General features: G+C 51.9%; 45 protein-coding genes across 45 annotated transcripts; 21 read left to right on the forward strand and 24 right to left on the reverse strand.

Moving 5' to 3' along the window:
* Positions 1-981: 981 nt before the first annotated feature.
* PpBr36_05864 (uncharacterized protein) lies at positions 982-4386 on the reverse strand (the record flags this gene model as incomplete). The annotated part of the gene is made up of 5 exons (XM_029893012.1): positions 982-1620; positions 1680-2234; positions 2302-3867; positions 4021-4125; positions 4243-4386. The coding sequence occupies 5 exons, from the start codon at positions 4384-4386 to the stop codon at positions 982-984; spliced, it is 3009 nt and encodes a 1002-aa protein (XP_029745820.1).
* Positions 4387-5664: 1278 nt separating this feature from the next.
* PpBr36_05865 (uncharacterized protein) lies at positions 5665-6721 on the forward strand (the record flags this gene model as incomplete). The annotated part of the gene is made up of 2 exons (XM_029893013.1): positions 5665-6263; positions 6361-6721. 2 exons carry the CDS (start codon positions 5665-5667, stop codon positions 6719-6721), a joined length of 960 nt encoding a protein of 319 aa, XP_029745819.1.
* Positions 6722-7475: 754 nt separating this feature from the next.
* Positions 7476-9157, forward strand: PpBr36_05866 (uncharacterized protein; the record flags this gene model as incomplete). The annotated part of the gene is made up of 3 exons (XM_029893014.1): positions 7476-7774; positions 7848-7911; positions 7991-9157. 3 exons carry the CDS (start codon positions 7476-7478, stop codon positions 9155-9157), a joined length of 1530 nt encoding a protein of 509 aa, XP_029745818.1.
* A 516-nt stretch (positions 9158-9673) lies between these two features.
* On the reverse strand, positions 9674-10826 carry PpBr36_05867 (uncharacterized protein; the record flags this gene model as incomplete). Its single annotated transcript, XM_029893015.1, has 4 exons — positions 9674-9823; positions 9903-10446; positions 10524-10605; positions 10673-10826. 4 exons carry the CDS (start codon positions 10824-10826, stop codon positions 9674-9676), a joined length of 930 nt encoding a protein of 309 aa, XP_029745817.1.
* An 837-nt stretch (positions 10827-11663) lies between these two features.
* Positions 11664-12393, forward strand: PpBr36_05868 (uncharacterized protein; the record flags this gene model as incomplete). Its single annotated transcript, XM_029893016.1, has 2 exons — positions 11664-11787; positions 11888-12393. The coding sequence occupies 2 exons, from the start codon at positions 11664-11666 to the stop codon at positions 12391-12393; spliced, it is 630 nt and encodes a 209-aa protein (XP_029745812.1).
* A 78-nt stretch (positions 12394-12471) lies between these two features.
* On the reverse strand, positions 12472-12966 carry PpBr36_05869 (uncharacterized protein; the record flags this gene model as incomplete). The annotated part of the gene is made up of 1 exon (XM_029893017.1): positions 12472-12966. One exon carries the CDS (start codon positions 12964-12966, stop codon positions 12472-12474), a length of 495 nt encoding a protein of 164 aa, XP_029745811.1.
* A 1097-nt stretch (positions 12967-14063) lies between these two features.
* Positions 14064-16688, forward strand: PpBr36_05870 (uncharacterized protein; the record flags this gene model as incomplete). The annotated part of the gene is made up of 2 exons (XM_029893018.1): positions 14064-16541; positions 16614-16688. 2 exons carry the CDS (start codon positions 14064-14066, stop codon positions 16686-16688), a joined length of 2553 nt encoding a protein of 850 aa, XP_029746393.1.
* Positions 16689-18249: 1561 nt separating this feature from the next.
* On the forward strand, positions 18250-18833 carry PpBr36_05871 (uncharacterized protein; the record flags this gene model as incomplete). Its single annotated transcript, XM_029893019.1, has 3 exons — positions 18250-18259; positions 18473-18610; positions 18670-18833. The coding sequence occupies 3 exons, from the start codon at positions 18250-18252 to the stop codon at positions 18831-18833; spliced, it is 312 nt and encodes a 103-aa protein (XP_029746394.1).
* Positions 18834-19400: 567 nt separating this feature from the next.
* PpBr36_05872 (uncharacterized protein) lies at positions 19401-19973 on the reverse strand (the record flags this gene model as incomplete). The annotated part of the gene is made up of 2 exons (XM_029893020.1): positions 19401-19707; positions 19789-19973. 2 exons carry the CDS (start codon positions 19971-19973, stop codon positions 19401-19403), a joined length of 492 nt encoding a protein of 163 aa, XP_029746395.1.
* A 458-nt stretch (positions 19974-20431) lies between these two features.
* On the forward strand, positions 20432-20971 carry PpBr36_05873 (uncharacterized protein; the record flags this gene model as incomplete). Its single annotated transcript, XM_029893021.1, has 3 exons — positions 20432-20481; positions 20573-20802; positions 20919-20971. 3 exons carry the CDS (start codon positions 20432-20434, stop codon positions 20969-20971), a joined length of 333 nt encoding a protein of 110 aa, XP_029746396.1.
* A 510-nt stretch (positions 20972-21481) lies between these two features.
* Positions 21482-22122, reverse strand: PpBr36_05874 (uncharacterized protein; the record flags this gene model as incomplete). The annotated part of the gene is made up of 2 exons (XM_029893022.1): positions 21482-21875; positions 21959-22122. The coding sequence occupies 2 exons, from the start codon at positions 22120-22122 to the stop codon at positions 21482-21484; spliced, it is 558 nt and encodes a 185-aa protein (XP_029746397.1).
* A 629-nt stretch (positions 22123-22751) lies between these two features.
* PpBr36_05875 (uncharacterized protein) lies at positions 22752-25604 on the forward strand (the record flags this gene model as incomplete). Its single annotated transcript, XM_029893023.1, has 2 exons — positions 22752-23108; positions 23205-25604. 2 exons carry the CDS (start codon positions 22752-22754, stop codon positions 25602-25604), a joined length of 2757 nt encoding a protein of 918 aa, XP_029746398.1.
* Positions 25605-27678: 2074 nt separating this feature from the next.
* PpBr36_05876 (uncharacterized protein) lies at positions 27679-28920 on the forward strand (the record flags this gene model as incomplete). The annotated part of the gene is made up of 2 exons (XM_029893024.1): positions 27679-27730; positions 27887-28920. The coding sequence occupies 2 exons, from the start codon at positions 27679-27681 to the stop codon at positions 28918-28920; spliced, it is 1086 nt and encodes a 361-aa protein (XP_029746399.1).
* Positions 28921-30167: 1247 nt separating this feature from the next.
* PpBr36_05877 (uncharacterized protein) lies at positions 30168-37082 on the reverse strand (the record flags this gene model as incomplete). Its single annotated transcript, XM_029893025.1, has 10 exons — positions 30168-30207; positions 30274-30475; positions 30584-33146; positions 33305-33491; positions 33577-33635; positions 35055-35669; positions 35742-35912; positions 35986-36465; positions 36545-36605; positions 36772-37082. The coding sequence occupies 10 exons, from the start codon at positions 37080-37082 to the stop codon at positions 30168-30170; spliced, it is 4689 nt and encodes a 1562-aa protein (XP_029746400.1).
* Positions 37083-40090: 3008 nt separating this feature from the next.
* Positions 40091-42478, reverse strand: PpBr36_05878 (uncharacterized protein; the record flags this gene model as incomplete). The annotated part of the gene is made up of 2 exons (XM_029893026.1): positions 40091-40356; positions 40465-42478. The coding sequence occupies 2 exons, from the start codon at positions 42476-42478 to the stop codon at positions 40091-40093; spliced, it is 2280 nt and encodes a 759-aa protein (XP_029746391.1).
* A 1960-nt stretch (positions 42479-44438) lies between these two features.
* PpBr36_05879 (uncharacterized protein) lies at positions 44439-45605 on the reverse strand (the record flags this gene model as incomplete). The annotated part of the gene is made up of 1 exon (XM_029893027.1): positions 44439-45605. The coding sequence occupies one exon, from the start codon at positions 45603-45605 to the stop codon at positions 44439-44441; it is 1167 nt and encodes a 388-aa protein (XP_029746392.1).
* A 408-nt stretch (positions 45606-46013) lies between these two features.
* Positions 46014-46310, reverse strand: PpBr36_05880 (uncharacterized protein; the record flags this gene model as incomplete). Its single annotated transcript, XM_029893028.1, has 1 exon — positions 46014-46310. A coding segment is annotated over one exon (297 nt), but the record flags the coding sequence as incomplete, so codon positions are not given.
* Positions 46311-48018: 1708 nt separating this feature from the next.
* Positions 48019-49371, reverse strand: PpBr36_05881 (uncharacterized protein; the record flags this gene model as incomplete). The annotated part of the gene is made up of 3 exons (XM_029893029.1): positions 48019-48785; positions 48855-48927; positions 48994-49371. 3 exons carry the CDS (start codon positions 49369-49371, stop codon positions 48019-48021), a joined length of 1218 nt encoding a protein of 405 aa, XP_029746574.1.
* Positions 49372-50179: 808 nt separating this feature from the next.
* On the reverse strand, positions 50180-52118 carry PpBr36_05882 (uncharacterized protein; the record flags this gene model as incomplete). Its single annotated transcript, XM_029893030.1, has 3 exons — positions 50180-51412; positions 51529-51974; positions 52064-52118. The coding sequence occupies 3 exons, from the start codon at positions 52116-52118 to the stop codon at positions 50180-50182; spliced, it is 1734 nt and encodes a 577-aa protein (XP_029746599.1).
* A 919-nt stretch (positions 52119-53037) lies between these two features.
* On the forward strand, positions 53038-54338 carry PpBr36_05883 (uncharacterized protein; the record flags this gene model as incomplete). The annotated part of the gene is made up of 2 exons (XM_029893031.1): positions 53038-53100; positions 53199-54338. The coding sequence occupies 2 exons, from the start codon at positions 53038-53040 to the stop codon at positions 54336-54338; spliced, it is 1203 nt and encodes a 400-aa protein (XP_029746054.1).
* Positions 54339-54526: 188 nt separating this feature from the next.
* Positions 54527-57124, reverse strand: PpBr36_05884 (uncharacterized protein; the record flags this gene model as incomplete). The annotated part of the gene is made up of 1 exon (XM_029893032.1): positions 54527-57124. The coding sequence occupies one exon, from the start codon at positions 57122-57124 to the stop codon at positions 54527-54529; it is 2598 nt and encodes an 865-aa protein (XP_029746047.1).
* A 662-nt stretch (positions 57125-57786) lies between these two features.
* Positions 57787-59408, forward strand: PpBr36_05885 (uncharacterized protein; the record flags this gene model as incomplete). The annotated part of the gene is made up of 2 exons (XM_029893033.1): positions 57787-59208; positions 59295-59408. 2 exons carry the CDS (start codon positions 57787-57789, stop codon positions 59406-59408), a joined length of 1536 nt encoding a protein of 511 aa, XP_029746046.1.
* A 606-nt stretch (positions 59409-60014) lies between these two features.
* PpBr36_05886 (uncharacterized protein) lies at positions 60015-62861 on the reverse strand (the record flags this gene model as incomplete). The annotated part of the gene is made up of 4 exons (XM_029893034.1): positions 60015-61600; positions 61655-62535; positions 62622-62735; positions 62797-62861. 4 exons carry the CDS (start codon positions 62859-62861, stop codon positions 60015-60017), a joined length of 2646 nt encoding a protein of 881 aa, XP_029746050.1.
* Positions 62862-64183: 1322 nt separating this feature from the next.
* PpBr36_05887 (uncharacterized protein) lies at positions 64184-65035 on the forward strand (the record flags this gene model as incomplete). The annotated part of the gene is made up of 2 exons (XM_029893035.1): positions 64184-64513; positions 64574-65035. The coding sequence occupies 2 exons, from the start codon at positions 64184-64186 to the stop codon at positions 65033-65035; spliced, it is 792 nt and encodes a 263-aa protein (XP_029746049.1).
* A 279-nt stretch (positions 65036-65314) lies between these two features.
* PpBr36_05888 (uncharacterized protein) lies at positions 65315-65845 on the reverse strand (the record flags this gene model as incomplete). The annotated part of the gene is made up of 2 exons (XM_029893036.1): positions 65315-65458; positions 65543-65845. 2 exons carry the CDS (start codon positions 65843-65845, stop codon positions 65315-65317), a joined length of 447 nt encoding a protein of 148 aa, XP_029745587.1.
* A 415-nt stretch (positions 65846-66260) lies between these two features.
* PpBr36_05889 (uncharacterized protein) lies at positions 66261-66996 on the forward strand (the record flags this gene model as incomplete). The annotated part of the gene is made up of 5 exons (XM_029893037.1): positions 66261-66303; positions 66365-66426; positions 66555-66701; positions 66810-66920; positions 66985-66996. 5 exons carry the CDS (start codon positions 66261-66263, stop codon positions 66994-66996), a joined length of 375 nt encoding a protein of 124 aa, XP_029745586.1.
* A 195-nt stretch (positions 66997-67191) lies between these two features.
* Positions 67192-67866, reverse strand: PpBr36_05890 (uncharacterized protein; the record flags this gene model as incomplete). The annotated part of the gene is made up of 4 exons (XM_029893038.1): positions 67192-67319; positions 67381-67457; positions 67540-67631; positions 67714-67866. 4 exons carry the CDS (start codon positions 67864-67866, stop codon positions 67192-67194), a joined length of 450 nt encoding a protein of 149 aa, XP_029746157.1.
* A 2904-nt stretch (positions 67867-70770) lies between these two features.
* PpBr36_05891 (uncharacterized protein) lies at positions 70771-73334 on the forward strand (the record flags this gene model as incomplete). Its single annotated transcript, XM_029893039.1, has 2 exons — positions 70771-70874; positions 70949-73334. Coding segments are annotated over 2 exons (2490 nt in total), but the record flags the coding sequence as incomplete, so codon positions are not given.
* A 1139-nt stretch (positions 73335-74473) lies between these two features.
* PpBr36_05892 (uncharacterized protein) lies at positions 74474-76765 on the reverse strand (the record flags this gene model as incomplete). Its single annotated transcript, XM_029893040.1, has 6 exons — positions 74474-74530; positions 74656-74758; positions 74818-74938; positions 75057-75735; positions 75807-76554; positions 76623-76765. The coding sequence occupies 6 exons, from the start codon at positions 76763-76765 to the stop codon at positions 74474-74476; spliced, it is 1851 nt and encodes a 616-aa protein (XP_029746155.1).
* A 1157-nt stretch (positions 76766-77922) lies between these two features.
* Positions 77923-81414, forward strand: PpBr36_05893 (uncharacterized protein; the record flags this gene model as incomplete). Its single annotated transcript, XM_029893041.1, has 4 exons — positions 77923-78035; positions 78098-79265; positions 79374-80223; positions 80321-81414. The coding sequence occupies 4 exons, from the start codon at positions 77923-77925 to the stop codon at positions 81412-81414; spliced, it is 3225 nt and encodes a 1074-aa protein (XP_029746156.1).
* Positions 81415-81915: 501 nt separating this feature from the next.
* On the reverse strand, positions 81916-84396 carry PpBr36_05894 (uncharacterized protein; the record flags this gene model as incomplete). Its single annotated transcript, XM_029893042.1, has 3 exons — positions 81916-82000; positions 82077-82378; positions 82471-84396. The coding sequence occupies 3 exons, from the start codon at positions 84394-84396 to the stop codon at positions 81916-81918; spliced, it is 2313 nt and encodes a 770-aa protein (XP_029745479.1).
* Positions 84397-85837: 1441 nt separating this feature from the next.
* PpBr36_05895 (uncharacterized protein) lies at positions 85838-87527 on the forward strand (the record flags this gene model as incomplete). Its single annotated transcript, XM_029893043.1, has 4 exons — positions 85838-85862; positions 86036-86224; positions 86363-87172; positions 87307-87527. The coding sequence occupies 4 exons, from the start codon at positions 85838-85840 to the stop codon at positions 87525-87527; spliced, it is 1245 nt and encodes a 414-aa protein (XP_029746055.1).
* Positions 87528-88398: 871 nt separating this feature from the next.
* PpBr36_05896 (uncharacterized protein) lies at positions 88399-93545 on the forward strand (the record flags this gene model as incomplete). Its single annotated transcript, XM_029893044.1, has 6 exons — positions 88399-88421; positions 88510-88690; positions 88805-91536; positions 91665-91758; positions 92003-92778; positions 92882-93545. The coding sequence occupies 6 exons, from the start codon at positions 88399-88401 to the stop codon at positions 93543-93545; spliced, it is 4470 nt and encodes a 1489-aa protein (XP_029745477.1).
* A 1951-nt stretch (positions 93546-95496) lies between these two features.
* On the reverse strand, positions 95497-99209 carry PpBr36_05897 (uncharacterized protein; the record flags this gene model as incomplete). The annotated part of the gene is made up of 2 exons (XM_029893045.1): positions 95497-98896; positions 98983-99209. 2 exons carry the CDS (start codon positions 99207-99209, stop codon positions 95497-95499), a joined length of 3627 nt encoding a protein of 1208 aa, XP_029745478.1.
* Positions 99210-102859: 3650 nt separating this feature from the next.
* Positions 102860-103703, reverse strand: PpBr36_05898 (uncharacterized protein; the record flags this gene model as incomplete). Its single annotated transcript, XM_029893046.1, has 2 exons — positions 102860-102916; positions 102990-103703. The coding sequence occupies 2 exons, from the start codon at positions 103701-103703 to the stop codon at positions 102860-102862; spliced, it is 771 nt and encodes a 256-aa protein (XP_029745999.1).
* A 3430-nt stretch (positions 103704-107133) lies between these two features.
* Positions 107134-109889, reverse strand: PpBr36_05899 (uncharacterized protein; the record flags this gene model as incomplete). The annotated part of the gene is made up of 3 exons (XM_029893047.1): positions 107134-107543; positions 107600-107699; positions 107778-109889. The coding sequence occupies 3 exons, from the start codon at positions 109887-109889 to the stop codon at positions 107134-107136; spliced, it is 2622 nt and encodes an 873-aa protein (XP_029745466.1).
* A 657-nt stretch (positions 109890-110546) lies between these two features.
* PpBr36_05900 (uncharacterized protein) lies at positions 110547-110788 on the forward strand (the record flags this gene model as incomplete). Its single annotated transcript, XM_029893048.1, has 2 exons — positions 110547-110678; positions 110711-110788. 2 exons carry the CDS (start codon positions 110547-110549, stop codon positions 110786-110788), a joined length of 210 nt encoding a protein of 69 aa, XP_029745955.1.
* Positions 110789-114046: 3258 nt separating this feature from the next.
* PpBr36_05901 (uncharacterized protein) lies at positions 114047-116295 on the reverse strand (the record flags this gene model as incomplete). Its single annotated transcript, XM_029893049.1, has 2 exons — positions 114047-114442; positions 114511-116295. 2 exons carry the CDS (start codon positions 116293-116295, stop codon positions 114047-114049), a joined length of 2181 nt encoding a protein of 726 aa, XP_029745956.1.
* A 366-nt stretch (positions 116296-116661) lies between these two features.
* On the forward strand, positions 116662-118143 carry PpBr36_05902 (uncharacterized protein; the record flags this gene model as incomplete). The annotated part of the gene is made up of 3 exons (XM_029893050.1): positions 116662-117555; positions 117620-117722; positions 117851-118143. 3 exons carry the CDS (start codon positions 116662-116664, stop codon positions 118141-118143), a joined length of 1290 nt encoding a protein of 429 aa, XP_029745494.1.
* Positions 118144-118391: 248 nt separating this feature from the next.
* PpBr36_05903 (uncharacterized protein) lies at positions 118392-119860 on the reverse strand (the record flags this gene model as incomplete). The annotated part of the gene is made up of 4 exons (XM_029893051.1): positions 118392-118491; positions 118570-118760; positions 118852-119481; positions 119591-119860. 4 exons carry the CDS (start codon positions 119858-119860, stop codon positions 118392-118394), a joined length of 1191 nt encoding a protein of 396 aa, XP_029745957.1.
* A 2126-nt stretch (positions 119861-121986) lies between these two features.
* PpBr36_05904 (uncharacterized protein) lies at positions 121987-122232 on the reverse strand (the record flags this gene model as incomplete). The annotated part of the gene is made up of 1 exon (XM_029893052.1): positions 121987-122232. The coding sequence occupies one exon, from the start codon at positions 122230-122232 to the stop codon at positions 121987-121989; it is 246 nt and encodes an 81-aa protein (XP_029745951.1).
* An 890-nt stretch (positions 122233-123122) lies between these two features.
* On the forward strand, positions 123123-124619 carry PpBr36_05905 (uncharacterized protein; the record flags this gene model as incomplete). Its single annotated transcript, XM_029893053.1, has 4 exons — positions 123123-123159; positions 123228-123357; positions 123426-123961; positions 124048-124619. The coding sequence occupies 4 exons, from the start codon at positions 123123-123125 to the stop codon at positions 124617-124619; spliced, it is 1275 nt and encodes a 424-aa protein (XP_029745952.1).
* Positions 124620-125366: 747 nt separating this feature from the next.
* PpBr36_05906 (uncharacterized protein) lies at positions 125367-126134 on the forward strand (the record flags this gene model as incomplete). Its single annotated transcript, XM_029893054.1, has 1 exon — positions 125367-126134. The coding sequence occupies one exon, from the start codon at positions 125367-125369 to the stop codon at positions 126132-126134; it is 768 nt and encodes a 255-aa protein (XP_029745953.1).
* An 825-nt stretch (positions 126135-126959) lies between these two features.
* Positions 126960-130018, forward strand: PpBr36_05907 (uncharacterized protein; the record flags this gene model as incomplete). Its single annotated transcript, XM_029893055.1, has 2 exons — positions 126960-129829; positions 129934-130018. 2 exons carry the CDS (start codon positions 126960-126962, stop codon positions 130016-130018), a joined length of 2955 nt encoding a protein of 984 aa, XP_029745954.1.
* Positions 130019-130303: 285 nt separating this feature from the next.
* On the reverse strand, positions 130304-130952 carry PpBr36_05908 (uncharacterized protein; the record flags this gene model as incomplete). The annotated part of the gene is made up of 2 exons (XM_029893056.1): positions 130304-130458; positions 130613-130952. The coding sequence occupies 2 exons, from the start codon at positions 130950-130952 to the stop codon at positions 130304-130306; spliced, it is 495 nt and encodes a 164-aa protein (XP_029745456.1).
* Positions 130953-133638: the final 2686 nt, after the last annotated feature.

Raw genomic sequence — 133638 nt, forward strand, 5'->3', positions numbered from 1 at the left:
AAAAAAAAAAAAAAAAAAAAAAAAAAAAAAAAAAAAAAACAGCAACAGCAGCATCTCACCCACTCCCACCGCATAGAGAAACAACTCGGGTGAGATTTTGCCCCAAACATAACTCCACTATACCGTCGCAGACTTATTCGGCCTTGAAAGCAACCGTGCTCTATGTGTGTGTGTGTGTGTGTGTGTGTGTGTGTATGTGGCGATCCATCTTTGGCCTCTCGGTCTAGTCCCCTGACTATCTCTCTCTCTCTCTCTTTTCTTTTTTCTCCGATGTCGTCTCGCACACCCTTTCTCATTGCCACCCGACTACTCCTTGTTCTAGTCCCTAAAATACCTAGTCATGCAAAAAAGCCAACATCTCCTCAAAGTGGCCAGACATTAGCAACCGCCCCCCGCCCGGTCCTCTGATTGCGTACTCCTGCCCGAATAGGGTCTCCGACCCCGAAAACAAAAAAGGTCTGGGCCAACGCTCCATTGCGGGAAAGGAGGGTTTGGTTTTTCAGCTGATCCGCTAGTCACCTGCAGCACACTGTTAGTAGAAAGTACTTTGCAGTTGTCCTAACTGAATACAGAGTTGCTTGCTATGCCGAGGGGATATTGTCAAAGAACCCCGAAGGTTTCGGTTCCATACGTGGTTCAACTCGGGGGGAAAATATTGTTCAAAAGACGACAGCAGTATATACAAGTTTCACACTACTATATGCCACGCGCCAATATGCATCTTTAGTAATAAAATAAAACTATGTGCCACCCTCATGCGGCATATCCGTGCAGCTCGAAAGTATCATCAGTCCCAAGTTGGTTGGGGAAAACCTCCCCTACACCGTCTGAACTGCCCATTAAAAACCTGAAAAGAAGAGAAGAAGAAGAAAAAAAAAAGCGTTGCATGCTAGTATGATATGATCCCCTCAAATTTCCTATCATAGTCAGTTGCAGATCCCAAGAGCAAAAAAAAAAAAAAAAAAAAAAAAAAAAAAAACATCACGATCTACTGCTCCGTATTCGCTTCCAAAACCCCTGCTGTTGTTGATGCCGCTTCTTTGGTGATTCGCTTCCACCTCCAATGCTCACCGCGGCCTGCCCACTCGGCAGATCGCCAGGGCCACTACCGCCACCTCCACCGTCCAAGTCTTCGTCTTCCATCTGCTCGCCATCCATCTTATCCGGAGAGTAGCCTCCCCGGCCGCCTCCGACAGGTTTGTCGGGAGGGTAGCCGCCGCTCCGCCCGCTGCCGCCTTCGAGTTTATCCGAGTAGCTGCTGCCCTTGCGGTCTGCCAAGGGTGGTGGTGGTGGTGGCGGCGGCGGCGGCGATATTCCCGCCTCGTGCATTTTATCCAACGCCCGGCTTAGAGGCGCCACTAGTGGTCCTTGAGATGCTTCGATCCTCTCCTTTCTGTCCCTCGGCCATGATTCCTGCTGCGGAAGCTTTCCTAGGGACTGCCTAGACAGCTCAGGGAATCGTGTCTGGAACTCGTTTTCCAGCGCCTCTTGGTTTTGTTGCATAGCCCGTAGTCTTTCCGACTGCTTTGCCGGTGTGAGATTTGTGGAGGGCACGCGGTCTTCGTTCTCGACAAGCCGTAACCATTCTTCGTACTGATCCTGTGCTTCGACAACTTGGTCCTATTGCTAGCGGTCAGTGCTAGGACTGAAAACAAGGACTGCAGGTAGAAAGAACTTACAGCTGTGGTTGGTGGCATGTTTTCCAACGATTCGAGGTACTCGTTGGCGGCTGTCGAAGTCCTTGCGCCGACTATGTACTTGTCGTACGAGGCCGAGAACTCCCTGTAATGGCCCTTGAGGACAAAGAATCTGCCGCTCCAACCTTTGCTCCTAAACTTGTCGTAAAGGACGTCGGCGGTCGGGCACTCCCAAGGAAACTCAATCACGCGGTCATAGATGACAACACACTTGGCCGAATACCACTTGGAAAAGGTCGCGCGGCTGGCATGATCCGCGAATGCGCTCTCGATCATATCGATAGTAGAATGCTCCAAAAAGCTCACTGGTGCCCGCAGGTTGGCTGCACGGTGGATGTGAGATCTCTGGAAGTCGGCAGGGGGTCGCAGGTCGAAAAAGAGAACCTGTGATGGGTAAATCTCCAAGAGCCTGTTGAGATGCCCTGGCAAGATCATGCGTACGGCCTCCTGCCTCGGTGGCGGTGGTTCCCCAGCTAGTTTGCGCTTGTTTTGACTGTATAAATCTCGCTCCTTCTTATGGCGGTGATAGAACCAGAGCTGATCGATGGGCTTGCTCGTCAGCATCAGATACAGATGACTAGCAGGTAAGAAATTTGCAACTCACACTTATGTCATTCGACTGAGCACCAAGATTTGATGCGTAATATTCAGTCGCAGCGTTGCTCGGCTCGGGATCATTGTTGAAGTACTCTTCAAGACGGGTGACTATATGAGAATTGAACCGAGGTGCCTCAGGCACAGACTCTGACGGATGGTATACTGTCCACTTGGAGCTCCGTGACGTGTTCATTATTGCGTTATGTTTGATATTTTCGTAACTATCATCCCGGGCCTGCTGTGACGGCGCCTTTGATGAAGAGGGGGCATATCTAATATAGTCCCGTGATGATGCTATCCGAGTTCGGTCACTATTGTAGGGCAGATAACGCCCACCAACGAGCGGATCAGCTCGTGAATGTTGGGGTAATGTATCCTCTGCTGGCAGGGTGGTGCCTGAAAAAATGGATTCATCATCGCGAAGCCTTTCTCTATCGGTATCGGTAATCCTCGTATCGCTGGTCTCAGCGGGAGGCTCGCTCGAGGTAGTCGGCTTGATCATGTTGTTCGACCTAATGAAAGCCACAAAATTGCAGGCATGATCTTCGGGAAGCAAGTCCCAGATCATGACCGGGAGGGACAGCAAGAGTAGTGTCGAGTGGCTCTTGAAGACGCCCTGAACCTTGACATACTTGGCCAGCGCTGGGAAGCTGGCCAACCATTGCTCCCATGCGTCCAGATCAAGTTGCTGGTTATCTTCGAGGGCCAGCGAGATCATGACGTGCGGTCGATCTTCGGTAGGTTCTGTGCCGGCACCCTCCACTGGACCACCCCTGCCCGAGCTTATAGGGGCGGTTGGGAGGGGCATGGTCGCGTCTGGCTCATCCGGAGGCGAGGGAGGACGCCTGTTCCCAGGCACAATGCGGCCCAGCTCTATGCTGGGCGCTTTGTGGTTCGAGGTCATCATGAAGTGCACAGGAGTGGAGCGAGCCTCGAAGTGCTTGCCGTTTATGGTGATGGGTCTGGGATGTTTGAGGCGCGCTAAAACCTCGGCGTGAAGCATTGCCGCCGAGAAGGTCCTGACTTTCCACTGTTGAAGAACTTCGATGAGCGCATTCGTGAACGAGTAGCGCCCTGGATCGGGGGCTATGGCGTCCCAGCTAGATGCCGAGATGGTCTCGGTAATGCTCTTGCCGTTGGGGAATGTAGCGCTCGCAGCGCCTGCACAACAGTCCAGCAGGATTAAAGTATCCGAGACCGAGCGTTCCAATAGAGTCTGGATGGCGGACCACTGCAGCCATGGCGAGCCAGAGTGGCGAGTTGCACACCAGGTGCTCTGCCTAGATTCGTCTATCCTCGCGTGGCCGCCGTAGTAGACGATGAAGAGGGTGTCTGTACTTTCATGGTCTTTAATCAGGGAGCCAACCTTGAGCATCAACTCCAGGTGAGAGTTCTCGGACGGGATGGCAAAGATGTCGGTTTCGAAGCTGTAGTCTTCCCGCATACATTGCTCTAGGTCCTCAAGCTCAGGCAGCACAAAAAGATCATCAGACTTCCAGTGAAGCAGCAGCACTTGCACTTTGGAATATCTTTGCATGGAGCGCCCCCTATTAGGAAATGCTCGCCCAGCCGACTGTGGGTGGTAAGGGAAGTGGGTTTGGTCAGCATTATTAATAAGTTGAAAATAAATGACGGTTGATATGATATACAGTCACGTCGCTGTAGAAGAAATAAGGGAGAAAAGAGAGAGAGAGGGAGAGGTAGAAACAAAAACAAAGACACATACGTCTTCCAAACTCTTTGCAAACGTCTCGAGATTCTTGACGTGGAAATTCACACGGCTTGTGTCATGAGTTGCAGAAGGCGTCGAGACACCGGCACCTGAGCCGTACTGCGCACATTTCAAAAGACCACGTTAGTACTTTTGAACAACTGGTTCGGCGTCTCGAATTGATTTATTCCATTCTGAAAATGGTATTCGCAAAAAAGGTCCATGGTCCAGACCTACAGTTGAATCTGCACTGCTCATGCTGGCACCATCACCCCTTGGCGCCCTTGTTCGGAGGGTCACGTAGGGTTCATCTTGGTGTGTCTGAGGTTGCTGTGGGTGATTATGGTGAAGATGATGCTGGTCAGAATTCATGCTGGGCATGTCGTCGTAGCGGCAGCCAGAAGCTGCTGCACAAGTGGTGCGTGCGGCTTGACTGAATTGAAATTGGCGATTTCGAAGCAAAACGGAGGCGCTCTATTCGGGAGGGCCGCTTTACAGCCTATTGCTCTCTTTCATCTTTGACAGGGTATACGGAGTCGTAAGGGGTGCATATTTTGATGTGGCCTCTCTCTTTTCTTCTTCTTTTTTTTTTTTTTTCTTTCCCTCTCTCTTCCTTCGTTAACTGCACAGAAATTGGAAAAGTCCGTCAAATGCGCTTGGGATGAATGAATTGGTGGTTTGGTAACAGATCAAAAGCAGGCGAATGCGGCCATGATGTTCTGCTGGACTGGCTGTCATCTGTTGTCACCCGTGCGATCACTGACTGTCCGACGGCGGCCTCCCTCCTTTCTCGGTGGCTCAATCGGGTTTAGTGCCCTTGTCCCTCGGTCGCAGATTGGGTCTCATTGCTTAATTGAAAAGCGGTGCTCCCATGCACGTGTAATCAGACCCTGTCGACGCCAGGGTCTCTTTCACCAAAACTTGAGCAACAACCTAGCTTGATCTTGGCGTCTTGGGATTTGTTAGTGGAGTAGTATTCGGTATAAAATATACCTGTTCTTTATTAATAGACAATGAAGTAATCATATAGCTGCCTGATGCCAAAATCGTCTCGTCCCACGTTTGAAAACAAGCAACTGCACACAGCCCTGGGGTCTGATTAGCCACACACAAATGCACTTTAGGCCTCGCATGAACAACGCAACAACGCCCATGCCGTCCTATAGCAGCGGTTAATAGTGGAGGTGAGGACGCCGTCAAACGGTTTTTTTTTTTTGGTTTTTTTTTTGGGGGGTTATGTGATACTGTAAATGGGTCTTTCGTCTCTAACCTGTGTGCCGAGAGTATTTCTTTCGGCGATAAGGCAAACGTCAAGATATTAACTATAACCTTATTTTGTTTCCTGCTTTTGTTTGTTTGCCATCCGAGAATTAATTATCATTCTGAATGCGGGACGAAAGACAGCTTTTTCTAGCAAACCTTGTCATGATTCAATCGCGGCCAGTATTCAAGAGGGGCCCCGCACCCGAGTAGCATCGTCTTCTGCTTCGCTCGCAAATTCACAGCTTCAAGGACTCTACCTCATTGAGTCTGCAGCCCTAGATCCCACCCGCAGTGCCAATTCGCTTGCATATTGATCCTCGGTACAGCTGGGAGCGCTGGCTTGCTGGCATTACAAAGCGGCATCTCAGTTGTAGACTCGGGGTCGTGTCCAGCTCAATGGGACCTGACCAGTCTGCTGCCCTCCTCGAGGGCCGGCGCATCTACCTTGGCAACTTGCTCTACAGTGTCCAGCCGGGTGAAATCGAAGATGCGCTCATTAACAACGGCTTCGGAACCTATCAAGATATCCACATATCCATAGACCCGGTGACCGCCCGCAACCCGGGCTACTGTTTCGTTGACTTCCCAGACCGCGCCACCGCCGAGCACGCTCTCACATCCCTCCACACCAGCATCCGCGGCAGGCCCTTGAAGGTGGGACCCTGCGAGCCTAAAAAGCAGAATGCGAGCGGCGGAAATAGCAGATGGAGAAATAGCAACGATCCTGGCAGGTCGGAGCCCGCCTTCAAAAGATGGGGCAACTGGTCTGGGCAGAGAACCTCGTCCTTGAGTGACGCCAGTGAAGAGGGCAAGGAGGCGCAGATCGGTATTACGAACAAGCGTGGCATCGAGCAAGGACCGTACGGGGCCATTGAACACTTTAACGAGACACTCGCAACGGGCGGCCGGCGGCTCTATCTCGGCGGGTTGGGCCAAATGATCAACCAGCAGCACAACCAGGACGAAGTGCGAGATATTCTGGCGGGCTTGAACCCGTGAGTGCCTTCATTCCAACTACCTATCCTTTCAAAGTGACTGTGCGTTCCTGTTGTCGATGTTGCCGTTGCTGACGGACGGATTCTGTGGGAGTAGTATCGCCATCAGTAAACGCATCACCCCGCACCCGTCCACGGCTAGCATGCCGGGGAAGCACCATTACTGTTTCGTTGACTTCGCAACAGCCCAAGAAGCTTCCAACGCCGCAAAGGCGACAAATGGGAGATTCTGGGCCGGCGGACGCCTGCGCGCCAGCATTGCCAAAAAGATCCCGGACACGCTCAGAGAGCGTGCCGTCCCGGCGAAGGACAATGCGGCTTGGCAGAAGAGGGCTGCACGCGATGATCCACTCCGGGCGGGCCAGCAGTCTTCATGGCGCAAACATTCTACTAACGACCAAGATGGCGGCGGGACCTCTCAACGCATATCATCTCTTGAATCTGCAAGTTGGCGTTAGAAAGACCCTGAACCATGTTGAAAGTATAAATATAGCTTTGATTTGCTTGTATTGCATGGTCCTTGAGAAAAAGAAAAAAGAAAAAAAAATCGACGTGCGGTAGAATTAGTTGATCTGTCCGTCCAAGCTGTATTGTTTGATTTCTCCGACGTTCCAAATTTGGTTTGCATACGCAATCGTAATGCTTTGGTCGCCCATGCTGAATGACTCCGGATTTTGATGCTACAAGCAGGGAGCAACCTTCTTTCAGATTAATGATTAACTTGGACATGCATAATATTCTGTAGTGCAACTGCATCTTTCAGGATGAGAAGGAGTATGTACCTCAACAGGAAAAAAAGAAAAAAAAAAAAAAAAAAAAAAAAAAAAAAAACAGTTGCTGCCGTCTCACCAAGCACGTGTCTCTGCTGATTTGGTAGGTGGGGCTGTGCCGTGCAATGCCGAGCTCGGTCAACATTCAGGGCGATGGTGGATGTCGATCGAGCCATTCAACTGGTAAGGTAGGTAATCAATGTACATACCTTCACCGAGGATTGGCACAGCATCTCGCCAATCAATCAGTTGGCGAAGCAGCCAAAGTTCATCAGCCCTGACTCTGCCAAAAACGAGAAAGAAAAAGAAAAAAAAAACTCAACGGGCAAAAGCGACCGGGAATGGTGCACAACGTTCAGTAAAACTAGCAATCCCGACCTGATCTGACCTGACCTGACTTGGGCCTCCACACTACGGTACCTCATTCTGTACCGCCTACAAAATGAAGTTGAGGATTACCTTCCTCCACAGACCCGGCGATGCCGTGGATCCGGCGTCGCTCAAGATCACCGATGACAGCCTTACCGGCCCAGATCTCCATGCAGCTCGCGAGGTTCGAGCAACCTTTGCCCGCCATGAACTTCCTGCCGAGCTTCTGGCGCTCCTCGCGGCCACAAATGACTTCCACGTGAGGTGGGTTGGCCCGCACGCATACCAAACCGTCAGCCCCCTGCAGTCTAGACTGCCCCCAGGTTTCCACCTATTCTATACGCCGCTGGCAGATGAAAAGAATCAAGACTCGTAAGTCTCAAGGTTTGTCTTTCATGTCTCGAGACTGAACTTGAACCTGACCCATTTGTTGTTCCGTGGACAGTGCAGTCCTCATCTGCGATCTATTACGCAAAGCTTTCGGAGGTCTGGAGAATTGCATGTCGGATGTGAGTAGTCCTCCTGTAGTCGTAGACCATAGTATGATGCGATGCACTGTGCTCGATGGGTTAGTTGACAAAATGCCAGGAATCTTTTGTTTCCCTCCCCAAGAGTCGCTTCTCCCACTCGCCAGCCTATCAATTCTATCAACCTCTGGAGGACCTGCGGAACCTCACTCGCTATATAAGAGATGAGCTGTGTCCAGAGAATGACCCCCTTTGTCGAGCCCAGGCAGAGCGCCTGTCCGAGTCCGTCTCGCTCGATATCTCATGGGACAGCACTGCCGACATCCTCAGGGTAGCCACGCTGTCTCCATACCAGGCTCAGCCCCTGACTGTGACAGCTTACCCGGGCCACCGCACCGAGGTTGGTATGTTGGGCGAGGACAAAGCGCCGACACTGGAGCATCACGAGGTTGGCATATCGGGCCACATCGTCGTGCTGGGCGAGCGCAACACCCCTTCCCCCACCGCATTCGGCTTCCCATCCCGTCACCGTGCCGCCGGGGGCGACGCAGTGACGTCCTTCTTCCCATACCATTCCGACACATCCACCGGCCTGCACCCGACCCTGAGGCTGGTCATGACGTCCCGCACGCCGGACGAAGGGTCCTGCACGCCACACGCCTACCTCACGCTGCCCCGCACCATCTTTGCCGACATGTACCAGCTCTCGGACCCCCTATTCCTCGCCTCCAAGAACCTCACCGCCCTGCGTTACATGTCTAGCCCCGTCGACCTCGAGGCCCCAGACTACGCCATGAGCATATGGGGCTCGTTCGTGCTGGTGGACCTCGCGCAGCCCTCGGGCGACGCCGGCGACGCCTGGACCGCCGAGATACCGCTGCACCTGCGGTACCTCGCTCCTGCGAGCGGCGGTCACCGCAGCATCGAGGTTCCCGCCCCCGCCGTGTTCTGGGCCTGCGCGGCCGACGACGCGGGAAACCTGGCCACGAATCCGTTCGACCGCACCAAGCTCGGCTACGACGGGCTCTTCGACTCCAACACGGTGTTTTGGCACCTCGAGCCCAGGCCGCCGCCCCTGCCCGTCGGCACCACGCGCCTCATGCTCGCCGTTGACGTTCCGGTTCTGGACATAGAGAGGTCGGGCTGGATCGGCGCTGGCACTGCGGCCGTCATTCTTTTGGGCTTTGGCTGGGTGGTCTGGAAGCTCCTCGGCGCTGGACTGGCCAAGGGTACAGAGGGAGGAAAGGCGCCTGGTGTTCAGAAATTGGAGACGAAGAAGACGCAGTGATCTCTTGCCAGGAGGGGCCGGGGACAGAAGAGGATCCTCAACAGTGCTAAGGTGATACATCACCCATCGTCACAGGCAGACATGACAAATGCAGAATGGAACAGCACCGTGAACATTGGATGATATCGCTACGCACCAATTGAATCCCTCCACGGCACCAGTCGGCAAGTATATGCAGCCTCTATGGCGCAAAAGGAGCAGTGCGCGATGACAAGAAGCGTTGCATTCCCCGATTTTGCGCCAATATGTGGAATGGACCATAGTTTGAGACACAAGTGGTCGGTGGCGTTGTTTTGATGCGCAAATTTGGCTTTTGAAAATGCTCTATCGACAAGTGGTATAACAGCCACGCTAGTCATATTATATATACCCATAGCTGAACAAGGCACACGCCTTTTACGCAAGATGTTGGTACACTTCATGATTTTTTCTATTTTCGCTTTATAATCACAAGTCTAGTCTGCAGAGCTTCATCAACGGCCGCTCTCATCATACCTGCGTATTCCCGTGACATGCTTAAAAGGCAAAGACCTGGTCCTCAAGCTTGCTCACCGGGCGCGCCTTCTTGAAACCCAAAGCCTCGGTAGCCTTCTTCAGACCGCTCACCATAGGCGGGGGACCGCACAGCAGGATCTTGACATCATCTGCCGGCTTGGGGAGCCATTTCTGTTCAAGTAAAAATCCGGTTAGTATATTGACCCAAGGCGATTTGCCACCGTTCCCTTTTCCAAATACATCGACTTACGGTGATCATGTCCTGCGTAACAAAGCCAACACCGCCGGTCCAGCCCTCAGGCGGCCTGTCCAGAACATAGTGTACCCTGAATCCCTTGTCCTCGGCTGCGAGTGCGTCCAGGTCCTCCTTGAGCAAGATATCCTCCTTGGTAACGTTGGCAAAGATCAGGTCGACCTGGGTAGTGTCGCCAGCGGCACGGCCGCGGACGATGGCGCGAACGACTTGGAGCATCGGGGTGATGCCGGTGCCGCCGGCGATCATGCCAAAGTGGCGGACCATGTTGGGCTGGTACACAAAGGCGCCCTTGGGGCCCCTGACGCGGATGGTCTGGCCGACCGAGAGCCCGGCCATGTACTTGGAGATGTTGCCGGTGGGGTACGACTTGATCAGCAGGTCGACGTAACCAGCCTGCTCATCGCCACTGATTGGGGTGTATGACCGCACGATCTCCTTGCTGCTGCCATCAGGTTGGGGGATGTCGGCACCGATGGAGATGTGCTGGCCGATGGGGAGACCAAGGATCGAAGTCGGCGATGGGAGGGAGAAACGGTAGCTGCGGGACGGCCGGATGGGTAAGTAAAAAGACCGAGCTTCGGTTTGAAGGCTACTTGAACTGCAAAGAAAGCTTACATGGCGACGTTGTGGGATATAATGGTCTTCTCCTTGAGCTCGAACTCCTTGAATTTGGTCGGGTCAAGGACCTTTTTGGGCTCTGTATAAACACACACCGTTAGAATTTATTTCCGCTGCAGCATAGGCGTAAATATGTATTTACTCACTGAGCTGGAAAAATTTCCATGTGCCCAGAGCCAATGCAAGGGCGACGCTGTAGACGACCCAGTCCCGCTTGACGATGGCGGTGCCGATGACAATGAGCGCCGCGGGGATATAGACCCCGTCGACGTAGACCTTAGAAGTCAGAGGGGGTGCCATAGTTGCCTCTCTTGACGTTTTGTCTTCGTCGCTGATTTTCTGTGCCCGGCGGAGCTGGCTGTTATGTCTTCTTTTTTGGCGACGTTTGGATCTTTCGTGGGCGAGGGAAGGGGGGCCTGGTAGAGTTGAAGCTAGACCCCGAACGCGGCTTGGTCGGGGCCAATTTGCGACAATCCTCCCACCGAAAATTTGCGGACCCCGGAAGTGGGCTGATCCTGTGACCCCTATTACAGCCCGAAGCCCGGAATGAGATAATTACTAGTTTGTACGAATACTAATTTAAAGTTCCATCTGATCCGAAGGTCTGACATGTTGACAAAGCCATGCATTGACGATTTCTACAAATGAATTCCGTCAAAGAGGAATTCCGTTCCCGTTCAAGCAACGTCTTTTTAAATAGAGCGCATTGTCTTACCAAAGTGTGTCAGTCCTATCACTGATACAACACCGTTAGACCTAATGCCTAATGTTGGTTGGGAGCTGGCTGGGGATGAATGCCCAACGCATTTGATTCGATCAACAAAGCTTGAACCGCTTGAAACCCCTCCAACGACCGATTATAGGGAAGGTAGAGAGGGGCACTCGCTTCCAATCCACTCGCCACCATGAGGCAGCAACGCCTCCAAGTTGCCTCTTGGCTTTACAGCATAGTCTTGCATTGTAACTCGGGTAGTCTACAACATAGTGATTCTTAATCTGTCTGCAGGTAGAGTGAGCGTGACTATACCAATTGAGCCGATGTTCTGCTCATAGAGAGCTTTTTTTTTTTTCCCAGACTATACCAAGACAAGATCAGTTCTTACACTGATCCCGCCCCGAATTTCGACGCATGCCACCATGGGTGAACCTGTCAAGATCGAGGAAGCTCCCTTCCCACTTACAGACGTCGACAAGTGGGTTTTGTCACAGACGGACGAAGAATTCAAGTACCATGATTGGGACGAGCTTCGGGAGATCATAGGTATGCAGGCCATAATTGAGAAAATGCCGTGCTTTTAACAGTAAATCAACATCGTGAGCCACTGCCTTTTGTGAGCAGAAGTGTTAACACCTATATCCAGACACAAACAAACTCGAGGTACTCAAGCGGAAACCGTCGGACTTACGACGCTACATGAAATGGACAGCCGAGATCAAGGCTGAGTATGGCAGCATGACCAAATATATCATGATTCATCGGCTCCCTAAAACTTGGGGCGATGTCCCCTTCATACCGGCGTCATCAATTCCTTTTGCAGACCCTTCCGACTATAGGGTTCTGTTGAATGACTGGCCATACGGGCTGGTCTCTGGTATTACGCACATTGTGGTATGGTCGCGTACTGTGATACCTACAGATCCGGAAACGGGCGACATGACACCGGACAGCAGGAGAACAGTGGCGGACTTTGTCAAGCGCTTTTTTGTGGACGAGCTTGGCCCTGGCGGTGAGGATCGGGTGATGTGGTTCAAGAATTGGGTTGCACTTCAGAGTGTTAGAACACTCGAACATATCCATATCATGGTCAAAGACTGTGACGAGGCTGTATTGCAAAAGTGGACGCGAGAGCTCGACTGCCACCGGTAAAGATTAACAAGACCATAGATTAGATAACCATTACAGACGAGATGTAAACCAACAGCCATTCACCCCACTTGGATTAGATCATGCCGCCCGTCGTTGTTTTCGGTTACCAGCAGGCTGCTGTTGTTGCGCACCAGCTGGATCAACGCCACCTTTTTGCAAAGCAGCCATCTGCCGGGCGGTCCCCATCAGACCAAATCCCTTGTATGCAGCAAATGCTGGGATGAGTAGCCAGACAAAGAAGAGAGAATTTCCAAAGAGGATAACGAGGACCAATGTTGCCCACGTGACCCAGACAACGTCGAACATGTACTCGGTGAGCCCGGATGCTGCTAGGTCCTCACCCGAAGACTTGAGTGTGCCGTTGGCATCGTGCTTCGGTCGCCCGGCCTTTTCTAACGTAAGCTGGCAGATGAAGCTGGGGACAGAGACGAGGATATAGCCCAACAGAGAGCGCGGCTTGAGCATGGTGTGGCAGAGCAGGAAGGTGGCATGTACCAATGCGGATCCGACGTGAAGTTTGTACAGCGTGGCCGCGTTGGACTTGGCGCGATCTTTTTTTGCTTTTTGTGCCATGATTATCGTGAAGATGAGGCTGAGATGAGGCGGTTTATTTGATTGTGCAAAAAATTATATGGACTTGTAATTGCGAGCGTAATCGGGGAATCTTGTGGCGTCTGTTCGAAACAAGAAAAAGACGAATGAGCCGCTGGGGGTTTGTGTGGATGGCTGCCAAACTGTCAATTCACTGAGGTACCTTGCCTCATCCGCGTGGCTTGCAGTGGACGAATCTCCCGTCGTTAGTGTTGCCACTCAATCGGCACGCGCGCATGGGGCGGGAGTCGCCCGTTGCTTGGGCAGGCCCAGCCAAGGCCCTTAAGCGCCACTCGACCAATCAGGGCGTCGGAAGGGACTGCGAACAACAACATCGCGAAGTGAGGAAGGCGTGCATCAGCAAGCCAAAAGCTTTTCTTCCTCACAAACATTTCAGTCATTTTTGCCCCTGGACAATCTGGCTGTGGAGCTTGGTATTCCATTTTTTGCGCGGCAATTCCAAACTTCATTTTTGACCGACAGAGATAATGGCATGCAAACAGTGATTCTTTTTTTGCACCTCTTTGTTGCTGGTGCACGTCTTTTTCTGCATGCAAACAAGCTTGTTTTCCTTTGGATGTTTTTTTTTTTCTGGGGCGCGTTTGTGTACATCTGACCGACGTTCAGAGAACACCCCACTCGATCTTCCACCCGTAAACAATAACTTTGGGGTCGCTTTTGGCAAGAATTGATCTGCCTACCTTAGTTACGCAAGCCTCATCGTCGTCGAGATTTACATATCCGTAATTATTAATGGTCTTTTGCGCCTAATCATCACATCTCAAACCCGTCGACATCGAGCCGCCACCAGCCTGAGTGGCCGCCAACCCAACCTCCGAGCTCGCCTTAGCAGAACGAATTCCTCACGCGCTCGACCTTTGCACAAAAGCACGTCGGTCGCTGTTTCCGGTCGCGTGCAACCTGGCGGAAGTCTCCCGCGACGCATACAGAACGACGAAGCCGAAGCGCGTTTGTCGGCCTTCGATCTGGGGTGGCAAAGGTACCTTTGGTCCTGAGCCTCCTCCTTAGCCTGATCCCATGGCTTGGCATGTCAGGTAGCAGTCTACGAGCATAGTCGAATGTCACGGCCCTTTGCGCAATCCGCTGCCATGGCACCCGGTAGCAGCGGCGCCAACGTCGCAGCACTGTTAAGACAAGCAGTACTATACCACCTCGACAACAGTGCACACGAGAATGCGCTCTTCTTCGCCGAAAGACTCGCTGCTCAGGACCCTCGATCCCCAGAATCAGCGTTTCTTCTTGCCCTGTGCCATTTCCGCCTGGGAGACTTCCTGTCTGCGCACGACGCCAGCAAAGACGACCTGAAGGGAGCAGGCCTTAGAAGTTTACATATAGGGCGTGCCTACATATTCGCTCAGAGTTGCTTGGCACTAGAAAGATATCGAGATGGAGCCATAGCGTTGGAACGGTGTCGACCGCAATGGCCACACAAAACCACTTTTGGGAAACACACGGCCTCCACGCGCAGCTTAATACCTGATGCTGCCGCGCTCCACTGTCTGCTCGGCAAGCTCTACCAGGGACTTGACGACAAGAATAGGGCTGTATCATGCTTTGAGGACGCACTGAAGCTGAATCCATTCATGTGGGATGCCTTCACATCATTGTGCGACATGGGTGTTCACATCAAGGTTCCCAACATATTCAAGGTCACTGACAAGCTTGTCCGGTCTCTCGATTCAGACGAAAAAGTTACGGTCAACGACAAGGAAACTTCCTCATCAGCTCCTCCAGAGCCGCTGCCGAGAAAGTCAGCTCTGCGCTCAGCCCCCACCGACACGTCGGATCCCTTCGATCAACCAAGAGCAGTCGCTTTTCAAGACAGGCAGGCACTCGGGAGTCTCATAGCCGCTGAGGCCGAGGAAAATGAGTTTCTTCAGAAGATTGCAGCCGCTCGCTCTAGGATGGCAGCTGCTTCAGGATCAAGCGGAGCGGGTGATCTCCTAGATACTCCTCCGGCTCCTTCGGCTCCAGTGGAAATCAATGCCGGGCGTGGAGGGACTCATCCTGAGCCTCCACACGCGCCCATGCGCAAGACTAGGGCAGCGCATGCTATTGAACCAGCCCCTTCAGATGCGCCGCCAAGGATGGGATATCGTGGCATCACTAAACGAAGGGCAAATTTGGATCCCAACGCAGAGGCCGCTTCAGCCACGGAACAGGCAACTTCCCAGATGCTCAGAACCTCAGCTTCATCACTGCTGGGAGCTGAACAGCGGAAGCGAACCATATCTGGGCATCCGGTCCAATCCAGGCCAGGTGTTACTGAAGAACCCGGAGCACCACAGAGGAGAAGTGCTCGGCTCAACATGTTCAAGCAGCCATCTACCGCCAAGCCGAGCGCTACAACTGCTTCCATTAGCACCGCATCTACGAGGGAAATGAAGAAAGCCAGACCAGCCATCTCGAGAATTATGCGCCCAGGGAGTAGCGGTTCCAGTGTTGGGAGGGTTGTGAGCGGGAACCGGAAGCCAGTGGAGGAAAACACCATGGATGTTGATCATGCCGAGCCCCCGAAGATGAGAGATGCCGTGCAACCACCTCTAGGACCCACAAAGCCACTGGAAGTGGACGGCCACAGCACAGCAAGGTTAGAAGAAGCCTTGCGGCTGCTGATGGATCTTCTCAAACGCCTGGGAACGGGATATCTGGCTCTGTCGCAGTACCAGTGCAGCGAAGCTGTGCAAGCTTTTAGCACAATACCGCGAGCTCATGTTGACACCCCATGGGTTCTGGCTCACATCGGGCGCGCTCAGTATGAACAGACTAAGTATGCTGAAGCAGAGGCCTCCTTCAAGCGCTTGAGAACATTGGCGCCCAATCGGTTGGAAGACATGGAGGTCTATTCCACAGTACTTTGGCACCTGAAGAAGGAAACTGAGGCATCATTTCTGGCGCACGAGCTTGTCGACATAGCGTGGCATTCACCGCACGCCTGGTGCGCCCTCGGAAATGCATGGTCACTGGCATCAGACCGTGAACAAGCGTTGCGGTGCTTCAAGCGTGCCACGCAACTCGACGCAAAGTTCGCGTATGCCTATACACTTCAAGGACATGAGCACTTTGTTAGTGAAGAATACGATAAGGCGTTGGCATCGTACCGGCACGCCATCGCTGCAGACAAGCGACATTACAATGCCTACTATGGCATCGGAAGAGTGTACGAGAAGCTTGGCAACTATGACAAGGCATACACCCACTTCCATGCGGCCTCGGTGATTCACCCGACCAACGCGGTCCTGATATGCTGCATCGGTACGGCGTTGGAAAAGCAAAAGCAAGTTGTGCAGGCCCTGCAGTTTTTCACGAAGGCGACTGAACTGGCACCGCGGGCAGCACAAACACGTTTCATGAAAGCGCGTGCCCTTTTGGCATTGGGACAACTACATGAGGCGCAGAAAGAGCTCATGATTCTGAAGGACCTCGCACCGGACGAGGCGACTGTGCATTTCCTACTTGGAAAGCTCTACAAAACACTTAACGACAAGAACACGGCGGTCCATCACTTTACGATTGCACTGAGTTTGGACCCCAAGGTAAGCAAGCCAACACATATTAACCTTGTTTTTCTTTTGCTACCCCGCAGTGATGGCTGACAATTCCAACAGGCCAGCCAATTGATCAAAAAGGCCATAGAAAGTCTCGAGGATGATGAATGTTATGACGACTCCATGGTGCAATGACAGTAACAATGTTGCCCAAGTGTGGGCGAGAGCAACGGCTTCCCCCTAAGAACTTGCTATGAATGTATATAACCTACTCTGCGATGAAACTGGCCACCCATTAGCCCACTTGGCCATCGCAGAAATCAGTGGGATGTTGTTGCATGGCGTCTGGAAAACGATACAAGAAGATATGAACCATCGATCATTTCAATCCATGGATATGCAGCATTGCATTGGCGTTCTGGACACGATATTTCTTGGGAAGCAAGCAATTTGGGATTGTTTATGGGCCACTGCTTTCTGGGGGAGAGCCGTGGGATAGGACGGAAGGGTGACTGGTTCAAGAGATAGTTGGGTAAGGCTCTGACTCTTCGGTTGAGTTCCTGGGGAAGCGGTCTTGGTTTTTTTTTTTTTTTGGCGTAGGGCGGACGACACCCATGAGTATTATGTTCCAGCATTGCGTCTTCCTTTGCCCCTTGTTTTGGTTTATTGTTTTTTTTTTCGGCATTGGGGTTGGAGACGACAAAGATTCGGGTGATGTGGGTCAAGCAGTACAGAGCCTATGCTCGTGCGATTACTTTGACATACCGAATCACTCCCTTATAAAAACACTTTAGCTTTAGTGCAGACACTAGTGCAACAACGACTTGATGCCTACACAAGGTACCTGTCTCCTAGGCGTCTTCGAGGACCTCATTCGACGCGAAAACAATCTTGATGTTGGACGTGCGTGGGTCTTGAGAGCGAAATGCTTCGTGTTGCCAAGTTGCCCTCAGAAAAGCTAGAAAGTAGTAGCCAGTAATGAGTTGCGTAGCAACCTTACAATCCATAGCGATGGTACAAGGAACGAGCCCTGCGCGTCAAGCAGCTGTAATAATCAGGGCAGACTTGGGGGCCATCAGCACGTCCAATGTTCAAGCTGGGCAGCGGGCGTGCTCGAGAAGTTTCGGATGTGTGAACAAGCGACAAACATAAAAAAAAAGAAAAAAAAAAAAAAGACTTAAATAGCTTGTCTAAAAGAAAATTCCTTCAGCGCAGCATTCACAACTGATAGAAACTGATGAGGGCTGTTCGGCTTTTTTCAACTTGCCCGTCTTCAAAGGCACGCATCTACAACAACTATGGCGCGCAACGCGGTGGTTGTCGCGTCTATGAGTTTGACCAATGTAGAACAAGTTGGGGAGTTGCGGGGCGGGTAGGTGCACGTGCCATGTACAGGGGTATCTGGATCAGCCGCCCTTTTTTTGAAGGGGGAAATGGGCCTGAATCAAGAAAGGAAAGAGCGCGATAAAACAGCGCCAAAAAGCGGCATTCAATCAGGTCAGATTTGGGCATTTTTCTGAGGACAAAAAAAGCCAGACAAGAAAATCCATTTTTACCCCCAACCAAGGAAACCAAATCACTCTGCATGGTATAAAACCCCCCAACCCACCTTTCCCGTTCCCAACTCTCTCACCTCATTCATTCCCCATTCCTGCAAACCACCAACAACCAAAACAAGCTGCATCATCAATTTGTCCATCGCGACAAGCAACCATAAACACTTTAATCAACTTCATTCTCACTCAAATCCATCAATATGACTGGACGTAAGTTGATACCGATTTTATTTTGTCGCTACATCTTGTCGCCTATCCTGTTTCGCGTCGGTCAAGTCGTCACATATGTTGCCATCCAGGCGACGTGACGTATCTACTCAACGCGTCGCGCCTCAACCAACATGCACTTGACATCGATTGCATTGCATCACGACATCACTTGTATACATTGTGCATCATACTGATTATTATCCTCGATCACAGGCGGAAAGGGAGGAAAGGGTCTTGGAAAGGGCGGCGCCAAGCGTCACCGTAAGATTCTTCGTGACAACATCCAGGGTATCACTAAGCCCGCTATCAGGCGTCTGGCTCGCCGTGGCGGTGTCAAGCGTATTTCTGCTAGTAAGTCATTCCATCAACATTATCAACCACTCATAATTATACTAACCCATTCTTTCTAGTGATCTACGAGGAGACCCGTGGTGTCCTCAAGTCCTTCCTCGAGGGCGTCATCCGTGACGCCGTCACCTACACTGAGCACGCCAAGCGCAAGACGGTCACATCTCTCGATGTCGTCTACGCTCTCAAGAGGCAGGGCCGCACCCTGTACGGTTTCGGTGGTTAGACGGGGAAAACTTTATTCACGAGCATGTCGTTTTTGCATTTTTCACGTTTGGGTTGGGCAATTACAGGACTGGCGTTAAGGCGATGGTAAACTTTTACCGATTCACAAGGGAATCAATCAGAAGGTCTTCGTGGCCTTCGCCTCATTATGAAACACCAAATAAACAACAGATAAATACCCACTGATGGTTCAGAGTTTGGAACTTTGATGAAATGTTTCATATGCAGCGTGTTGGAATGCCGACACAGGTCGGCCCGCCAAAGGTCTAATGCTAGCGCAGGAGATAATTCACTTGATTGATTTACAAAGGCTAAAACGCCGAAAGGGTATCTTGAATTTCTGTGATTTAATATGTGAAAACAAATTGAGTTTTGAGAGTTGAATCTTGTTCGACTGGTCATGCTCATGAGGTTGACAAGCACACTGCAACTACCTTGCACCTGTCCGTGAGTCGGGCAGGTAGCCAAAACCGAAGCAGCAGCATTGAGTGTAGTCATATCACCATATCCTGCCAACAAATCCCATAATCTAGGCACGCGTCCGAGGCTTCAGACCCTGTTCCGCAACTCAGAGGTACTTCTTTCCGGCGGCAGCAACTCTTGCGCGGAATATTGGACTCCTGACTTCCATGTTGACTTTGTAGAATGGGCTCATGATGGCTTTCACCCAGTTCTCGTAGACCTCCATGAAAAAGCTCTTGATGGCTTCCTCGGTGGCCGCGCTCGTCGGGTTCGCGGCGATGGAGTTGCGAGTGGCGGCGGTCGTCTGCGGCCCTACGACGACGGGCTGATGGAGGAGGAGGAACTTGACGTTGCCGCCGGTGACGAAGCACGAGACGTAGCTGTTGAGAAACTTGTCGACGCATTTCAAATACCTGGAGAAGGGAAATTTCCCATTGAGTATCAGTATAACTGAACGCTACGACTGGTGGATACTGTCGGCTGCAGGGACGCACATCTGGCCGGTGTTCCATTGCGCCTCTTCCACGATATCCAGACTGCTGTGTAGGATAAACTGGTTCATGTGGCGCGACGCCTCGGCGAACCGGGCCATTCCGTCGCCGCCCTGCTTGGAAGTGCCGAACTCATACTCGAACAGTGGATTGTCCTGCGTCCCGATGATGGCAAAATAGTACGACATGATTGAGAAGAGATCAGGTGGTGCCGAACATCGGGGGCCCGACGTTGTCACAGTTTTTCGCCAGGAGGAAATGAGAGAATGATTTCTTTTCTTGCCTCCTTTGGACAAGCGGATCAACGCAGGCTTTTGGCTCCCCCCCCGTTTTGCGACGGGCAACTCGGGATAGTGACGGTGGGAACGCGGTCGCGGAACGCACAGGTGTGGAGTTTTAGGTGGGGGGTTGCAGCAGGTCTGGTCGCCGGAGCTCACCCGAGTCCACGGCGCTACAAGGGCCCGGCAGCTAAAAAGAAAACTGTGGAGAATTTGCCAGAGTTGATCCGAACACACACACCCCCAGTCGCAGTCCCAAGCTAGGGGAAAACGCCTTTCATGAAATTTCGAGTCTGGCGCGCCCTGACGTCCGTCTTTATTGAACCACGCCCGCGTGCAAGTTATAGCGTTCGTCGAGACCACACACAATGTTTGGTCCATTCAGGATAACAAACGTCTTAAATGGAGGTCTTCTATGGTAAGTCTATTTCTTTTCTTTTCTTTTTTGCTCGTTCGCCGGTCCGCCCTTGCAAGCCAGCCATTAACCCAAAACTCCCAAAACTCAACAGGAAGACCCCATGGCGCCTCTCGCGATTCCAAAAGCTCCGGCAGCGCAGGCGCCTGCGAGCTGTCGACGAAGTTGTAGCGACTCTTGACAGGGCACTGGCCAAGAAGGGCGAAACGCTCAAGGCGCTCGAGAGGTGGAAGGAGGAGATGCCGACCGAGGCTGAGATGGCACCCCGGGACAAGTACACCATTTTTGCGCGTTATGAGAAGAAGTACCGGAAGAGCATTCACAGTATGTGGTTTTCTTTTTTTTTTCGTTTTTCTTGTTCGACAACTGTGTCTCCCCTAGTCGTTCGCTCGGATTTGTCTTTGAAAACATAAACTGACAGGAGTTTGCCGCTTCTACAGAGTTGCCAAAGTGGACAAGAGTGTCACAGAGAGTCAACCCTCCTGGTTTCTGATAATCTGGTTGAACGAAATCACGATTTATCGAGCCCTCAAGTATTTTCAACTCCCTGGGTAATGTCAACTTTGAACGAAAGTCATGGAGCATTCGATGTCGATCCCAGAATCTGGCTGGGATATGGTTCACATATGACCGCTTCTCTCGCACTTGAGTCCTCGGGCACAGCGTACCTGGCGCGCATGAGCCTGCCCGGTACATCTTGCAATCCGTTAAACAATCTCAGCTACGCTGTTGGCACGTGGGTGTCTAGTTGATAAGAACGCCGTCATTGTGGACAAGTCAACATTGATCTCTAAGGCGTGTATCACTTTGTTGTATTTAAGCGTTTGTAACACCAGCTTTGTAGAAAGGAAATGAGTCTTCATTGGTATCATAAAAAGTGCAAATGCCATTTGAGCCTGATCCTGACCCCTCACCGGAAAGCATAGAGTCCCTTCGTCCGAATCAAACGAGGACAAATAAACAAAGCCCTCCCAAACGCCATCCAGTAATCGAGTTCGGCTGTTCACCTCAAGTGCCCACGCTCCTCCTCGTCCCTAGAATCCCTCTGCTCCCTCGCGCGTGCCTCCCGCTCCATCTGAATTGCCCTCCCAAGACCACCGCGGCCCTCATCGTAGTCCTCACGGTACTCGTCGCGGACCTGACCGCCAGACTTGCCGCGGCCGTATTGCCTTCCCTCCTCGAAGCCCGGGTCCAGGTCTGTGCGGATGACACGCTCGTCCAGCTTGGTGCCGCCAATGTACTTCATGCAGTCGACCGCGTCCTGGTGGTTGTAGTACTCGACGAAGCAGAAGCCGCAGGGCGTCTTGTTGAAGCGGTCCAGGCCCATCACCAGGCGCTTGATCTCGCCGCACTTTGAGAAAAGTTCGTAGACTTGCTCTTCGGTTGTGTAGAATGACCTGTGGAGAACATTAGTAGCTGAGACGGTTGTGGCTAGATAGCTAGAGTTTCAAGATGTATTAGTGAGGAGGATAGTGCATACAGGTTGCCGACATAGAGTGTCGTCGAGTTGGCGAGAGGGTCCTCCTGTGGTTGCGACGGCGGCGCATCATCGTCGCCGTTCTCGGTACGTCGTCGCTTGTTGTGTTGCTTGTTGAAGTAAGCACTTGGCTTATCCAGTCGGTCGACCGTTCCGCGAAACTGCATATTGTCTGATTGTTGTGTAGCTATTTTCGTGATTCAATGGTGATTGATGCTTCACAGGCCCGCGTTTTCTCCTTGCGCGTCTTCCTAGTTTTACTTTTGCCGTTAACCAGGTACGCGGGTTTGTGATTTGTGTTAGGTCTACGGATAGAAAGGTCTAATTCCCGAACTCGAATCGGCGAGAGAAGCTAGCGCATCGTCAATCGCGCCGGACTTATGCACCAAAATGTAGCAATGCCTGATCTAAAGTGGGTCTTTAACAGAAAATGTGCCCCACATAAGCAGTCACTTCCCGGCAGAGAAGCTTGAGGTCGTCGGCGCGTTCAAGAAATTTGAGGCTGGGGGGGCTTGAAAGAACTCCAGGCAGGCATTCCCTATTGCCAGAAAAATGCCAACTGCATCCGCTTGATAGCATCTTTTTTTGTTTTTGTTTTTTTGTCGCAAACTGCGTCGGTTTTATATTGCCCGTAGACGTGTGTAGACCTTGCGCTCAAATCAGAAGGTCTCGCCGAACATAAATCCAATCCTTTAGCTGATCCCGTCCAGCATCACCTACTTGAGTAACGCGCGCCACGAGTTCAATGTCGACCTGAACATATCAATCGAAAAGTATTTTCACGCACCCACACAAAATGGTGAAAATCACCAGCTACACTCCAGCTTGGCTGAACGAGCCGGCTCTTGGTCATAGTTTATTCGCACCCCCGGAGCTCGACCCTAGGAGGAGTTCTTACGCGCCCAAGGGCAAGCCCAAGGCTGGACCAAGACGGACGATAGCGCGTCGAGGCACTGAGGTGTTTGTCGCCAACGGTCGAGAAATCAGATGGGGCGATCTCGTGTACCTCAAGGAACACCACCAGTCGAGGCAAACCCGGGGTGGTGTGCGCATCAAACGGGAAGACTCCAAAGGCTCCGGTTCTTTCGCAATACACGAGGATGATGGACCCAACGCCGGCATTGGATCCTCTGGCCATGCTCAGGGCATACGCGTAAGTGGTGTTTTCCACATTTTTTCCGTGCTGACAAGAAACTGGTCATTTGTATGTGCTATTACTAACAACATGGCTCTTTTCATGGGAGTATAGACAATCAAGACGCCGGTAGCAGACGACATCAGGCAACTCATCATATCTCCACACTCAAACTATCTCGCAGTGCTAACGGCACATACGGTCCATGTATGCCTGCTACCGGATCCTTCACACCTGACAGCAGAAGATAGTGGCCCTCTCAAGGCCAAGTTTTGGACCCTAGGGCCTACTACGCATGTGACATCCAAATCGGCCATCGCTTCGGCCCTCTGGCATCCACTCGGTGTTAGTGGCTCATGTCTGGTCACCGTCACTGACGATTCCATCGTTCGGGTGTGGGAAATATCTGCCGCCGATCGGTGGTCGTTCGACTCGCCCACCCTCGCCATCGATCTGAGGAAGCTCGCGGATGGCACCTCGCTCGACCAGGACTTCAGCGCATCGATCGGGGCGATGAACCAGGGATTCTCGCCTGACTCGTTCGACATGGAAGTGGCAGCCGCCTGCTTCGGCGGCCGCGGATCTGGCTCGTGGTCATCAATGACATTGTGGGTCGCCATGCGTGGAGGCGACGTCTACGCCTTGTGCCCGCTGCTTCCTCAGAAGTGGGCACCGCCGCCTAACCTGATCCCATCGCTCTCGGTTTCGGTCGTCGCGAAGGTCGCCGCTATTGAGGATGACCCGACCGTATCGGTTTCGGAGAAGCAACTAGCACAGCAACAGCTAGAGTGGATGTCAGATCTCGATAGCCAGGAACCACGGATTATCGAGGCCTCTGTTACTGAGCCGGCCTCGGAGATCTACACCAGACCTGCAAAGCCTGGAGCCATTCCCAAGTTACAGGGACCCTTTGATCTTGATTTGGAAGCTCTGGGTGACGACGATCTAGATCTGGAACTGACAGATATTTTTGTCATTGGGGAGAAGGGCGACACAGGAGATTTGATGATGGAACAAGATGAGGATGAGCTTGCCGCGGACGATTCGGAAGGCTTGTCACTGTCTGTGATATGTCTCGTCTCAACAAGCGGACAACTTCGAATTTGTTTGGATCTCGACGGTGTTCAGGCGCAGTGGCTTCCACCGTCAAAATCCAAAGTGGCCAGATTCGGCGCAACTATAGATCCTCCTTCGCTTCTTACATTTCAGACGATGGACGTTATGCGACCTATGGAAGTTAGCTCCGACGCATGGCCCATGTTCAGCGAAGATGTTACATCGCGATACTCATTTTACATTACACATCCGGCCGGCATCACGCTGGTGTCCCTAGCACCTTGGGTCTTCCGTCTGGAGAGTGAGCTCCAGGGCGACTCGGTGGCCGGTGCAGACTTCCGGATAGATCTTCTAGTCAAAGGACAGTCATCCACCAGGGACCGGGTTTACACTCACAAAGGGGGCCCGCTAGCAGCTTGCGTTGCCATCAACGATCCAGACCTGGGTCACTTTGTACTGAGTGGCACGCCTCAGGCTGCCGTTGCACTAACACTGGACACTCCCGAAGACGAGTTTGGGCCTGCCGTCCGGGCGCCGAGCCCGACGTTCGCCCACGAGGAAGATATCAAGCCGTTGGTCATCTGCGAACCGCGGCCGACTTTCCAACCGCCCGACACCCTTGGGGAGCAGAATGAGCTCTCGGACTTTGTCAAGCTCGCGAGGTCGAGCAAGTACCAGGCGGCGCTGACGCAGCAAGAGATCAGGCTGTCGCCGGCGATCCTTACGTTGCTCACCAACGCGCACCAGCACGTGGATGCGCAGACGGAGCGGATCAATCAGGCGGTGAGCGAGCTGTTTAGAAGGCTGCAGCAGCTGCCGGCGGAACTACACGAGCAGGTACTCAAGATGAACATGCTCAAGGGCAAGATCGATAAGATTGCGGGCGAAGACGACGTGGACTCTGAAACGGGCGAGCGCATACCGGACGACGTGCGACTGAGGAGACGACTGGAGGATGTCAGGGAGCGCCAGAAGGCACTGGCGGAACGCATGGATAGGCTGAAGAGGCAGACAAGCCGGGCGCACAGCCGTGAGCTGAGCGATAAGGAGAAGGCGTGGATAGAGGAAGTCAAGGCGCTCGAGGCGAGCGTGCTAGGAAGCTGGTCCGACGTGGTGGCTACCAGCGGGGAGGAGCAGCAGCAGCAGCAGCAGAGGACGGGGGCAAAGATCAGGCAATACCGGCAGCGGTTCGAGGAGGTCACGCGACTCAAGGAGGAGCTGGTCAGGCAGGCTCAGGCGCTGGGTCAGCAGCAACAACAGGGCCAGAACCAGCAGAGGAAGGCATCTCCGGCCGGGGACGGAGGCAGGGCGGAGCCGGGATCGCCATCAACACCTAACATGAAGGTACCGGCCGAGGTGCGCAAGGCCAAGATTGGGCAGGTGATGCAGCTCCTGGAGAGGGAGACGGCGTTGGTCGAGGCTGTTAAGTCAAGATTGGAGAAGCTGTCATGTCAGTAAGCGCATGATGTAGGTACAAGGCTACGTCAACAATTGGTCGGTCAAGGGGTCACAGCTATGATGCATTCCGGTTCGCGTCAAGGCCTGCGGTTGTGGAGGGTAGCTGGATTTCCAGTCTAGAGCAGTCTTGAACGTTGCTATGTCAGTATAATTTGGGTATGAGTGGCCAGGTAGTTACTTCTGTAGTCTTTTGGGATTGGGCAGGTTCAGGTTCGAAAAGATCTGCAGGCTTCGTTCGACTTGTTCCATGTTACCGGTCTAGGTATCCAAGAGATGCATGTCCAGGGTCTGCAAAATGGTACCAGGCATTTTCATCAAGGCCTCAAGCGGCGCCCGATTATGGTGAGCAAGTCCGTGACAGACAGTGTGGGAACAAACAAGACTAGATTAGACTAGATTAGACTAGGTTACACTGTATAGATAGTCTACTGCTAGTCCAGGTCTAATGCATGCTCCCTTCCTAGTCAGGATACATGAATTTTCACCTCGACGCCTGTTGCACCACCCATAATCCTGTACAGCCTCACTTCAGTGCGGGGTTGAGGCTCCCTAGACTAGCTCTGGTCTTTCTTCTTCTGCTCTCCCACATGTCACTTTTCTTTTTCAAGGAACAGTCCCCATCCAGACCAGAGTTTGTCACTGTGGTCGGCACTTTGACTACACCTTTGGCGAGGATGCAATGGGCAGACAACAGCGTCTTGGACCTCACGAGAGCATTATGTTATTTACACGGACATGATCAGCAAGCCAAAAAAAAAAAAAAAAAAAAAAAAAAAAAAAAAAGTGAAGAAAACGCCCATCTTCCCATCCGTCAATTTAACTAGGTACATTTTGTTCAGCTGAGCACAGATGTAAATGCCAGCTTATCATCTGTCGATACGGATCGTTCCATGTAGTCTAACCCGAGGGCGTCGAAGGGTGGCAGAACGGCCTGCATGGAACGAGCAGCAGCGGCAGCAGCAGCACCTGGCAATCTTTTACTGGCCGGTGGTCGTCTCAGCTTTTCCGGTTTGGTGCCTGTTTGCCTACGGAGTCCTTGCCGGGTGCGTAGGTTCCAAGGTTGTATTGATTTTTGCTTTTCTTTTCCTTTTCCTTATCATTTCTTTCCTTCGCTTGTCCACCCTTACGATGCCATCCCGGGCAGCCGTGCCTATCTCGATGCAATTGGAGGCCCCCTACTTGCCAGTGCGAAAGTGCAAGTGCAAACTTGGGCGAACCTGGGGCACCATAACTGCATGCAGTGCGATCGGCCTCCCAATCAAGGCCTGCCGTCCTCTTTCAAGCAGCTCAGGAACACCTTGATCGGCCAAAAACTAGAACGCATTGACCGGCTATCTTTCTTGGACGCCTATTCACACGGGTCGCTGCTATCGAAGTCTCCGTCATGGAATGACCGACCGCATCTTCGTTGTGTCCTTCGACCATGCAACATATTGAACGGGTTCTCTCATGCTTTCGGGTACGACGCTGACGATGACTCTTTTGTCCGTCATTTTGGTAACACACGGCAGGAATATGGAGGTCAGACAACACTAGCCTGCCCGTTTTGATATGCATAGTGTGCGTATGTGTAAAGGCGCCTGCCGGCACTCTACTGTAAACGGGGTACCTCGCGCCACTCATATGCAATGTGGTGGTTGGTGTCGGTTCGATATCTTGAGTGGTCCATGGCTCCCTATTCGTTGCCTTACCTGTTTTTGTCCCCCCGACTTTTCACCAACCCCGGGCAAAAATTGAATTAATGCATGCAGGTTGACCTGGAACATGTACAACAGCCGAGGGCTCAGTCGCCGAGGAATGGGCGAGTCCTCGTGAAGTTGTGCCCATATCTGGGGTATCCTGTTTTAGTATAAATATGTGGTTGTTTTCCCTTGACTGTTCTAGTCACTTTCTACTATTTTACTTCTTCATGCGCGCTTCGAGTAGAAGCGCAAGCAAAGAGTGTCTGGCAGGCTGAGAACGTTCTTCTTCAAGGCTGGCTCTCCTGATTTAATGCTCGTCCTTTCCCTCCCACTTTATATCAACAACATCAGAACTCTCCCAGCAAACACTGCCAAACGCCTTTACCGCAGCCATGGCTCAATCTGGTAATCTCCTAGTCCTTGACCTGCGTAAACAGATCTTAGGTGTGTTCATTCATATGACCTTTTCTCTTTTTTTTATTTTTATTTTTTTATTTTTTAATTCTTCTTCAGAACATGAATTGCAAAAAGCCCATTTTCAGCCTTGATTATCCGCTTTGATCAATTAGCTAACCTCAACCCCTAAAACTCTTGGTTCAGATAATTGTGATTTCATGACGCCTCACGATTCGAGGGTCGACATAATCACCTCCAAGGAGCCCGAGGGGGGCAAATTCCGGGCCATGGTGATCAAGAGCGAGGGCTGTTTTAGTTCCAAGATGAAGCGTTCAGTCTTCTTCTCGGATGTGGGAACCACCGTAGTCGAAGCTCTCGAGCTCCTTCACGCCAAAACGGCTGAGGCTCTCAACCACCACATCTTGACCCACGGTTTCGCACCTTTGCGTGACAGTCGCCGCAAGCCTCGCGACTGGGACGACGATGGAAGCGAGACGGCGTCCTCGTCGTCCGGTTCAGACTCGGACGATTCTGATGACTCCAGGTCAGGATCTAACCTGTCCGATGATGGAGGACCGCCTACCTCAAAGACCCGGAGAAGGTCCAAGGAGGGCTCCTCATCTTCGCGACCCAGACCCCGCAGCCCTGTCAGACCGCCGGGGCCTCCTGTACCCGTCCCTGTTCCACCCCCAACGAGAGGCCCGAATATATTGCCCCGGCCGCCCCCTATGGGCCACCGTCCGGGACCCCCTGGTGTCCCGCTTCACTCCGGTATGCGAGGCATTCTGCCTCCCAAACATCCTCTCAATTCGGGCCCACCACCAGGGTTTCGCCCTCCTCGACTCGGCGATATGCTTCCGCCGAGCATGCGTGCGCGCGACGTCAAGATCGGCATCACATGGGGCGACCACAGGCAGCAGATAATGGTGCACCAGGTCCCGAACAGGCACAACATCATCACGGCGGCCATGCGCTACTTCGGCAGCAACCGCGACGTCTTTGGCGCCGCCAAGGACGGGCCCGCCCTGGGCAGAAACATGTGCGTGCTCAAGGAGTTTGTGTTGCCCAAGGGGGGATCGGGCGGCGAGGAGCGGTACGACATGACTGCGTACCACGTCGACGACCTGTCGGAGATGTGCGACTCGGCCGCCGACACGTGCAAGAAGATCCCGCTCTTTGAGGTCACGATCCAAAGTCTGCAGGGAGTCCAAGTCCGGGATTGCAGCGACGGTGACTGATAGAGGATGACTGAAGGTTTTTTTTTTTCTTTGTTTGTTGGGGGGTCTCTGTCTTGCTTTGACGGGTACAAGCACACGCTGGCCCAACTTCCAGTAGCGAGCGCCTGATTTCCCTACTTACTACCGTTTGAGCCCTTTCCCAAGTAACACCTCTCTATGTAATCTTGTTTCGAAACTCACGTTTGGTGCTATTTCGGTCTATCTGAATCTCATGTTTATGAGTTTTGCAGGTAAGCGGCACCCTCAGGGTCCGGTGCGGGCTGGGTGGCGGCATAAGGTGCTTCAAAACGTGTTTGTGCTGGCCTCGATTTCCTCCTCGGCCTGTGCCGTCAGTAGATAGCCAGCAGTAGCCTGAGGTTGCAGTTCCGAGAGTGTGCCGCAGATGTGACAGTATATGTTTGTATTCTGAGCCTTTATTGAGCGCAACCACATTGGTTTTTTTTTTTTTTTTTTTTTTTTTTTGGAACCATCCTCAGAACAGTTACCCATTTCTAGTATAGCCAAGTGCTGGAAATATAAGAAAAATAGACTTTGAATGGGTGAAGCAGCAGCAATCAAGGGGAGGAATCAGAACAACTACCAAAAGAAACGCAAGCGTGCTTAATATCTCGTTCCCAGCGTTCTTTGGGCTTCTTCTCGAGGTGCGCTCTTCTGCACACAAGCGAGAGGGGGGGAGCTGTACCTCACAGTCTGCCCACTCCCGGCGGCCTAGACGATCCTCGCTGGCTGGCATGGTCCCCAAAGTTTGCTTTTGCGGCCTTTTTGGCGCTGCCGTTTGAAGTGAACCCACCAGTATTGACAGAGGGGGGGCGGATGACACCAGGAGCCCGCAGAGGTTAGGAAGCACCATGGCCGTTCGGATGATCAATCAACAATGGAAATGAGTACAAGACTGGAAAGGGAAGTCAGCTTGACAGTCAGTTCTGAACCCAAGACACTCGAAGATGGACAATAACAAAAAGCCCTGGCAAGCTTTTCAGGCCTTAGACAACCATGGCCAACTGGCCTTGATATTGACATTTTCAAGGTCTCTATCCTGGCAATTCGCCCAACGCCACCCAGATGCCTTCAACACCGTCGTGAAACAAGAATAAAAAAAAGACACAGAAACATATAAGGGGGGTGAGAAGGGCTTCTACAATATCACACCTCACCGCACCGCACTGCATCATGATGGTATAGCCAAAACGAAAAAAAAAAAAAGAGGTGGCTCAAAATCCAATCGGTTGTGCTGTCCCTGCTCACATCTAGTAGATCCCTTGCGTCCTATATTGGAAGGTATCGTAGCTACGTGTGTGGAGGCTGTTGTTAGCAAAGCTGACATTTGAAAGTCCATTGGGTGTTAAAACTAACAGTCGTGTGTAATAGCTTCCGAGCGACTTGCCAATCAAGTCCTCAACAAACTGCTCGGCCTCGTCAGCGCTCAGTTGCAGTTGGAATCGCTGTCTCAGGTTGATAGACGTCTGCGTTATGCCAGCCCCGAAGCAAGGCATTTTAGACTCGCGTCCCATCATGCTCACAAGGTCGATGATATTGTCGGCTTCTCGGCGAAGTGCTATTTGTTTTCACCCAGGTAGTAATGTCAGTGAGATGGATCCTTTCTCCTCGGAATAAAAAGCATCCCATCGAGTCCTAAAGACGGCCTCAAGTATATCCAACATACCTTGGAAGGCCTGTTTGCACAGCTTCTTAAAGTCCTCAAATTCAGGCGATCCAATACCACCGAGGACCTCGAGATATTCATGCGTGAACTTGAACGGCGCCGCCTCGAACCCGACAGCGCCCGGAGAATTGGACAGCATGAAGCCAAAGTCGATGTGTATTATGTGCCCCTCGTTATCGACCAGCACGTTGCCGTTGTGGCGATCCTTGAGTTGCAGTATGTATGAGATCACGCTGTATGCCGCAAGCGACCGCTTGAAAGCGTCGACGCCTGCCTTGTGGGGCTCGCTGTCGACGGGCCCAAATACCTTGACAAAGTGGTCCTTGAGCGTTGCGATCCGCCGCCGAGGGTTCTGTCCGGACTCGATCGTCGACAGTGTCAAGCTGCGTTTGATCGAATGCAGAGATACTCCGTTGGTGATGGTTTCGATCAGGCCCGAAGACTCGCCAGTCACCAGGATCCGCATCAGCTTTACCCAGACGGGCACGCCCGCGTTGACCCAGATGCGGTGGCAGACATTGATGAGCTGGCACGCGAATGCTTCCTGCCGAAGGTCAGCGCCAGTCTTGACGATGACGCTGACAAGATCCCAATTCTTCATCCAGCCATACGGAGACGACCTCCGGATGCGCTCCTTCTTGACGTGCCAGGCCTCTCCGAACACGGCCGCGCTCGGATCGTCTCGATCCCCCTTGCGTTGAAGACCGCCCGTCTTGAAGTCGTTCTCCATGCGCGCAGCCCCAGCGTTGGTCGTGTCCACGGGCGGGTCGATGGGCGCCTCTACCTCGCCGTCTTCGCCCGCATCCGTATTTGCGTTCGTCGCTGCTGCTGCCGCAGCCTCCGCCGCCGCATTGGCAGCGTCTGCCTTTGCTATTATTAGATCAAATGTGGGACCATTGCCGTCATCCAGATCAAAGCTCTGCTCCTCCAAGCTCTGCATACTGGCAATGATCTTTGCTCGGATGGCAGCCACCTCTTGTTTTGGCCGCTTGCCACTGGTAGCCTCAAGCTGTGCAAGCATCTGCGAAGCAGCGCGCATGTGCGTGGCCAAAGCCGAAAAGTCTGGCTGCTCTACCACGGGTGTCCAAGAGCCAGGATTGACAGGGCGTGCACTATTCGGCGCCACCGGCTTCCTGCGCGGTCCTGGACTGCTGGACCGCGATGTCGAGGTGGCCGAGCTCCGGGCGGTAGGCTCCGATAGCGTCGAGATGGTCGTCGCGCTGCTGTTCAACCTCTGCATACTGCTGCTGCCTGGAACCGCTATCGACGGCGGCTTCTCGCCGCTACCCGATGAATCGTCAAAAGTCCCCAGGACTCCAGAGCCGCCAAGGTCGCCAGCCGTGGGCTCAAAGACGCTGTCAGGAACGGCCGGCTCCGGGTTGCCACTCCTAGCCAGAGGAATCCTTGGCGATTCCGTCAGGTCGAAAATCCTCTTGCGCGATCCTTGCCCTGCCAGCAGCGTCGATAGCAACCTTTGGTTGTCTGCCGAGTCCGGATCGAAGCTGAAGTCGTCTCGCAGGATCTCGACCATCAAGAGGTACGGCACCTTCTCTGCGCTGTTCAGCACTGTCGACTCGGCCGGGTTGACCCTCACAATGCGGTGGTGTTTGCTCTTTCCGGGCGAGCCATTGGGCATAGAGGGTGGGCAAATAACGGGTATATCGACCTCAGCCGGTAGGTCCTGTGTGATGAGTGCCAGCTCCGCCCGCAGGGCGCTGAGACGGGCCTGCTTAGGGACGATCACCAGTCGGTTCGAAATATCTTCGAGCGCCGTCAGAAAGGCAGTCTGGCACCTGAAGTAGTTCTGCCTCAGAAGCCTGGTCTTCTGTGCCGAATCCATCTCGTCCTGGCTGATTATGGCCTTGGCATGGTGCGAGTGCCTCCGGGTCATAGGCTCAGAAGGCCTGAGCCCAGCAGAGACGGGGGACGTGGGGCGCGTGGCCTGCATCCGCGGTGATCGCATTTCTGGTAGCGGCAGCGATGACGAGCTAAGACGGGCCTCAACGGCAAGCATATCCAGCTGTGATGGCCGCTTTGGTTCGTTGACAGGGGTGCGCGACCCAGAAGAGGCAGTTGCCTGTGGCGATCTGGGCGGTCTCAGAGGCTTAGCAGAGGTGGCGGTCCCCGAGTTCGTAGTTGCAGGCGCAGTTGCGGTCTTTGGATCAGGAGCACTAGTGATACGCCCTGGGTCCTTTGATCGTTTCGATCTCGATGTCGTCGCGTTGATCGTATGCGCGCGGCTGATTTTAAGCTGTTCGGTCGGGCTCTGCAGCGTCGTTACAGGATCCGAGACGGGGTCCGCCGGCACTGGCTTCCGGCCCTGGGCAACAGCCAGCGGCCCAGCCCAAGTCGCAAGGCCGGGCACGCCTATGGCGGCCATGATGAAACTGCCCAGAACCATGACGGGCAAGGTGTTCTCCTTGATCTTTTCATTTCTCGCCGAGTCCGCAAGCCCAAAGACTATGTGCTGAACCTTGTTATAAACTCTCCTACACGTTTGGAACGCTTCGGCCTGCGGATTCGACGAGAGGTCGTGTAGGTAGGTTTGGAACAGCCAAAATGTCTGATCAGAGCGTCATGGGGATGTTTTTTTTTTTTTCGGTCAGTCAGTCGTACTGTGTGCATGCAAGCGTCGCCAGTTGATGGGGGGACGGATAAATGGCGATATCCAGGGGGCAGCTTGGCAGCTTCTTCTTCTGAGGGGTAGCGGGCAAAACGAACCAACAACGCTGCCGTAACCGACTCCTCACATAGGTCGAGCAGAAACTCCTCCAGAGCCATGGACTCGTTGTCCACGCTTATTATCAAATGACATAACTGAGGCAGGAAGAATTCGATATCCTCGTAGGGGAACTGCCTAAGCTTGTTGCAGAGGACATAGTGTATCCCGACATGGTCTGCATACCGCCTGCAAACGCCAAAGATCATCAGCCATCATATTTTCTTCGGGCGGAGGCCAAGGGGATGCTTTTTATTGCGGTGCATTTGCTCACGAGAGGTAAGAGACCGAAAGAAAGGGATTCGAGTTGAAGACGTCGCTGTCGAAAAACCGCTGCAGCAGATCCCAAGACATCACTGGCGTATGCGAGTATTGAAACTCTCTTGGGGGGGAAACAAGAACTGCGGTGGTGGGTATACGGACGGCGGCCTCGGCGGAGAGGTAAAATGCCAGAAAGGGCTGTGGAGGAACGGCGGTCCACCAGAGTCGCTACCGACGAAACCAGCAATCGGGGGAAACGGTGTCGCTTTCGTTTTCTCGCAAGTTGGTGAGTTGGGTTCGAGAACCGAGGCCCTGAATTAGAAAACGGAAATCCAAAGCACGAGTTCAGGAGGCCTTCATCGGAGGCGGGCGGAATCGGCGGGATCGTATCGACAAAGCGGCGGGCAGACGTCCGTCATAGCTAGCTGCCGGGATTGACTCCGGTGCTCTGCTTGTGTTCGTAGGTGGGCTGTTTAGGTAGTCGAGCTAATTTTAGTGTAGAAGGACAAGTCTAAGTCTGAGTTTGGATAGTTGCCGTTGCCTTTGTCGAGTCGTGTCGATTTCAATTGCAGTGTTGTTATGCTCTGTAGTTTTTCTTCTCCTCGGTTTCTTGTCTCAGGGGCTGGCCAGATTGTCCTCCCAAATTTGAGCCTGCACGCATGCATTGACGAAGCATTTGATATGTGTTGAATTCGAATGAGGTCTCGGATCGGCTTCAGTGGCCGACGCCAAATGTGGGGCTCACGACCGATTCGCGTGCATCTGATTGATGCCGTCAAGCCGAAAGCAAGCTCCCCGCGTTTTCAGGCCAAAAAGTAGGGTTTCTCAGGGGGCAGGTCCAGTCTGTCAGCAAGTAGATCAATCAATTCTGTCTCCTGGATATAGTCATTGTCGTAAAACANNNNAAGATAAATAAGGCACTGACCAGTTTCATCAATAATCATACCAAGATTATTCTACTATAACTGCTCCTCCGCAAGGGTTCGTCTTTAACCCCTCATCGAAACCATCAAGTTCCATTCATCGATTCTTTGCATGCAAAGACCCCGTAAGGCTGGCTGTGTGTGGATGCAAAGTAAGGATTCCCCCCATGACGTACAGGTATGCATACTTTTTGATTTAGTCACTCAAAATATTCAGGGACTGATGTGCAGCATGCTCGATCAGTCGGCAAAGTCAAAAACTTCAGACAAATGTTAATTTCCTCGAAATTCCAAATATACCATACGCTGCCTTTTCGCTTTAATGAACGCCTGCCATGAATACCATAGATGCTTTATACAAAGGGCAAAGAAAAGACAAAAGAAAAGAAAAAAAGGTCTGAATGATCATGACTTCATAAATTACCGCTATTAATCATGTGTAGCTATGTAACCCTAGATCTCCGTAGTAGAGGAACTCGCTGTCGAGGAACGTGCTGTTGACATTTTTGTTTCCAACATTAGCATCAACCAACTTGGTCAAAGTTCGATCAGCAGCATCTCGACTTACCACATATTTAACCCTCTCACTACCATCGGGCAGCTGTATAACCTCGTGCTGAATTTGGAACCCAATCAGCGGCAGTAGGTTTGCCCACACCATCCAATATGCAACTCCTATTGCGAGCATGCTCGTCCCGAGTGTCGGCACGACCCAGAATGGTACGGCGTTTATCATCCTGTTGGGAGCAAATGGCGCAGCGACGCTGTAGAGCAGCGAAACGATCCAGAAAATTGTAAGCAAGGGATAGCTGCGAAATGTCGTCCGCTGCTCCCGCCAGCCCTCCGAGACCTTGAAGGTGAGGTAGAGAAGGCCTACTCCAATGAGTAGCTTGATCCAATTCCCAGTGTAGATGAACACGTTGGTGACAAAGGTGTAGGAATCCGACGTGGCGGACCCAAATATGAAAATGACGGTAAAGATCCAATGGAGGAAAATAGCACCTGAAGGGGCTTTGAAGGGCCAGTCGCTGGCAAAAACCCTGGAGAACGGCAAGATACCCTCCTTTGCGAGTTCCTGCTTGACTCGAGGCATGGCGAACGACTGAGCAAAGACGTTGCCTAGCGCCGACAGGGCGATGAAAACTGGCACGACTCGCTTGGCAAAGGTGCCTTCACCCCAAACCTGTTGCATCGGTGTCAGAAAGTAATCCACGTGGCGGGCCAAGTCAGAATCTTTCTACTAGGATCAACTTACGTTCTCAAAGAAAGCTGCTGCGACAATAACCTTTGAGTCCGCAATTTGTTGCTTGGACATGGCGGCGAAGAACGCAATGTTGGCCAGTACATACAGCAGAGTAACGGTCGCAATCGCCATAGGTGCCGCAATCTTGAGCGTCCTAGGAGCATCGCGGACCTCCGTGAGAACCTGTAGGACTTTTTATGAGTGGGACTGCACAAAACAACAGTGTCTAGAGAGGGCATGTTGGGGCGGATCGTACATAGTTGGCGTTTTCCCATCCGCTGTATGCATAGAGCACTTGCAACAGCGCTATAGCATAACTCCCGGCGGCCTTTGTATCAGGGGCACTCATGATTGTGCCTTGGCCCTGGAATGTGGAAAAATTGTCCGGCCTCATGGCCGGATTCGCAACGTGGCCGTTTAGGGCGGCAAAGCCAGCGCAGACGACCAAAAGCAACAAAACCAGCTTGAAGCAGCCAAGAATATTGCTAAGCCAGATGCCTGTTTTCGGCAGGAATGCGTGGATGAGGCAAACGAGAGTGATGGCCCCGAAGGCGATCGACCTAGTCCGCAAATCTGACGTCGCGCCATTCTCGATGCTGGCTGTCTCTCCAAGGGCAGCCTTGAAGATGTAACTGGCGAAGCTGATTGTGTTGCCTGTGGAGACCGCAAACAGCACGAACTGAACCGCAAATATGCATGTAGCCAGGTATCTTGGCTTTTGATAGACCCTCTCCAACTAAACATTCATCCCACATGGTATTTGTGAGTACAATTCTTGCTTTAGAAAGGAGCAAATGATTCAAGAACAGACTTACGTAAACCTTTTCTCCTCCTGAACGGGGAAGTGCGGTCCCGAACTCCAGATACACAAACAGACTTCAAGCACACATCAAGATCAGCAACTGAAGTCACACGAAACATGCAGCATGGAGCAAACAGCCTGGAACCCGAAATAACAAAACTACTCACCCACTACAGCCAGTAATTAAGTCAGCAAAGCCTCCACACAATCCGTTCAGAGCCTACGACAAGGATCACTTACGCAAAGGTCATAATGCCGCCCAGTACCCAAAAGAGCAGAGTTGCACCAACGTTATCCGTGTTGGCTATAATGGCGGACGGGGTCGAATAGATGCCGGTGCCTACCACTCTGTTGATGATGAGCAGGGTGGTAGAGAAGACGCCCAGTTTCCTGTCTTCTGGGATAACAAAGTCCCGGTAGCCGTCGTCGCTCTTTTCGGGCGTCGAGTCGATCACCGTCATGTTCTGGTAACCTGTAATCTCATCACTGGTGGGCTGATCGGCCGGGTCCGCAGAACCGACCGGGGCACGGTATATCGTCGGTTCCTGCATTTCGGCGGGGAGGCGGCGACGAGGATGTCGCTCGTGCCAGAAAGGCCCAAGATGGCAGCCAGGGCTGGACAGACCAGCCCAGGTAGTGTCAAGGCGTTTGAAATTGGCCCGTTAATCCCCCCCTGTCGGATAGCAAATAGAGAGAGAAAAAAAAAACCGTAATGTTTTAGAGGCTAAATAAAAAAATAAAAAAATTAAAAAAAAAAAAATTAAATTTCTGTTAAGTAAAATGAGGTGGTGAAGTGGAAATCGTTTGCGCGCCCGCGGGTGGGTTCATCCCAGGCAGCGTAGAACTTTCTTTCGAAGCTACAGCCGCCGGATACACGGACGGGTCGGGGACGGATGAGCGCGTTTGCGTGCAAGTAAAACTGGTCTTGATGTCTCTCGTAGGCAGGGTGTGAGGATCGGCACGGAGAATTGGCGATGACTTATTTTTCCTTGCTCGCTTGCCTCCCGTGGAGGGACTGGCTTGGGGTATGTAGACCGGCCCCCGTTCGCCAGCCAATATCTTTGGAACCTGCAAAATGGCAGACGGTTTCTTCGGTTGAAAAGCAACCTTGATGAAGTAACGAAAGGGAAAGGGGAAGGGGTGGGTTTTCGGGGTAAAGCTGACAGGTTTGGAGAGTGGAGGACGCTGGATGAAGAAGGGGGGAAAAAACGGGTCGGAAGGCTCTAGGATACTTTGCAAGGATAACTGTCGACGAAGAACAGAAACCCGAACCCACTTTCGTCGTTGCCAGAATGATTTGATGGCTGCAGGGACCTGAATGAAGGGATGAAGGGGGCAGCAAGTACTGTAGGATGAGACCGGAATCGATATATTTTTAATGCTAAATGGCAAACGTGAGTCTGCGTTGTTGTGTTAATGTGCGTGGTAGACCCTCGAGAAGATGGTAAATTCGAACAACCGACCACGATGCAGCCAGTATCTAGAAACCTTCAGCTGACTGAACTGGTTCTGGCTTAGTGATAGCATGGGTGAGGACATGGATGATACGGAGTACTGTACCTTTGTACAAGCCCGTTATTCAAACTCAGCACCAATTAATTACAAGGGACCGCTGGGCAGATTGACAAGCTAAAGATAGTCCTCACTTATCATGGTCAAAATAAACCGATAAGACCAGTCAATGGAAAATGAAGAAAGGAAATTGGCATTACGCATTTGTATTCTTCTGTTTCCAGTATCTTTTTCTCGAGACGGAACCGGCGTCTCCCATGTTCGCAGCAGATAAAAAGCCCATGGGGAGACCGCTGCCTGTCCAATTCCGATCGCCTGCCCAAGCAAGCCAAGCCACAGTATCCGTATTCATACAAAATCAATTACCCACATCACAACCCGTCAGTCTGTCACGTTGTATGTAACCCTCTCGTTCATTTTTAATACTTTGATTGGCAATGAGAGAAGTCCCCTCCCCTCTCGCTAACGCGAACCTCTCTTTTCACATTCGTCCATGAGAAATAATAACCAACGGGGAATCCGCGCCTACCTAACTTTATATGTTGACAAAACCCATCTTGCAACATTTTTTTGTCTCCTCAAGTGCCGGTTTGTGCCACCAGGTGCAACCTAGTTTCCATGAAGTTTTTATTTACAGACTTGTAGTGATAATTACGGCGCAATGGTTACACCGGCAGAAACCAGGCGGCTGCTGGGATGTACAAATTCTGCGCTGCTAATTCAAAAACAGGTTACCCCACCTGCACTAAGCTCAGCTCCTCCACTAAAAAAACCCCACCACACACACCCTTTTCGCCCATCGTCAATCATACCACCATCCCCCAGCATGCAGGATTGTCTACGATCTTGGCGACGTGTCTTGGCTTACTTTCATTTCTATTCAGTTTGTTGATGGCCGTTGTTTTGTATCCTATTTTTATATTATACCTATGTAGAAGTAAATACGGGATTGTGAATCGGCTTTTCTCAATCATATCACAATTACAGTTCACAGTACCCCTGCTTAATAACTCTTTTTTGTGAATGATTAATAGACAAAGCCCAAATAAACGACCCAATACCCGGGCTTCGGATTGCGAACCTAGGCTGTGGTTTTTACACATTCAACCCGCGTCAAATCTCACTCCCCACCCTCCTCACCCCAATAACATTTGGCTCTTATCAGTTACCGAACCAACTGTCTTGGCTTGCATTTCTCGGCGACGTCTTGGGAGCTGCAGGGGCTGACAAGAACGTCACGAAAGCGCCTGTTATACTGTAGACTATTGTGCGAAACACCAATATTTGCTGTAGGAAAAAAAAAAAAAAAATCGTAGAGCCTACAGTAGATTTACGACACGTGCAGCTTCGCCATTCCCAATCACAAGCCCAGATTCGTAAATCGCCCCCGTTCTTTGCGTGCCGCAATCCGATGGAGGACCGGAACGGGAAAACCGGCACCGAATCGACAAGAACAAAACATCTATCTCCCTTGGACACACGGGCTTTTGGGGTTAAGTTTGCTGTTTTGTACTGTCCTACCGAGACAGCAAAGTGGAATAGTGGATTCTTATGCCTCAGCCCTGCCTCCGCCCGGCGGCAGTGCCCTTCTGGTTTTCCCCCAATCCCGTATAACAGCCGCCTGTTTCACTACCGAGCGGATAGCGGATACTGCACAAAAACCTCGAGCGGCTGAGACGATGTGCCTTGACCGGGCGATTGTTTAGGTTTAGGCATGTTTCCACCGCTGCACAAGAACATCAAGTCACAAACACGTCAGTATCTTTATTTTGTTTTTATCACCAGCACTAGTACGAGCTCCTGTAGTGACCCCAAATTAAGACCTTTTTTTTTTCTCGAAATAGCAAGCAAAAAATATGACTGTGCCCCCAAATATCAACTCCGAGAAAAGTATGACCCCCCGCTGTGCTCCTGAAATACTCCAGACCGTGGAACCCATCTGAAAAGCCTACACGGATAAGGAAGTTGAAAAAAATAGGAAAAAGAAATAAGCCAATATAATAGAGTATAGAAAACCCCCGTGCACGCCAGAGCCACAACCAACCATTCATGTTAAGATAGATAGCGCCTCCTTAGGCGAAAAAGTCTCCTTACGCATGTCCTCTTGGATCTTGCGTAACCTCTCCCGCTGAGCCCGCCGCTCTCGGATTACCTCGGCCCAAGCAGAGCAGAAGCTAACTTGGCTCGGCTCACTCTCAAATTCGATTTCGAATGTCTTATATAGCTCGAAGCCCTGCTCAACATCTGAGTTGCACGGCTCTCCATTTATATCAAGGCTGGCTACGTCGCCCCCGGTTTTCTGTTCAAGTCGAGCTATGTGCCATGTTAGTCGGATGCGGGCAGATGAGAAATCAGAATAAAACACCAAAAAAGAGAGAAAAAAAGAGAGAAACAAAAGGGAGAGGGAGTAAAACCACACACCTCTTATACCTGGTCTCGAGTTCCGCTTATGTATTCCTCCGTACTTTCTCGGCTTCAGTCTGGCAGATGTGTGTCCCCTCGGTTCCATCTCCACGTCGTCCGTGATGAAGGCAGTAATGTACGCTTCCGCCCGACCAAGAAACACCATTAACCGTGACGAGCTGGGCGTCGTCCTGTCTCTGAGAGGTCCGGATAGCGCTGTGCCGGCCGTGACGAAGGACGCGACGTCACTTTGCGCCGCCCGCCGCGACCGCGGCTCGTGCCAAATCTGCAACCGCACCGAGCTGTACATCTCAACCGATCGGCTGTTCGCGCGCGCCAGCCGGATCCACTTGACTGATGATATGTCCAAGATCACCGACTCGCCCGTCAGTTGTGACTGGAACTTGAACAGGTCGTCGGGCACGTCGAACCTGTAGATAGCGCTGGCCGCGTTGCTGTATGCCGCAGCCTGTGACGCTACGGAACCCTGCCGTTTGCTCCTCTCGTCACCGTCACGAATCATGACAATGTTGCCGGAACGCTGGTCGTATGCGTAAAACGGGACCATCTTTGCCTTGATGCCCTTCATCCAGTGTATCTCGGTGTTGTTGCCCACTTTGCAATGGAACCTGAGGTCATGGTTCAGGTTATTCCGGAATACTTTCAAATGGCCGGTTTCGAATGGTCCGGTCAGGGTGTGTGCGCTTTTGACGGCGCCGTCATACAACACGTCCTCTCCCGGTAATACATTATCCCGCGTAGCGCTTAAGCTGTCTGGCGGGGTCCGTACCGACTGCGCAGTGCTGGAACGAGCAAGCACTGGAGGTGGAGGGTCGTCAGGTCCTACCACTATAGGTGTTTGTGTATCGTAAAAGTAACCACCCACTTCCTCGGGATCACTGGAAGCCGGCGCGATCGACCCTGCACCAACGCTGGTCACTGTCGAACGTGGTGAGGCAGGTATCGTCTGAGGTGCTTGCGACGTCCCTAGTGCGACCGGGTTCGAATGCTCCATTAGGGAAGGCAACGACGAGCTCCGTGCCGAAGCGGATGCCTTCTCTTGGGGTGACTGGAACCCCGGGATTTGTGAAGGCGCATAGGCGGGTGGTGAGAACGGGTCCGGTTGCGTGAACGATCTGCTTAGATAGTCTTCCTGTGACCGCGACGAGCTGCTCTCTCCATGATATGACGTGCTGCGAATCCTTGAGTAGTCTGTATACTCCGAGTCCGGTGGTGATAATGGCCGCGAGTCCAAGCCGCTGACATATTCTCCTCCAATGGCCAACCTCTCCGCCGACTGGGAGTCGGTCAGGACCTCGGCAGCTTGTGCACCCCCGTCAGAATGTGTAAACAAAGCCGTCGCCCCAAACCCATCCTCGCCCAAGCTCAGCGCCCCCATCCCATTTATAGCATGGTCGGGGCCTGCGCTGTCCGAGCTAAACACCTCGCCCTCTGACAGAGATCCAGTGTACGGTGATACTGCACTTCTATGTATTGGCGACGCTGCGGTTGCGGATGTCGTTGATGTTGGGGATGATTGATGCGGCGGGCGGAGTGGGGAATCGGCGGGAAGGGACTGTGCGACCGTTGGTGGCGTGGATCTGTGCGTGGGTCGCGCCTGCAATTCCGATGGCCGACTCGACCCCCAGCTCGCCGAGAGCTGCTGCGGCGGCGGCGGCTTAGGGGTGTGCTCTGCGTCGATGCGCTCGAGGCGGAAGCGGCTACCCGTCGACGTGATGAAGATGCTGCTATCGGCTAGCTGTGCGGTCGACTCCACCGTGGCCCTGTCGAACGAAGGGCCGAACAGGGACGAGAAGGGTTGGGTAGCATCCTCGTGGATGTCGGGTAGCAGTTGTGAGGAGGTCGGTCGGTCGTTGTCGGGCGGAGGAGGAGCGGGCATGTTGTAGGAGGACTTTTGGTCCCGGGGATCACGCCCGCCCCGTGCTAAAATCTCATTGTCGTGGTTGCTGGCGGCGGCTTCCCGGTCCTTGCGGCCGCGTTGAAACAGCGACGAATGGGAAAAGGACAGCATGCATGGGCTTCAGCGGAGGTTCTCTGTGCTATTCTCGAAAAAGCGACCAAGGCAGCAGTGATGGTGATTGCCTGGTACATGCAGATGCGAAATCATCAGAGACAAAATGAGTCAAGACGCAAACCCTCGCGAGGAGTTGGTAGGCAAGAGGCGCAATTAGGTAAATAGGAGCTGGTACAAATTGGTAGAAGATAGCAGGGCAGAATGCAAGTATGCACGATAGCCGAAGAGCAGCCAAAACCTCGTAGATAACATAGAATAACGGTGAGCAATATGATAGGCAGATAGGCACTCGGCAAGACTGGCAACCAACGAAGGCAAAGGAACCAACTAACCATAGCCCGCCCCAAGGATGGAATGGTGGGGTGCACGCGCTAAACTTCCCCGTGGGAACCCGTTAATCCGGCCTAACCGACCCGACCCCAGCAAGCCTGACATGGGGGTATAGCAGCGTTAGTTGCCTGCCAGTAGCGGTACCCAAAGGCGCGGGCAAGGAAGGGACCTTGGCTTAGTTGGAGTACTTTTTGGTTTTCGCCTCATACTTCCCGCCCTATCGTCCACGAAGCCACAACAAGATGCCCAGTGCAGTACGTAGTAAGCAGGCAAGCAATGGAAACCAGATATATTTACCGATGATGAAAAACAATGCAAAAACAAAAAAAAAACAGGCTGTCGCGTGATCCATGTAACAAAGCGTAATTAGCACCCAAAAGGACAGCCACAACAGCCCGTCAACCCGTCTCATTTTGTGTACCACCTACGTAAGGCAGAGGTCCCTAGTTCACATTTTACGGGACCGTTTGCGGGGAACAACGGTCAGTCCCCTGATTCTTTCACCACCAAGTACCGTACTCTACAAAGTTAGGTCGCGTGCCAAGTTGCTTTCTTTGCATGCAGGCAATAAAAGTGCCACCTCAGCCAATACATACAAATTATTCCGAGGCACATCTATGGATACATGCCAGCCACCAACCAAAGCTGCCCAAAGTGCGCTTGGTTAGGTACCACAGTAGTTACGTGGTTCATAAGTTGCCAACATCAACCATAAACTCGGGGTATGCATGTATGTACTTCGCCCATGACGGTGTCTCCAGATCGAATCTGTGGAGCCCTTCAATGCCACCGTATATAGCATGTCGTGCTTAATATTCATGCTCAAGCATAGCGGTCTACCACCTGTCGCATTTCAAATTACATTGGCGAGTAATAATTTGCAGAGCAAAAAAAAAAAAAGTCCAAAAGCCCCACGCCCCCTAGCGTGGAAACAAAGTTTTTGGATGCGCTACGGAAATACCACTCAACTCAGTCTCATTTACGCGGCGTTCTGCCATGAGGCCTGTTGAGGAATTTCTTTAGATCGGACAAGATCGGTCGTGAGTTATGGTTAAAATGCATGCGCGTTGAGGCCACGCATTCTACAGCTCGTCCGATGGTGACCGTCGCAGCGTGGGGGAATAAAAAAAAAAAAAAAAAAAAAAAAAAAAAAACAAAACCATCGACAGTTTTTATGGTCTGATAAACACAACGACCCGGAAAAAAAAAAAAAAAAAAAAAAAAGGAAAACGATTGAAAATTTCACCACTTATCACAAATCTGCGGGTTCGAGGGAACATACCTAGGTGGTCTTGAGAACTATGTTTCGCAGTACTGTATTACGTACGTATTACATGTCAGATTTGAATCTCATTTCATTCATCACTGCCCATAGTATACCGCCAGTGCGGGCAAAGCCCCGCATTTTGGGGGCCATGTGGTGATTTAGTTGCTGAATACACTCTCGTTCCACTTTAGGGCTGGTCAACATATGTCTCCGACCTCCATGAAGGCCATAGAGCGTCACAGTGAATGGGCAGGAAACCAATAATCAAACTTTCATGATCAATGCTATGCTATCATCGTGCTCGTGACATCAAAAGAAAATACCACCAAACAAGCCTTGGACATTACTAACCACCAAATTCTAGGTGACCTTCTTCTTCCGTCCGCCACGCCCCTTCTTCTTTGGTTCCGGCACCTCATCGTCACTAGAGCTTTCGGCCTTTGCCCTGCCCCCAGCCCTTCCTGCCTTCTCCTCAGTCTCCGAGATCCTCCCGACTATCTCGCGCAGGAAATCCCATTGGTCGTCTGACTCGATGACCTGCTTGAGGTGCTGAGCCGTTACTCGCTTGGCGCCTTTGTCTTTGGCCACATCGTGACTTTTGGATACGAGGGCGACCATGAACATTTCCAATGCCTTGCCCACAGCAATTGGTGTCTGCTGGGCAACCTTGCCGACCTCTTCATCAGCCTGCATGATACGCTTGATGCGCGCCGTTGGAAACCTGGTCTTGACGGGCGAGGCGATAACGGACGGCTGTGCCGCCGCCGCTGATCTTCTTGGCGGCATGGCTTCTGGAGGAGGATATGCCTGCTGGGCTTCTGATTTTATGCGGATATTTGGGGGCGAATGAACACCGTAGTGCTCCTCAGATTTGACTTCAGATTTTATCTGAGTCGCGTCTGAATTAGGCTGAGAATAAGACCGCCTGTTGGGCTGGTGCGTGAAAAGCTCGCGCTGAGGGGCTTCCTGCACAGACGAGAAACAAAAAGCGTCGTCGGGTTCAGATTTGTACTGCTGAGCCGAGTATGGTGGAATGTACTGCAGTCCAATGGGTGATGGGCCGGGTTGGGACGTGTTGATGTGATGGTTTGATTGCGGCACGATTTGGAGCGATTGAGTATTTTTATGTGCTTGGAAGGGTGAATGGATGTAGTGCAAGTGATTTTGCGCGTTCACAGCCTGGCTGAGATTGGACTGGGGAGAGATTGGAGTGTGTGGCGAGTAGGGATGTTCGTGATAAGGTGTGTGATGGTGATGGTGATGTTGCTGGTTGGAATGCAATGAAAAATGCCCTTCGCCGACGCGATTCACCTGGTAGTTGGTGGTTACGTTTGAAGTGGGGCCGCTTGGGAGCGTGACACCGTATGGTGGGCTCAAAGGCCGGGACCTTGGGTTTGAGCTCGAGACCTGCACCGGAAACCCAAACCCTGACGACGAAGAATGATGGTGGTGGTGGCCCGCGTTGTGAGAATCTGCCGACCCGCTGTAAAACGAGCTTAGATCTGGGCTTGCAGGCGCATAAGACATAGCGAGAGGTCGGTTTGCTCTTGAATTGGTCTGGTATGGGGCTGTTCTTAAAGAGCAGCGTTCGTACTGGTAGGATAGTTCCAGTAAAAGGCTACTCGGGATTTGCCAAGAATAAGATCCCTGGACCTTGGCAATCTTTTGACTTGACGCGAGACTAGAATAATCTAATTCTTCGTCTCTTGTTATCGCGTTACTTTGTAACGGTTGGAAAGGTTGGTTGTTTGATTTGGAAAAGAATGCCGAGTGGATGCTGTCAGAGCGTATTTGGTGCGTTCGAAATAGACGTATTGTCTATGGGTGAGTGGGTTGCGATGAGAATCGATGTGATGTGTCTGTTTGGAGTCTAGGCTACCTAGGCTGGGTAGGTAGATATGGAGGTATTGGATGGATGGGTATACTGGAAGGACATTACGATGTCAATATAGAAACAAAAAAAAAAAAAAAAAATGACCAGGGCATCTGCAGCTGCACCGTTATGGATGCGCTAGACACCAGCGGGCAAGTGCAGAGGAGCAGGTGACGTTGTGATGTGATTGCTGAGACAGGGGCCTGCATCTTGCACAGGCAGATTGGCAGAAGTAGCAGCACACGACGACAAGACAAGGACTGATTTTTGCAACTTTGAGGAATCGGGAAGTTAAAGGGGGTTTGGGTTGACTGACATCCAATAAACAAAAAAGAGAGATGACAAAATGCGGTGGTGATATGAGTTATGCTCAGTCACCGTCTTTGTCTCTCGTTTGGGGACGATCTTGAAAGAGAAAAAAGTGTCACTGCGAAATAGCACGCCACAACCAAGCTGCAATTAACCGGCTTCTTGCAGCATCCGCAATGCTCTTCGTAAGTGATATACTAAAGTAGCAGCAGGCTGCGTAGGCATCAGCCTAACCTGCGCCTGGTGCAAGCCCAGCGGCTGTATGACACTCGTGGCAGTTGGTTTGATGATACTCGGTCAATGAGACTACCCACAGAAGCGTTGAGTTGCGCAGTTCATTGGCACCCGCAGATGAGTGGGGACGAGGTAGTGAGCGAGTCAAACCAGGCAACCACCCCACAGTTAAATTCGATGGAATTTTGAGGCGTGGGTGCTCTGTCACAACACACACGGACACTACAACCGTGTGAGAAAAATCACGGTGATAAAGCCGTCTGCGATATGACTGTTCTGCAATATCCCAACACCTAAAAAGACTTCTGAGGGGGGTATTTGTAAGGCGTTGATTTGTCTTTCTCGAGTTGGGAAAAAGAGGCCCGTGCAGGTTAAGTAAACTTAATATAGTAATAGAGGGGGTAGGGTGGAAGAAATATAGTCAATTTGAGTTTGGCGTGTGTGGAAGCTCGGGCCAGTTGGGCCGATCTATGTATGAATTTTGCAGCTTGAGAAAAGAAAGGGCTGGGAGCTGTGTATGCCGTACCCGAAAGGCCAGCGAGCGAGGGGTTTGGTGGGACGTTGGGCTTGTTTATATGCGCAACGCGGTCATACAAGCCAGATCAACCCGGTGGTTTCTTTCCTGATTGGGTGTGGGTCGGTTGCTTTTGTCTGATCCTGTGCAGTGCCGCAAGCCAAGTCAGGCGCCAGCCGCACTCTCCCTTTTTTCCAAAGTGGGGTTCGTTGGTGGGGCTAATATTGTTCAATCAGTCTGACGCCAGAGGCAAGTTTAGTCGGGTTTTGGTCTGTAGGTACCCTGCACCTCTTTTTGGCAAAATGAACTTCGCCGTCCCTGAGCTTCGCGTCGTGACAGAAGGAATGTTCCCGTTCACGAATGTCACTCGTGGCTAGGCTACGCACCTAACGACGGGCCAACAAGCATCTCCCACAAGCTTCCCGTAGAGATTCAAACCAAGCTCGGAGCTCTAAAGACTCGAACAGGTTAGATGTCCTTCGTTCCCGCGAAATGAACCGATCATGTCACGCGCTAGGTGCGTCGTCGTGGATTTCGGTCGCGATCCTAAGCTAAGCTAGGTAGGCACCGGGCTACAAAACCTTTCACATTGATGCATCCGGCTGGCGTCCATGTATGCCAGTCACTTTCTAGCATTGACTCCTGATGACACTTGCAAACTGGACCCTTGGAGTGTTTGTCGATTCATCACGGGTACGTCACTTTGTTCCTTTTTTTTTTATTTTATACTTTTTATAAAACTGTAAATCTTTAGCCAAAATGACGATAAAAGAGCCCAGAGGCATGCAAATACCAGCGCTCTGGAAGCCGAACTTGTCTTTTCGACAAGTTAAGGTTCCCTTTGACCTGCGTCAAGCCGATGAGGGTTTAATTACTTGATCTAATCTGATGCGGCAACTTCTTTATGATTTTTCTCTCTCTGTTCTTTTCTCTTTGCATTGTCGCACTTGACCCTTTTTTATAAGTCAAGTCCAAGTTTGGTAAACTCACCAGCATACAGTTTTCATCGATCATATTTTCACAATGTTGTCCTGCGACATCCGTCCCCGGATTTCGTCAACAATGAGCCTGAGACCTTTTAGCCTCTTCTTTTGGTCGCCGGAAAGGTAGATTGACACCACCGGCCAGGCATGAACGGCTGAAGGCTCCTTGTGGCTTCTTGCATTGATGCCAAAATCCTGCAGCATCTTTTTGAATCTCCGTGCCTCGGGGGCGAAGATCTCCTCCTCTCCATAAATGAGAAACAACTCTTTTGAGGGGCTTGCCCGTCGCCACCAGTTTGCATCTTGGCAACACCCAGGCGACACGAGCGGATCGTGCCTGTTGGCATCCCCAACGTACTGAAGCCCATACATCTTCAAGGCCTCAGCGTTGAGGTAGTCACTGCTTGTGTTCTTGTTTTCGTCCGTGATCAGTGTCACCCATGGGCTTATCAGAACGGCCATGCCGGGCTTTTGGGGTCGGGCCGTTTGGTTTGGGATTTCGGTGTTTTCCGACGCATCGTGACGACCAATATGAAGCATGAGGCTGAGGGACAAGTTTCCGCCCGCGGAATCTCCCGCCACGACCACATTGGAAGCTTGTCCTGCCATGGACACTGCGTGTTCGTATCCGTGGATCGCTTCTTCCAGCTGCGTCGGATAACAAGCCTTGGGAACTAGTGTGTATTCGAGGATGAAAATTGATGGATTCTGGAAGCCAGACTCCCGCAGCAGCGAGTGCCATACCACCAGGAATTCGAGGTAAAAGTGTCCCGAGCCCATTGAAAATCCACCACCTGCCATTGCATCATGGGGGCAAGAGAGTCAGCCGTGCAATTCAGTGCGGAGGTTTTGGGCGGACTCACCGTGCATGTAGTATACAACCACGTCTGGACGCTTGTTCGGGTCTGCAGCAATCCATATTCCGTGGAAGCCCCTCTACGGCGACATGTTAGGTCAGTTCCCTCCTGCTCAAAAATTAGCCAGAGAATCGTGGAGACGCACCCCTCTGTGCTCGCGCCAATGTACCGGCGGTCGGAGATACCCATGACGGAGCATGCGGTATCTCAGGAAGGGCAACGAAACTTCCTTGCTCAGAAAAACTCGACCAATGTGCGCGGGAATGTTCGCAAAGGCGAAGCGGACGCAGCGGTTGACGAAATCCTCAAACAGCGGGGCCTGGCGCGTGAAGGGAGACACATGGGCGCTCTTGGCGAACGCCTGGTCACGAATGAATTCGTAAGGCAGCTGCAGAAGTAGGAATGGGAGGCAGTTTAGTACGCAAGCGACCGTGTCGAACAGGCCAGCCTGTAGTATGAGTTGGGGCGCGAGCAGAAGGCAGAAGACTGCGCAGTCCAAAATGGATATGGGACCGAGGATCATGGTGACGACGGTACGAGGCTCTCTCTAAGAGGTTGCCTGTGTTGACACGCAGGTTCGGTCGAGGGACAAAATAATAAATCTATTCCCTAGAGCAGACTGGCCCGTCCCTATATGAAAACCACGTTGTGAGACCATCGACTTGGGCCGAGTGAGAATCCGGGCGGTGAAAATCGACTTGAGCTGCATCGGGTGGCGCTGAGGTTGAAATGAACGTCCCACGCCATCCTATAACCTTGATGCCAAGCCATGGCAGATTTCCTTGGAAATCAACTCATCCGAGCAAGACAAATTATGTAAGCATGTGTATGGAGTTATGGAGTATTATATCCATCCGATATCGGTTTTATTCATAAGATTGTGATGTTCCAGAGTTCATCCGGGGTTTTTTTTTTTTTTTTTTTTTTTTTTTTTTTTTTTTTTTTTTTTTTTTGCTTCTCTAGAACGCCAATGGAATCATTGGATGTTACTCAAGAAGAGAATTGTGTGGTTCGTTAGCTTGCAGAGAGGACCCAAGTCAAAATAAAGAGCATGCAGGGCACAGTCCCATTTTGATTTGTTTGTCTCACTTCGAACCTGGATGTGCATGAGCAGCCACGTGGGAAACGTCCTCGAAGCAAAAACAAGACCAAAAACACTGGGAGAGCATGCTCTTTTGTCTTACTTGGGCCATGGCAATAAATGAAAGTTTCCATGACAAACATCAACGGCGAAATGATTAGGCTGTTGCAGGAGATTCTAACGGCCTTTTCTGCGCAAAAATAAAAAATAAAAATATATAAAAATATATTTTAAAAAAATCACAGTCTTTCTACTGCGTGGCCAAAATCTCCTTTTCCATGCTGTCAAAGGCGCCGAGGACGTTGCCGTACTTTTCAAAAATACCCTCACGGTAGCCGTCGTCGACCTTTTGGATGGCACCCTCCTCACGCCACCGGGCCCCGATGAGCTCGTCAAAGGTCTCCTTGTCGTCGCGGCGCTCGAGGGCCCAGACGGCCTTGTAAGCGCCTCCGAGCGCACAGGCGTTGCCGCCGACGTCGAGGCGGTAGACGCCCTCGGCGCCGCCGAGCACGTCGCCGACGACGCGGGCGATGGCCGGGTTGAGCGAGCCGCCACCCACGAGGTAGATGCGGCGCGGCTGGGCGGGCAGCTGTTGGGCCTTGTCGGGTCGGTCAACCAGCGACTGCGAGCGCAGCCGGAGGGAGAGGATTTGTGACTCGACGATGGCTCGCGCGTCCTTGGCCTTGTCCCAGGCCTCCGAGGCCGGAGTCAGGTCGCTGCCGTCCGAGACGTTGCAGGTGTAGCGCCACGTGCCGGCGCGCACGTTGGGCACGATCTCTGGGAGGTAGAAGTACAGACCCATCTTTGCCCGACTGGATCCTTCGGGGCAGTCCAGAGGGGGAGTGTCGAGGACGGCCTTGTTGAACGCAGCCCAGGGATCTGTGGTGCTGGCTGGGGCCGAGTAGGAAGACTCGGCCGGCAGCGCGTCACGTACCTTCTCACGGGCCAGTCCTCCGTTCTTGTAGCAAAGCATAAACATATACTGGCCGGGTGTTGTAGGGTGGTTGAAGAAATGGTAGGACTCGTGAGGCTGGTAGTGCGACGTGCTCATCAGGAAGGTGGTTGAAGTACCCAAGCTGACAATGGCGTCGCCGGGGCGTAACGGCAACGCCAGGATGGTTGCCGGGTTGTCACCGGTGAACGGGGCGACCTGGCATTCCTTGGAAAAGCCGTACTTGTCGACAAAGTAGCTTGAGATGGAGCCCATGCTGCCGCCACCGTCCCGTCTGACCTCGCCCAGCTTGGCGCGCAGCGCATCGACCTGGTCGGCACCGCCTGCGGTGAGGTCGAGGAGCGGGCTGCTCCAGTCATCGGCGGCTATATCCCACAGGTTCATGCCGCAGGCGTCGCTAATCTCGATCGGGGCGATGGCACCAAGGAAGAGCGAAGCAAGAAATGATGACACAAGGGATATGCGGGCCGTTTTGGCATAGACCTCGGGCCGTTTGCGGCGCATGCGCATGATCTGCGGGCCGGTGAAGCGCTGATGTCTCGACAGTGATTAGCAATATGCTCTCAAACAATCACATACTGACCTTTTCCCCTCCGGTCCTTGATTTCATCAGTATTCTCCAAGGGCAGACGGTTGGTATTTCTCACATGATGAGCCGCGCTTCCTGTTACCTCGGCCAGCTTATGCTTGGAACCCAATTTGCCATCGAACTCGTCGCACTCGGCCTGAGTACTGTGATCCTGCCAGTTGGGCGCAAATGGATGCGAGAAGGCATCGGTAAGCTGTTCGACCAAGGGCTTGTTGGAACCCAGGCCCGACAACTCGGAAGCGGCGGCGTCACTCCAGAAGACGCTGCCGTGCTGCTGGCAGGCGCCGCTGATGCCCCTGACTCTGTCCAGGGGAGCCTTGCGCTCGCGCAGGCGCTCCAGCACCAAGTCCAGCGACTCGAGCCACATGGCTACCGGGGCAAAAACCTCTCCCTCATTGCTGTTGACTAGGACACCTTTGGCGAGCGAGTACTTGGCGCCGAAGTCGGCATCGAAGTCGACCTTGGCCTCAGAAACAACTGAGAGGTCCGAGGAGACAATAATGGCTGACGATAAAGGAGCAGCCTGTTAGCCGGATATAGTCAAGTTGAGATAGTCTCGAGGTTTGAGCAAAGAAGGAATCTCTATTCAGTACCTTTGAGCTGCTGGGTTGAGAGATCGAACCCCAAATATAGGGGTCCAGAGCTCATGTTGGGCAGCGTGATATACTGAGAATAGGATAACAGTGGTGATACTTCTGATCTCTCTCTCTCTCTCTCTTCTGTCTGTCTGTCCGTCCTTCTGTCCTGGAGACCTCTGACTCGGCGAATGTTTGAAAAGAAAAAAAGAAGTCAAAGAAATCAAGTATTTGCAATCATGTGAACAGCGTTAGATTCTGATAAGTTGACATGAAGAAAGTAAAAATACCCAGGCGCCTTCCAGTATACTGCATTTCACTAATCATTGGCAGCAAGTGACGTCGAGGTGGACCAGATCCCCAGTCAAAGTATCTGGGCACCTATTCCTAATCATCTCAACGCCACCCTGCATTTACCCGCTACACCAAGTACTGAGCTGGGAGGGGCTGTTCAGGAAGGTTTACTTGCTGTTACAGGGTTCAACGAGGGGCAGCCCCCCATTTGAAGCCTGCACATGGCCACTTTGTACCAAAAGTATCATGTAGATATGGGGCTCATTCGCCTCATCAATAGAAAGAGAGGAAAAAAAAAAGATGCCCGGCTTTGCTGCAGCTACTATGAACTACAAATCTCATTCCATGTCGATTGTACTTTCGACTTTTGCCGCACCAATCGGAAATATGGCGGGGTAATAGTAGTAGTGGAGGTTTCTTTAGGAGCCCCAGCGCGCCGGTGTCGGGTGGGCATCAGGGTGTTCGTTGGGGATTTCTCTGATTTCTTGACCTACTGTAGTACGGATACAAAGCAGCTGCACTGTAGATAAGATAAGAAAGAAAGCCAGAGTCCGGTACCTTTGTCCATCAGTCGCGTCGCGACGCGCCTTCTACCAAAGCTCCCCCCTCCAACTGATCGACAAAGCACATTGCGCCAACTCAAGTATCCCAATCAGGATACCAAAAAAGCATATCGAAAAACTCACGCGTTCAAAGAAATGTCCTCGTCAAATAGCTCAGAAACGCAGCTCTTGGCGGAGCACTTTGGCTACCCTCCAGTCGTAAGTTCGCATTTGGCGCTCGGCCTAGAAAAGTAAAACCAACAGCTCCCCCCGGCACGTCCCAATAATATACTAACCACTTTCCAATTTTGGGACAGAGCCTCCTGGATGATATCATCAACAGCATAAACATCCTCGCCGAGCAGGCCCTCAACAGCGTCGAGAGGGGCCTGCTTGCCGCGAAACCTGCCAGCCTTGGATTCCGTGCACCGCCGCCCCAGTCGAAAAAGACAAAACACTCTGCGACGACGACAACAAGCGCCCCAGAAGACCCTCCTCCACCGTCACCCGAGGAGGCGCAGCGGCACGAGGTGGAAAATGGCACTCACCAGCTCGAGACCCTGCTGTGCGCAAGCATCGATCGCAACTTTGACATATTTGAGATCTGGGTCATGCGCAACATCTTGACGGTGCGGCCTGACGACCGCGACTGGATCCGGCTGTCGCACTACGAAGGGCTAGATTTTTCAGCCGCAAGTAAAAGGAGAATAGCGGCAGGGACGGAACCCGGTCTGGACGGAGCAGCAGATGCGGAAGGCACCGAGGGGGAGAAAGAGCCGAGCAACCAGACAGGGGCCGGCGGCCAAGGCCAGGACGAGGACGCGGCAGGAACAGGGAGCGATGCACCCACGCTAGCGTCCGTGGCCCGACTCCGTCGTCGTCTCCAGGCCAGCCAGAAGCTCAACGTGATGCTGCATGCCGAGAGGGCGCGGAACGCCAAACTGCTCCAGGAGCTGCGGGAGTTCCTCCACGGCAAATCCGGGCCCGCCGCAGTCAAGGTGGAAAACGACGAGAGTCAAGACAAACCAAACATGGCATTCATCCGAAGCAAGGGCGATCTGACAGTCGGCGACGCCGAGACCCCCTTGACAACGACGACAGCGTTTAGCCTCTCCCAGTTGCAAGCCCTCCGTGCGCTTTCGACATCGCTGCGAACAATGATGCCGGATCTCATGCAGAGCGCTGACGGCGCCGACCAAGGTGATACTAAGAAGAGCTGGAGGACCGAAAGGCTCGAGTATGTCGAGGGCTCGACTCGGAGACACCTCGAGAACGTCAGGGGACTGGAGCTGGGCCCTAGTGGGTACGTACGTGACGGCGAGTGGCAAGGCGAAGGGAGGAGTCTTGCAAAAGGGGAGGTCGAGGGGCTGGAAAGAATTGCTGGTGTTCTCGGCGCTAAACCGATCAATGGTGTTGGGGAGCCAGAAACGAGGACGGATGCCATGGACGAGTCTTGATGTGCTGTAATGTGTGGGCCTATGATGAATGATGAAACTCAAACTGAAAGCGATATATGATCCTGCATTTTGTAAATAAATACAATCACTTTAATTCTAATCAGGATCCCCCGATCGAAATGTGATGTTATTAATACTACATTGAATCTGGGCGGGACTTTCGTTGGTTCCGTTGACCTTCCCCAACATCATCCAGATAGCCCATACTGTCTGGCGACATCCCAGAAAGGGTGAAGTCGAAAGCGTGACTCTGTTTCTTCATCAGTCGACGACTTCATCTCGTCGACGGCCTTTACCAGTCGTGCAGCTTCCTGAGCCTTGCCATTGGCGACAAGGGCGCGCAACAGGTGCTCGTACAGCCGCATGGTCATGTTGCCGTTCTTGGAGCGTTCAAACAAGTCGAAAGCACTCTCAATGTCCCCAGCACCCATGAATCCGCTGATGGCGCGCTCCCAAAATACATGGTCGATGTGTGGCTTGTTGAACAAGTCGTGGGCTTCAATAAGCTTGCGCGCCGCCTCCAGAGCCGGCGGGCTGCGGTGGAGGTAGTGCTCCACGAGAATGGTGTACATGTGTGTCGTCGGCTCGAGCCTGCGCTTCCACAGCTCCTGCATGATGTGGTTGACAGCAACGTCAATGCCAGCTTGGCTCTCATTCTCCTTCAGAAGCTCGAACATGAGCTTTGCATAGGCCGAGGGGTTAATTTTCTTGGGGTCGTTGCCAGTGACCATGGCAATGATGCGCTTCACCGCCTCGAGCTTCTCCTCTGGGCCAGCATTCCTCAAAAAGGGACCCATTCCCTCGATAAGAATCGTTTGAGTGCCCTCATCCGGCTCCACACCCTGATCATTCATCATCTCAAGCACAGCGTCGACCTGCTCCGGCGCCCTCCGGATCATGGTCTGCAATAAGGTATTGTATGTGATGACATCAGGCTCAATATTGTGCCTTTCAGCCCAATGCAGGATCTTCATTGCCGCCGGTACTCCGTTGATGCGTAAAATTCCAAAGAGTGCAGCATTGACTGGCACTATAGATGGCGGGACAGCTTGAGCCGAGGATTCGCCCAAGGCTTGTTTCTTGTTCCAGATCCTTGCCATCTCATCCAGGGCTGACAACCCAGCGTCTGGCTTACCAGACTCGATCAGACCGGAAATGCGGACGGTCCAGGCGTGTGTGTCCAAGGGTACCCCCAATTCCACAATCTGATCCCATATATTCTCCAAAGCTGAGGCGTTACGAGCTCGACCGCAGCCTTCCATCATGGCGGTATAAGTCTTGATAGTGGGTTTCAGGCCGATCTGGGTCATGATGTTCCAGACCTCGATGGCCCTCTGAGGCCTCCTGAGTGCGTTGAAGGCCATGATGAACTGGTTCCATATGCTAGGAAATTTCTGCAGATCGTCAATAGTCTTCTGAGAAGGTGGTGACTCGTGACCAAAAAAGTCCAGCCAAGCCCTCTCCAGCATGGCGCTGTTCTTGCCTGAAAGGGCTTTGTTGAGGCTCTTCTTCACCTCGAGGAAGTGTTTCCTGCCGGACCCGGTCACGTCAAGCTTCCTGATCAGGGTTGGGTGTTTCAAATACGATTGCTTGGGATCGTTCCACTCTCTCAGCTGCTTGTGCATCACAGTCCAGCGATGGCGGACGTACGGGATTAGCTTGCCTGGGATTTGCATCAGCTTTTCTGGGCTTATGTTGGAATCCTTGGATCGGACAACAAGGCCCGTAATCGAGGCAAGAAAATGTGACGCGGCCGCCCGGTTGCCAGGCAGGCACCGGCCAGAATCATTAAACAAAGCCCACGTCACGACCAGCAGCGGTATTACCGGGCGCAGCTGCAGGGGCGCATACGCATGGAGCAGTTTAGATAATGAATAGTACAGCGACGATTCCCCTCTTGGGTGCTGTCCTTCGGGCAGGCGGAAGTCGACGTCAGCCAGGGGAGTGTTTGCGTCCAGATCCATAATGACATGGTGAGGAAGGCTGACAAGCTTCCATGATTGCGCGACGTCGTCAAAGAACATCTTGATGCGACCCGTGGCATCTTGATACTCTTCCAGGGATACTTCTGGGGAGACGTTGGTTAAGCAGAGATACTCCAGCCGGCCCTGCATCGCGCGAGCCCATGTCTTGATATCCAAAACGCCGAGGCGAAGAGCTACCAGCGTCACGTCGGCAAGAGACGGAAGTTTTTCTGATGTTGGATCATTCTTCATGGCAGTAAGGATGCCTTGGACAAGCCTCCTTAACTCCGGCTCAAAAACTCGGGGGACGTATTTAGCGGCATTGATGCCTGGATATATCTCGGTCTTGAAAAAGTCGTATGCTTCTGAGAGGCCTGGCTGGGATCGCTCCATCATCCTCATCAACTTGGCAACGTTATTGTATGTCTTGAGGTCGAGGGTGGACTCGGAGCCTTCAGCCGGCTTGCGGCCAGAACCATCGTCATCCTGATGCCTACGCTGACCCCTCACTACGCTCTCGAAAATGGCTAGATTGCCGTTGCCGGTTGAAGTGGACTGAGGTGACCTCCTGAAGCGTGGGGCGTGCTGGTTGGTAGCGGAGGCCTCTGCAGCTGCGCCGCCCCTGCTTCCATCATGCAGACCAGAAGCTCCAGCTGTGGTTCTGGCTGTATGCGATGCTGATGCTGTCGGTGTCGGTGTCGGTGCCGAATGCGACCTCCACTGTAGCTGTGTGATATTACATCGAGGTGTTGGAGGAATAGGTCGCTTTGTGCCGGCGCCGAGAGACCTGCAGAGCAGGCATACAGCCCGGGTATCTTTCATGACTGATAACAATCAGAAACCAAGATATCGACGCATCGAGGGCGGTTTAATAGGACGGACGACTGGGTGTATCGATTTTGGGTATGGCAACCAGATTCAAGGAAGAGATACCTTCACATTGAGATCGAAGCTCTAAAGCGTTTTGTCGCGACATAGCGATGTCCATAAAAAATGGTGGAGAAAAATCCTAGCTATGTTTCATTGCCGATTGGACCCTAACCCTAGACGTAGCCCATGGCAAGCTTGAATTGCCTGACGTCACTGGCCGACAACCCTGGCTGGGCCTGTACATAGATGCCGCAACATGCAACAGTAAAGTGCTTAAGTGCTGGGTGCGCGAGTCGATCTGGTTCGGTACCTGTCTCCCTGTATCCACATTGAAATCCAGCGAACAAGCGGTCTGTCCTGCTGCACGTTTTACTGTGTTGCGCGGACGGCGGAGTTGTCGGAGGAGCTGGTCGGAGGTTCCTAAATTGTAGCCACAGCAAGCTGGTGACTGACACTAGGCAACGTAGACTGGAGCCGAATGACGCCGCCTCGGTTACCCGTATATAATTCCCACAGATTTGCTGCAGCTGATCCTGATTGATCACCATTTCGGGTGACAATTAATTACCCCAAACCCCCAAAATAAAATTGAAAAAAAAAAAAAAAAAAAAAGAATGACAACACTTCAGCCCAGGCCCCCCTACACAGATGAAGAGCTCCGGAGCCTTTATCCCCCCGGTTTGGACCTGCAGCTTGTGCAGGTTCTCATGAGGCACGGCGAGCGCACACCCGTGTCGCCCCGGTTCCAAAATGCAGGCCTCAAACCCTTCTGGCCCTATTGCCGGGTTGCCAAGGAGCTGAGATCCGTCATCCTCGAGCCGGGCAACACCAACGGCGGCGGCGGCTCCCTCTCAACACTCGAGTGGAGCCGGCGCATCGAGACGTTTGGGCGCCACGACGAACCTCGCATCGCCACGGGTCCGCGCGGCGAGCTCGACGCCGTGTGCGACTTGGGCATGCTCACGGATGAGGGCAGGGCGACAACGTACGCGCTCGGCCAGCGGCTGAGGAGACTGTACGTAGAGCAGCTGCGGTTCCTGCCCGCGACGGCCGCGGGCGGGGTCGACGATGTGTACCTGCGCTCGACCCCGATCCCGCGCGCGCTCGAGTCGCTACAGCAGGCCTTCTCGGCGCTGTACCCGCCAGCCACGAGACTGCCCGCCGCCGACGGGTCGGCCTTTCGCCCGCCCACCATCATCACGCGCACGCCCGGCGACGAGACCCTGTACCCCAATGAAGCCGGCTGCCGGCGCCTGGCTGCGCTGTCGCGGGCCTTTGCCCAGCGAACCGCCGACCGCTGGAATGACTCTGCGGACATGGAGTACCTCAACCGGCTGTGGGCCAAGTGGATGCCTGAGGACAGCCCCCGCGTCGCCGTGGACTCCCGCCCGCGCCTGTCGGGCATCATGGACACAGTAAACTCGACGCTGGGCCACGGGCCCGAGACCAGGCTTCCTCGCGAGTTCTACGACAAAAAGGCCATCGCCATCACTGAAAAGATTGGTGTAGAGGAATGGTTCAGCGGGTATAAGGAGTCGCGTGAATACCGTGCTCTGGGCATCGGCAGTCTCATGGGTGACTTAGTCGGAAGAATGGTCGCCAGTGCAGAAGGACCAGCCGCCGAAGGGACCGAACGGCAGAACGAGAGCCGCAAGGATACTTATGTCAAGTTTGGCCTCAGCGGCTGTCACGACACTACCCTCGCCGGGATCCTAGCCAGCCTAGGTGCCTTTGAGACGGAAAAATGGCCCCCATACACCAGCCACGTGGCCATTGAAATGTTCCGCGATCCTACTAGGTCAGCAGCCGCAGCTGTTTTGCCTACAAATAAAGGGTGGTGGAGTGCACTTAGCTCCAAGGTCGGCAAGGCATCCAGGGGAATTGGGCGAAAGACTATGGACGAGCTATCTCCAAGTGAAACAGAGAGGCTTCATGGTTACTACGTACGCGTACGATACAATGATGAACCCGTGACCATTCCTGGTTGCAGAATCCCTGGAAATCACCTCGATGGCAACGAGAGCTTCTGTACTCTGGTAAGTCGGAAACCCCCATTCGAAAAGAGCCAGACAGTCAAGACCACCCCCATCCAGGATCTTTACTAACTGCTATCATGTTACAGAGAGCGTTCAAGTCCATAGTAGACAAGTTCACTCCGCGGAACTGGAAGGAGGACTGCCGCCGGAGTACCAGTGATCCTGTGTTTCCCGCCAAACCAGAACCCGCAGGCTTTTGAACTTCCTACACTCCTGTATTCGAATATCTGTGTGGTGCCATCCAGACTCATGTGTAGAATCCCTCAAGATCCCGCGGTTCCGATAGGCCAGATCACCATAACACCCCCTTGAAGTTACCAGAATAGACGCCTAGATTAATCCACCACAAGACACTCAACGGAAAAAAGAAGCAACCCGCTCTGCACTCCCGGTGGGTGAGCACAGCTTGGCAAGATTCTGCCTGTAATCATGTCTGCAGCCATCGCTGAATAAACCTCGCGCTCTCGTATCACTGCACTCTCAATGGTGCATGGCCGCCCGACCAGATCAGTAATCTAGCACTTGGCAGCAAAGATGGCCAGGAACTGTTGCCCAGCACAGAGGCCAGCAGCGAGATATTAATGCCCATAATCAGCGCTGTATTATAGAGGAACTCTACGAGCCCGCCCCCCGATTCTAGTGGCAGTTCCCGCTTTCAGGGATGGTTCGCTAGAACTGTGCCATGTTGAATGGTTCAATTCCTTACTAAAGTCGCGTGAAACCTTGCGTATGTTGACTGATAGGCGCTCGAGGAAACGATAGCCTCGAAGTTGGTGAGTTTTGTTACCAAATGCTCTTGTCCTGTTTCACGAGGGCTTCTTTCCTGGAACGGCAAATCGCTGGCCCCATGAGCCCTGCACCTGGGACAAGCCGGAAGCACTGGATGAGAAATTGGTCGACTGAAAGAATGGAGAGTCAATAAAGCCGGCGGGTTGGTTGTAGGGTTGCCGGACAGGAGTCTGAGCCGGGATTGACGAGGTGGCAACGCGTGCGGGCTGTCTTTTTTGATTGAATTGCCAGCTGGCCTGCTTGGAAATTTCGTCCATCCTCTCCTTGCTGTAAGCTTTACCCATGCTAGGGTCGCGATTTGGAAACGAGCCAGCGGCATAGCGCTCGGCGGCTACCTGGGCTTGCGCATCTGCAGTGTCCGAAGCCCTGGGAGCACTTGGAAGCCCGGGGCTCTGCAGACGCTCAGTATTCCTCGGTGCGTGGCTGTAGTGGGCGGCCTGACTGAAAGCCGTAGCCGCTTCAACCTCGGGCGATGCCGCCGCACTGAAGCCAAAGCCTGATCGATTGGTGGGGGTCCACATGTCCCAGGGAAGCGTGGGAAAAGCCCTACCAGAAGCGGATGTGGGTGTTTTGACTGGTTTCTGGCTGTTCAGTGCCCCAAAAACATCGTTGGCGGTGATCGAATGCATGCCATAAGAGAAAGTCGGATCTTCAGTGCCGTTCTGCTGCTGCGGCGAGTGTACTTCGGGAGGAGCCAGGAATTCATTCAGTCTGCCAAGCATTTCTTCATCCACATCGAACTCAGTCTCAGTCGATTTGGTCATTGTACCGTTGGGAGTTCCGATCGGTGCCTGCGGCGGCTGCGGGTGCTGATGCGTACCGTTTGTGCTGGTAAGTTTGTTGGGTGCTGGAGATGCTTGAGCACTTTGCCTGTGTGGTGTGACCGGCTCGCTTTGGCAGGCGCTGCTCGAATTGTTCATGCCAGGGATGATATCCGAGTCAGAGCCCGCCTGGTAACTGAGGATCGTGATGGTTCGCGGGCCCTTTTGCTTCCGGGAGATGGTCAAAGGATAGTTCGGATCGGTTCCAATGAAGTAGCCACAGTTGACGATGTCGTTGATCCGAGAAATAGTCTCGCCATTGTTGTCAACCTTGTCAAAAGAGCAATCTTCAACCCTGGGCTTTGCGGTTCCATCCGGAAAGAAATGCATTGGGCGACAAACAAAGGGGGCCTTGTCATTCTCCAAAGGTTGAAAGCCCAGTGTCTCGACGTCTTCGAACAACATATACTTGGCAGTGGAACCATCGTTCTGGTCGCCTCGGAAAACCTCGATTAGGAGTGAGATGGTTTCGGCCATCGACTGGTGCATCTCGGTCACGTGAGAGAGGTGGCTCGCGTAACGCACAACATCCCCACGATACTTGCAAAGCCAAACCATGTAGACGCGCAGCAGAGGCAAAGCGGACTGGAGGACTGTCAAAAACTTGTCTGTAGCTTTGGCTGCCACAGGAGTCGATGTCTCGCCTGCTGCCGGAGCTGGGGTAACAGACTGCAAAACTTCTTGGATCTGCTTTGCCAGGACCCGGTTGACAGCAAGAATGATGCGAATGTTGAAGCCAAGTATGAACTGGCATGATTGCGAGGCTTCTTCAGACCATTTTTCTATAGTAGAGGTTAGTTACCATAACTTGAACACCGACAACCGCATGATCTTACCTTCAGTTCTTTGCAAAGCAAAATCATAAGCAGCGATGCTTGTGAGAACCAGAGTAAGGAGGAGACCGACGGTATCCTTGGTCACGAGTAACATCTGAACACGGTGGAGGACCTCCCGTTCCAGTTCTTTCTGCTGAGCAACGACCAAACCTGCATAGTAGATAGCATGCAGACGCACAAACCACACAGACAAGGTGATTTGAGGATCTAAAGACGAATTGCGGCCGCGCATCGGACTACCTGGGCTCAGTTTCTGAAACTCAATTTCCAGGTTCTTGGCAGCCATTGGATGTGGTTCTTGCACGACAAGTGCTCGATGGAGGTGATAAACGATGGCAAGGTCTTGATCCTTAATACCACGATAGACAACGGCCATCTGGTGATAACCAAGCCCGGATGAGGGTAGCAGATCATTGGCGAGGCGGAGATACAGTAGAGGTATGTCGGTTTTCTGCGGCTTCCGGTCGACTTCTAGACGGTAGCGAGCCAGGTCGCCCAGATGAACCAAAATCTGATGACAAGCCCGAACAATCTGCGACTCCAGCCCGGCGTTTGATTCGCGATCCACCTTGTCTAGCGTGACGTCAAATCTCACAGATTTGACCACGCGATCAAGGTTAGGGATATGGTACTTGGCCGACAGCCGCTGGAGATAGCCCTTGTAGAATTTTTGCGACGTGCGGAGAAAGTCCCCTTGCATCTTGAGGACTTGTCGATGCAGTATGGCGACCTTAGGCTCTGCCTTGGGGTTTAGCCGCGAGCGAACACGACGGAACTCGCCGTTGATGGTCGAATGCATATTCCATAGGTGCTTGTCGACATTCTGTTCAGTAGCGTAGGCAAAATCCTCAAAGACAGTACCAACGCAGCCAAGTCGAAAGCTATGTCGAGGTTAGATAGTCCATCATGGACAAAGAGAGCGAGCGGTAAAGGGTGCTGGAGGTATTTGTAGTGGGTAGATACTTACGTGCACAAGATTTCATCCAGCGCCCGAAGGTACGCATCCTCATTGCCCTTGCCTTCGTTCTGATGAAGCTGCTCCAGCCTCTTCTGAAGGGTGCGCCGGCATTTTTGTGCGCTCCTAGAAAAAGCTGTCAGCTACTTTCAACAACGGTGAATCTATCTATTTTTGGCTTGCTTACTTCCAAATGTCAGCCGCGCTGAAGCCCGCAGGCTCCATCGTCGCGGCTTTCATAGTAGCCGCCATGTTTACCGATATTTGCCTATGGCGGTTCCAGATCCGCTGATAGGAGCGGGCCTGGGAGGGCGACGCGATAGATTTTATACGTGGTTATGTGCAATATAATGGCCAAAGTTTAAGACTCTTCATGCCAAATGCAGGGGGGCAAAAAAAAAAAAAAATATAGGCCAGCCAGGTATTAGGTCAAGCCAGGAGAGAAGCGGGACAAGTTCGTGGGTGGCGACGTATCAAGCCCTACGCCTGCAGAACTCCAAACGCAATGCCAGGGACCGCATCCAGTCCATAACTCGAATGGCAGCCGGAGTTGCAGAGGCTGGACGAAGTTATTCGGAGCGCTGGCAAATTGCGCTGGACGGCGGTAAAGAAAGACGGGTTTCGAGTCTTTTCCGACGCTGACATTGGCATCAGGACTCGACCAGTCGTGAAGAAAAAGCCAAAAGGGAGAAAATTCAGAGGGACAGAAGAACTTTTAGAGACTGGAATGAACAGAAAAAGCCCAGTCGAACACGATGCAAAAGTAGTACATTGACAGGAAGCTTAAGCCCGTCTCGTTACTTTCACTCTCCACGTACCTAAGCAGGCGGGCAAGTTGGGTAGGTTTGGCTTGAGGCTATTGATGGGGCGGGATTCGATGGCCAGCGCGGAGGTCAGGTGGAGAATGGTGTGCAAATCACAGTCTCCCAGCCAATCACTGAATGGGCGCATTCCATGCGGGATGAAGTGAGTTGAATTTGGTGGTAATGTGGTCCGTGCTTTGTCGTCTGTGGACCACGCACATGGCTTTGGATTATTCGCCAAGCTTGGAGGGCCAGTCAGTGTTTTCTTAGGACGATTGGAATACAGCACGGTACTGCTGAAGGCGCTGTAGATAAAATAACCGAACAAAACACAGCCAATGCCTTTATATAGCGTCCCATTTCCTAAGCCAGATCAGGTAGCGGGCCTTCAGTCAATCCAGTCATCTCAAATCGATCAACCTAACAGTCGTTGGAATATTCATCCTATCTTAGATTCTCTTTTACCCCATTTTGCCCATGCAAGACTTTTGTTGGCAATTTCGGATCACCCTGGATCTTCAAATCTGTTCCACTTTGGCACTTTACCGTACAGAAATCCCATTTGTAAACTTTTGGCAGCACATGCACTAGCATTTTTGAGGCCGCTTCGGTTCCTGGTTAGTCACTGCTGCGCACAGAGTATACAAACAAACAAACAAACAAACAAACGGCCGGGTTCGACTTTTCACCTTTGCCCGCTGACCACAGCAACAATCGGGGTCCACATAGCACCTCTTGATCAGGTCATTGAAGTGACTTGTGACTAAAGCTATGAAACGCTCACGTGAGCCAGAGGACTTGATTTCCAACCCGGCACCCCCTGAGCCTTATCACAGAGACCCTGACGCCCCTAGCCCCAAAATTCGGGAACTGGATTGCGACGGAGAAGGCGGCGCAGCCAGCCTGTTTCGATGCACACTGCATCCCCAACCGGTGGTTTTTCGTGACTACGATGATTATCACGCACACTACAATAAGCAGCACGTGAATCGCTGCCATGAGTGCAGGAAAAACCTCCCCTCAGATCACCTCCTCAGCGTCCACATCGAAGAATGCCATGATGCTTTTCTTGCTGCGAGGAGGGAGAAGGGAGAACACACGGTTCGTTCCCACACTCGTTCGGGCCAATCCTTGGGCACAATCTGACTTTTTTTTTTCTAGTACTCATGCTTCGTGGAGGGTTGCGACAGAAAATGCAGAGACCCATCGAAGCGACGTCGGCATCTCATAGATAAGCATATGTACCCACCGAACTTCTTCTTTGATGTCGTCAGATATGGCATTGATGGGAGGCAGTCTCTTCTGTGCGACATCAACGCACAACAGCGTCGACCAAAGCCAAAACCCGAAGGGCAGGAATTGCGAGGTGCTGCAACCTTGAAATCTCAAAAGCAGTTTGATGACCACGGCAAGCAGATAACGGCCGCCAATGTTGCAGAAGGAGTTGTGGTCCTCGAGCCGGTAGAGACGCACGCTGCCGAGAAAGATATCGAAATGAACGATGCCGCATCCCTGACAGGCGGCATGTCAGCGCTGAAACTGGTCCCCAGATCGATTACGTTTGGTCGATCAGGTCGCAGGGGCTTCACGAGATCGCCTAGCCCTAAAACACCACCTGTATAGAACCACAAATCACGATGGCACCACCGCATAGCGATAATTCGACAGTCTAAGAGCTGGCTGGTAATCCATTTATTAGTTTTGTGTAGTTGATAAGCCACGGGTCCATGAGACGTACACCATAAACGTGCCTATTCGGTTTTCCAGTCGTCGTGTTGGGAAAGCGTTTGAGCCTGGGTCGACCTGCTCCCGCCTACCAAACCGAGACACACTAGCTGTCCTCTCAACGGATAACTAAGCATGCGTCAGTGTGACTGAAGTTGAATATAGTAAAACCCTCGCTCAGTCACTGGATGCACAGCCATGACAACCACAGTTGACACACTCAATATCCCTCTCTTCCTTCAACTGTGCCTTTGGTACCCTGCAGATACATGTGGAGCTGAAATTTGTCTCCTTGGTCTGCACGCATCTGAGGCAGCATAGCTTCAGTACGGCACATGTTAGCGTCTGATGTTTTCCTCTCATGCAGAGCAAAAGACATGAACAGTGTAAGCAGAATGCACCTACCTTTTCATAGCCCTGTTTCTTCCACTTTGCAATCAACATGGGATCTGCATATCCATTCTTCAGCAGCCACTCATACAGCTGCTTCGATATAGCCTCCTTCTCGTAGTAGAGCTCGTAGACGTATCGACTCCTCTGGTGTGCGATCTGGAATATCGGCCATTGCGCCTTGTGTTTAGGGACGTTATCTGTAGGGGTGTTTTGCGCGTCTTTCATCTTGTTGGCAAAGATGAGGAGGTCATCCTCGATGTCGCTGAACCCCTCTGGAGGAGGTTTCCGCTTTGACGCGTGACGGATGGCTGGCATATTAGTTGACTGTGACGACGGATTGGGCCAAGGTTCTTGGGTCGAGCTTCGTTCGCTGGAGGATTTAGAAAAAGGTTCGACGGAGAGACAGAGTGAGCTTTTTTCAACAGCCTGGTCTATTCCGCTGACCTAGTGTAAATGATCCTCTATTAATGCAATAGTGAGTAAGGCTTGCGCGACACAAGCTTTGTTCGCAGCATGTATGGAGTCGCTGGCCGGCGGTTTCGTCACAGATAAGGTATCGGGTACATGCGGGGATTTGATTGTGGGACTTTAGCGGAGACATAGTCACGTGATACTGGATCTCCCGGACTTGCCAATGCGTACCTCCAACTTCAATGGAGCTTCAAGCATTCGGTTCAATTGCGAAAGGCAGCTCTAACGACGACCCGAGAACAGCAATTGACAGCCCAACATGGCCATTACTCCCACAGAGTTCGCCAAGCGGACGACGCAATGTAAGAATGAAGTGACTAGGTCCTTAATGAATGATTGCTGAGCCTTCACTAATCTGTACAGCGGCCAATTGGGCGGATGCAAAGAGGAGGGTTCTGTCGTCATACCGCGAATGGCTTCGAGCTGTATGTCACTCCCCGCCAGACCATCTGGAGACGACACGGCATCGGCTGCCAACAGCTCTCGATAGCCACCCTCATGTCACATGGAAACGCATTGGCTGATCAAAGCAATGAGCTACACCTCGGTACAGGCTCCTGAGATCCAAACTATGTACTCGGTTACGCACCCAGTCTCGACCATTAGGACCCGGATACGACAGGAATTCGAGAGGCACAGATACGTGAACAAACTCAGCGTGGTGGACGTGCTCTTGTTCCAGAGCGGCGCAGACTACCAGGTCAGAACTACACCTACCTCCATCTTGTGGTGCTGGCAACATCTACAAATTGCCCTCGGGTGTTGCCCGGTAAGATCAAGGATCTAACCTTTGATATTGCTTTTATAGGAGACCATGAACTTCTGGCGCCAGACCACCCATATTATGTCGTACTTCCCGGAGGAGAACTTCAGGGGAGAGAAGAGGCTACCGAAGAGCTTCATGGAGGGGTTCCTGGAGGTAAGTACTTTGTTGGTTGGGCCTTTGCAAATACGTGAACCTGATACGACTAACACCATAATAGGGCCGCAACTAGATTAGAAAGAGGGAAGGTTTTGGTATCAAGGTATCAAATGAAAGGATGTTGCCCATATGTACATAAACAAGTGTGAAGAATGCGACAGTCTCTTTTTTTTGTCTTTTCCATGCCAGCCCCCCCAAATTACGCCTCTGAACGCCGTTTTGATGCAAGCAGACGTCGCTGCCAGGCTCGCCCTCTGGGGGCTTTGGCTCAACTGTCCATCTCCATGCGACCTGCAAAGTCATCCCTAGCAACTGTGAACTTGTCGGTCACGACATCACAGAGCTCCTGCAGATCCTTGAGGCCTTTTTCCAAAGCCTCGATGGCAGTTGTGCCCTCTGTTGCCGGTGTGAGCTTCTATTCAGCCTCATGGTCTGTGTCATGATGCCATCCACTCACCATAAGTCTGTATCCTCAAGTTCATCTTGTGCTCTGAAGGATGGGGAATAGCGTATGCACAGAGCTCAACTTCAGGGCTGAGGTAATGGGCGTATGCCGTTAGTAATGCTTATGATGGGGATCACGGGTCGGAATTTCGTTTATAAAATGCCAACTTACTTCTTCATGATGATATACCGCAGGGCATTGCCCATGGTATGTCCCTCTTTGAGGAATTCAAACGAGGCAGCAGTTTCTGTCGATCCGGGAAGCTGTAAACACGCAGAAATTAGCAAAACGCCGTCCAAGCTCGGTTCCCGAATTCTACAAAAGTTGTATTTTGCAGAACCTTACCATCTTGACCCGCTGCTCTTCTTCCTCTTCCTCCTCTTCCTCCTCAAACTCGTCTTGAGCCTCGTCCGCGACCTGGGCTGAAGTGGGCGCGTCGTCCATCACAGCATCGGCCGCCTCAGCCTCGGCTTGACGGGCTTTGGAGTTGGGTGACATTTTTTTTCTTCTTGTACTTTTGTGTTTATTGGAAGAAAAAGTAAGCAAAGAGAAATTCCTGGAATATTTCTTCTATAATTTCTATTCCTTTTCCGTTTCTTTTTCAAATGGCCTGCGAGATAATATAGCAGGATGGACTCAGGCTCGAAAACTCGTGATCTGATGCGACAGGAAATTTTGCGAGTCGCTTACATAAACACTTTGCATCTGCAGCGCCCCACTGCAAAGACGAATGCTGCGCACGGCAGCGAAAAGATAACAAGTTAGGTCCTGGTAACCAACAAGCCAGGTATTGTATACTGCTTGCAACTGTACAGTGACTGTTTTATTATTCTGTTCATGCCTTTGCACAAATTGACGACGAAAGTGGCCGAAAAGTGTCCGAGATATCAAACCTTGTTTGGTGATACCAAGAGCATCACTTACCTTGTACATATGGCATTTCAGGCTTTAACTCAGACACTGAAATGACCTTTTGTAATGGCTGGCTGCGAGATGTTCATAAGTGTTGACTGAGCTCAAGCCTAAATAGGAATCCCTCAAGGTTGGCCTGGCAGAGTTTTTTCCCCGTTTGACAGACACTTCTGGCAGGATCAATAAGGGGATTACTGTCGGGCAGCATGCCTGAGCCGTTAAGGTGGATAAGTAGATCCTTGATCCATGCAACTCCACAGCATTTTGTGTGAGTGTTAAGTATCGACTGCGAAGTGGTCATCAAAGTAACAAACATAGCCACCTCGATAATGAAGACACCATAACGGCGAGGGGCTTTCGGTACGTCACGTATCACGGTGGGCGGCCTGGCCTGTATTCTACCGTCGGTTGCTCCACCCCAGCGTCCAGGCAACGATTCAAGAACGGCAGGGGCTTCAATCATCAGTTTGGAGATGCCCAATCACACAGTCTTGCAACTGCGGATAATAACCCTAAAGATCGAACCGGCAGTACAATTGCAGGGATGGACATTTTGTGGTACCGGGGATCATCGTATACGCACGAATAGGAACTCAGTTAATAAACGTACCGAGCTCTTGAAGACTGAGGCATAAAAGATTGCATGGGTTTTCAAGCAAGTCATCATTGACTATGCGTTTCTGTGACCAGATCGGCCGGTTTGAGAGCTATGTAGTGCATCAAACAACTGTCGTTAGTAGCTACTAAACCCCAAGCATCTCTTCTTTTGGACATGCTAGGAACACAGTATGTAGGTACACGATCGCCGAAGCCGTTCGCCGAACCCTACGACCAAATCCAACCAGGCAAAAGCATTCGGAGCAAACCTCATACTCATAGATTATGCCGCTTCGTTAGCATGTTTCCCAGCCTTGTCTGCAACACCCCAGACTGCCTGTAGCCCTTTCGCTTTCATATTTTACTGCGTGCATCCCACATGCCTTTAAAGGATCGATGCAACATTGGCGTTGGGCTTGGTGTTTTTGGTCTGGAAAGGCAATGAAGAATCCCTTTTTCCACATGAGTACGTAGTACGCCGTGACCAATAAGAACCCCCCCTTGTAGGTTCGTTTCCTTGACAGCGGAGGGTCGAACAAAAGAGAAAGGTGGAGCCGGGTGTCAGTACGTGGTAGATGCTTGTACAGTAGACAAAAAAGTCCCGTCCATACGGGGGGACGGGGTACATGACCAATAGCGGCCAATCTGGGGTGACAGACGCCCTTTGGATCCCCCGACATCACCCTGGGACCATGCTCACTCAACCACGCCGCACGCAACAATCTACCCTAATCAATGCCAGGCTGGGCTGACATGCCCCGGGAACTGGCGGTAACCTTCGCGATGTATCCGTACCTATAAACCTACCTGACCTACTCATCTCAGCTCATCAACGGAAGGTGGCCACCCGCCTGGGCCCAATCAACCCGTCCTGCGCTGCGCTGTCTTTGTTTGGTACCGTACAGTACCGTGCAGCTTCTGCAGGCGGATAGGAGGTGGTTTAAAAAAAAAAAAAAGCCAAATGTGGCAACACCAAGGTGCGAGGGTGAGAACATCTCACAATGAGCTCACAACAATACAGCAGTGGTAAACGAATATGGTCATATCATCCAGATCTCGTCAGCACGATTCCAGCGTCGTCAGCATAATGTTATTGGCTTGAAGCATGCGCGATTGTGTGTCTTTGTAAGAGTATGTATGCCCTTACAACTTCTTAACTCCGAATTTCGCTTCCGGTTCAATATTTTCTCTCTTTTCAGATTTTGTCTGCCTGATTTTATTACCAATCAACCAACCCACAGCTACGACCACAGCTACGGTACATCGTCTGTCTTTGCACTTCATACCCCCTTGGCCCTGATTTGCTCGTCATCCTCCACTCTTAGCTTTGCCGTATCCAGGGGTAGGGGACTTGTCCTCCTCCAGGGTCCCGGCAGCCCAGGACTTTTACCCGCGTGAGATCCACTTACAAGGCACATTGGCATCATCGCCATCTTGTCTGCTTGCATCGTACCAGTCTAACTATGCAGGGCGATTTTCGCCAACGAGAGTAGCAACCAACACAATCCTCTGACCCCTCAAATCACACGTACATTCTGGGATGGCCACTGGCCTGAAAGTTGGCTGGACCCCACACATTTACACCAGCTTCTAAGTTGATTGTTAAGTAACAGTGACTTGTCATTTCTGCACTTAGCACGGTATTATCTATCTTACTCGCTATATTTGATTTAAGGTTCTTCTTCATTTCTTTCTGCGCCCCTGTCAGCTGCAGGTACTTGGACTGCTATTCTCATCCAACGGTTCGCTTTATCTTTTGCCGCCCACTCGACTTACCCACGCCCTTTTGTTCACCAGACTGTTTTAACGGCGCTCGGAGGAACTCGTCAATAAGCAAAGGTCTTCCCCTCTTTTCTTCCCCTTTCTCTTTGTTTCTCTCTTTAAACTCCGCAGCAGTTTGAGATGTCATCTTCGACAGACTCAGTAAAACGTAATCCCGCCGTCCCTTCAGGTAGAAAGGGTTCGGCCAAGGTTAGGTCAGGGTGTATAACATGCAAGTGAGTCAAGGCCTGTCGACATGTTTAGTGCCCAGAAGACTACGGCTGGGTTACTGATACTTTGCCCACTTCAGAGCCCGGAAAGTCAAGTGTGACGAAGGCAAGCCTTCGTGTCTGCGATGTATAAAATCTGGTCGCAGCTGCGATGGCTACCTCGACCCGAACGTCATGGCGTCCCGCCGCAAGTCCAACAAGAATAAACCAGCAGATACCAACACCGGTCCTTCATCGTCCTTTTCCACGCTCCTCGATGGCGCATTGCCCGAGGAGAAGCGTTCTTTCCACTTCTTCCAGCATGTCACCGCTCCGAGCCTCGCAGGAGATCTCGATGCCAACTTTTGGAAGGTCTTGGTCTTGCAAGTTTGCCAGACCGAGCCAGCCGTACGCCATGCCGTCTTGGCTGTGAGCGGCCTGCACGAGTACCTCGCCTCCAAACGCGGCTGTTCAACCTTGAAGAATGCAGGGCATTTCAAAACGACAGAACTCATGAGTTCTGAGCCACAGCACTCCTTTGCACTTCATCAGTACAACAAGGCGATCGCATGTCTCATCGGCCAAATGAAAGATACCACGTCCAGGCCACTAGCACCCTTACTGACCTGTGTCTTGTTCGTCTGCCTCGAGTTTATGCACGGTAAAGACAAAGAATCACTTATTCACCTGGAGCAAGGACGACAGCTACTCGGCAAGCTTGACCAACGGGCCGACTCGAAAGATCCTGAAATCGACATTGTCAAGCGACATCTTGTGCCCCTATATCTCCGGCTCAGCCTGACCGCATTCTTGTTTGGCGGCAAGCCTGTGCCAATACCGCATAGTTTGAAGTCGCTGAAGGAAGTCCCTGCCACGTTTGAATCAGTACAGGAAATACGATTCTCGCTATACGATTTTATAGATGAGGTGTTACGCTATTTACAGAGGGCGAGGATGGCAAGATACGACCCGGGCACGGCATCAGAGACTCTTGCGGAGCTTGGGCGAGAAAAAGAGGATCTGCTTCAACGTCTGGGCAAGCTCGGTATGGCTTTCGCGCTGTACCAGGCCAGCAAGCCCTCGCAAGTCAGCGAAGTCAACGCGGCTGTGTTCCAGATGTACCTACATACCATGAAGATATGGGTTTCGACGGCGCTGAGTAACACCGAAGCCTGCTTCGATGCTCACCTTCGATCGTTTTCCGCAATAATACCCCATGCCGCCACAATCCTCAACCACTCGAACGAACCGCCCGCCCAGCTCTCTCTCCTAAGCAGAAATCGATTGATGCAGGAACGACTGGGAGAAAGAGGTTTACCGAAGCGCCAGAAATCCATGTTCACCTTTGAGACATATGTCATCCCGGTCCTCTACTACGTCGCGACCAAGTGCCGACATCCGTTGATACGGCACTCGGCACTGGACCTTTTGAAACAGCACCCAAACAGGCGGGAAAACCTGTGGCACGCCAAAAAGATGGCTGCCATCGCTGAGCATGTCGTCCGGGTCGAGGAGAAGTCGGCTGCAGAGAGCGAGCCGGGGTCCCCCACCGGCCAACACAACCTCGGGAACGAATCTGATACCTTCATGCCGTTCCATCCGCCTGTGCTGCTAGTGCCTAGAGACGACGGCTCCCAGACGTCCGAGTCGGCCGCCGGCTACGGGGATATGATGTCACCATCCGACCCCTTTGTCTCAGCTCAGATGTTACCCGCCGGCCTGGAATCGTCCTCTCCAGCCAGCGACGACTTCATGGGCCAGAGCGTGAAAAACAATCACGCGCCGCAGCAGCAACCCATCATCCATATGCAAAACAGAGCCATGATGGGGCTCGACAGACACGCACTGCCCGTCGAACCGACCATGATGCCGGCCCTGAGGCTAGATGTAGACAGCGGCTTCAGCACAGAGGCGTCTTACATGTCACAAACAGAATTCGCCGTCCTTTCAGGCCTTGACGGCAGCAGCCACAGCCGTAACGTCGCTGACCTGAGCGGCACGACCGAGACGCTCAGCTTCCTGGCCCCGGCGCAACAACAACCACTGCAGCACCTGCACAGCGTGCCTCCTTCCCGTACACCTTCCGTCGTCAGCCGCGGGAGCCACAGCCAAGCGGAGGACTGGCCGTACGGCTACGAGCGGTACCGGCCGCAGCAGCACCGGACAGCATCCACATCGAGCGGCTCCGACTCGTCCGGCGGCTCGCCGGAGATGCAGGCCCTGCTTCGTTTCGAGTCCGCAGCGCTGGCGGCATCGGGCCACTATGGCGGCTACCGGCAGGGTCTTCTGCAACGGGTGCAGCCGGTGGCGGGGCAGTCTCGGCGGATCGGCAGCCTCGAGGCGCCATTTGACATACCTGAGCACATGCGTGTTCACGACGTCATCATCAACCTGGAGAAGGACGACGGGAGCTGGCTCACTGTCTTTCGGAAGCTTCACGGCCCGGCGGCAGAGTGGGATGTGGTGACAGAGCTTATCGTGGCCTGAGGCGAACTTTTATGACAACGGTCTTATGCTGGCTCTGTGGTCCTGTTCTTCTATTTGTTTGTTGCATATCTTTGAAGGAGCGGGGCACATATTTTGGAATGTTCATTGTCCAAATCTGGGGCCTTGGCTGAGGCGCTTTTTGTTTAAACACAATTGTAATTCTGCTGGAGAAGTAGATATCTTGAAAATCTCAACGGCCTACTTGTAAAGTATGAGCCCTAATAAGAAAACAGGTACTGTGATTAGGCTGACGATTCGCATCACCTGCGGCCGGTGTCGTAGTAGAATGTTCAAGTGGCTGTATACCAGCTTGAGGCACCGACGGTGCCCCAAATCTGTGACTTTATTGGCTCTTTAGCAGATATTTACACTGAAAGAACCCCGACCTTGATACCTATTTCAGTCTAGCCCACAATCTCATTGCTGAGCACCATTCAACCTTGGTGCACAATGGTGCGTCCAGTGTTACCATACAGCCAGCCACGGGCTGTTTATTTCTTCATGTTATCCCGCTCCAGTTTTGTTGGACCTGTCCACACTGCCGAAATGTCCACCCACGTATCCGTAAAAACAACTCAAAATACCGTAAGAACAATAGAAAAAGAAAGAAAGAAAAGAAAAGTCCGCATCCTCGTGGGTGGGTGAAGTCCTCTTGAGTCAAGAACAAAATTAAATAAAAAAAAAAAAAAAAAAAAAAAAAAAAAAAAAAACGCTCCATCCATAAGACCTCTGCGTGAGAAGTAAGGATTTGTGGCGGAAAAAGAAACGAAGGATAAAAAAAAAAATCGCAGTGAGATGGTCAACCATTTGTGGCAGTGGGTGGAGTTCTTAGGCCCGTAGCGGGAATATCGCGGAGCTGTCTCGTTCGGTAGGTCTCTTAGAGTCTGACGATCTGATGGGATTTCGTTCAGTCGTTTGTGCTGTGTCGGTGTCTATAACTGGTGATGGAAGAACCTGTCTGTCATTAGAGCCACTCAGTCCTGGCCTAAAGGACTACGCAAGCCCGTCATCCACAGTTGCTGGTACACACCCAGCCCAATATCCTTGCTTCGTTTTTGGGTTAACATCACCAAATAGTCAGGACTAGGTGCATCGCAGCGTGCGCACCATCACACGCACAAGATTCAGCGCGGTTGTATTCAAGCACCATTGGCGACTGTGGCGGCTTGATGGCGTTTCGCAGGAGCTTGGTTGTCCTAGAAAGGCAGTCAGTATAGGGAGCTCATGCCCCAGAAGGCATGCACAAGGAGGGAAAATAAAATCTTGAGTTTGCGGAAGCTGCCAACTTTGCTGTTAGGAAACCATGGATGGGGTCACGTACTTCGTTGGCGGGACGTTTCCTATCGACCGGGGCCTTCTTCTTAATCAGCCGTTTCACAGGTTTTGTCTCGCCCGGACCAAAAATATCGTCAGGAAGTGCAAATCTGATACATAGTCAGAAACCTGTGGAACTTGCTTATATATGATCCCAAGATGAACTTACGACCGGAGGTCCTTGATGTTGACGAAGCAAAGTTCGCTGAGATCCTCTTTGTATTTGGCCCAGTCATAGCAAAGCCACTTAAAGTCGTTTACCTGATAGGATAAATCTAGGGATTTGGCTTCTAGTGACGAGAAATCCCCAATGTGTTAATTTTGCATTCCGGGTCCCGCACCCAGATCTGAGGCTATGAAGACAGCAGTCTCAGGGGGTGACGATTATTGCAAGGCGGCGTAGCTTACCTGGCCTAAGTTCCAACCCGATGTAAAAGGTGGTGGTATACATGTCTGATGCTGGGGCTTTGGATTCGGGAATGCTTTCCAGCGGAGGTTGACGATCAACCTCCCCTTCGGGTTTTATCCTGGCGTCTCCCTCTTGCTTTATAGCAACCTCTTCCTTCACAGCAACACCATTGGTATGAGACCCATTAGACACGGGCTCTTCCTTGACCTGAACTTCAGCTTTTGCTTCTGGTTCAGGGTCTTTGGCTTGGCAAAGGTTTGCTAAACTACCCTCCAAAATCTGGTTGAACTGGGTCTCGTCGTAGTATCGATGGGACCGTTCGTACCCCTTGATAAATGGGCGAGCAACTGCAATGGACTCGTGCCTTTCCAGGCCCTGAACCAAGATTCGGACCTTGGACTCCACGAAGCCGGACCAAAGCTTATGCGACTCCTTGTCCTTGCTAGCAGCGATCACTTGGATGTAATACTTGAAGTCCTTGGTGAAAAATGTGTGCTTTTGGAAAAGGTCCTTCCACGGCACCTTGCCCACCATAATAAGGTTGGTCAGGTCCGCGGCTTTGACCAATTCCCTCCCAATCACATCCTTAGAAGACTTCGTGATGTTGAAGGTCGCACACATGGACGGATATGCTGGTGTTATGATTGGCATGAGGTGATATCTGTCGCCAGGATATATCTGAACAAGTCACAATCCTTGGTTAGTTCTGATTGGATGTATGGCGATGGCAAGACTTCGAGGTTGCCTACCTTCGGGTTCCAGATCCTGGCCTGCAAAGGTCCGTCTTCTATAGCCTTCAGAAGCACCGGTTGGGGCCACGGCCACTTCATAAGGATACAAAAGAACTTGTTGACAACGACTGAAGCTGTGGCGCGGGGGTACAGCTGGCAAACACGAGCCACCAGCATTGCCCAAGCTACACCTCCGGGAAATCCGACAATATTTCCATAGATTGCGCGACGTTGAGCCCAGAGCTTGATCGCTCGCAAGGCAGTTCTGAAGACGTTCTGCTCGGGAACTAGGTTAATGATCTCATCGGTAACCCTGGTGCCGTTGACGGATCGCAACTCCTTCTCATCAAGACCGCGAAGGAGATTAGAATCCCGGAGGTTCCAGTTGGGATCAGCGGGTAGTTGCTTCATCGTGGCGATCCTGGAGAAGATCAAATCGATGCTAATGCCGGAGAACTCGAACTTGATGATGGGTACGAACGCATCAGTGACGACAGAGAGATCTGTGATTGCATTTGGCGGTGCCATTTGCACCAATAAGCCGGGGAAGTGTTCAAAGTAGTCCTCTCGTGTGACGTATCGTGGAGCAACAACTAATGTATCGATATCCGAGCCGGGCCCCCAGACTCCGAGTCTGAGACTGCCGTAGGTAAATATCTTTCCCCGGGCATCTTTGATCAGCACGGCATTGTCTGGCTCCTTTTTTTGGGCGACGATCTTGACGAAGGCATCGGCGATATCTTGTAACGAGCGGAGCACAGCATGTCTGATTGAAGCGGAATCAGCATTCGGGCGACTTCCTGAGTATGTATCAATGAAGGAGTGAACACGCACCTTTTCTCCGTCTCTACCGGACTTTCGAACGAGTTCTGGGCACGCAGCTCGGCTAGAAGGGAATCTGTCGCCTGCTTTTCCTCCTCTGTTGGTAGGTGAACCGAGACTGGAGGCGTCACGCCCAGCTGTCTTTCGGTATCCATTTGACAACCTGTTGCCAGCTAGCCAGCAAACAGATAGACAACGGCAGGGTCTGATTGCTCGCGTAGGATTCGAATAGGCCAAGTGCGCGGTGAGAATTCGGATGGATTCGCAAGGTTTGATGCTGGATCTGATATCGCGGCAAACAAAACTGGTGGATACGGCAGAGGCTGTAAAGAGACAAGGCAGGCAGGACGACCAGCGTCGTCTCTAACAGTCAAACAACTCTCCCAGCCCACCAGATAATAGATGTTTCGTAGTCTACTCAGCTAGCCGTGTTCGTTTGTTGTGCCACGCGAGGAACAAACAAACAGCTGCACTGAGGGTGGTGGGTGGGTTGAGGAACAAAAGCTCAATTACAAACTGAGCCTTCGCCGCGCAGCTGCACATCCAAGGAAATGGAAACGCGACTGGGGTTGAAAGCTGACAAGGATTTACAGTGCTGTGCATATTTAGTGTGGCTAGGAGGAACCTTATGGATCCCCAGGCACGGGCCACTGTGCAGCAACCCGGCTTGCCGGTGCTTGAAACGCGACAGGGCTTTCACGGCAAGGCTTTTAACACTGCAGTAGCAGGGTCTTTTTTTTTTTTTTTTTTTTTTTTTTTTTTTTTTTTTTTTNACTTGAAGTCCATTCACTCCGGAACCGAACCTGCATAATCGCTAATAGCTTGGCTTAGCTTTCATTGTGCGCCTCAGATGGATCGGACTCTGTGGCTTTCTTAGAAAAAAAAAAAAAAAAAAAGAGAGAGAGCTTTGAAGTAATAACTCAAAAAAAATTAGGATTGCTTGCGGAGCAACTGGGAGAAAATATGCTCGCATGAGCAAGTCTTCGTGATTCATTCCACAATTGAAACGAGCTGGGGAATTGTTAGCAGTATACAGAACAAACTGCGGCGGCGCCCAACAACAGCAACAGCAGAAAAAAGAAGAAAAAAAAATCATCCACCGAGGACCTTTTATTTTTCTTCTTCCGTTTAACCAATTATTACTCCCAATTGCCACAAAAACTCCAGCCCTCCATCATTCATCTTTCTTAGTATATCAGCCCTAGCAATCACGAGCTCGGCATAAAATCATCTGTTTCTAACTATGCATCAAGTCTAAAAAGGCAACAGGCCTCAGAAGACTCTTTCGCTTTGCTTTGATGCCAGTTCCATCATGGATAACCCGTATCCTGAAGAAGCGCTGCTTGACAACCAGCTCATACACCAAGATGAGCAGCTGGGCCATACTGTTTTTTCAAGAGAAGACTTTGAATATGCGCTAAGAGAGTAAGCCTACCTGGTCTCAGACCTCTGGAGCCTACACCAGACTAATATGTACTATCATCTAGCTATCAAGATGCTTCTGGCGGGGAAGAAGGGGGTGCCGTTTCTGAGGTATCAGATGCAGACTCGGTGTATCTAGGAGTCCAAGAGCAGATCAGCAGGGCCCAAGCAGACAGGACTGCGTTTCTTGACACATTTCAGAATCCTCAGGAAGAAGGCAACAAAGACATTTATGATGGCCTTCCAACGAAGCCGCCCCCGCGTAAAAAGGTCAAGAGGGCGCCAGTGGTGAGGAAAGGACCACCGATCAAAAAAGCTCCTCGTAAGACCAAAGAACTGCCCACCGAGATCAAGGTGCTCGTCGATGCTGCCACCAATGCATTTATAGCAAATCGCTACGATGAAGCTTTGCAGGCCGCGAGGGAAACCATCCGTCTCAATGCGGAAGTGGCTCCAGCCTGGGGCATCCTGGCCGCCGTGTACGAAGAGAGAGAAGACTGGCGCCACGCACTCGAGGCCAAACGCATCCAGGCCTCACTAACCAAGAGCGACACGCAGCTTTGGCTTAGTACTGCAGATCTAGCTCTGTGCATGGCAAATGACGCCCATGAGGTGCCTCCCGAAGAAATTGACAAGACTTTGAAAGTAGCTATGGACTGCTACAGGAGCGTACTCCAGATCGACAAGACAAACCTTGTTGCTCGCCTGGGCAAAGCCAACATTCTCGCGGATTTGGGACAGTCCAGCAAGGCCGTTGCTGCTTATCTCGACTATCTCAAACAAAAACCCTACAATCTACGTGTCGTTCGCAGTTTGGCTGAGCACGCTTACAACGCAAGACGGGCGAAGGAGGCAATCGAAGCCACTGTATCGGCATACGAAGCTTGTATTCAGCAATTCAGGTCAGGGCAGATGCTGGATGACGATCAAGTCCTCGACTGGATTGACGTCCGCATCTTCATAGAGCTCCTTGCTTCCCTGGAGAAGTACGATGAAGCCGCAAAATGGCTCAAGTCTCTGGCGAGATGGCTCGTAGGCCGCAACGACGACCTTCTTTGGGACCGGTGCCAGGATGATCGTGAGTGGGACTTGGATGATAATCGAAGGTTGGAATGGGAAGGCTTCTATCAAGGCCAGTTCCTGCCCCAAAGCTATGGGCATGGCCTGCCTCTAGAGCTCAGGGGCAAGCTTGCTGTGTATCGCTTTAAGACAGATATGGAAGAAGAAGCAATGGTATGCTGCTCCATGATCTGTAACGTTTGCATGAAAAAGAGAAAGAAAGAAAAATTCCAAAAAAAAAAAAAAATTTCGAAGATACTTCATACTAATGAGATCTTGCAGAGACATCTCAGGCACATTGACCCAGAAGATGCAGAGATAAGGGGGAAGCTACAATTCACCCCTGACATTGCCAAAGAGGTTGCGGATCAACTGTGCGAAAGCGGGAAACCCGAGCGAGCCATTTTATACTATGATCTATATCGAGACCTGGTGGGCGAAGCATTGGATGCCGAATACTACGTCAAGCGTGCCAAGTGCCACGTGCAATTGGCAGATGGGCCAGCGGCTGAGGATTGCTTCATCTACGCTCTCGAAGTAGACGAAGACAACATCGAGGCACGTTATGAGCTGGCAAAGATGTACGAGGAGGCACAGGAACGAGACGAAGCTTTCAGGCTGGTTGGTGAAGCCTTGAGCCTGGAGGCTGGGCAGAGTGTCTACGATGGTCTCACGCACCGCTACGTCGTGGACAGGGGTAAGATTGTATCCAAGCCGAAAAAGTACCGAACGGGCGCCACGAAGCGAGGCCCAACCACCAGGGCCAAATACCGACCACGGAGACTTATCGGTGGTGGCAGTGGCGAGTCGGCGCGCAGAAAGTTCGAGGATGAGGTCACGGCACGACTCCGGGAAAGGTACACCGAGTGCCAACGTCTCAAGGCTGAGATGGACGCAAACGTGGCCGCAGGTGGCCGCCATGACACCAATGACCCAGTGGTCGCCGAGTGGATGTCGGCCGCCAAGGAGCTGGTGGACGACTTTAGGTCTTTCAGGGAGTTCTACTCGTGGGAACGATACGTCTCCTCTCTCGGCTACGGCAACTTCTTCAAGGCGGAGGCATCTGCAGACGGGAATGCCGGCGACGAGAGGTCCAGATCTATTGCCAACATGGCGAAACGACTACATAATAGTAGGATACATGCCCCCTTCTTCATCACCTTGTGAACGCCTACCTGGATACAATGGAACGGGGAAAGAGATACGCTAACACTGAACCCTCCTCAAAGCTCTCGCTCCTGTCGAGACCGAAGGCGAAGGGGTTGCACCGCAAAAGATCGAGCGCCAAGAACATCGTGGTATCCCATTCAACGACTGGCTGGACCTCTTCCTCGAGTACGCCATCTCGCTGGCGCGCCAGCAACGGATCGGCGAGGCGTACGCCGTGTGCCAGTCGGCGCGGGACTCGATTGTCTACGGCAAGGCCAAAGACAGCTTGATGCTGATCCACCTGGCCTGGGCGTCGTGCGCCGTCCAGGCCGGAGACGAGGAGACGTGCGTCGCCATCGCGCGCTACTTTATGATCCACAACCCCTTCGTGACGGACGGCTACAAGATGTTTGCCGCCCTCACGCGCGTCTGCCAGACCTCGCCCACCTGGTACCAGTCCGGCCCGTCGCAAAAGTTCATGCTCCGCCAGATACGGCAGATGGACGAGATCCTGGCCGCCAAGGCCAAGGAGGAAGAGGGCGGGTCCGGCGCAGCAAACAATCAAGGATCGCAACCAGCCCCCTCGGCAGAAACGCAGACGGTCGCTACGACGACAGCCGCCGCCACCGCCGCCGCTCCCCCCGGCCCTACAGGCGTCGACGCGGTCCTCCTCGTCCTGTACGGGTGCATCCTCTTCGCCTCGACGAGCTACCAGTACGCGCTGGCCTACTTTCTGCGCGCACGCACCGTCGACCCGGACAACCCGGCCATCAATCTCGTCATAGGCCTCGCCTACATCCACTGGGCGCTCAAGCGGCAGTCGCACAACCGTCAGTACACGCTGATGCAGGGCTTCTCGTACATATTCAAGTACTACGAGGACAGGACGCGCGGGGCCGCCGCGCCCGAGGAGCGCCAGGAGGCGCACTACAACGTCGCGCGCACCTACCACCTGCTGGGCATCCACGACCTCGCCCTCGAGTACTACCACAAGGTCCTGATCGAGGCCAAAGCCGCCGGGGCCGAGGTGGCCGTGCGAGGCCAGGCGGGTCCCGCTAGGCGTCGAGAGGATCTCAGTCTCGAGTCTGCCATGAACATCCGGACTTACTGTTTGAGCACAGGGGATTTGGAAGGCGCCAGGGCTGTTACTGATGAGTGGCTGGTTCTGGAGTAGACTGCGAACGGTCGTCACCACGCAACGCAGGCAGCCCCGTAAGTGACGGTTGCTTGCAAGAAAAGGCAAAACCAAATGATAGTACAGTTTTCTACTATGGGACTGCCTTCCGATGTCTGTGCCACATTATTAAGTATACAGTAACCAAAGACCGAGACCGAATGGGATGATCATATATTGAGTAAATAAATACAGGCCAAAATACCATAGGCCTAGAGCAGACAGAGGAAAGCAAGACAACGGACGGGCCAAGGTGATAATATGCACACAATAGAGAAAATAAAATGATGTATCCCTAAATCTTTTTGTTGTAAATTTTTCGTCACTTTAACTGCCTTCGGTCCAGCTGGAATCGCTGGGGTCATCTTCTGTTTCGTCACTTTCGCTGCTCTCGTCCCAAACGTCCGTCCCGTAAATCCCCTCGCCAAGTTTGGGTGCGACACTGTGTCCGACAGAGTATCTGGTGCGCCCTGGCCTGATGGGGCTGGAATATCCGGAATCCTATGCCGAGGGCGCCCGGGGAGCAGGTGATTGAGAGGCCGATGGGCGAGGGGCCGAAGCGGAAGGATTACGCGGGGCAGTAGGCCTGTTTCAGGGGTTTTGTTTCTGGTAAATATCGTATTTATGATACCGAGAGGGAGGCTTGTTTCATCGGCACTAACCTTCCTACACGTTGGTCCACCTTCTCGCGGTGGCCACGGTTTTTAAGATGCACCTCAAAGTTGATGACTGATGTGTCTGGACCCGGGGTATAGACCTTACCAGGACAGTCAAGACAACGGATGCGAGGGAGGTAATAGAAAACAAGTTCCGGAGGTGCCGGCTGGTCCAAGGGCGGCGCGGCTACTACCTGGTTGGTCTCGGCCTTAACTGCGCAGTACCTCATTGTGCCCTCAAACATGTCGCTGGGGTACAATTGTTGCAGTTCTCGGAGGCTGGTCACGAGCCAGTCAGGAACAGGAGGCTGTAGTATATGTGTCAGTGATGAGCAAACGGAACAGATGAGGTTTTTTTTTTTTTTTTTTTGAAATTGAAAGAAAATGAACAAAGACTCACCGCCGTCGGAGCAGGATCACCTATTGGTGGCCGTGGTGCAGGAAGCCGGCCAAATTGCCCTGGCGGCAATGACTGTACACCCGAAGGTGTGGCTGTCAAGTTTTGTGAGGATGTCGCTGGCGTTGATGGGGGGCCCATGGCACCCGGGGTCCGCTGAGGCATGCCTGGTGTTTGCAGACCAACCGGTATTGATGGTTTGATCCTCTCGCCGTCGAGAAGCCTCTTGAGCCGATCTCTCGGGACAGTCAGTTTCACAACCAAACTTGGGGTATCCTCCGTAGATTCTCTGGCGTCACGCGGGTTGAAGCGCCGAGATGGGCGCGCATCATGGTATAATATCGTGCCCGACTCCGGCGTCTCTGAGCGGCCCAGGTTCGCCATCCTCTGCTGTGCCGCGGTCGCCGCGCCACGCATACCGCGAGTGCGAGCGGTGCCAACCAGCTGGGACAAGGCTGGTGAATCTGGTGCTGAGTCTTCGCTGTCGTCTGAGTCTGACAGATCACCATCCCGCAATCCCTTCCTGCGCCCTCCGGGTCCAGGACCGGCGGGAACCCTCTTGTAGAGCCTGCTCTCTTCCACGCTGGTGGCGGCACCGGGCAGCACTGAGGATACGACGAGCGTGCGGACGGTGCGCTGGCGTTCTTTGAGATCTGGTAATTGTGGCCCTCCACGACGGTTGACTGAGCGTTTCTGTCTCCGTTGTTCGCGAGAGAATATGACCTCGTTACGCTCCAAGTCGGCGTCTGTGAGCTCGTAAAGGTAAGGCGCATACTCTTTTGCTTGCTGTTGCGGTCTGAAGACAGATGGAATCGGAGATGGCAGGAAAGCAGCGACCAGATCAGGATCCTCCACCGGACGACCATCGAACGGATGGCCTATGCTGTACAGGCTCTTGGTGAAAAGCTGACTCTGCTCTCGTATGCAGTGCGCTATAGCTGTCGCAAACTCGCCCGATAATGATAAATCCCGCGACATGCTGTTCGCAAATTCCTCGGGTGAATTGATGGGGTTGTTGATTTCCCATTCGAACTGGTCCACCAAGGTAACCTGCCCTATCGTGATGTTTAGCTTCACAAGAATCCTCATCTCGTCATTCTTGTATGCCGAATATGGCAGCTCAGGGTCTAATGCATCCTCGTCCGAACAAACACTGGGATAGAAATCCTCAAGCTGGTCGAGGATCTGGCGGCCAACCTGCGTCAAAACGGGAGAATATAACGTTGGATCCTTCTGTGGTGTCAGGCCGAGGTCTTCCAGCAACTGGCGCGCAAAGAGGTCCACTGATACCAGGCGGTCGTGAAGGTTCCATGTAAAAGTGTCTCGAAGTTTGACTTTGTCGTAGTCGACATCGATCCTTATGGGAACGAGCTCTTCATGTTGTTCGGCCTGCTTGCGCATGTCCTTCTTCCGCCACTTTAGCGGCTCGGTTGTCCTCTTTCCGGGTCTCGGCTTGTTTTTGGGATAGATGATTCGCGGACCGGCGGGATCGTCAGTGGTGCCATTTCCAAAGCCATTGTAGCCCTGGCCGTACAAGCGACTTGGTGTAAACTCGTTCTTATGCGCGTGCACTGTTTCATACTCCTCGACCTTTCTGTGTAACCTATCCATTGCCGCCCTAGCTCGTTCTTCCGTTTTGACAAAATCCTCATGGGCTATCTTGTCCCGCGCCATGATGCGATTGAGGACATATTCCTGAAGAGACTCCTTTGTCCTCACGGGCAAGGTCTTGGCGGGAGGCGATGAAGAATGCTTCTGAGCGGGGGCCGATGGGTCGGAGCTGGCGGCGGGCGCGGCGGAAGATGACGATGAACCAGCGACGGACGCGGCCGCCGGCTGGCCGGAGGTCACAGCATTGTCGACAGTGGAAGCGCCGACATCAAAACCAGGGCCGGGAGGCGTGGCGTTGGAAGGATCTGAGGTTGCCATCTAGTGGGCAAGACCGAGATGTCATACGGCGCGCAAGGGGTTCGATTTATCTAGAGGCGCGCTCGTCCTTCACTGACGTGACGTGACGGTCGGTCGGGTCGTCGCTGCGGCGATGCAATAGGATGGAATGGTCTGTACAGTAATTCGACGCAGTGGCGGGCTGACTGGTATGCACTGGGACGGCGGACCAGCACTTTTCTAGATCTGATCTAGCTAGGTAGATAAGGTACCTCTGAGCTATCCAAATAATTGAAGGTGCTGCTCACTCGTCTACCCGCTCAATTGATGCGCGTGCACGATGACAGTCACACGCAGTGATGCAATGCGATCAAAGGCGATGTAGCAACAACTTATGGCTGGCCCCCGCAGTAAAACAACACGATAAACATGCGACGGCGGAGTTGCGCAATGAATTGAACGTTAGGTCGGGCTGGGCTGGCCTGATGGCGATTCAAATTCGCGAGGCTACACAAAAAAGTTCCAGGCACGGTGGCTTTTGCCGCGTCGTAAAGTCGATGCCCCCAGCAAAGGAAGTTAGCCTTATTTTGCACTGCGGGCCGCGACACGCTCAGTCGCGCCTGGACTTTGCGATTTCTGATCTCTCCCATTACGAGCAGCTAAAGGTGGAGCACAGTCCGAGTTGCATATATTCTATGCGGGACGCACGGTATACATCGACCACCTCGCTCTGCGCATACAAGGTCTGTCCTACCAGACGAGATTGAGGGATGGTACGACATTGGAGCTGGTCGTTGCCATATACTAATGAGATGAAAAGCTAATACATCTAAACATCTAAAGAGAAGCCGTCAAAGAAACCTTGATGCAATGGATCACTTTGGGAGCTTACACATCTCCTACACCGACAGGATTATCCTGGACTGGGGCGACTTGGGACAATGAATGATGCATTTGATTCCCAGAAGACCACCTAAAGGCATGCTAGCTTTTACAATGGCATAAGTTTTCCTGACTCGAAGCAAAGAAAAGCTCTCAGTTATCGTCAGCCCCATGGAAAACTTGCCTGCTTGCCTACATATCTCGGTACCTAGGTTTTTTTGGTGTTTTTTTTTTGTAATGCTCCCAGGAAGAGTGGAGTCGTACGTGACATGCGCATGGCTAGAGAGATCGGATAGGGAATGGATGTACATGTACCATTATGGGTTATAATGCCGTCAATTTACGGAGTGAGGCCCCAAGCGGGCAGATGAGGCGCACAGAAACTCCCCTCCCCCGCTCCTGCAAATAGCTTTTGCTACATCCAAAATACCCCTTACCTACCCCTCCATCGTCACTCATCTCTCCTTAGACATCCGCGATCGTTAGTCCTTATTTTTTTGTTACTTTTCCCCATCCGTCAATCCACAAAAAAGAGGTTTTCGGTTGAGACTTCATATTTACCAACTTCCGAAGGTCTCTTTGAGACCACCCAATAAGCAAGATGGCGTCTGAGGACAAGGAAATGGGTTAGCAAAAAAACACCCCTAAATTTTTACTGCCTCTCTACCTGGTACCACCCATACATTAAGTACCCCGGGCCCGCGTGCCTCGCGTCTGCGCCCCAAAGCAGAAGCTCCCAGCCAACATAATGACATCGTCTCCATCAGCCATGCTCTGCTGCTAACAGCTGTCTCACCAGACTACACCCTCAACAACCCCGATACCCTTACCAAGTACAAGACCGCTGCCCAGATCTCCGAGAAGGTCCTCAAGGATGTCGCTGCTCTCTGCGTCGCTGGCGCCAAGATTGTCGAGATCTGCGAGAAGGGAGACCAGCTGATCGAGGAGGAGGTTGCCAAAGTGTACAGGGGAAAGAAGATCACCAAGGGTAAGCTCAGCGTCCCGATGCGTACCGTCGCGACCCTAGGGCGTCCTTACTGGATTCTCTCAGGATTCGTGGCAGCCAATACCCAGGGTGTGCACGGGCTGAAAGATGCGCAAAGCTAAACACTCGTAACGCGCATAGGCTTCTCGCACCCCACGACCGTTTCGCCCAGCTCCTATGTGACACCTTACACCCCCCTCAAGACCGACGAGGCAGAGGCCGCCACGGAGCTCCAGGCGGGCGAGGCCGTCAAGATCCAGCTTGGCGCCCAGATCGACGGATTCGGTTCGATTGTGTGCGATACCATCCTCGTGCCCAAGGAAGGCGGTGAGGATGTCGTAACCGGCCGCGACGCCGACCTGATGCTGGCGAACTACTATGCCAACGAGCTACTCCTGCGCCTGATGGTCCCCCCTGGACTGCTTGCCCAGGGCACCGACGAGGAGAAGGCCAAGGCGGCTGCCGCAAAGCCGTACACCCAGACCAAGATCACCAGCCTGCTGGAGAAGGTCACCAAGGCGTACGATGTTAACCTTGTGGAGAGCACTACCTCTTGGCTCTTTGGCCGGAATGAGATCGAGGGCTCAAAGAAGATTGTCATCGCCCCTGGCGAGGGAGCCAAGGGAGAGGGTGTCCCCGAGGTTGGTGAGGTCTGGGGTGTTGAGATGGGCGTCAGCTTGGGAACCGGTAAAGTGAAGCAGCTGGATCAGAGAGCCACCCTGCACCGCCGTACCACCACTACCTACGGCCTGAAGCGCCCGACGTCGAGGAAGGTTCTTTCGGAGGTGCAGAAGAAGTTCGGCACGTTCCCCTTCAGCTTGAGGCAGCTTGAGGATGAACGTGACGCAAAGTCAGGTGTCGTCGAGTGCGTGCGTGGCAACGTCTTCCGCCAGTACGAACTTGTTGGCGACAAAGATGGCGCAGCAGTCGCCAGGCTGTTGACCACTCTTGGTAAGTTTTCTCTTTCACCTCTCGCTATGCTTATGTGGCTCCCATACTTTTTTCATTTTTATTTTATATTTTCTGTTTGAGCATTCCCTCTTAGTTCAAGGTCTTTGATCCATGCTAACCGTGATGTATTAAAGCCATCACCAAGAACGGCATCACCAAGCTGGGAGCTGCCCCGCCCCTGGACGTGAGCAAGTACCAGACAGACAAGAAAATCGAGGACGAGGAGGTTCTCAAGATCTTGGAGCAGCCTTTGTCGCGTAACACCGGCAACAAGAAGAAGAAGCCAAAGAAGAAGACCAAGAAGCCTGCGGCTAAGAAGGAGGGAGAGGAGAGCGACGAGGAGAGCGACGAGTAGACGGGAGATACGAGATGAGTGATCCATCTGCGTACCGTCTGCCACTTTCGTCATAGCTGCAAAGGAAGGGACTTTGTTGTATGTACATTTCGGAATCTCTACCACAGAGCTGAGGCCGCAATCTGGTAGGGATTTTAATCAAAGTCGGGCGGCAGAAAAAAATAATAAAAAATGAAACAATCAAAGCAAAAAGAAAGAATGAAATGCAGTGAAAATGAGAACTCCCAGGAGGGAGTTGTGCGTCCTAGAACTTCGAGCTTCGAGTTAACTTGTTTTAGTCAACCGAAGATCTATAGCCCATGGATATTGCTTGAGGACAGCATGATGCACCGCATCCTTTGGTTTTGCACCTTGCGGTGGATTTGCTTACCCCTCTGTCGCGATGCACCACATCATTCAGTTGAGTCTTGGACAACGTGACTAACGGCGAGTGTAGCTCATGGGTGGGGAAGGACTGGAAGCGAGACCACGAGGCACACAACTCAAACCAGCCAGACTGCCCGAGAAGAATGGTCAGAGGTGACCAGGCAGAAATTCATCGTATCATATGCAAGCCAAGCAGGTCAAAGGTAGGTAGATAGGTTTAGCAGATGGACGGGGCTGCCTTTCAGCACCAAGTCTGAGCGATGATGCTGCCTTCCATTGTCAGCAACAGCCCCTGAACGATTCAGGGTCCTCTTTCGTTCTTGTCAGGTCTGTCTTCTGTCAGAATGCAATGAAACGATCGCGGTAATACTTAGACTAAGGTAGACGAGGTAAAAGAGTCATCCAGTGAGTGTTTTCTGGTCGATATGATGGAGAATAATATAGAATTTGGAAGAACGTGTGTAATTGTAATCTGCGCTGAGCAAAAGGGAAAAGAATAAGATTAATGGGCGGTGCAGCAGCCAATTAGTGAGTGAAATGCATGGGGTTTGGTGGTTGCTGCTACTGTTAATGTGCTGTAGGTAGCACGGCCCTTCTGAGCGAGCCTCGTCTCCAGTCAGGCGCTTTTTCCTCCACGAATTCCATGCCCCCCTGGCTCCTGGGCGGCCGCCTCCATAATCATTTCGCGTCAACCATTCGACTTTGCCCGTGCCTTGACCAACGCGCCCCCCGTCAAATCCCCCAAAACTGCCGGCACGGACTCGACGGATCCGAGAATTGAGATTCTAAACAATAGAGTAAGCTGTTCCTGCTCCTTCAAACCTGGCGCAGAGATTAATTTGTTCTTGGTGCAGACGCGGCCGGACCCTTTTCTTATTTTTTTTTTTTTTTTAAAAAAAAAAGGGGACAAGGATTGGGGCCAAACTGCAACCCAAAAATCTGCTGGGCAGCCCTTAGGGGCGAGACACATGGGCGGCACCCGACAACCAAAAATCACTCTGCGACTGCGAAATTCCTCTGCCAACCAGGACGACGACACCATGGCGCCGCCCTCGAGCGCTCGGACGACGCGGTCTCGCGCGAGCCCGGCGGCCAACGTGGCCGCCGACGCGAAATCGAGCGGAGTGCAAAAGAAATCCTTCATGGAGCGGTGGTTGGAGCCGCAGGTGCAGAGCAAGGCCAGCTTCCAAGAGGCAGGACTCATACGGCAGGGGGTTCTGGAGAACATGGCTCCGCTGGGGACGCTGCCAAAGGCGGCCGTCACGCGAGCGGCTGCGGCCGAGGGGAAGGTTCAGGAGCAGCAGCCGCAGCAGCCGACTCCCACGTCGGGTCGGAGGATAACCATCAAGTTCAACAAGCGGCCGACATCTGAGCCAAAGACGCCAAAGGCCGCCTCGACTTCGCCGAAGGAATCCACCGATGCCGTTGAGACGGCGTCCGAGACAGAAGGTGCAAAGGAAGGCGATAACGGGTGGCGGAATGGTGAGCCAGATGCTGAGGCAGAAGTGAATGGGGTCGAGAGCGCTACGGATTCTAAATCTACGACCCCACGCCCAGTCGCTCGTCAATTGCTTTCTTGTTCATCACCGACGCAAAACGAGGAGAGTTCCCACGAGTCAACTGCGACGGAAGCGCCGTTGACGAGGTCCAAATTTAGCATGCGCAAGAGCTTTACCTCACCCGCAAAAAGCAGCGGGGGCCCCTCACAATCACCTCACCTGCACACCGGCAACTCAACGGTACCTACTTATTCCGCACTGGACTCCAGCGCTGGACGCAGTGTTGTTTCAAAGACGCCAACCTCTGCTGCTGCTGCCGCCGCCGCCATGCCTACAGAAAGTCGCATGGTCGCTACCCGCGCCCGCGAGGTCGTCAACATTGCAGTCAAAGAGGCTCTCGTGCACCAAGACTACTTGTCGGCGTGGACCATACGCCATCTTTTCGATGAAAATGCCGGGGATCCGCGGGTGATGGATATGTTTGACCAGGTTTTCAGGCAAACCGCGGCCGAAGATGTGCTGATTGAATTTGTGCACATGATCAGCAAAAAGAAGCGGGAAGGCCACAAGACAAAGCAGTACAGCACAATGATGCCCTCTGATGGACAATCATTATCGAACCCGCCAAAGCCGGCTCCATACAGGGATTTGGTCAAGCCCGACGTGTTGAGGATCGTCAAAAAGGCCGCAGAGCGACCTCGTTCGACAGCACAAGAGACAGAGCCCCAAGGCAAATCCGGGCAAGATGCAGATAGCCACAAGGATAAAAAACAGAAAACTGGAGGCCGAGACATTAAGCTCAAGACTCCATCGGGCACAAGGGCCCGAGTGACAGCTACAGGTTCGCCACAGAGGAGCGGGAAAATGTCGAAGACACCAAGCAAGACTCCCAGGTCACACAAGCGATCACTCTCAAATGACAGCATATCGTCTTTATCTTCAGCACCGTCGGATCTGGATGAAGTGATTGGGGACGTTTTCGAGGCTGCGGAAGAGCAGGCGACAGTTTCATCTCCAACGGTGCAGGTCAAGCGAAAGGGTCGAAACCAAGGGCGGCATTCGACGGCAGGAGCGGCAGCAAAAACAGAGCCCGAACTACAGAAAGGAGAAGAAGCACAGGGAACTGACGAGACTGCAGCGACAACTGGATCCGGCAGCGCCAGTGCTGACGATTTTGGCGGTGCGGCTACTCCGGCTCCTTCTGCTGCTCCTCCTGTGGCTGGGAGGGCGCGTGCCGAGAGTGCCAGGTCCAGCAGCAAAACACGGGCGGTGGCGAGTCAACCAATCACAACGGGCCGACGCAAATCGAGAAGGACCGGGAATGCATCGCCCACCAGTACACCCACCCCCCAAGTCTCAGGCCAGAATCCTCCACCCCTTTCTTCCAATAATACCAACAACAACAATTCCTTGGGCGAAGCTGTTGCTGCTGGGCTCACAGAATCCCGCATGTCTGTCTCAAAGCCAAATGCCGCAAAGGACAACACTTTGTCGTCTGCAACTCGGAAAACGACCAGGCAAAGCACCGCCAACAGCAGCAGCAGCAACAACGGCAACAACAACAACAACAACAACAACAATAATTCTAATTCTAGCAAGGCGTCGTCACCTGCGCCACCCCCATCCCAAACCAAGTTTGCCAGCAAAATCGGCGCCTTGGATGAGGATGATCCCAAGACAAAGCTCCGCAGGGACGCCAAGCTTCGCACCGACGCCTTTATTACCATTACCGAAAGCTTTACCCGGGGTCTTGACGGCCCAAGGTCGGACGGCCCAGCGCAAGAGCAAGAGACGGCATCTGTTGAGCTCCCGGAACCCGAGCCCGAGCCCGAGCCGGAACCTGAGCTGCCCGAACAGGAGCCGCTAAGGGCTGACGGTGACGCCGACGCGAGCGCCGGCTTGTCTACTCCAACAGGTGCCCTGAAGTTACGTCGGCCGCGGGCGGCGCATTCCTCGCTCCGCAGCACTAGATCCACTCGCAAGCGAACGCACGACGACATTGAAGACGAGCCCTCGCCTTCATCGGCCGTCTTCCCGTCATCTGTAAATCCGCCCGCTTCGTCTTCTGCAGTCAACTCACGTGCCAGCACCCCGGTCCCGCGACCTGCGAAGAAGGCAAAGACTGGCCTTCGCGTGAAAACCTCGTGGGTTTCCCTTTCTGTTCTGTTTTTGCTCTTTGGCCATGCATTGACTCATGGCTATTCCCCCCCGGGCGATTTGCTCCTACTCACAAACACGCACAACTCAAATTTGCTGACAGCTGCCATCACAGGCCTATGAAGAAGAAGTTAGGCCCGTCAGCCGGAGTGCCTCGGGTCACCGGAGATCGTGGTAGCCCGGTCGCAAATGGCGCACCCAGCTCCTTGGTAAGCAGATATGACACGAATTTCTTTGCTTGCTCACTTGTTTTACCTGTTACCTTGCTTTTTTTTTTTTTTAGTTGTTGAAAGTCCCAAGTGTTTTTTTCTTTCTTTCTTTGTTGTCCTCAAAAGTGTGACCTCAAGGGCAGACATCGTGACGCTGTCACTTCTTCTCCTGCCTTGTCGCCTCGATGCCAGGTAATTCTTTCGCCACCATTTCCAAACTAACTCGGCATTCTACGTGACTTAGGATGACAATGACGACTTCTGCTCCTCATGCAATGGCCAAGGTGAGCTGCTCTGCTGCGAGACGTGTCGACGGGCGTTCCACTTCAAGTGTGTAGATCCACCGCTCCAGCGGTTGAATTTACCCGACGAGTGGTTCTGCAACGTCTGCATCGCCAGGCATAAACCTGCCACAGTTGTCCATCAGACCGGAGCGTTTCGCTTCCTCATGACGGAGCTCAACGCCAAAAATTCGAGTGCTTTCCGGCTTCCCGCAGACGTCAGGACCTACTTCGTTGGTGTAGATGAGGGTCCTGACGGCGAGTACGAGGAGGCCACACCGCCGGTCCCCAAGGCAGCCAAGAAGAAGACAGGCTACGAAGAACCACCCGACTTCTACCGCGTCCGGGACCAGGATGGAAAAGCAGTGGTCTGCCATGCCTGCGACAAGCCGTCCGACAACAAACGGACTATAATCCCATGCAGCATCTGCACTCTGAACTGGCATCTCGACTGTCTGGATCCACCAATGCCCTATCCACCAGTGCTGCGTACTTGGAGATGTCCTGCACACATTGATGACCTGCTTATGAGGCTCCCGGGCACATTGGCACCAGCTCACAAGCGCCGTCGCATCAAGGGTGCGTCCGCTTTTAGGCCTGCCTACAGCCGAGGCCTGCGGAACAATGGCTATATCGAGGTTGACGACGGAGAATACGATGATGTACCGCCCCGTCCGGATCTCATTGGTGCCGACAGTCGGCTGCCCGCCCAGGGCGTTGTTCAAGATTTTGTTGATACGTAAGTACTTCCTAGTCATGCCGTGTCTCTGTTGGGAAATTATAGACCTTGTTCCTCTCCTCAATGGCTGTTGGTTAGCTGACCACTCCCAAATTATCTTCAGTGTCAGGCGCAACGCTAGAATTGAACAGGAAAACAATTCCTACTATATCACCGCCTCCAAGGATCCCCAAGGCACCCGCGGCGCCTTGGAGATTCTTGCCGACGCCTGCCCACAGCCAGCTGTCGACAAAGTGTCTGCTGACAAGACGGGTCTCTTGATCGCCGCGCTCGTCTCCGGCGCAGATAATGAGCTTCTGCAAAATGTTTCTCGTGATAGCATTGTGTCAATAGCTAGCGGAACTGGTTTGGCTAGCAAGGACAAGAGCGGCTTGAAAGCCATGCTGGCCGAGCTGGAGAAGTTGACGGGCAACATCAGACATGTGTTGGCCGCGCGAGCATCCACCCCGGCGTCGCCAGTAGCAGCGAATGACGAGGCGCCCTCGTCCATGACAACGGGAGAGAGCCCACCGGCTACCATGCCTCAGCTTACCGAAGGGACCGAGAAGTCAACCCCCGAGGCCGAGGAGGACAACACAGTAGTCACGCCTATTACGGAGCTGGAAGAAACCAACAGCCCTATCAAGGAGTCGATAGGATGTGACGATGTTGTCATGACCGACGAGCCCATGGTAGCAGCCTCCGACGACAGCGAGCTCATCACTCCTGTCAAGTCTGTCCCTGCTCTCACTGCTACATCACGATCTGGGTCTCCTAGCAAGAAGTAGAAGCCTCATCTAGACGCACACAGCAATTATAGGAAATGGGCATGGCAGTATGGGGTTTCCTCCATCTTCACCGTGGATAAATCTATCTCTTATCGCAATAAGAACTCCTTGATCCTTTCAGTTGCTTGAGACGTCGTGGCCTGGAGACCAAGTTTTGTCACGCCAGACTTCCCCTAGAAGAGGAAGACGCCTAGCCAAGGGCACTTGGAGTCTGCCTAGATATCTATCTACCCTATCTGCCGTTTTGTTCGTCGCGCGGTTCTTTTTTTTTTTTTTTTTTTTAAAAAAAAAAAAGAAATTGAAAATATCTTTCCATGCACGAGGCCACCTATATCTTGCAGATACAAGGCATGGTTTGAGTTAGCTTCACTAGTCTTGTTGTTTCCCTTTGTCCGCATTGCATAGCTCTATACACATAGCGAACCTTCTATCTTTCTCGACCTTGGCACCGATTTTCTCAATCCTAACCTTTCGAATGGTATATTAGCCGTCCCCCCGGATCTCTCTCACTATTTTTATCTTTACTTGTTTTTTTATTTTATTTTATTTTCTCTCTCTCTCTTTTTTTTCCCCCCAGTCGTCGTTTTGATGTTTCTCCGCCAAAGAAAGAAAGTAAAAAAAGGAGAAAAGGGCGTGACAAGGGAAATTAAGAGTTTGGGGACTGTGGACCATGGACCGTGGAAGGGGGGTTTTTTTTCCTTATTCTTCTTTTCCTGTCCAACAGAGAACTCACTCTATTTACCCAGGAGGTTTTTGTTTTGGGCCTCCCTGAGGAACTGAGGTCGAGGTGGAACAGGCAGGGTTTCTGTGAGACGGTATAGAGTAGTAGCGGCGGCGCCCGACACAGAGAATTGGAAGTGGATCACGAATTAAAAAAACTCCCATTCCAAACCCAAGCAAACAAGGGCGTTTCGTGGATGCGCGTCAGTATTGGGTTCTAGGTGATCAGTGACATCAGTCAGCGGGTATTTATCCACACTTGACTATGAAAGTTGCTCCAACAGAGACAAGATGGCGACATACATCAGCATCCAAAAAAAGGATGCTGACGCGTCAGAGTGATGGGGACGATGGCCACTCGTGAAGCCCAATACTCGGCGGTGGCAGGCTCGTAGGTCTAGCTTTGAATAGGGCGGGGGGCACAAAAACAAAAACGACTAAAAACGCCGAAACATCAGAGGCATTGAAAAACATTCAAGTCAAACACCAAGCGGCACCAAAAATAGAGCTCGGCTCGTTGACGATTTGAGCTGAACTTAATATGTGTTTAAACATTTCCATAGAGCGCCCAGCACTTGTAGATACATCCACTCACTCTATCATTTCCGTAACTTGTCGCCAGATAGGCGTCGTTCGATCTCTTTCACCCAACCTTGATCCTTAAATCACAAAGGCAACGATGTCGACAGCAGGACAAGCATCGCTGTAACAACTGGTCCAGAACAGAAACACAACTAGCAAAAAAGCAAACATATGATAAGCCCCCGTATTCCATCACCCTAGTTGTCCCCCTCCCTCCCTTGCTGCTTGACCGTATAAGTGCATAGATGTTTGTTTTGTACTCTGGTTATTTTTTTTGTCACCCATGCAGCTCTCTAAATATCTTAAAAATCAAGATAAAGAACGGAACTGAGTGCCTGCAGAAAAAAGAATCTCTACACATGTTGTACACCCAGAAGATAAAATGAAAAAGAAACAAAGAAAAGATTGAACTTGCGGCATTCCAGCTCGTCTTGCGAGCCGGCTGCAGCTAGAATCTTTACGCCCAAGAACGCCCTATCGATGCCTCATCAAAGCAGCTGGAGGTGGTCTCGAATCCCGCGCCTTCTGCCGATCCGGTCGAGGCCAGCTACGTAGTTGTATGCGTATTCTTCAAAATTCCCAAGACGTCGACCATCATCGCTGCTATATAACATGACGAGCAGGCTTGTCAGTCTTTTGGTTCCGTTGCTCATTGCAAACGATCATGGGTCAAGTTCTGTGGGCTTACACGTCCGCGCCTTGCGTTGTTGACCTGACCCTGTTGCATGTAGGTCACATTTGGCACGCCTCCGTATGCAAACCCGTCCGGCATCGCCCCGGCAGCAGCGGGCATCCCAAAGCCAGGTGGGCCACCAAATGGCACTTGACCCATTTGGCCGCCTGGCATCGCCATGGGAGCACTGGGCGGCTGGATAGGGCTGCCGTTGGCCAGACCTTGGCCGCGGAACTGGTCCATCGAGGAAGCAGGGTTGGGGAACCCTGGATAGCCTGCCTGCATAGAAGGGAAATAGCTACCCATAGGTGGAGTGGCCCGGGACAACAGGTTCTGCTGGTATTGCAACTGCTGCAGGTTCACGGCGCCACCCATCGGTCCATTGGCTCCAGGGAACATCTGGGACTGCGCTCCGTATGCAGGGAACTGCTGCGGAAGGTTCGGCTCAACACTGTCGCTCCTGGCCATGCCAAAGCCTGCCTCGAAGCCCTGTGCACCAGGAGTCGAGTTTAGCGGGTTGAAGAACTGGCTTGATCCGCCATATTGGGGCGGAGTTTGGGTCTGTTGAGCTTGCTGCTGGGGCTGGGTTTGTGCCGGCGACTGTTGTTTCTGTTGGGCCTGGGACTGAGACTGCTGCTGCTGTTGCTCACGGTGGTGCGAGTTCATGCTAGCCTGCCTAGAGCCGGGACGTGGACGGTCGTTGTTTGAGCTGTGATCCCGTGAAACCCCTCCATTGCGAGTAGACAGGCCAACCTCATCCATAAGACGCTTGTAGCCCTGCGAAGGCTGCGCTTTGATTCGAACAAGGACGTTCTTGACATTCTCAACGACCTGATTCCGGATGTTCTCATCAAAGAACGGGGTGGTGAGGACCTTGAAAATCAAGGTAGCGCCGCAAGCATGATCCGAGAGGATGGCTTCCAAGACCTGATCGTTCTTTGTGAAGAAGAGCGCTTTGAGGATTGTGTCCCTAGCGTCGGCTTCAGTCTTCTGGTTGATAACCTTGAGAACTGTGAGATATGCAACCTTGTGCGTGCAAAGGTGGACGAGGTAGGGGATCAGCTGCGGTGAGAGAACAGTGCGCCGCTGAGGGAACGTGCATGTATCCAGGAACCACGTCAGGAGCAGAGCCCCGTTAGCGTTGGTGGCCAACTGCACGCTGTGAAGGGCGATCGTGGCCGCCAACATTCGTTGCTGATCTTTAGTCGCGTGATGGCTTTCCAGACAAGCCCGCATGGCGCGAGCACCGTACCGGCCCTGCGAGATCTCCCACATCTTGCTGAGCATAGTCTCGAAGATGAAGTCGTTGTACGGGGCTCCAAACTTAAGGCATCCCTGTAGAACGTAGTTTCCATACTGATCCAAAAAGAGCGGCACTGTGTAAGGTCGAAGGTGGTCCACAATCATCATCATCTGTTTCGGTGTCTTACACACGTCGATGATCTTCTGTGCGGCCCAGGTGCCATTTTTGTGTACACCAATCTCGGCCATATGGGGTGCAATCTCACCGAGCATGGCGTCTCGCAGCTCATCGTTGCAGTGCTCGAACAGTTTCTGGACAACCGTATTACCAAGATAGTCCGATGACAACTCGGCAATCTCAGGTAGCATGTCGACAGCAATGCTCTCAATCTCGGCGCTCGACAAGCTCTGGTTGTCAATTCTCTTGCGGATATCACGCAGCTTGGGTGCGTCGTGGACACGGGTGTGGCCAGGCTCCTTGATCGGAGGGATCTCGTCGGCGAAGTTGGTGAACTGGGTAGCTCGCTGCACGCTGTGCGAGATGCGGAACGTGTCTTCATCAGTAGCACCGAACTGCTGTACAATCGCTGCGATATCAGAGGCCATCTCGCGCAGAGGTGGCACCGTCGGAGTCACGTTCCCAGGTTGCGGTGCAGAAGAGTCACTACCGGCACCACCTGCCTTTCCGGCCTGTGCCCCGTCTTGTCCCTTGGCGAACGGGTCGGGGCTCGGGGAAGGGAATGCGCCGTCATGGCCGGGAGTGTTGGAAGCCGAAGGGGGCTTGGCAAAGTTGATGCGGATGGGGCCTGCTCCAGGGAATATCTCTTTGCCGTTCATACCGGACTTGGCCGAGATTGCGCTGTCGACACGCTCAAAGTTCACGAAGCCACAGTTCTTGTGGGTAAGGACTCTGGCAGACAGAATTGGTCCGTATGATTTGAACATCTCAGTCAGTGTCGACGTCGTCGTAGAAGTAGGGATGCTACCAAGCCATAGAGCACTCGTAGGACCCTCAAGACCCTGCTCTTCCACGCCGAGAAGGCCATTGTTTGTGCTGCTAGACCTTCCCAGAGTGAGTGCAGCAACGGCTTGTGGCAGATCGTCAAAGTCCTTGTCGTCGGTCAGCCTGATGTCTGCGGCGCTCATAGCATTATCAAGGCGCGATGGGGTCGGATAGAAGCCCCTCATAATCCGTGATGGAGCATCCAGGACACCTGCAGTTCTAGCACGAGGCCGCGAGACGGCAGCCTGGCTTGCAAACGCCTGCTGCACAGCAAGGTTGTGGTTGTGAATCGCAGCGTTGGTCGCCGCAAGCTGATCTTGGAGCTGGGCAGCAACCAGGCGAGCCTCATATGCCGCAAGCTCTTCGGGGTCAAAGTCATCCTCCTCCTCGTCTGCATATTTATCCTTGTTGTTGACGGAGTAAGATCGGAATCGGTTTGCCTGCTTTGTGAAGTCTGCCAAGGTTGGGATGTACGGCGTGGCAAGCTGTGCCCTAGAAGGCTGCGGTGTGGTCTCTGCCAGACCTAGATAATCGAGGGTACGCATGTGGACGTCATTCTCACCTGCACCACCTGCAGAAAAGGCGGATTGGGCAGGCGAATCTGGGCCGTTGGAACCAATGCTTGCGATGCTAGCCAGAGTCGCACCACGCTCGCGGCCAGTGCCGGTCGGGTTCCAGCTAGTGAAAATGGATGGGCCAAAAGGTGAGCTTGTCCCCGGGATTTGGGGTGCGAATGGGCTGCGTTGTGGCATTGATCCTGCACGCAATCTGGAAAGAAGAGTAGAAGAGCTAGGCTGTGGCTCCGAGGGCTCCAGGCCTGGTGAGGGAGTCTTGTTAAAGGGGCTCTGGGTAGGCGTTGGCCTCGAGGTCTTAGCGGCCAAGGACGGAATGTTCAACAACCCGTTGCTGGCACCGCCAGGGGAAAACCTTGAGGGCAAGGTTCCGGCGCGGGCTCGCCTCGGTTGCGGGAGGCTGTCCGAAGTCGGAAGCTGTGCAAAGTCCGGGAAGCCATCTGTTGGGGACTCGGGTATGTTCTCACGAAGAGGCGTGGAGTTGCCACTGGTGGGTGGCCCACCCCAAGGGTTAGGCAACCCACTCATGCCTTCCTGCTGCTGAAGCTCGCGGGCGCGACTGTAATACTATCAGAACAGGTTCGTCTTTTGTTGACATGCACAACGATGGGGTTTTGGGCAGAGAGAGGGAAGACACGAGCATACCTTTTGTATAACCTGCTGGAGGTACTCAAGTCGTGCGAGGGAGAACCATTACCGGAACGCGAAATTCCCTGCATTTTGCTGGACGAGAGTCCAAACGGTGACCTCATGGGAGCTCCCAATGGATCATTGGGAGACGTGCTTGTCGTGGGCGAGGACGACCGCTGTTGGCCCGATGTAGTCTGGGCATAGTTGTTAATTGTCAGGTGGTCTGATCTAGAAGTCGACATTATCGATTATGTATTCCCGGTCGTCATCAGGTGTGGTAGGCCACAGTAAGATTGGTTTTTGAAGACGCGCGGTGGGCAAGCCTATTGAGACTCGTCTAGATGTCGTATAATGTGAGGGAGTGTGTTCGCCAGTGCCAAAGTTCGATGATCGAGTTTACGGCCCTGGATTACCTCAACTGGGACCAAATTTTCGGCCGTCTGTCGAGATGGATGATGGGCAGCAGCGTTATCAAGATGTTACTAGGTACCAGAGGTCGTTGGGTATCGATTTCGTTCTAGCAAAGGCTCGACTTTGATAAGTCAAGAAGTAAGAAACTGATTGCGCTATGTCCCTGATGGCCGGTGGAATAAAAGTCAGATCAAGTGCCCACCAACGAGGGGGATCCGGATAAAGGTCAAATTTATATGTTATGAAAGAAAGCAAGGTGCTTGTTCATGAAGTGATTGATACCTATAGGTATACGGATAGTTGGCGGGAGGGGTTCATACGTGAAGGATGGTCGCCGAGACAGGAAAAGTAAGGTAGGTAATAGGTACTGGGCACCAAGAGAAGAGAGGAGGGGGGAAAGGGATTTCTGGTGTCTCGTCGATTGATGCCGCGCTGGGCGCTTTTTCTGGGTATTGTTCGGTGGGAGGGAATGCTCACTCACCAATTCAACCGCTTCCCGACTTTGTTTCCGGTTCCTGGGTTGATGGGCGTTGCTGAGGAAGAAGGAGGAATTTGCACAGCAACGATGGGATCCCGCTCTCGGATCAAAATTGAGAGATGCGAAAGAGGGAAAATAGAAAGCCGTCAATAAGAAGAGAGACTAAAGGAGGGTGAGTGAAAATGGGATCAATATACAGGCGTCATTACAATACGGTCTAAAGCCTGGAGAAGAGGATGCAGCAATCCGCGAAAGGAAGGGGATGAGGTGTGGAAGGGGGTTGAGTTGGTGGTGGTGGTGGTTCAGGTATGAGGAGTTAGGTATGCGATGGAGAAAAAAGCCGGAAAGGTGAGGCGACGACGTAAAGGGGCCGATCCGTACTGGCTGTGCGTTTTGCGTGGTGTCCGGGCTTTTGCGTGCGTGTCCAATGATGGATTGACTGACACTTACTTGACTTGACTGGTGGTCAAAGTGTCCTGTAGCTCAGCGCAAAGGGCAGGCTGGCCTAATCCAGTTTTCTTTTTTAGTGGGGGCTGGTGCGGGCAGGTTGGATGGATGGGTGGATGGAAACATAGGCTGGAGCACTACCGTAAACTAGATTAGAGCGAGAGGTACCTATAGAGATCTGGCTAATAGGCCTTGCCTCCAGGTGGGTAAAGGTAAGGTGAGGTACCCGGAATTGCTTTCAGTTGGCCCAAATGCCTACTCTAATACCTCACCACCAACGAACCCACTCGCTACCAGTTACTTGCTTCTCCTTGCCTGAGCTGCGTGCTGCGCCTGGCTGTGCACGGCTTCAGGTAGGGTTCTTTGGGGTCGGATAGGTCGACGAGCTGGGTATCCTGGCCCACATTTGAACGGAGAGTGGGGTGGGGAGAGTACGAGTTTGAGCATCTTTTGGGTTTTGGGCGGCGATTGATGAAGGGCCAGCCAAGCACGATGAAACAAGCCGTATAGGGGAGGGGGTGTTTTTTTCCAGCTCCTTGGAGTGGACCTGACGCATAGGGAACCCATCCCAAAAGCCGCATGCATGCATCACGAAGCTTCAGTCAGGACGGTTCCTTATATTCTAGACTACAATAAACTCCCATAGTACTTGCCTTGCTTGCTTGGTCTGCAGTTGATCTGGTGGCTTGCCATGCTTTCCTGCTTGGTCGGCGGATGGGATGGGATGGGATGGGATGGGATTGAACAGGATAGGATAGGATGGGATCAATCTGTGTCATGACAGGCAAGCATCTTGACCCGCTTGACTGCTCTTTGCTGAATAGGGGATTTTCTTTTCTTTTTTTTTTTTTCTTTTCTCCCCTGCCTACCGGCCTACCGTCTGATTTTTGGATTTCCAATGTCCGTTGTCTGTTCATCGTTACCCAGCCGGTGTCCTACCCGCCTGCCAATCCATCTATCCATCTATCCATACATCATTGTCAAGTTACGTACTGTACCTATATATGTACTTTGAAAATATGCATGCACCTTGGCCATCGTTTTATGCCGATCCAAGGCATGTTATTGATAATGCCTGATCCCTTGGAGGTGTCCATTCCTGGTAGTTTTTCTCACAAAACAACAAACCAAAATGATTGCGTCGCCTGATACTCTAGCTAAGGTGAGGTGTTTGTCTCGAGCATCATTCTGGGAAGTAGGTACCTTGCCAGGCTTTGCATTGATTCTTCGTAATTATTAATTTATACTAAATCCCTAGGAATTGTACAATGCTTACATTGACAGAAGACCTAGTTGGCCACGAGACGCAACTCAGTTGCGTTTTTGCCGGCTTTACAAAAAAAAAAAAAAAAAAAAAAAAAAAAAAACGTTCCATCCGGGACGAGTCATAGCAATGTACATTTGGTTGCGATACATATTCTGCTACCGCCAACGGAGAACATGTTCCTGTCTGCTGACTTGCCCTTACGACTAGTGTCGCAACTTAGCAAGGAGCATTGCTTCTTTTTTTCTCTGTCAAGTGGAGGATAATGGTCAGGTTCGAGTAAGGGAGTCAAGACTTTTGATGCTTGATTTTCATGACCCTTTTCTTGTGCTGTTCCGAGTCCTCTCCTGATTTCCCTTCATCGTCTCTGTGCCATGGGGATAGCCAGGATTCGATCCAAATCTAGACCTACTCGCAGCCTTGCGCCTCTTCTCAGCCGTTGTAAAGATCAGCACAATCGAACCCCAGTAAAAAAAAAAAAAAAAAAGGACAGCACCGCGGCTTGTGGAGTAGGTAGGACTGAGCAAGCACACCTACGCCACCCTTAACAACGTTGGACAGCCCACCCAGGGTTTGCAAGCCTCGCCGCCTAGGATACGCCAGTTTTTAACAATCTTGACATCTTTATTTGGATCACTCTCGCCCGGCTGCCGGATTTTGCCGATAACCGAACAAAAAACCACCGCTGACGAGTCTTGGTTACAGGGGAACGTGGGCTAATCGGAAGATTTCTCACAAGGACTGCGGGGGATTTTTGGCCTTTTTCTTTCTCTCTCTCTTCGGTGAGGCCATAATAACGATGATAAAAATAAAACGAAACCATGAAAACAATCAAGTTACTCTGTAAAGCAAGGAGTAAAGGCTGGCCAGTGCCCCCCACTTCCTTGTTCATGGGGGAAGGAATTGTTCTAGATTTACCTCTCGGGGGCAAAAAGATATTGAAATATCAGTTGTAAAACAACCACAAAACCAGCAAATACACACATGCAGGTACTTACCTGATCGTAGCTGGCTTACGAGAGACCACACATAAGGGAAAGAAAAAAAAGCACGAAAGTTCGACCTAGGAGCTCATCGCATAACTATTGCAAATAGCATGACACTGCCTGCCCTTGATTCGTACACATAGGTAACTTGTCACATTCATGCCTGTTGACAATATGTTCGGTCAACCAGACGGGTCATCGCATAACCTGCTATACCTCACTTTTTTATACGATAGCTCTTATTATCAACACTACAAATTCGCTTGGCTGCCATAAGTACCGCACTGGCCACTGACCGTCCCCTAATTAGTTATCCTCGTCCTCTGGACGTGTTGCTAAAGCAATGATGGAGAACTCGATCAACTTAAGGCGAGAGGCATTGCGGTTAGCTCACGTCCTCAACAACCCATGTTGGTCCTTGATGAAGTCCACTCACCCCAGTGGCTTGACACTCGCGCACAAACTTCCGAATTCCCAGCTCGAGTGCCTTCTCGCTCAGCATATCATCGGAATCGTCCAGAACGCCACGATCGATGGGATTCCAGTCGCCCTCTAGTTCCCAAAGGTGACCATCCTTGCCTTTGGCAAAAGTGATAAAGTGGTAGCCCACAGGCTCGTTAGCTTCCGGAACAATAGAGTCGCCATTAATCGCACAGGACATGTGAGCCTCCTCGAGTGCTTTGGAGTTGTAGAGGACGTCGGCGCGCTGGGCACGCTTCAACGGCAAGGCTTCGGCCAAGAGCTTATCGATCAGCGAGTCTTGCTCGATGTATTGCGTAGCACTTCCGTTTGCGACGGCGTGGATCAGCGAATAAAGCCCGCAAGCATTGCCGATGGTCTGCTCGAACCACATGACGGGTTCCTGCTCGCCAGCCTTATCATATGTGATTTCTCCACTGCCGTCATGCTCTCTGACGCGATAATAGACGGGGGCAGGGGCGATGAATATCAAAGCATGCACAGGGCGTGGGACCAAAGCTAGCAGATCTGGCTCGTCGATGGAATAGACATCGTAGAAGCCTAGCTTGGGAGAGAGACCCAGGCGGTGGATGAGGTCATTGAAGACGGCAGGGTTGTTCTCGAGAGGCACGAAAATCTTCCTGCCCTTGTCATCGTAATGAATCCCGCGATTGTTTGTCGTTGTGGCCATTGTGAAAGGCAATTTGCTAATAAACTCTTGGTAACGAGGTCAACGGGGTTGCTACGATATCTGGCGGATGCATTACTGTAAGTTCTATAACCACCTTACCTTGCCTTATTTCTCGGCTGGCTTACCGGTTGCAGGCAGCAAAGCGCGCGCGTCATCCGGATGCCTGTCGCCTAACCGCGATATACAATCCCTACCTACACATCTACATCGTACCGATCTACATAGACTGCAACAGGCGGGGTAATTGCCTATTTTTGCCATTATTTTTGTTTCAATCACTTGGCCACTTAGGTTAACATTTAATATCCAGGATCAAGAAACATGGACCTTATGGCGCTTGTTACTTTGCAATGCAAATATATCTAGACATTGTCTTGGGTGAAATAGTTGAGGTGGGGCTGTTGTGATAGCTTCTCCAAAAAGCTTTACGTGAAAGCATTGACAACCAGCCTCCAACTCAGAAAGGGTTTTCGAGCATGCATTGACATGTTAATTGAAGTTCAATGCTCTCTGACTACTGTATGGTGTGCCTGACATGATGCTTGGCGTTTAGGCAGAGTAATGTTGACTACTAGTAAGCCTTTAGCCTGGTTTGCCCTTTTTTTTTTTTTTTTCTTGTTCAACGACCAAGCTCCCCTACAGCACCTGTCCAAAAATAACGCAACAATCCCAAAATCTCACCAAAAGTCTGTATTTTCACAAAGCCATAACTTTCCCAATATACGAGGCGCAAACTCGTAAATTTAAATTCGAATAGACATTTAGTAAAATAAACACACATTCAAGTTCCACTGCTATTGCTCCTATACTGAGTAATTGGTGAAGTTTTGAAATAAAAATGCCAAAATTTCCAAAACCTGCATCCACTATACATCCCCTGTAACCCACTGTAACGGTATTTTTTCAACTTTTGCTCGTTTATATTCGTATTTACAACTCTAATAAACAATAAAACCTGATAATATTAGTATGCAAAAAAAGAGAGAGTTTTAAACTATATACTGATAGCTTCTTGGTATGCTAGTATTTTGAATTGATTGAATTATCTGTTGTTGAAACCCGCGAATTTTGGTGTGATTTTGGGATCGTTGCGTTACTTTTGGACAGGTGCTGTACCGGTAATGGTAATGTGTTTCTCAGGCTTGTCCATCCCAACCAATCCCTTGCTCCCCGTCTGTGCATCCCCGCAAGTCCAGGTTCAATGCACGGCGCCGTCTGCCAAACTGGATGGCCACGCGTGTCAGATAAAACGACTTCTTCATCAGGCATGGCAGGGGCTTTGCTAACAACGACCCTACTGTGAACAAGAAAGAAGCATTGATGTACCTTCAACTCACCAAGGTACGTATGAATGCAGACACACAGGCCTGTCGTTCTCTATTTTCACTTGGCTCCTCATATCGTCGTTACATAGTTTTTTATATACGGATATTTTGCTTAAATAATATATAGTCACCAGCAGAGTCAAGTACTCTACTGCAGGCAGCTCAAGTGTCAGCGTTGCTACAAGTACCTTCCTTGGCAGTGTCGTTTCGTGCTCCCCACACAAACTGAAATTGTGTGACGAGGCTCAATCAGGAAAAATTACCTTGATACTTTGACAGTTAATAGAGCTGACGCTTGAAGACTAGCATTAGAATAGTAGTACCCCATTTTGTTGTTTCTATTCCCACCTCGGAAAAATAGGGCAAGTAAGTGACAAATGAGATCGAAGCGGCTCCTTTTCAACAGAGTGCCACATCACAATGCTGAAACATTTCACATTCCCCTTCATATCCCCGCCAAAGGCCTATGAACGCTTACTTTCAGGGCCCCTCTTTTTTATATTTTTTTTTCTTTCTTTCTTAAGAAGCAGAAAGGAGAAATGCAAGGAACTCTCCCCCGTTCTTACGCGTAATGACACGATTTCTTTTTTTCTTTTCTTCTCAAACGATGACGTTCCAATCCTTCCTCGCCCTTTAAACCCAACCCCACCGGCACGACTTGCCCTACCAAAATAAAGGTAACTTTTTTCTTCCAAGCTCTTATGCGCGATCGACCCAAAGAGCAGGGTTTGGGGTGGAGGTGATGGGCTTACTTGGCTTTCCCTCCCTTTGGGTCCAACCAACGACCACTTTGTGGCGCTAGGTTGGTGGAGAAACACCGCCGGTGGGGCGGCTCTGTGGGTGCAATGCCAGTTGCGACTTTGCCTTTTGGCCTGACGGCACAAAGACCAAGGGCTGCGTTTTACCCGAGCTTTGCTGATCCAAAAGTCGCTATACTGTGATAATTACTGTTGCAAAGTGGCTGGGTAGGCATCCAAATTTTACCGTATTGTCGATCGATTGCTTTCCGCCCCCTTTTGTTATTATGATAGACTTGATAAGAATTTATACAAAACCTCAAAATAACATTAATGCATCGTAGGCTTCATGATTCTCCACCTCTCCACGTCTTCTCTTGCGTGTCATGCTTGGTAGACTGTTATACAATAGCCAAAGCATAATGGACTAGCTGACAAGAACATCAGATAACCATTTTTTTTATCCAAGAAAACAGTCCATGACATAGGTTGGTACATAGGCAGTTGGTAGTTGATTTACTTGCGAAACTTGTTACCTTGATTGGCTCAACACCGATAATGCGCGGTGGAGTTGGTGAGGCGTCAAAATATCATCCGAAGTAGCCACGCCAAGCACACTGCGTTATATCTATGTCAAGACTTACACGAAAAACCAAGTTGTATTGGGCTTAATTTGCTCTAATATAGTAATACTAATGAACACGCCAAAAATGGATCCATCCCATAGACAACATCATGCAGAGAAACTTTGATAGATATGTCCGCATAGACAAAAAAGCCCGCCCACCTAAAAGGTCACGACACAGATGAAGAAGAAACAGAGAGAACGCAGCATCCCCATGTATGAAAAGCCAAGAAAAAGTGACCAGAACAGAGGTTGAAAAAGTTGATGGTATAGTAACGAAACTTTGCTTGACATGACACATTGAGACATTCGATTGTTCCATCCATCTCAACCGAGGGAAAGAAAAAATTGCTAAGGTTGAAAAGATGGGCCAGACATAGTCAGCATGAGCCTTAGCCTGTGATACAACACCATGGGCCACTATCATTTCAGACGAGTGGTGTTTATGTGCAAGGTTGAGCACTCGGGCTCAGTGACATGAGTTTATGGATGCGCGATGTGAATGAAAGCAGTTAGCCTCTTTTCCTAGCCAAACGCCCGAACGCGAAGAACGCCAATCTCGACGATGTTCGCTGCGTATGCCCCAGTCGAAACAAAGACCCGCCGAGTCCCATCTGAAGGACCAAGAGATCCGAATTTGTTGATTATGGATGTGTTTTGTCCACGTGCAAAGCGAGGATTACGGGAACTGTTATGTTGTCGCTTCTGTTCCCTGAAGTTGCCGCGAAGCATTACTGAGGGCTTTATTTGGCGTGCTTCTTGAAGGCGAGGAGGTCAGACAAGCTACCAAGAGGGCAACCATGCTTCAAGAAGTCATGTTCAAGAAGTTCCTTGGCGGACGCTCGGCTCTTGACGTCGACGCAGAGGCAGACAGACAAGAAAGCCTTCAGCTCTTTGCTCAGCTTTGCCGGGTTCTTGAGGCGAGGTGTGCCGTTAGTAGCAATCAGATACAGCGCCTTGAGCGGCTCCTCGTTCAAATACGGCGGCTCGGATTCGATCATCTCAATCGCCATAATACCCAGAGACCAAATGTCAACCTTGGGACCGTACTCCTTCTGCTTGACGACTTCGGGCGCCATCCAGTAAGGAGTTCCAACCATGGTGGCTCGCTTCGACTTGGACTCGGTGAGCTTGGCGCAGAATCCAAAATCGGCTAGAGATTCAGGTCAGTGATATTAGTTCTGTAATAGGGTTGGATATTCCACTTACTAATCTTAACGTTACCCCTGGCATCCAGAAGCACGTTGTCACTCTTGATATCACGGTGGATGATGCTCTGCGAGTGCAGGTGCTGCAGTCCCTGGCAAGTCTATATTCGTAATATCGTCAGCATTTCCCGTCACCTGCACACGCGCTTCTCCCCCAAGCATCCTGCAGCAATACGTACCTCCAGGCAAATGGTAGAGATTTGCTCCTCAGTGATAACAGGGTTGTTGTCGATCACATCGGTTAAAGCTCCACCCTCCATGTACTCCATAACCACCCAAAGCTCGGTGTAGTTGTTTCGTAGGAATGCGTCGAGGTAGTTGACAATATTACGGTGTGTGCTGTCTTTCATCACCATGATTTCGTTGACAATAAGTTCCTTACGGGGTTGGTGAGCCAGATCCATTTGCTTGATGGCGACCTGAGCCCTAGAGCCTTGCTCGCGAAGAAGCTCGCGAGCAATGGGAGAGACTGCCGTCTCCTTGACCTTGGCAACATAGACCGAACCGGAAGCTCCCTGACCGATCTTCTTTTGCTTCGAGTAGGACAAATTCGGGTCGTCCTTTGACACGGCCTCCTTGAGTTTGGCCATAACCTCGGTTTCTGACATGGTCGACATGCGCACGTCCTTCTGCCGCTCCTGCGCGGGGGGCTTCGCAGTCAACGCGGCCTCAGCCGCCCTGACTGCATCGGATTGCGCTGCAGGTTTGGGCGCAACATTGAGAGGCTTAACAGGCGCAGGCAAGCGCGATGGCTGTTGGTTCTGAGATTGGCCATTGGTACGAGGCTGGGAGCCGGGCCCACCGTTGGGATACCTCTGCGCATTCGGCGATTGGTCGTTGCGAGGTGCGGCACGCTGTTGTTGCTGCTGTTGTTGTTGTTGTTGCGATGCAGGATCCCGCACATTTTGTGAGCTGCTTTGTTGAGAAATTCCAGGTCGCGGACCCCCGGCGGCGTTCGGGGCCCGTGGAGCAGGACGCTGTGCCTGGAGGTTGGACTGTTGAGCTGTAGTCTTGGGGGCAGGAGGAGGCGCCCTGTTGGGGTTGAAGCGGTCCGTAGATGAAGATGGCGGTCCGCCGTACCCGCCGATCTCTTGCTGTGCTATCGGCTTCTTCGTTTGGGGAATAGAAGCGTTGTAGGCCTCGAGATCGCGACGGTTCTGTTCCTCGATCTCCATCATGCGCTGTCGCTGAGCTGCCTCGGCCTGCCTCTGCCGTTCAGCGTCACGGTTCGGGTCCCCTTGATTGACATAATTAGAAGACATGTTCTGCATCTGCTGCCTTTGCTGCTGCTGGGGATCGGGCGGGGAAGGCCCACGGGCACCAGATGCATTGGGCGGTAACCCACCACCAGACATGTTTGGATAGTTGTTAGTGCGCTGCATAGGCTGCTGCTGTTGCTGTTGCTGTTGCTGCATCTGCCTCGGCGGGGCAACGTTCGCTCCGGTACTGTAGCCTAGTTGCTTGTTTGGCATGGCGCCGGCCGGGGGCGTCGGGGTTAGACTCGAGTACTGAGCGGGGTTATCGTTACGCTTGGTGAGGTCTGAGTAGAAATCTAGAACTTCGAATACGGCTTGAGGATTCCTCTCGTAGTCTTCCTTGGTGATAGCGGATGAGTTCAATAGCTTGGACCACTCGGGGGGCAAGCCGACAAACTCGCCAGTCTGAGGGTCAAATCCGACGTGCACTGCATGGGAGAAGTTTGTTGGATTGCTCACTCCTCCCATACCAGGGCACCGCGCGTAAATGAAGTCTATCCATTCGTAGAGATCGTCGTCGCTCTTGACCTTGATCTGAAGCGTCCTCACGGTGCCATCATCCTCGCCGGGGCTCGTTGATGTGCCATTGGACTGACGTTTGACCTCGAAAATCGTGCCCGCAGCTTCTACACGGCCAACATTGATCACATCCTTGAGGTAGAGTGTATACGATGATTTGCTCCCCTCTTGTTTGTGGAAATCAAGGGCCTCCTTTCGCAGGATAAGATATTTCTGCTTCCACGGGTTGATAAAGTTTTTGCTTTCTTTGACTTGCGCCCAACCTTCCTTGATGATGGCGACCCCGCCCAGGCCGTCTGTGTTGGACGCAGCTCGACTCAGTGGTAGAGATATGGTCGATCCGCCGTAGACACTGGAACCGCCGCCGAACTGGCCCCTACCCATTCCGGGCGAGTTCAAACTCATGTTGGCCATGTTGCCAGGTAGATTTTGACTGGGCGTGAGGTTCAATCGTGGTCTGTCCGTCGGCGGTCGCGGTGCAGGTCCAGGGTTCATGAACTGACCCGACGAATACATGCTAGATACTTGTCAGTACGGTGGCATAGGCGAGGCGGATGAAGTATCCAAAACGTCTGGTTGAAGCGCGTGTCTGAGGGGGCGCGGTGTCTACACCATTCGAACACAAGGGGCGAGGGAGCTACCCTAGAGTTGTGGGAGCAATATGGTAATGTGGCAACTTCGTTCAAGCCATAGCCTGTGGTGCCAATATCGACCCCTTTGGCCGGGCGGGGCAGAATTCAGGTGTACGTACTTGTTTTGCGACGCCATTTGTCCTGTAATTAAAAAAAAGAGCAGAAATACAAAATGTCCCGCTGTTATTGACAAGTTAAACCGACGATCGTGGTGAAGGGCAGCCGGGCCTGTGATACACAGCATACACAACGTCAGTACGGCCAAACCTGCGCGTGTGGAAGCATGATTCGACTCCACATACCCAGTAAGGCGCGGCGAGTTGCGCTGTGCGCTGTAAGAGAAGTCGCGCGTGGTCGCTATCCGTCCAACCGGGTGCAAATGAGAGCGAGGAGGATCCGAGACGGCTTTGAGGGGTTGTTGACGACGGTTCTATCGATTTACATCAATTATCACAAGGACGAGCGTTGCGAGCCGCTAGGCGATTCATGTGAAGCCGAGACGCCGATGAGAAACGGCTGGTAAAACCATGAGGAAATAGATATGTGGCCAGAAGATCTGTTCTGGCGGCGACGTTACTCGAAGCGAGCGGGTGCGAAATTATGGCTTTTCGCTGTCAAATCGGGGTTGATAAAGGTGGTCGAGATTGAGGTTGAAGGGACGCCTGCGACTAAGGTAACCCAAGGTCCGTCGCCTTGGGAGAAAAGAGGAGGGGCGGCGGTGTGGTTAGATGGGAGAGTAAAGTCGTGTTAAGTCCAACCGACGGCACGGCCCTTGCCCCTTGAGGAGTAGAGTACCTAGGACTTGGTGGGGACCTTTCCAGTTGCTTGGTTGCAGGGGATAATAGAGGGCAGCTAGCAGCACGCACGTCACGCAGCACAGCAAGGCGCCTCAAAGAATTATGGTCTCAACACGCGCTCGCTCAGGTTCGGAAATTCCAGATCCGATTCAAGCGAGCGAAGGACCGGCTTGTTTGGGTTATTCCTCTCTTCAGCAAAAGGTCCGTATGTTGGTTGGTCGGGTTTTGTCTTGGGACTGGTACCGTGTCCAGAAGAATAGTTCATCCGGCTGCAGTCTTATTTTATTTTTCTTTATTTTATTTTTCCCTTTTCTTGTCTCCCTGGATTTAGACCTGCAAAATCACACAATATGTTTTAATGAATTCAAGTAACACCCCAACAGAGAAATATGGAGGCAATGCTAGGCGATTTGATGAAGTACGGAGTGTGCGAAGCAGCATTCAGGGGATTTTTTTTTCTTATTATTGTTAATTTGGCGGGTCTCACTGTTGGCGTTCGGAATAATGGCAAGCCAGTCTACTGTGCAACTTGAACGGAGTGCCTTTTTTTCGCCCAGCTGAAGACGCAACTGAAGAAAAGACCTGGCGGCCTCACATTCCTTTGGTACGGTGTCTTCTGAGCTTTGGGATGGCAAAGTGCCAGGTCGTACCTTGCCCCGCCAATTATGGGGTTTCGCTCGCAATATTTCACTGCCCCACACTTAGCACAGGTAGCTGAGGGGCAGACGAAGCGCCGGCACAGCCGTACTTGTCAACCAAGACCCGAATGGGATGGAGGATGAAGAGACGGCGATTTTCCGTGTGGTCTTGATCTTCAGGCTTTGGGCTGCAAGGGTATTAACGGGCTACTTTGGGCTCCAACGTAACCGCATCCATCAGAACCCGGCTTGAAAAGGTTTCGCACTATCGTGAGCTTGGTGGGTCAGGGGCCTAGCTTCTTCACATTTTGCGTGGAAGCCTACTCCCTGCTTCGAAATCAAAACAATTAACGGGACGAGCAATGGAGATTTTGTCAGCGAAGTATCTTTTTCGGAGTATAGAGTCTGTTCATTGTTATGCAGCTGCATTTGAGCTGCTACCGAAGGAGATTTGTTTCTTTGTGTCCTTGGCTCGAGATAAGTAAAAAGATTGAATAGGGGCATTTGAGATCTTTTACAACTTAACACACACTTCGCTTCCATGCTTTACCGAGTATAAGTCGTCTAAGTTTGAGACTTGATGCATTTATCTGCTAGTTCGAGTTATGTACGCATGCAGTATTTGATGTAATGAGTTGTGGACACACATAGACACACACGCCTAGGAATATTCAATTGCATTGAATTAATCTTTCACAGGCGTCTTACCGTTTTTTTTTTTTTTTTGAATGCTATTAAGACAAAGTATCATCGACACTAGAGATGTCTCTAGCATATTGCCATGCAACCTTACCCCTGCAGGTCTGTTTTCATCCACTGCCAGCGGCTCTTTGCATGCAAATTCATTGGTTGTCTCTGTTTGGAAATTAATGCTTCGTCATACAACCAGCTCTATTTTGTAGTCGTAAATCTTGGTTTCCTTCTCTTCTTTTATGGGATACCAGGCAACAAATCCCGTCAGTCTCAGCATACGGATGACATTTGATGATTATCATGAGGCTCGCTATCCAATAGAAGAGAAAACCTAATGAAGTAAATCGCATCTGTGCAGACTCTGCCATCCAAGCCGAATGAATTCACAGTTCGAACCTATTCCAGAGATTCTCCACCACCGCGACACCAGCCCACACACCTTGCCCTAGTAAAAAGCGACCTTACCCGTGTCGAGTTGAGTGAGGGACTGAACGGAACGACCTTGTTTGAATCCTGACGAGCTTCATCCGAATATCATACCCGTTGTTGCTGGGATTTTGCCGGGCCTTCTAAGATGCTCGAAAGGGTGATGACACGCTGGGAAATTGTTCCAGGCGCTAACTTGCTTGTCATGTCAATAATGTTACCTGGGATTTGAAAAAAAAAAAAAAAAAAAAAAAGAAGAGATGAAAATGACGAAGCTTGCGAGGATATTTGTTTTCCTGATAGAGAAAGAAAAACAACAACTACACTAGAGGTCTAAATGGGAGTTCGAGAAAAAGTTTCGAAGGCGATCATACAAGTCCGAATTGCAACTTACGATTGGTACCAGTCATGTTTTTTTCCCCCGACTTTAGTTGACGACGACGATTAAAAGGCTCTACGAGTACGCAAGCTGCGGACATCGCAGCCTTGGCGGTGAATAATTATGATCCGACCGATCGACACTGAAACCTTCTTGGGGGCAAAAGGGGATCTACCAAGGCCGTCCTGCCTACTCTTTCGCACTTTGTTTCCAATGTGCGGATCTTTGTCGCAGATTCGGCGAGCCAAACCACTGCAACCCATGATTCAATCACCCGGATTCCAACCACCATCAATCAGCGTCACTTTGTTCGAGCCTGTCGGTGCTTCTAGAAGCTGACTGACGACACCCTTTTTTTTTTTTTTCTTCCTTTTTTTCCCCCTGTGTTTCCTGTAATCTACGATGCAACCCTGGGGACACCGAACATCGCGTTTGTGTGCTGTCTGTGACAGACCAAGGTTCTACGCTACATCATGTTACCGGGTCCTCGCCACGCGTGTTCGTAGGTAGGTTCCGGGTAGAGTTTGAAGGTTTTCGGGCTGCAAATCAAATATAACAAGGCCCGTTTTGCATACTACGTACTACGTCGTCATTACAGAAATTCATACGGGAAACAATCTACCGTGATGTGCAGAAGCCACAATACGGCAGGATACATGTTGTGTGAAAATCGTGGATCGCACTTCCAGGGGAGCAGCCAAGAAAGTATAAATTTTGAGGGTGATGTTTACAGTAATTCTCCGCCACGGCGACTCAAACACCGCATTTTCAAGGATCAGGTACTACTCTGACGAAACTTGGATTCTGAGCCAAGTTGCTTGTCCTCAGATGAGAAACTCAACTGCGTCAGATCATACAGTCTTTCGAATCACGGTAGAGTTCATAGGGAACCTATCTCTCGCTCTTGACCTTGAAATCAAGACAGCAGCCAGTGGAAATGCTTTCCCACTGCTGGAGCAGTGGCTGACTGGCCATTTGTCATTCAGATTGTTCATTGTATACCTAGAGGTATTTTGTTTCCGTTTTCACCCACGAAGAATCAGTTCAGTGCAGCGGGAACGCTGCTCTTGTAGTATCACAACCTCTACACTCTAAAAACCCAAATGCATCAACGGCTGGCAACCTCAATTTCCTGCCCCTCGAACGCAGGCAACTCCGCCTGGATATCCTTCCAGACCTTGTTGCCAGAAACAAGCTCCTGAATGGCGTCCACAATCTTGTCCTGGTCAGCCCGGACCTGAACTGTGGTGTCACGGTCACGAAGCGTGATGGTGCCGTCCTTGACCGTCTGGAAATCCACAGTGATACCCAGAGGAGTGCCCAGCTCATCATTGCGGCTATACCGCCTACCAATCGTTGCCGATGAGTCATCCACACGGCTGGAAACCCCGACGGAGCGCAGCTTCTGGGAGATCTTCTGCACGAAAGGAACAAAGTCGTCATGACGAGACAGTGGCACGATGAGGACCTTGGTGGGTGCAACGACTGGGGTGAAGGAGAGGACCTATGTATTCAGTTAGTAAACCTAGTAGAATAGAATGCATTTCTCTCAATCATGCTTGTCAAACTTACACCACGAGCCTCATCTCCGCCCTCGCTTGCTCGCGTCCAGTAATTGTGCTCGAGCAGACAGTATAGAATTCGGCCAATGCCGAAAGACGGTTCGATGACATTGGGAATAAACTCTCGCGTGTTCTCCGTCCTCTTTGTCCATGTGATAGACAACAGGTCCTTCTCGACCTGTACCTTGCCATCACCAACACCGGGGACGTCTACTGTTATGGAACCGTTGTCCTTGAGCTCCTTCTCGAGCTTACCACGCTGGTCCTGGTTGAGCTCCAGCAGCACCGTCTCGACGGCTTTGGCATCCTTCTTGAACTTAGGGCCGAACTTCTTCTTGTCGACCTCTACTGTCCACTCCTCGACAATCTTGGGCTCCGGTAACCGCTGACGAACGATCAACGGGGCATTGGTCTTCTTGGCGTGGACGCTCAGGTCGTAGGCACTCCTGTCGGCACAGCCCACGCACTCGATCCAGCCGTATGAAGTCAACAGCTCTGCATCCCAGCAATCACATGCATAGTGAGCCATCTCGTTTGCCATGTGTTGACGGAAGCGAAGCTTCGATTTGTCGACACCAATCTTCTCCAGGAACAAATGTATCCTGGCCAAGAAGTAACCCAAAGTCTCATTGTCAACCAAGCCGTCTTTGACGGCCTTGCCGATCGCAACCTTCTTAGTGGTGGTCTTGCCCGACAGCTGGGTCTCCCTGTCCAGTAGCTCGAGCTCAATATCCGCAACCTCGGAGAACCTTGGGTGCTTCTTGCCACTCTCAGGGTCAACGAAATGTTCTATTTCGGCCATCAAGAATTCTCGGACACGAAGCAAGCCGGAACGGGGCGAGATCTCGTTTCTGTATGACTTGCCAATGGATGCGGATGCAAACGGCATCTGCTGGTTGTTGTACTCAAGGAGCTTGGCAAAGTTGAGGAACTGGCCTTGGGCGGTTTCTGGGCGGAGGTACCCAGGGAGGTTGCTGCTGGGGCCAATTGATGTGCTGAACATAAGGTTGAAGGAGACTGGAGGAGTAGGAAGAAGACCAGTTGCAGGGTTCTTGAGATCATACTTGGTGATCAGGTTGCCCAATGCTTCGCCGTCGTAGTTGTCTATTTGTGCGAGTATCTCCTCATACTCCTGGACTAGCTTGTCGTCAAGCTTGACGGCTTCTTGTGCGCCCTTGAGCTTCTTTTTCTTCTTCTTAGGGTCCTCCTCCTTGTCCTCGACCTTTTGTCCACGGGCCTCCTTGTCCCCCTTTAGCCTCTGCTCTAGCACCTCCTCGACGAAGTGGTCGGCGCGAAAGATGTCGCCGGTCTTAGGGTCCTTGCACATCCAGTCGGCGAACTTGTCGACGTGGCCACTGGTCTTGAGGACCTCGGCGGGCGTGAGCACGGAACAATCCACCTCGAGCATGTCATCTTCGAGGACGAAGTGTTTGCGCCAGGCATCGATGATGTTTGCCTGCAGCGCGCAGCCCGGTGGGCCGTAATCGTAGAGTCCGGACACGCCGCCGTAGATCTCAAAGGACGGGGTGTAGAACATTCGGCGGCGCAGGATGGTGTCGAGAGCACCGCGGTCGAGGGGCTGCCCCTTGAGGGTGGTGGCAGGCGGAGCCATGGTGGAAAGGGATGGTGGCTGTTGAGCCTGCGGTCTAAAAGTCTGGTGATAAGGGCGAGGGGTTGAGGAAAGAACTCGCGGGTTGGTTGTCAAAGCGTGACAAAGTTTGCGAGTTCCTGCTCGAGAAGAGAACAAGGTGCCGGTGTTGGGCAGTGGGGTGGACAAGAGCCTCAATGCGATCATAGGCAAAAATGTACTAGAGAGCGAGTCACTGGGTTGCCCAGCACCTTGCGCTCCGAATTAGGATGAGGGGTTTAGGTTGATGCAGAGCTCTCTGCAGGCTGAGTGGTGACTCCCATTTTTTCCTCGTGCTGTCCAATTGCGGTCCGCGCGTTCAACGTCAATGCCCCGCGGTCAATTCATCCACCCCACTACAAAACTTTATAGTGGGTCTGACATGCTCCAAAAAAAAAGTTATCGGAAATTCTTGGCGCGTATAGAAAGATTTCTAGCCGCGACATCGAAATTCACTGGAAAATATTCCCATTGGATAATCGCCACAAAAAGAACAGCACGATCACGACCACAGTCAGCTTCTGATCAGGTGCAATGGGCTCTCAAATGGGAACACGCGCCAGGGGGGCATCTCTCTCACTCAAGACTGGAAACAAACTCAAGAGACAATATCTCAATGTACGCAATAAAAAGGACAAGGATGCTCGAAAGCGCGCCGAGAGGTTCAAGAGGAGGAAGGAGGAAAACGCAGACCCGACTCTGCGCCAGGAACGCCTTGCCAAGAACAAGCCTGCCAGTCAGGACAAAAAACGAGTGTGGGACGAGGGAGATGACGATTCTCTTGGGGCCGTTGTCGACGTAGCTGCGCTCAAGCGGAGGCGGATTGAAGAGGAGGAAAACGCAGCGCTGGAGGGGCCTGCTGGGCTCGAAGAGGAAAGGCCAGGTGATGACGACGATGCCGACAGCATGCTGGATTCTGAAGAGGAGAGCGACGACGACGACGACAACGAAGAATCTCGGGAGGAGAGGCTGCGATCACAACGAGCACGCCGGGACCCAAGTCTGGTCCCCAGTCTTGCGCCGAGCCTTGCTGTGTCAACAACTAGCACAAATCTTGACCTCACACCCACTTCTCTTGCACGCAAGTTCCCAACACTGTTCACAGAGGGCCCGCACCCAACGCCCAAGATCCTGGTTACGACGTCCCTCCGAGCTACCATCCACCGAGAGGCTCAGATTATCACCTCCCTGTTCCCTAACTCACAATATGTCCCGAGAAGCAGCCACAGATATGGCCACAAGTATTCGCTTCGCGAAATCTGCAAATTCAGCACCAACCGAGATTTTACAGCAGTCATCTTGATCCGGGAAGACCAAAAGAAACCTACCGGAATGACGGTTGTCCACCTTCCAGAAGGGCCAACCTTCCACTTTACCATAAACAACTGGATTGAGGGATCTAAATTGCCCGGCCATGGCAACTCTCAGGTATGGCATTTTCAACAGATTCTCATGGAGAGCTGATGATCAATATACTAACATCTGGGCATAGGGCTTTTACCCCGAACTTCTACTTAACCGCTTCACCACACCATTGGGTTTGCTTACAGCACAGCTTCTCCGGAGGCTGTTCCCGTACCAACCCGAGATTGCAGGTAAGATATGCCAAAAANNAAAAAAAAAAAAAAAAAAAAAAAAAAAAAAAAAAAAAAAAGCGAGCGGCAAGAGCTACGATGGTTTGTATCCCTCAAGTGACGAAATTAACACAAGATTATCCGGAAAGGTCGAGAAGTCGTGACGATACATAATCAGCGCGACTATCTGTTCGTGCGCCGCCATAGATACGTATATCGGGAACGGCGCCAGACAGAAAAGACGGTGGTGGACGAGGAGGGCAAAGAAATACCTGGATTTTCAGACATTCGAGTTGGTCTGCAGGAAATAGGGCCACGATTTACCCTGAAGCTACGAAGAGTTGACAAAGGAATCGGTCGAGCAGGCAGTGAAGGCGATGATGCCGTTCAATGGGAGTGGAAGGCGGGCATGGAGAAGGTGCGGACGAAGTTCAACCTTTAATTATTTCCCAACTCAGCCAAGCTCCGACCAAATATGCGAAGATACCTATCAATAATTAACGGTTCAAACCGTATCCTAACAATTACCAAATCAAACTTCATGAATCCGCTGAGCACCTAAGTGGGCAACATATTGGGATGCGAAGGACTTATGCCCAGAACTAGTGCAGCGGTGTCGTGGTCAACTGAGACTTGTGAAGATTTGGTATAATCTCCGATGGCATCCAACAAAAAGCAGATGGAAGCACCTCACGACCTTCCGGCCTGGGCCTTTTTCTTTTCATTGTGCTTGAGCATCACGATCGAATATCTGTCGCTGTTTGTGAGCAGGGGGAAGTTCTGAGTTTGACTTGGGGAGAAGGATATAGAGGTAATCTGCAGGCTCAGCCCTTTTTATGAGTGGCAGCAAGATTATGTCGGCACTTACCCGACAATACCGCCTACCGCAATGAAAACACCAAGGACCGACTTATCACCAATGGCACGGCCGGAGGTTACCCAGCCCAGGGCCACGATGGTACATGTCTTCACATGTCCCACAACCGTGCTAGAGACTGGACCAGTCTGGGCAATGATGAAGAACTGGGAAATGTTGATGAGGGACGCAAATATGCCCGACTAGATGCAGGTCAGCAACGCAACCGTCATACCTCAAATGCCACCCCGGAAATTGTGAAACTTCAGCTCCGGATCATATGGGAATACCAACCATCAATATCATCACCCAGCGACTCAACTGGACTTGGGTCCACTTCGGAAAAGTATCGACAAAGGGAATGACGTATAGCAGGAGAAAGGCCGAAACAGGCGCCTGGTTGTAAAGGAGCTGCATGCTGCTCATCTGCAGCTTGCGGTGGTAGCTTGCGATCCATACCGTGTACAACGAAGAGGCGAAAATTCCCGAGAAGGCAAAGAAGACGCCCAGGCCAGAGGTCGTCTTCACGTTTGCATTCGCCGAGGGGAGCGAGTCGTAGTACGACACCAAGCCCACGCCCGCGCAGGCGGGGATCAGCATGAGGATGGCGTTGCGGGGCAGCGTGGCGCGGTACAGGACGTAATTCATTAGGGCCACGCAGGGGGTGAGGAGGATGCGGGCAACCTGGTAGAAGGTGATGGAAGAGAAGGCGAGCGAGAGGTTCGGGAGGATGACGTTGAGCGCCATAGCGACAGCCAGCGGCAGGATGTCGCGGATGGAGGCGCGGCGCGGCTCGAAAAAGGCGAAGCGCGGGAGTGAGAGCACGAAGAGCGTGAACCAGGTCACGACGAAGTGGAAGCCTGCAAATGTGAGTTGGGCCAGCTTCAAGGATGGGTCGGAAAATATGGCTTTGTTTGTGAAGACCTGTGGGAAGATTGGGTTCGTCGTTGTCAGTCACAGCTACTCTACATCTGATTCTCCGGTGCGAACTCTCTCCGCAAACTGCTGCCGCCCGATATGAGCTGAGCCTTACAATTCCAATGGTAGCCAGTGTGTTGATGACCATCCAAACCAGGGCCATCGTGAAGCCACTCTTTGGAGGCGCTGGCTTTTCATCGGCATGACTGCTCAAGAAAGCTGCGTCTTCTCGCTCGTTGCGCGCCTCGATGTCGCCAAGCTCCATGCTTTTGTTGCGCCTCGGAGAGGTTGCCAGCTTCTCATGCTCGTCGGCAGTTCCAGCTGCCGTACTTGAGGAGCCGATCGAGCCCGCCCGCTCGCGGCGACCATATTCACTGCTGGGCATGATTGCGTCGTGGGAACTTATAGGCAGCTCTACTCAGAAAGCTCTTTCCAGGTACGGGCTTTTTGCGAACGTAGAATGTAATTGTGATTCTCTATATCACGTTGGCGACTTCTCGAGTACCTAAGCAAAGAAAAGACCCGAGGCGCTTGATGCTAAAAAAAAACTACGCTGGGAAAAAAGTGATGACAAGACTTGTTGAACAGGGAGAAAATCTGTCCAGCAGATAGTTAGTGGCCAGCCCGGTAAGTCGTTGCCTCACTTCCCAAGAATACCAACTACAAGCCAAAAAAAAAACACGGGCTGGAGTGGAAGGATCAGTGGTGAACTAGTTTCAACTATGTTGTCACCAAGAAAAAAAGCCCCCCCAAAGACTCTCGAGCTAAGGATGAACGAAAACTGGTCCGCCATCGCTGGATACCTCGATAGCAGGGTATGCCCCTGTTTAAGCGCAGTGGGAAGTATTACTCCGTACCTGTCTCGCTGCGCACGCTAGGTACGGAGTACCTCCGCGTCCCGGGAACGCAAAATGAGGACGCTCGCTCAGAATGACTGAAGGCAAAACCTGCGGGTGGCAGGGAGATCGCTGCGTTGCCGGGCTCGACTAGTCCAGGGGTACTTTTTCTTCTACCCTCCCATCTCTAGCCCTGCAGGTTTTGTTCTGTTATCTGATTCATTTTTTTTTGCGTACTATCTCACCCCATCCTAACTCTCACAAGATAAAATCGTAACGGCATCCCACGTGTGACATGGGGCCGCGTGACGGCGACATTGTACACGCAGGTCAGCACGACGCGGAGAAGGGTTGCGTCAGGCCAATTCACGCGCTACGGGATGATAAAGTACTATCTGTTCTGTTCTGTTTGACATGGCGACTGGGCTAGAAATGGAACCTGTTGCAATAAACTGTCCAGGGAGTGCAATGAAAGTACAAAGCACCAGTTGTATCCTCGAGTCAAGTTGAGGGGGCTTGCGAATGAAACTGCAGGATAGTTCGCTTGCGTACAGACAGACAAGTCCGGCGGCCAGCCGTCCAATGCTAGCAAGAGCCCCTGGACTAAGATCCCAATGTGGGCTAAGATAAGCTTAGGTACCCAAGGTAGGTAAAGGTACATGAAGTAATTGATTAACAGCTGCTTCGTAGATCCAAAAGCAATGGAAAGCTGGAGGTTTTTTTTTTGGAACTACCGTAATAATACTACGTACCCTGGGTGATCAGGCAAAAACCTTGCCTACCGCAAAGACGGGTAGCGACTTGAAACAAGACCCTCAGAACAATTGTCAAAAAAATAAAATAAAAAACTGGATCAACGTAGAAACAAGCATTTTGTGACAGCAGGCATCTCCACACTCCATTAGGATTGCAATGAAAATAACAATGGAATGGTATATTTACGAGCTTGCCATTTCATTTCCCCATACTGAATTTGGATAAAGATGAGCAAAGTTCGGTTTGTACGTGCGTCAATTGCTTTGGCAGCTTGCAAAAAGGAGTTCAAGATTTCCTGTGTTTTTCCTGCTATCAGACGGGACGATGCCGACGAGACGAGAACAACTAATTGCCCGCCCGCCGGATTGATTCGTGTTGTTGTGTTAGAGGGGAGAGAGTAGCCAGGGGGGCGGCATGCACTGTTACTACTGTACACTCTGCTGGGGTAACAAATGTTAATCAATAATAAGGCGCATAAATTATAGAACAGGGGGTGTTTCAACTCGCCATTGTTAACAAACCATAGTTTTTACCTATATGGGATATACAAAATCAACACGAAAAGTAATCTTTGCCGTCAATTAGTTCATCGAGCCAAGGCTTTGGTTATAATTTATCATGGCCATTTACAATCGTTATTTCCAGGAGCAGTTTGGAGTTCGTCTTTTTTTGACCCACGTTTGCCCGGTTAGGAATGACGCAGGCACGCAAGTCAGGGTACCCATAAAACGGGTCCCACTGCTCACGATTAAAAACAAAGAGAGAGACAACTTGGAGGGGAAATTTGATGAGATCCATCTAATAGTCAATCCAGGAAGTTCCTCGCAATTAAAAAAGAGAAAAAGAGATAACCAAACCTCCCCCAAAGTTCTCCATGCACTACAGCTCTTGATGCAACGTGGAAAACTACCATCATATCTCAACTCAGACACTCGACCAAGGCTGACTGTATCCTACCATGCACCGATAGTTCGGATCCGCGCGATAGGTCGCTCGTTGGACGGCGCCGCCGCGGAAGTAGGCCGAGGCCGGCTTGATACGACGGCAAAGTCAATTTTGAGCCGGTCTTGGGGACACCTTTAGCCCTCTGGGTACTTAGCGCCGCACAGTCTCCTTGCCTATCATTGATTACTACACCAAACACACATACATTCTGATACCCCATGCTAGACTAGACAGGTAGGTAGTCACCTCGACCTAGTCTATCTAGTTTGAACGGCTGAAGTTCTCGCCTGTATTCTTCCTCGCAGTCCAGATGCGAGCTAGACTTGGACTTGCCAGGTACTAATGGATGGCGATTTTCGAGAAGCTCAGCTCAATAGGCAGCCCTTTCTTCGCGGTCAACACCCCAAAAGTCGCTGGTCGCATTGGGATGTGCAGCCACCTACAACAACATCCATTCCACCTTGCCTATTCTTGTTAGACTCTAGACAAGACACCTACCCATAGACTATCCTAGACCGGGCTCTACTACATGTCGCACTCCAACGCCCCTCGCCTCATTGTGTGTACGCCTCTTCTTCACTCTCCGGAGTTTCCGGGCCCTCGATATGCATGCGTGGCTTGATCAGTAGCAAGCTATCTTTCACTGGGTGCCATCTTCTCCTGACTCATTTCGCTGTCTCAAGGATATCTCCCTGTTCGGGCTGATCGCCCCCAGACTCAGAACAACAGAAACCCCCCCGGAAGGCTACCCTATCTTAGTGTCGGCAGAATCTGAGCATAGTATCTTCGAGCCTCAACATATAACTAATACGGTCACTGCATCCGACCTACACGACTCTTGGTTTTCTGCCCTTATTTTTATCCATCAGATTGGGTGACATCGGCTGCCTGCCATCAAAATCTTATCTTCTTGGAAGTGCCTTGTCCACTTCCATTTTTTGAATCTTTTTTTTTTCTTTTTCAGTTTGATGGTTCGGGTGTTTCCCCATACACTCATTTAATCCTGACAGCCTTCTGACATCGTATCTGAAACATCTACTATAACTATATACATCTAAAAAGTCCGCTGTTGGAAACAACTTTAACAATTTGGGAGTCGAGATTGTTGCAATGGGTTTGAGCAGCGACAGCAATGGCCATGGCAATGGTGCGTCACCTTGAATAAGACATTCAAACGTGCTGAACTATGCACTGACCAAAAATTACTCTGGACAGGCGCCGGTGGTCCCAATTTCTTCGAGGACTATGGCGTGTGGAAAGAGGCTCCTATCCTGAAGGGTACCACCGAGTTTGAGCCACTTCCAGATGTCAAGAACATCATGGTGACAGGGGGTGCTGGCTTCATGTAAGGCTTAGTTTTCCTATGTCCAAAGTGCTCTTGAAAAAGCACGTGCTAACAGGCATGATAATCAGAGCATGCTGGCTCGTACGGCACCTCGCCCTCACCTATCCTCACGCCTACAACATAGTGTCATTTGACAAACTGGACTATTGCTCTTCACTCAACAACACCAGGGCGCTGAATGAAAAACGAAACTTTAGTTTCTACCAAGGAGATGTCACCAGCCCCACTGAGGTCATGGACTGCCTTGAGCGATACAACATCGACACAATTTTTCACTTTGCCGCACAGTCGCACGTCGACCTGAGCTTTGGTAACTCGTACGGCTTCACGCACACAAACGTCTATGGCACCCATGTCCTGCTCGAGAGTGCCAAGAAGGTGGGCATCAAGCGGTTCATCCACATATCGACAGACGAGGTCTATGGTGAGGTCAAGGACGATGACGACGACCTGCTAGAGTCCAGCATCCTTGCCCCCACGAACCCTTATGCTGCAAGCAAGGCCGCTGCGGAGATGCTGGTGCACTCTTATCAGAAGAGCTTCAAGCTCCCCGTCATCATTGTGCGTAGTAACAACGTATATGGGCCCCACCAGTACCCGGAGAGTAAGTCTCAAAGTCTTGTTCCATACGTGATTTGTTTTGTGCCCAAAACGACCCTGTGTTCTTGGGGCTGATTGTGTCCTCCGCAGAAATCATACCAAAATTCTCATGTCTGCTACACCGTGGCCAGCCGGTGGTCCTGCATGGAGATGGCAGCCCGACACGCAGGTATTTGTTCGCCGGCGATGCAGCAGACGCGTTCGACACAATTCTGCACAAGGGTGAGCTCGGACAAGTCTACAACGTTGGTTCTTACGATGAGATCTCCAACCTTGATCTGTGCGACAAGCTCCTCACTGAGCTCAAGATCCCCCATGAGACGACCGAAGGGTTCCGCAAGTGGGTAAAGTACACGCACGACCGGCCGTTCAACGACCACCGTTACGCCGTGGATGGCACCAAACTGCGACAGCTTGGCTGGGATCAAAAGACAAGTTTCGCCGAGGGCTTGAGCATCACGGTGGAGTGGTACCGCAAGTTTGGAGAGAGGTGGTGGGGGGACATCTCAAAGGTCCTCAGCCCGTTCCCCATCGTGCAGGGCAAGGAGGTCGTGTCTGACCGTGAGCCGGTCACGGATACGCCGCAGGAGCCTATTGAGAAGAAGCGCAAGATCAGCCAGGTGAATGGCAAGTTGAACGGAAACGGGATTACACATCATTGAGCTTTGGGAATAGCGGCGCTGTAATTGGTGATGGGTTATTTTATTACTTTTTTCTTTACAGGAGTTTGACCGGGGGGCGTTGGTATTGCATTTGACGCACAGCCTGTATTTCTAGAAGTTCTATATTCTCGTGCAATTTTACTATTTTCGGGAACAAAATGTGATGTGGTTTATTCTTCGAACTTGGCCCAAAAAGGAGTCTTGGGCACGGAGTGAGTTGTTAGACAGTCTACGCCGCGCCTCATGTCATCGGCTGACCCGGCAAGCTGGCTAAACAACCCTTGGTCTTAAGCATATAAACTCTGACCTTGGCGCTGCATCTATCTGGTGCACTTGGTAGGGAAAGGCTGAGAATGCGAGGAGTGAATTCCGCTCGTCTCACTGTGCCAAGCAACTACCAAGACCACAATATCCCCAAGTAGCCTGTCAACCGATGTCGCCTAATGACACCATGCAATGCACGACATGGGTAGCACACACCGTAAGATCATTGGCACGCTTCAGTTGCAGTCCGTCTGGACTAGGTCTTCACATAAAAAGCCATGGCGAGAAACGCGTCGCTCCTCGAACGCCTTCGCGCCCCTTCTTTTGACCCTGCTTAGTGCCATTTCCTCCTGATCACTTTAAACCACACACGCTCGCTTCAAAAAGCCAGAACCCCTTTTGACGAACGTCTTTAGACGGGCCTAAACAGGCAAAAACCTCCCCAGCTAGTTGCACACGCCGTCGCAAAGCAAGTGAGCCACTATGAGGCAATATGCAACCCCAGTAACGCTACTCGGCTGGTACGCCGTGGCGGTTAGCGCCGGGGCCCTCAGCCCTAGGCAGGACGCCGACGTCCGCAGGGTCTGCTGGCCCGAGGGTGTATCGACGCCTATGCCCCCCTGCGTTTCCATCCAAGACATTGCCTGGAAGTGCAGGGCCAACGGATCGGAGCCGCTCGCCTTCGAGGCGCACAAGCAGTGCATGTGCGGCGGCAGCTACTTCAGCGACTGGCTGGGCTGCCAGTCGTGCCTGCGGGCGGCCGGCGAGCGCTCAGAGCGCGACAACGCCCGGTACGCGTCCGTCATGTCGGCGGCCTCGTCTTCCCTGTGCGGCTCGGGCGCCGTGACCAAATCCTATGAGGAGATCTTCTCGAGCATGGACGACTCGGCGGCGCCTGTGACAACGGGGGCGACCACGAGCTCGGATCGCCTGTCCGGCGCCACGCAGGTCAGCAATTACTTCACCGTGACGGGGACCCAGGGCGCGGGGGTCATCACGGGAAGCGCTACGGCTGCCACCAACATGCCCGTGGAGACCGAGACGCGGGGGGCGACCAGTTCCTCGAGGACCTCAGCGACCACGGGAGGGTCCGGTGGGTCTTCGCCGTCGCCGGGGCCGCAGTCAAATACGGGCAACGGAAACCAGCCGGCGACGACCAGCAGTAGCAGCGGATTGGGGGCGGCGCCGACGGCAGCAATCGGAGGGATGGCTTTGGGGCTCGCGGCGGGAGCTTTGGTGGCAGTCTTGTAATGGGGGTGGGGGGTGCTCTGGAACTGCCTATCGTTATGAGGAGACCGATTGGTGAAAGTCACCTGGTAATGAATGAGATGGGGAACCGCTTATGACTAAAGGAGATGTAGGTACTGAGATGCGATACATGATAAAATGTAGCGAAATCCGAGTATCGCTTTAATGATATACTTGAAAGTTGCTAGCAGACATGATTAAAAACATATGAGTTGATTAACTTTGATGGCGCTGTGTTTCGATTCTAGTGCCGTCGCTCTCATAGATGCAAAAATTAATCAACGACGACCTAAATATTCAAAGTAGATTACGTTTGAAGATTGCCTCAAGAGGTAGGTAGGTTCTCAGAGGCAGCATGTCGATCAAGTACTTGTCAAGCAAGAAGCTGCTGACTGCAGGGTAGTTTATTTCTCATGGGAAGAGCTCCTGGATGGAACAAGCCGCCTACCTAGATGCTAGGGATTATAGAAAAATCAAAGATCAAGAATAGAAGAAGGTTGCAGCAAAAAAGGCTGCTGGAGGTATTCATGTAATTAATTATGTGCCTGTCACGATTGAGTGGTTGGGCGCGCGGTGACACCACTATCAGCCAAGCCAAGCTCGGAGCTGTCGCGGCAACTACGTAACTTGGGTGGTAGCAACGATGCGGAGCTTGTGGTCCTTTAGCCTCAACAGTGAACGTCAACCTAACCTCAATCACCAAAGTATAGAATAAAACACAAGGTCTATTACGACCACTCTTCATACGACAAGGGCTGCAAATCCAATCGACCATGAGCTAGAAACACCCGATTAATTGCTCCCGAGGATTTGCGCCAAAGCCGTGAAATGGCGCTTGATCCGGCCAACGGTTTCGTTGCGGGCAGCAGCGTTGCCAACCTGGATGGCGACAGCGCCGCCCTGCCCATCTTCGACGTCGAGCGCGTCTCCCTCGAGTTCTCCATCGCTGCCGACTTTGTCGCCGCACAGGTTGCCAACAACGTCCTGGTCCTGGCCCTATCCAACGGTCGCATCCTCCGCATCGACCTCAACCGTCCCCAGGACATCGACGACATCGACCTGCCAAAAAAGCCCAGCGAAGTCGGCGTCACCCGCCGCATGTTCCTCGACCCGACTGCTTCCCACCTAATAATCTGCACCACTCAAGGGGAGAACTACTACCTGCACTCGCAGTCACGCCAGCCTCGGCCCCTGTCCCGCCTGCGCAACGTCATCATCGAGAGCGTCGCCTGGAATCCGGCCCAGCCAAACGCTTCGACGAGAGAGATACTCATCGGGGCCGCCGATGGCAACATATATGAGACATTTATAGAAACTTCGACCGAGTTTTACAAAAAGGAGGAGAAATACTTCAAGCACCTGCAAAAGCTTCCAGATGGTCCCGTCACCGGGCTATGGGTAGACGCGGTGCCTGGTCGGCCAGACGATAAAGTTGTCCTGATCACTACCCAGACCCGCATCTTTCACCTCGCCGGTAAAGCAGGTCGTAGCCACCACCACCACCACGATGGCTCGACGTACACCAAACTGTTCGAGTCTGAAGAGCCGACCATTCACGAAGTGCCCCGGCCGACCTCCTCTTCGGGCACCAACAAGGCATACACGCAACCAGCCTCCAGCCTAGTTGTCTCACCGGATCCCCAGCAAGATCCCGCCAAACCGTTCCAGGCGCCGCTGCCTGAACGTGTGTTTGCCTGGCTGTCATCTCAGGGTGTCTTCCACGGCGTGCTGCTCAACAGTCCGCCCGGTCCCGAACTCGGCACCAGAGTGTTTTCAGAATCCAAAATGCTCCCGAGATCACAGATTACCTCGACGCTGGATTCCGCAGGCAGGAAAAAAACGAGCACTGACGCCATAGAGATGATTGCGCTGACGCAATGGCATGTAATGTGCCTTGTGGGCCGTCGTGTAGTGGCTGTGAACCGGCTGACGGGGGCTATCGTGTACGATCAGGTCATTCTCGAGATGGGGCAAAAGGCGGCAGGACTTTGTGTTGACCTGCAGAAGAATACCTTCTGGCTGTTCACTGCCCAGGAGATCTTTGAGATTGTGGTGAGAGATGAGGAGCGAGACATCTGGAAGATTATGCTCCAGGCACAGCGCTTCGATGCCGCACTGCAATATGCCCACACACCAGCTCAACGCAACGCAGTAGCTACAGCATCGGGAGACTATCTTGTCGCCAAGGGGCTTTTCGATGAGGCGGCTGGTGTATATGGCAAGAGCAATAAGCCATTTGAAGAAGTGGCACTTACTTTTGTGGACAACAACCAGCCTGATGCCCTGCGTAAATATTTACTTTCAAAGCTCGCCACCTACAAGAAAGGCTCTGTCATGCAAAGAGTAATGATTGCAACCTGGCTGGTGGAGATCTTTATGGCCAAGCTGAACTCTCTGGACGATGCCATTATCACCAAAGCCGAGCTGTCAGAAGCAATGAATCCTGCCGAGACCAAAGAACGGCTGGACACGGTCAGGGGGGAGTATCATGATTTTGTCAACAAATACAAGACCGACCTCGACCGCAAAACCGTTTACGATGTCATCAGCAGCCATGGGCGCGAGGAAGAGCTCTTGTTTTTTGCGAACGCGGTCAACGACTACAACTATGTCTTGTCTTACTGGGTCCAGCGGGAAAACTGGACGGAGGCACTCAACGTCCTCAAGAGGCAGACGGACGCCGATGTCTTTTATCGCTACAGCAGTGTGCTGATGACGCATGTCGCAACTGACCTAGTCGAAATCCTCATGCGGCAGTCAGCGTCGCTGAAGCCGCGGAATCTGATTCCAGCCCTCCTGGAGTACGATCGCAACTTCAAGGGCCCTTTGGCCCAGAACCAAGCTATTCGATACTTGCAGTACGTGGTGAACCAGCTCGGGTCCACGGATTCGGCCGTGCACAACACGCTTGTCTCGATGTATGCTTCCGTCCCTTCTTCGAAGGATGAGACAGCGCTGCTTTCGTATCTCGAATCCCAAGGCGATGAGCCTCGTTATGACCTCGACTTTGCATTGCGGTTATGTATACAACACCGGCGCGTATTGGCATGCGTACACATTTATACGAGCCTGGGTCAATACCTACAGGCTGTGGACCTTGCCTTGGCGCATGGCGAACTCGAGCTGGCGTCTATTGTTGCCGACAGGCCCATTTCCAACCCCACATTACGCAAGCGTCTCTGGCTAGCAGTCGCGCGGAAGGTTATCTCACAGTCGGATGGCGGTATCAAGTCAGCCATTGAGTTCTTGAGGCGGTGTGACCTGTTGCGCATCGAGGACTTGATCCCATTCTTTCCCGACTTTGTTGTTATCGACGACTTCCGAGAGGAGATCTGCACCGCACTGGAGGATTACGGGCGTAGCATTGACTCGCTGAGGAGGGAGATGGAGGAAAGCTCCCAGACGGCGGCAAACATTCGCGTCGACATCGCCGCGCTCGACCAGCGGTATGCCATCGTCGAGCCCGGCGAGAAATGTTATGTCTGTGGGCTGCCACTGCTTAGTAGGCAGTTCTTCGTTTTCCCCTGTCAGCACGCCTTCCACTCGGACTGTCTCGGCCGCAAGGTTATGGAGCAGGCAGGTGTGGGCAAAGGGCGCCGGATCAAGGAGCTGCAGGTGCAGATATCCAAGGGGCTTGTGAGCGGGACCAAGAAGGCCGACATGATTGCTGAGCTGGACGCGCTGGTTGCTGCTGCTTGGTGAGTACTGGCACCTATCCTATCTTTTTGTTTCCTGTACCATTTCTGCTTGCCGTGGCTGGCTTGCTGTAGGACCTCTTTTTTTTTGCTAACTATTCGTACAGTATTCTTTGCAGTGAGTATGCCATCAAGAGGATCGATGAGCCTTTCATCAAGGCCGAGGAAGAGAAAGCCGAATGGGCGTTATAATATGGGTAACGATCCGTTTATTTGAACTTGAACGCTAGAGGAAGCAAGATTATATCCTGATATACATGCCGGCGATTTGCATCCTCGTCAAGGAAGCTTGTCTTGCCTTGATTGCGCCAGTGGTAGATATCCCCCCAACAGAACGGATGATTAATATGTAAATTACTCATCAACGGACTTGGTTGGTTCTCATATCATGAACGCTAGGTATTGTAACCCCATGTCCTGTAGGTACTTTTCTAATGAGCCAACCAACAAACCTGGTCATGACCACAGCGGCTACCGTTACCGGGCGCGACTGCAGTCTGTAATGTCACCGGTGGTGGCCTTTGAGATCATCAGGATGGACACAATAACACCGTACAAGCCCAAAACCTCGGCAAAGATCAGAATCAGTACCATACCCACATACAGGCGTGGCTGTAGGTTGCTCGCTCGGACTGGAAACCCGGGGACGAAGGGCACAATGATAAGCAAGGGTTCAGCGATGAAAAACGTAGGTCCCGGAAAAGACGCGATAGAAACTCGCGATGCAGAGTAGACGCATCATGACGAGCGTGTATAAACATATTATTCAAAGGGAAAGTTGCATACCTCCAGCATCCCCCACGATACCGATAGCAAAGCCAGCAGCGAGGCCGCAGAGCCCCACGGACAGGCCGGCGCCGAGCATCATGAAGCCTGTGTACAGGGCCATCTTCTCCTTGAGGTCGTTGGTGATGATGACGGAGGCGACGAGGCCGTAGATGGACAGGATCTGGGCCATGATGGCGCACAGCGAGTTCTGCATCATGCGATCCGGGCGCATCACGCCGCACGAGAAGATGGCGCCCGCCGACTTGGCCGTGCCGTACGACGCGCCCATGACTGTGAAGACGATGGCGCAGGCGCATCCTAGACCACCGAAAAAGGACTTTTTTTTTTTTTTTGTCATGATCGGGTGGTGTTTTTTTTGGGTTAGTTTCTATTTAGCCCATTTCACCTTTTTTTGCTGGTAAGGGATAAAAAGGTACGGTGGTAGGGAATGGCCTGGTTGCTTAACTATGGGCAGACATACAGCATACACGGGGCTGTAAACAGCCGGAGGGGTTATGCCGATTAGTGGAGTGTTTTTTTTTTATCAACTAGCATAATGGAAGGTCCTTTTTGTTTGAGAGGGTTCTGGGCTGAGATGTTTACTTACCACCTGTCGAGATCCATGATGCAAGCAGTTTCACGAAATTTCTGCGTTACTGAAACGATACAAGGCTGTGGACAGCACTTGGCTCAACGAGATGGATCCCAGGGAGACATGGCAGCCTTGCGAGGTTTTAACCAGAGGGATAACCCCCTCCATGGACTACTGGACGGTAGCATATATGGAAGACCGGCAGGGCGGGGAGGTGGGTGTTCCCATGATGGATTTGATGTGGCAGCCAAGCATAAGCAGAGAGTAAGATCAAGCTTGGTGATTGGCGTACGCTCTCGTGAACAGGATGACAGCCGCATACCTATTGATTCACCAAGCGGCTCAGGTACCCAGCATTCTCGGGTTATCGCTGCTGACAGGAGTTTGACCGTTCAGGTGAGCATCCGCATCCCAGGGCACGCGATAATGATGATACGATGATATTTTGTAATAGTGTGTATGGAGTATAGATATAGTGGATTAACCCTTTGCTTCCCTTAGGAGAGTCAATACAACTACAAAGACTAATCCATATAGCATCCTGGACTGAAGATGGTGGTTGTACGTTCTGGTGAGATTCGGGCGATACGCTACAGTGCCAGAGGCTTACCGAATGCAGCCGTATCGGTTCGAAGAGTCATCTTTGCGCTCACTTGGCAGTTCAAGTCGGCGGCAAAATTGTCGGCTAAATACCGACCCCAAGCTCTAGCTGTCTGAACGAGGCCACGTATTTAAGTCAAGACTTTGACACACAAGTGCAGGTCTCCTGGAGGTACAGTAGGTACAGGCGCAAGGTGAGAAGTCGAGGTCATGACAATTCGTCATGCCAGCATATGGCCTGGGCGTGTCATACAGTTCTGCGATAGCTAGTGCTATTTATGGGCTGTATTTTTCTAGAAATCCAAGTCGTCCAAGCTTCAGCCATCCAAAAGAAGCAATGTATTTGACACTGCCAATTTGCGAAAAAAAAAAAAAAGCTGTAATCACCCAATCACTATTTTGACCAGATCCCGTCCGAAAATAAGTCTAAACACTATTACTGAGTTTCCCAATATGGGATTTTTGTTACAGGATACCAGGATACCAGGATATCCATCAAATGTGATTGATTGCACCAAAGAAAAGAGAGGGAAAAAAAAAAAAAAAAAAAAAAAAAGAGAGAGAGAGAGAGAGAGAGAACAAAGGGACGAAACCAGATCAACGGGTCAAGACTCCAACCCTTCACAACTTCACAACGGCTGCAGCAATCTCAGCCTTGGCAGAATCAAAGTTATCCATCCATCCGGGGGCTTATCCTTGTCGTTTCATGATATCCCTGCTCGGGTGGTCTTCACACTAACTAGTCTAGTGACTCCGTAGTCGCTAAGCATATCTAAGACCGGGCACTACCCCACCCGTCGATGCTTGTTACTACAGTATGTGGTATATGGGGCGTCTTTGGCCACTAAGAAAGATTTCCTCATGTCATGGGTGGAACACGCTGGCTGGCGCTCGCATGGCTTTTTAGTTGGTTCAAACATGATCCGAAAAAAGACGATTACGATTAATTTTCCATCAATTGTGACGGGATCTATACAAACAAACAAATTTGCCAAAAAGGCCCTTGTTCGTTGTGACTTTCCTTTTTGACTTGACGTCTATCACGGGGGCAAGCAGGCGCGGACAAGCGGGCAGGCAGGCCGTGTCTTTCTCTCTCTCCCCGCCACCCGAACCCGAAGCCTCCCAATTTGAAGAGGACGCGCGTTTCGATGCCGACTGTTTGCGTGTCCAAGCCCACTACTACTTAATTAAGATTTCAATATTACTTATCAACCAAGGCCACTACCGTCCTGTCTGCCAACCTACCAAGCTACTAACTACTACTGCATGCAGGCTGACTAGATCCGATGAACATGTCTGCACACGCACATCACGCCCACGACCCGAACGATAGGTACCGATCGGCGCCAGGTGGATGCCGACCTACTTCGCCGCAATCAACATGTCTTCCTGGATACCGTAGGCACACCTACCTGCCTAAACTCTATCATCCCTATGCAGGATGTAGATCATTGTGAATTCGTCATCTAGACGGAAAAGGCGAGGCTCAGCTGTCAATCCACCACCTGTCATTGATGGCTTCAATTACGAAGCAGTTCTCCTCTCCCTATGTATCACTGCTGTGATGGAGGAACAAGCTCACTCAGTACCCACCCGCAACGGTCTCCATTTTCTTTTCGCTTTTCGATGTTCCACCCCGCTGAGCCACCTGCGAGACGACTCTATGACCGGGACGCGGGCGGAAGAGCTGAAAGTTGTGGGGATGCTGCAATGCGTCCAACAACATAACAGTAGAAATCAATCACTCAACTCATCCGTTGGCCAGGGTTTTTAAACAACCCCCCCGAGAAGATCATCAATGCCTTTTCCAGCCCTGAGGTTTTGGCTTTTTTTTTTTTTTTCTCTCTAGGCA

This window comes from Pyricularia pennisetigena (assembly GCF_004337985.1).
Source record: "Pyricularia pennisetigena strain Br36 chromosome 4 map unlocalized Pyricularia_pennisetigena_Br36_Scf_6, whole genome shotgun sequence".
NCBI classification, from domain to species: domain Eukaryota; kingdom Fungi; phylum Ascomycota; class Sordariomycetes; order Magnaporthales; family Pyriculariaceae; genus Pyricularia; species Pyricularia pennisetigena.